General features: G+C 37.9%; 3 protein-coding genes across 4 annotated transcripts in view; 2 read left to right on the top strand and 1 right to left on the bottom strand.

Moving 5' to 3' along the window:
* The first annotated feature begins 375 nt into the window (after positions 1–375).
* Positions 376–23,207, top strand: mrasb (muscle RAS oncogene homolog b). Of its 2 annotated transcripts, none has more exons than XM_026947755.3 (6): positions 376–916; positions 14,835–15,041; positions 16,818–16,971; positions 17,922–18,021; positions 18,651–18,730; positions 21,072–23,207. In XM_026947755.3, exons 1-6 carry the CDS (start codon positions 913–915, stop codon positions 21,166–21,168), a joined length of 642 nt encoding a protein of 213 aa, XP_026803556.1. In that variant the 5' UTR covers positions 376–912; the 3' UTR covers positions 21,169–23,207. The 2 variants fall into 2 exon arrangements, with proteins under 2 accessions (XP_026803556.1, XP_026803557.1); XM_026947756.3 differs by lacking the exon at positions 376–916 and adding an exon at positions 7,376–7,606.
* A 20,569-nt stretch (positions 23,208–43,776) lies between these two features.
* Positions 43,777–88,838, bottom strand: pth2rb (parathyroid hormone 2 receptor b). The gene is made up of 13 exons (XM_026947788.3): positions 88,231–88,838; positions 86,422–86,524; positions 78,929–79,039; positions 78,510–78,625; positions 78,203–78,300; positions 74,257–74,440; positions 73,522–73,675; positions 68,539–68,599; positions 68,280–68,346; positions 62,136–62,230; positions 52,327–52,465; positions 50,562–50,603; positions 43,777–45,970 (listed from the first exon to the last, which is right to left on the bottom strand). The coding sequence occupies exons 1-13, from the start codon at positions 88,282–88,284 to the stop codon at positions 45,425–45,427; spliced, it is 1,770 nt and encodes a 589-aa protein (XP_026803589.1). The 5' UTR covers positions 88,285–88,838; the 3' UTR covers positions 43,777–45,424.
* Positions 88,839–135,735: 46,897 nt separating this feature from the next.
* The window catches only part of mgat5 (alpha-1,6-mannosylglycoprotein 6-beta-N-acetylglucosaminyltransferase), a 99,433-nt gene continuing 90,989 nt past the window's right edge, over positions 135,736–144,179 (top strand). Inside the window, exon 1 of the mRNA XM_026947769.3 lies at positions 135,736–135,910. The gene's annotated coding sequence lies outside the window, so the exon portion shown is untranslated. The remainder of the gene's footprint in view (positions 135,911–144,179) is intronic.

Raw genomic sequence — 144,179 nt, forward strand, 5'->3', positions numbered from 1 at the left:
ATCTTGGGCCTTAAAAAAAAAAAAAAAAGAATCTGTCTTTTTCATCCTTAAAATTACTTAATAAAAATATCTGACCAGCTGTATTATAACTGTTCAACTCCATAGAAGAACATATTCCAAAAATATAAAAATCAGAGTGAGCCCTTGAAAGATATGTTATGGAGATGTTTGTGTAACGTCTTTGAACAAAGTATCAATGCTTTGTAAGAGTCAGTAAGTTTTCCACCACAGGAAAGTCTTCAGGATGGAGGACTTTGTGCTTTCTGCATGCTGCTTTTTTTTTCTTCATGATTTCAAGAGAGAGAGAAAAAAAAGAGAGGCTGGTGAGGGACGGACTGTTAAAACATAAGCAATAACAGGAACTAACTATGTAACTATGTATGGAACTAATGTAACTATAAACGGTTAAAATGCGCTTGTTGTTCATTAATAAATTAAAATTGTAAATTCTGGCTGTGGTGTTAAAAAAGGAATGTAGGTGGTAACAGCATCACACCACCCCAGGATGGATTATTTTCCTAAAACAGCACGTCCCAAAGTGTGTTTTTCCTCTTACACCACAGCAATTTGTGAGGCCCTGTTGTGTTCTATTCCTAACCTAATCAATGACAGTTTTTTTAAAAACTTAAAATGCATTTGATGCGATGACCATACATGAAATCTTAGTGCTTTATTTACACGTGATCCGGATCTAAGTTTATAATCAGTTCAAAAATGCAACAGTCAGATACTAATACTGCAGATACTGCGTTAACATATTGTTATATCCACGTGTGTTGTGTTGTGTATCTGTGCTGTCTCTCCATTTTGGGTTTTCCAGAGGTCCAGCCCGTTGCAGTTCACGCCCATGATCCAGTCCACACCATTCCAGATTTCCCTATGCCTTCTTACTCCTCGTGACATCATCACTGCATGGGTAATCTGACCTGTTAACATAATGCTTATTACCATGTTAACTTCTTGCTGCTTGTTAAAACTAGTGATGGTGAGACAAAGTTTCCTGTAGGTTTGAAACTTTCCAGCCATACATTAGAGAATGCTGCATTTTCTGTGGCTTCAAGTGGCCTCTAGAGGTCAAAAAAAAAAATACTAATACTAATGCTAATTGTACTACTACTACTACTACTACTACTACTATTACTACTACTACTAATAATAATAATGAGTGTAAAGGCTGATAAGAAAATAAATGGCAGATAGAAACAAGGTCAAAAAAAGGAATTCCTGAAAATGTATTACTGATTTGAATAAAACCTTTAAATAACATCGTTAATGTGGGAAGAGACAGATCTTTCTGCACCCCTACTAAACCAGGGCGGTGTTGAACACTTGGATATGCTCTCAGGTGCGCATGCACCATGCCAAGACCTTCTGACTAAGTCAGAAATTGGCAGTGCTGTAGTATTTTTTGAATAAATGCCCATCATATCATCACTTCTTTTCCTTTTCTCTACTTGCCAACGCTGTAATGATTGGAGAGTTTGGCTTGTGACTACAGTCGTAGCTACAGTTTTTCAGTCTTCCAAAGATGTGATAAACTGAAGAGAGAAAAATGGAGTTTCTCTTCTGCCTCTTTTCCCACCACAGTGACTGTATCCATTCCTTTCTCTGTTGGAGTATTGGCTGGTAATTGCTAGCTACTTCTAGCTAGTTGCGCCTACTAGCTTAACTTGTTAGCCCACAATCCACTGTTTCTGCAACAGCTAGGCCGTTGTGGCTATCTTGCAAGTGGCTCTCTCCAGACCATGCTATCAGTGCTAACATGGCCGGAGCATGTGCTGACCTCCATGCTAGGTCAAATGCTAACTCATTGAGCACAAATAGCAGGCCTACACACTGATTCTGAGACAATGAAAACAATGCCACTTTACCGTCTTTACATTACAATACTTCAGTACATACAGCGGTGTAACTGTACTTTTGTGATTATAATTAAATCTTTGTACCTTTACCTTTGCTTGAGTATGTTGAAAATAAAATATCAAAATTTTCTACATTTATTACTGTTAGATTTTAAAAAATTATGCACTTAACCTCAAAAGACTGTTTGCCAATTAAAATACTGTATGTGCAAATGTTAAATAATTAATTTTCGATATCTAATCAAAATCTAGCAGTTTCCTGACGAAAGTCTACAGGTAAATGCTTAGTCAGCATGATAATGATCTGCATATTAAGCAGCTGAAACCTGTGGAAATATCAAGATAGTCCTCGCTGCAGTACAAAAAAACAAGCTTGAATTTGCATTTGGTAGCTGTTCATGGGAACTCTCAATATGCGGTCCAAAGAGGTATCGATGCAAGTGAAGGAGGCCATCATTAGGCTGAAAAAACAAAACAGACCAATCAGAGAGATAGCAGAAACTTTAGGAGTGGCCAAATCAACAATTTGGTACATTCTTAAAAACCTCTTCACAACATCTAGCCAAGTCAGGAACACTCTGGAGGAAGTAGGCGTATCATTGTCAAAGTCTACAATCAAGAGACGCCTTCATGAATGTAAATGCAGACGGTTTACCTCAAGATGCAAACCACTGATAACACTCAAGAACAGAAACGCCAGATTAAACTTTTCTAAAAAAAAAAAAAAAGCCTAACCAGCTCTGATGCAAGATTAATTTGTACCAGAATGATGGGAAGAGAAGAGTATGGAGAAGGAAAGGAAGGACTCATGTTCCAAAGCATACCACATCATCTGTCAAATATGTGGAGGCAGTGTTGTGGCATGGGAATGTACAGTATGGCTGCCAATGGAACTGGGTCACTGTAGCAGGATGAATTCTGAAGTGTACAGAGCTATACATTCTGCCCAAATTCAATCAAATCATGCAAAACTGATAGGACAGCGCTTCACAGTGCAGATGGATAATGACCCAAAATGTACCGCGAAAGCAACCCAAGAGCTGGGAAATGTCATGGTATTAAATGGCTGAGTGAGTCACCTGACCTCAACCCAATCGAGCATGCTTTTCACTTTCTGAAGACAAAACTGAAGGCAGAAAAACCCACAAATAAGCGGCAGCAGAAGGCAGTTGCTGTAAAGGTCTGGCAAAACATCTCAAGGGAGGAACCTCAGAATTTAATGATGTCCATGGATTCCTGACTTCAGGCAGTCATTGACTGCAAAAGATTTGCATCCAAGTGTTAAAAATAATCCTAATATTTATGATTGTTAGTTTGAGCAACTACCTTTGAGCCTGAAATGGAGGGATTCTTTAAAAAAATGGCTGTAAATTCCTAAATGGTTAATGCAATATTTTTGTTAAACCCTGTGAATTAAAGTCTACACTTCAATCACATCTTGATTGCTTCATTTCAAATCCATTGTGGTGGTGTACAGAGGCAAAATTACAAAAATTGTGTCACTGTCCAAATACTTACTGACCTGATTGTATATAGCACATGCGTCTAACTCGATGCCCATGGGCCAAACACAGCCCACATGAACTTGCAAAAAATAATATTGAAACACAGGGGTGGCACCACATGTTTAAGACCAAACCCAACATAGTGAACATGCATTAAATAGAGAGAGTGCACATGCCCACAGAGGTGCAGATGGCTGTGGTGGATTTCCTGAGTCTCCTTGGCCTGAGTCGGGCATTGGGGTATGTGGCAGCAGGGGTGTGGTTGAGTGCAGGCTGTGAATGGGAGGAAGAGTCACGGAGAATGAGTGGGTAATGAATAATGGTCTACGTTTGTATGTGGTTGACGGCAGTCTATTTATTTGCTAAACATACCTGCCTTGCCCTCAGCTGGAAAGTGGGACACTAATTTCATTTTTTCATTTGTATCTGTGCTCAAGAGTGCCGAAATGCATCAAGCGTCATTCTTGAAAAGAACAATTCCGCTCTCTCCATTTCTTGCCTTCCGGATTCTCATTCTCCACCCCATCGACCCCATCAATCTGTATTGTGCGAGACATATTTATGTTTCTGTTTTCAGCAGATGTACCCTGTCTGTTCAGTTTTGCTAGAAATCCTTGATCGAGTAATGAACAAATGGTACTATTCATTTGTTGAGTCAGCTAGTGATTTATTGACTTTGTATGCTTTGGAACATGTTGACAGGCTGCTGTTTTATGTGTTTTAATTCTTTTGCATGTTGTGAGAAATGCTTTTATTGTTGTGGGAATTGCATTTAGAGTTTTGAGAATAAGGCTAGCGTGCCAGGAAACATACACTATATGGCCAAAAGTTTGCGGACACCTGACCATAACATTCATACAGCACGTGCTTGTTGAACACCCCGTTCCAGATTTAGTCCCAATTTGCTGTTATCCTCCATTCCTCTGGGAAGGCTTTCCAATACATTTTGGTGTGTGGCTGTGGGGATTTGCCCACTGAGCCACAAGAGCATTAGGGAGGTCAGGTACTGATGTTGGCACGAGGAGGCCTGGGGGGGTGCAGTCGGTGTTCCAGTTCATCCCAAAGGTGTTCAGTGGGGTTGAGGTCAGGGATCTGTACAGGACACTTGAGTTCTACCACTCCAACCTTGGCAAAACACGTCTTCATGTGATAATAACAATGTGCACAGGGGCACTGTCATGCTGGAACAGGTTGTGCCCCATGTTACAGCCTACAAAGACATCCTATACAATTGTGTGCTTCCAAATTTGTGGCCCCAGTTTGGCGAAGAACCACATATGGGTGTGATGGTCAGTTGTCCGCAAACCTTTGGATATATAATGTAGCTAAGCAATTGAGAAAAAAACTGTAATTGAACTGTGTTATATTTTTTTCTTGTGGTTGACTGCAACAGAAAAGTTGATTTCTTTATAGCTGTTGAATATTTGGGGTGAAAAATTATTATTACTCATCATTCATCTTCAGTAAGCATTTTCTCCTGGTCAGGGCCACGCAATCCGGAGCCTATCCCCTGAAAAGTAGACGCGAGGCGTCCATCAATGGGACGTCACTCCATTGCAGGGCACCAAGCACACAAACATGTACAAACTCGCATCTAGGACACCTATTAGCGTTATTGGCGTTAGAAGGAAACCGGAGAACCTGGAGGGAACCTGCAACATTGAGACTATTAGATACCACTGGGGTATTAATTCATTTATTCCTTTGTTTGTTTTAGGAACACTAACACACACAAAAAAAATCATATTGTAACAAATTATTATAACAAAGTATAAATTAAATATAACAGCCCCTGTAATTCATTTTAGCAGTAACAGCACCATCTGCTGGCTGAGGTGTTTACCAACTACCTTGAGACTACATATTTTAATTTGTTTATTTAAAAAAAAACCTATTTTTAAAAAATCTGTCTCAACTGAGAGGTTCTGTGTCCATTTTTTTTTTTTTTTTACCAAAAGCAGAGCACAATAGGCTTCCATGATGACGTCAGTTTACATTTCTGTGGCTGTATCCCAAATACACCCCTACTGGACACACAGTGCACTACGTAAAGGGTGTAGCTGCCATTATGGCGTATACCCCCCATGTAGTGCACTTAGGCAGAGAGAGACGGGGCTGTTTAGGATACGGCCCATGCTGGGCTGTAAGAGGATTCTGGGAGAAGTCTGCTTGTTACTAAGCAACCTAAGAATGAGGTATGTTCTGTAGAGGTTCAGTGATATTTCCAAGCAGGTCATTAGAAACAGATGGTGTTTCTAGCAAATTCCATTTACAAAAAAAATGATTAAGGGATATGATGAACTGATAAGTTTATAAGACAAGATCAAGTTTAAAGCTGCGATTACAGTGGTTCAGAAATCATTTGGAAATTTGGAAACAAGACGTAAATATTTAAATGCCATTGGTAGAGAGTTTTATATGATACATACAGTATATCTCTCAGAAATAAAGCTAACAAAGAAGGTGTACTTCTTGTTGTTGCTGCCATGGTACCATCTAGGGCATCTTTTGGACCTTTAGTATGTATCTTTCAACTGGAAACATGAATATAATATTCCTTTAAAAATATATATTTTTTCATTTATGTACCTTTTATGACCAATGATGTACCTTTATTCTAAAAGCTAATTAAATGTACACGACATGCACCATCCCGGGTAAAAGATACATTACTAAAGGTCCAGAAGATGTGCTCTTGATGTTACCACCCAGCAACAGGGGAAAAATACAGTTTGGTAGATTTATTTCTGAGAGTTTTTACACTGTTGAGTGTATGTTCTGTACATCTTTTACTTATCATTGTGCCTTTTATTTAAAGCAACCTAGAAATGTGACACAATCCAAACTAATCCAAACCACAGCCAAGCAACTGAAGGTTAAGAACCATGCTCAAAAACCCATCAGTGGTTCCATCTCTAATACAGAACTTTAACCATTGAACTCGGGCGTTCTAGGAACACTAATGAACTCTTATCAAGCCTAAATGTGTCGGCAGCCTGCATTTACAGTCTAAGCACTGTGACTTACTCATTGCCGTTGTGCATGGTTCCTAAAGATTTGCACTTCCCCAAAAAAAAAAAAAAAAAAAAGAGTTTATGCCCAAATCTCACCTTTGCTTCAGTGGATAATGTCACATGGATACTGTGGATTTGTACCTAAAGACTGCTTCTATAATCATAAAGGCTGTCCTGTGCTCATCCTAGGACTTTTATTCACAAAACACACGTACAGAACATCCTTCAAACACAGTTAATACTGTGACTTTTCTAAATCTGTACGACGTAATGGTTTATAATCCTACTCTCTGGTGTCACCCAGGAAAGGATGGGTTTCCTTTTGAGTCTGGTTCCTCTCGAGGTTTCTTCCTCATGTCATCTCAAGGGTTTTTTTTTTCCTTGCCTTGCCACTGTCGTCTTGTTTATTAGGGATCTACTTATAAATATACATGTGGATTTCTGTAAAGCTGCTTTGTGGCAAAATCTAGTATTATAAGCATTATACAAATAAATGTGAATTTTAATGATCTCTATCTTCTATCTCCATGGAAGACTGAGACTGTATGTCAATAATATCTTGGATAATATGATGTCAAATGCTAGCCCCATATTTATATATTTATATATCATATTATCCATGATATATATCATATAAATCATGGATAATATGATGTATAAATATGCGGCTAGCATTTGACGTTAGAGCTAGAATTAGCTTCTTCCTGCTTTAAATCTCTTTCCTTTACTGTGAAGTCGGCTCGTGCGTGTTTTCCTTTTAAACCTGCCAGCTCTGACAGTGGACTGATCCATTCGTATAATAGGGGGATCCCGGGGTTCACCATTTGCCCATTTCTTTATTATTACAGAAAAGACTATTACTACGCGGCGTTATTTGAACAGTATGACCTATTTTAGGTTATAATAAACAAAGTAATAGTAGAAGAGCGTTTAGTAAAGGAGGATATTTGTCGGTGAAGTTATTAATACCCCCCTACATGTGAGAGGGTTTTATTTGTAACGGCTGTTGCGGTGTAAGGAACTGAAACACTTGAAGCGGATGGATGAAGAGCTCTCTGGTCTGGAAGAGATAACACTGTGAAAAAAAAAAGAAAAAAAAAACACCCAAGGTGAAAAGAAAAAAAAAACAACACCCCGACACGACTTGGGTTTCAACTGGAATGTTTGCTTCAACGTCTCCTCAAAAGGACTTTGTCATCCGCACATGGTGTCTTCTCCTTAAACGGTAACATGATTTTAGTGTGGTTTTGGCAGCGTTGCTTTGACAGCTATGGCACCAAAATCATTCTCGAGCTGCAGGAAGCATCAGGCCTCTGCGTCCGTGCTATTAATAATTCACTAATGACAAAGGGCTTACAGCTGATCTGTGAAAGGATTTCACACTGCATGTCTCGAAGCCAGAGATGAGGCTTTACATCAGAAGTACATGGAGCTTCCATGAAGAGACACGCTGTTGCTTTCTTTCTAAAGAAAAGAAAAATGTCCAGAAAATATTTCATGCAACAGTGATCTTTAAATATAGATTTTTTTTTTTTCTTAAAGGAAAAGAACAGTTAATGAGAGCGAAATAAGCACGACTTAAACGCCTACACAGCTGTTCCAGTAATATCCAACTGCAGTATGATGCACGCGCATGCAATATGTGCTGTGTTGAGGCTGAGAGATATGCACTTTGTGTAGGGAGCCCGTGATTTGTGAGTGATCGTAGTGCATGGAGGGTTAATTTTCTGAGAAATGTGCATGTAGAGTTAATTTTCCGAGTACATACGGATAGAGGGTTAAATCTGAGAAATGTACATGGAGGGTTAAACCTGAGAAATGTACATGTGGAGTTAAATCTGAGAAAAGTGCACGTAGAGTTAAAACTGAGAAATGTAAATGTAGGGTTAAATCTGAGAAATTTGCATGAAGGGTTAAATCTGAGAAATGTAAATGTAGGGTTAAATCTGAGAAGAGTGCTTGGAGGATTAAATCTGAGAAATGTACATGAAGGGTTAAATCTGAGAAATTTGCAGGTAGGGTTAAACCTGAGAAATGTACATGTGGAGTTAAATCTGAGAAAAGTGCATGAAGGGTTAAATCTGAGAAATAAATGTACATGTGTTAATTATCTGAGAAAAGTGCATGGAGGATTAAATCTGAGAAATGTACATGAAGGGTTAAATCTGAGAAAAGTGCATGTGGAGTGAAATCTGAAAAATGTGCATAGAGGGTTAAATCTGAGAAATAAATGTACATGTAGTGTTAATTTTCTGAGAAATATGCATAGAGGGTTAAATCTGAGAAAAGTGCGTGGAGGATTAAATCTGAGAAATGTACATGAAAGGTTAAGTCTGAGAAATATACATGAAGGGTTAAATCTGAGAAATGTGCATCCACTGTTAAATCTGAGAAATGTACATGGAGGGTTAAACCTGAGAAATGTACATGTGGAGTTAAATCTGAGAAATGTACATGGAGGGTTAAACCTGAGAAATAAATGTACATGTAGTGTTAAATCTGACAAATGTGCATGCATGCTCTATTGAATCTTTGCACAAAATGGCAGAGTCGGATTCTGCCTCAGACCTGAGTGTTGTGTTCAGTATGAGAAATAAGCACACTGTGATCTGTTTAGTGTGTTCAGTGTGCATGTCATGTTCAGTGTGAGAAATGAGCGCACAGTGATGTAATCTTTGACTACAGGTGAGGTCACTGTGCTTCCCAGAGGAGCTGGTGCATGCTGTAGGCTACAAGATCAATGTAAATTATATCAGACACATTGCATTGTATGAGCTCATTCCAAAGTGCATGTTTATGGTTATATCCTATCCGTGCAATATATATATATATATTTTTTTTAGTTTTGCTACATTTTGTTTAAATTTGGTTGAATATTGCATGTTGTGGACTCGAGGCACATGGCTTGGACTCGACTTGGAGTCGTGTCACGAATTTTCACGACATAATTAAAGAAGACTTTTGCGACTGGCTTTGACTCGAGCTGGAAAATAAGCTCGATTTGGAAAGATTTGATGCCTTTTCAAAACTAAAGATGCAAAAATTACACATTTAAAAGTGTGCAGTGTGCAATCAACTCCCCCCATCCACCAGCAAACATGAATTTTCAGCAATTCAGCATCAATCTTCATTTCAAATGTCAACACTGAACCAGGCAGACAGCCAGTGAACTTGCACTAGGCAGAGCAAAGTTGAAAGAGTGCTCATTCCCCGACAACAGAGGCACTCTGCGGTAATCATGCTCCCAAACGATAGTAGTCTACACCTACAAAGATTATGTTGCTTGCAACAGCAAAAGGGCTGCAACATGTAGAACCTGTGGTTCAAGAATTTCAGACGCAAAAGCAACAACGTCAAATTTTGTTTGCCATTTGAGCTAGTAAATCACAAGGAAAGGCCATATTGACCTGAAATCCATGGGTACCCTTAGTGAACCCTTAGTCTGCACCCGATTTCACGTGAAACCGAACTGAAATATTCCCTTTTTATAGTCATGTGTGTGTCTCTCAAATACCCATATACTTCCATTAGATTAGCAAGTTGAAAGTACTACACTAATACATTTTGTAAAGAGCACATTATGACTTGTTTTAGACTCGAAAACTAAAGGTAAGGATTGTAACGTGATTTGGATCAGTTTTGATTTGGGACTGTGAACGATGAACTGTTACAGGTGCAATAATGTATTAGAACGAGTGCATAAATAAAATAAAACCTCATAATCCTTTATGTCACAGTCGTACCTATTGTCAGAGCCATGCTGTTATAGAAAATTAATCAACAGCTTCTGATATGAGACTTCAACTGCGCTGTGGTGTGTGTGTGCGTATGCATGTATATATGTGTATATACATATATATATGTATATGTAAATTCTGAAAAAGAAGCCAGGAAGTTACTAATGGTAGAGGTGGAAGAGGTGTAACATTCTCTGTTTAAAATAAAATAAAATAAAATAAAGATTAGACTGTCATTTGGGTATGACATCATAGCGCATGCCTCTTGTATGCTGCTTAAATTTCCATCACCTCAATGCAAAAACGCTTTCCCGCACCCCTGTGTTTAACACAGCAAATATACATAATCGGTGGTATTGTGATGCTTTTTGTAATGGCGATCCTTTATTGAAGGAGTCTCCGTTATCAGCGCTTTGTGAGAGTCAGGGGTAAAGCTGTGACTTTTTGTTTTCTGACATTTTCTGAAAGTCCTCAGGATAGAGGGCTTTGTGCTTTCCGGTTTCTTAATAACAATGACAAGCAGCGTTGTTTTTTGCTTTGTTGTTGTTTGTTTGATTGACTTAAAGAGAGGGAAAAAAAATGGAGGGAATGAATGTTTATAGCTGCTATAACCCAAACGATAACAGGAACGAACTTGTTTCGCAGGCATTCAATAACATTAAAAGTGACAGCTAGCTTTACAATGTTGTCTACCTAAAGAGCAGGCAATTAAATGGAACACTAATTATTTATATTCTCAGGTGTCCTTATGAATACAGTGTGTGTGTTGAATGTCGTATAGTGGATTATCGGCACTGTTGCAATATGGAGTTTGCAAATTCTCCGGCTTTATCTTGGGTAATGACCAACGAAGTTGGATAATAGAACAGTGTAACTCTTGATGCATTAAGGAAGGGCTCATCAGTATTTCAAAACTTGACAGACGCACTCACCTACGTGCAGTGTACGATTTCTCAATATTTACTTCCACTCTTTCAACACGGTGAAATACTTGACTGAAATAAAGTCAGATAAAAATGTTTACCACAGACTGCTCTGCTATAGATACGGTATTTGTACAGTGTTGTATCTCACGAAAGATAGACTCTTTTGAAATGGTGCTTGCTGGTGTGCTTCCCGCTATGATTTTATTACGTTTTTCATCACATTTTGACCATTTCAGTGCTGTATTGATTGCTGAGCTGATCCCGCTATAGTAATCACAACCCCTGTGATTATAGCTGGATGTGAAAGAAATTATTTGTAAATCATTCACAAAACCATTTATACAAGAAATGTGGTTTTCAAGAAAATCCAATTAGTAGGCATGAGACTTTACACTAAAGCCACGATACGAAACCGAGACCAAGGTTTCACACGACAAAATTGGCACAAATAAAATATTACATTTTAATACATTTATTTTGTAATGACAACAAATCGAACCACTGCAATATCAATATATTGTATTGTAAGAAGAGTAGATCAAGATTTATAACATAAGGTGTAAATTTCAGTTGTTATTAACGTTATTTTAATCTTTTTCAGTCTCATAAATGTATTTCATGGCAACGTTATTAATATTGAAAGATTGTTTGACGGTAGATTGTGCCTTAACCGATTAGGCTAAATAACAAATTTTACATCCACCTGAAATGTAGAAGCGCAGAAATGTACAACTTACCAATTTAATTGTACAGATGAGAAAAACAATTATGAAATTAATTTCTGGTCACGTTAGTGCCAGCACAGCAAACAACATGCTTCTGAATCATTTTTAGACACGAGTGTGACTTACATCAAGCACAGCACGCAGGCGTTGATTATAGAAACTGGCGTGCACGTATATACAGCAGTTTATGGTAACTAAATCTGTCTGAATAGTTAGTTTTAGTGTACCAATTCACTATACAGTATGCTACTTTTGTTTTGTTAGAATATTGCTAATCTCTGAAAAAAAAAAATCATATCGGTCTCAGTATCCGCATCATGTGCTAACTCTTCCAGTAATATCAACTGCAACATTAGCATTGCCTCGGGTTTACGGGTGCCATCTGCACAAACTGGCCCATGCTCCTTTTGTACGGTAGCAATTTCATCTTAATATGAAATGACGGGTCTAAAAAATAGTTAATTTGTGTGTGTTTGAAATAAATAACATTTTAAACTTGACAGCGTGATCCCTATATAACTATACGTAATATATAGCAGTAACTTGTTATCGCAAATTGTAAGATTCAAAGCCGATCATTCAAGCTTTCCATTAGTTCGTCTTTTTATGAGTAAATTTACAGACACACAGGAGTAGGATATGAAAGTTTTTCAGAACGGGATTTTAATGAATGGCAGATTTTTGTGTAAATGCTCATACACATGATTTCCGCATAATTTCGTTCGTATCCAGCTAGATAAATGAGGTCCAGGGTTAGTTCCAGGCTAACAGTAGCACATTGGCCCAAATTAGTGTGATGCTTATAGTCTTTCCTGCTACGGATACAGTACATGCAGATGAGATTACACATCTATATCATGTATTGTTTTTCTGTATGTTATAGTTTAGTAGTTAATTTGGTATTTTGTTAATTTACCATCAATTAACTTAGTAGCAAACGATCTGAACTTCTTGAGTAGCATGGCTAACATAAAACTAAATTTCTAAAACCTTTCTGAAAAAATTCGAAAACCATAATTCCCAATAAACAAGTGAGGTTTTAATTCAGGTTTTGTGGGTGTAGTTTTGTTGTATGAACAATAACTTTTGAATGACAGAACATACATGTATTTGTACCAGAGCATGTGCTAAACTCAGTACACAAAACAGTTTCCTTCTGCTCCAGAGAGTGAGCTAGCATGTACGTGTTCACTTACTTTCAAATCCAGCCTCTCAGTAATGCTAGCTAGCGAGCAGAGCAGTAAAGGACAACAGGCTTTAAGATGTATTGTTGCCTGAAATTAGGTCTAAAGCATAGAAAATAGCAAAGCATACATCATTTATAGGAAATGCTGTAATCATATTAGTCAGTTTGCCTCACAAAACCTTTGTTTTGATAACGGCTACATTAATGCTAGTCATATCACCTTACTGTGCTACAACAGACGCTCACAACAGGGATTTTCCTCATTCTGTCGGATGTTTTTATGCAGTTTTTCTTACCGCCTTGATTTTCCTCCATGTTTTCGGTTAGATGTAGCTACTTACTACTTATATGGCCAAAAGTTTGTGCACACCTGACCATCACTCCCATATGTGGTTCTTCCCTAAACTGATGCCACAAAGTTGGAAGCACACAATTGTAAAGGATGTCTTTGTATGGTGTAGCTTTAAGATTTCTCTTCATTGGAACTAAGAGGACCAAACCTGTTCCAGCATGACAGTGTCCCTGTGCACAAAGCGAGCTCCATGAAAACATGGCTTGCCAAGGTTAGTGTGGAAGAACTCGAGTGTCCTGCACAGAGCCCTGACCTCAACCCCACTGAACACCATTGGGATGAACTGGAACGCCGACTGCACCCCAGGCCTCCTCGCCTGACATCACTGCCTGACCTCACTAATGCTCTTGTGGCTGAATGGGCAGAAATCCCCACAGCCACGTTCCAAAATTTAGTGGAAAGCCTTCCCAGAAGTGTGGAGGCTGTTACAGCAGCAAAGGCGGGGACTAAATCTGGAATGGTATGCTCAACTAGCACATATGGATATGATGGTTAGGTGTCCACATACTTTTGGCCATATAGTTATCGATTTTTGTCAAACATATTGAATATTTGTTGCAGTGCAGGTACTAGAAATTAAAGTGTACATTGTGCCTTGGAAAAACTGTCAAATAAATATTTATAGAAGTCTCTATAAATATCGACTAAGAAGTCTCATTAGTCGATTTCCTGTTCATATTATGCATTTTATTTGCTTTTTTTTTTTTGTTTGTTTGTATGCCATTTTTCTCCCAATTTTAATCATTGCTAGCTAGATCTCCCCGTGACAAAACAGTTACTAATCAGGGATGGTGAAGGATAGTGTGTAGCTCTACCTAGTGTCTCTGATTGACAGGGGAGAGAGTAACGGTATCCCTCCCCCACAGATAGCATGGCCATTCCTTGACACAGATGGCTGTGGCATAGTCGCGATCTCCCAACGAAAGGGCGAATTTTTCTGTAGCACCACTCAGGACGCCTGTATTGGGCATTTTTTTAGTGGAAAAAAAACAGCAGTGCAAAATGGGTTTGGAAAAAAATTCATGAAAATCTTTTTGAAGAAAGCAAAGAAGCCCAAAAAAAAAAAAAAACTCTCTTGTAATTAAGAGGCAAGCTGGTTTTAGAGTCATATTTGGAAAGTCAAACGGGTGAGTATTTATTGGCTTACAATTTTTCCCATTAAAAATCAATAGTCTATATAGATATAGTTTTCTTAGCTGGATTTGGATGTAGAAGGTTCTGGAACGTTAGCATTTCTTTTAACGGGATTATATTATGTCCTGCGAAAAGGTATGGACAAATCTGTGACAAGGTTGTTTTACGGTCCGTGTATACGGTCTAGTCGATATTTCATATACGTGAGTGCATAACGCTTTTCTTTGGACGCTTGGAAAAAGGCTTCGTCAGCAGATATTGCCGAGTGCTTGCTTATTCTCGAAAGCTGCGGCATTACAGTGCCTACGTATCACTTTACAGCCCATTTAGAGTGTTAGGGTTCATCGCTTCTCCTCTCGATGTCATCCAGTGTGCTTATGTATGTGTGACCAGGTGTAGCAGTCTCCATGGCGACGAGCGCTGTGCCCGGGGACAACCTGCCCACTTATAAGCTGGTAGTAGTGGGTGACGGAGGTGTGGGTAAGAGCGCCCTCACCATCCAGTTCTTTCAGAAGATCTTCGTGCCTGATTACGACCCGACCATCGAGGACTCCTACCTCAAACACACCGAGATCGATGGACAGTGGGCCATACTGGACGGTAGACCTCTTTTTTTTCCCTCAGTCTGTGTGCATGTGTGTTTGTGTGCACTTATTAGAAGTGTATTATTGTGTCTGTGTGTTGATTTACAATATTTTTGTTTTATTTGATCAAGGGTGTGACTGTGCTTACTCTCTCTGTGGGTGTGGGTGTGTGTGTGTGTGTGTGTGTTAGTTTTTGTTTGAGGGTGTGCCTATGTGTACTCTAAGTGAAACTTGCTTGTAGGTACAGTTTGTGTTTGTGTGTGTTTTTTATGATCATTAGGCCTCATTTATGAATCTTAGTAAAGTTGTGTGTAAATGCTTACGTAATCCAAAATGAACTAAAAGGTTCCGCCAGATATACAGAAGTTTTGGAAACTGTTCCAAAACTTATGGAAACCAATCACCTGTAAGGTACAAAGAGCATTCCCGACACAGCTCAGTTGTGTTTCGTGCATTAATACGATTGGTCGAGCACCGGTTTGCGAATGGAGGGCGGAGCCAGAGAAGGTGAGTGGTAAGGGTTGCACACCTGAGAGGAATTGTACTACAGAGGGATCTGTGTTGTAGTGAGCTGTGGTGCGGATAAAAAGAGGAGAGATAAGCGCCTTGAGAGAGCCGTGTGTGTGTGTGTGTGTGTGTGTGTGTGTGAGAAAAAGTGCTGCAAAGTGAAAGTAAACGACAAAGAATAAAGCCCCTTTTGAGTTGTTGCAAGCCTGTCTCCCGTGTCCTCATTCCCGTCCCGGCCAGGACAAGTGTCACACCAAGCAACTGAGGTTTACATACACAGGAGCACGAGTAGGATACAAACTTTTTTTTTTTTTTCTTCTAAAATTGCAGGATTTTCATGAATACCAAATTTCCTGTGTCAATGCTCCTACGAATATTTTACGAATAAATCCGTTTGTATCCAGCTTGATTAATGAGGCCCATTATCTTTATTTAGTTTGCACACGGGTGTGTCGGTGCTTACTCTGAAGATAATCTGTGCTTTTTTTTTGGTTTGTGGGTTGCTGTGCCTTTGCTTACACAGCAATTAATCTGTGTGTGTGTGTGTGTTTCTGTATGTATATGTGCATATTGTCCGCATCTGAGTATGGTGTGTTGGTGTGTATTTTGTGTATATGCTTGAGTTTTGATACACTTCTGTTTGATCTAGATTCCTGCTACAGTGCCCCTTGGATTTAAATACCCATTTTCCACTATGCAATCAGTTAATTTGGCGTAACAGACACTATGTGTACAGTTCTAGATTGCACTGACATTACGATTTACAGACTGGACTGCCTGTAGGTGGTGTTAGTGTACCAGCATTAGTGCAACCAATCTGTTCCATTGAAAAGAAGAGCTCCAAGGAGAAGATGCAGGGTTACTATTATTATTATTATTATTATTACTATTATTATTATTATTGAATTCATTACGATTTTTACCCTTAAAATGAGAATAAATGTTATGCCTTTGAGAAGTTCTCAAGAGATACAGTATTACTGGATTATGTCTTGATATCATGTTTGTGTGTGTGTGTGTATTTCTAAGAATTATCTCTTTTTAATTTTTAATTTTATTTATTTTTTTTAATGAGTAGGATAGGTTCCGTGTATTTCAGACCTGGTATTAACTTCAGATCACAAGTGGGCAGCGCTAACTACAGGCTCAGATGTGTCTTGTGATTCAGTCACTCAGACCACATTGTGTCTGTGTGCTTGAGCTACTCAGGATTAATCTCTCTCTCCATCTTTCTTTCTCTCTCTCTCTCTCTCTCTCTCTCTCTCTTGTTCGTGTGTGTCCGTAGTTCTGGACACGGCAGGACAGGAGGAGTTCAGTGCTATGAGAGAGCAGTATATGAGGACTGGAGACGGTTTCCTCATAGTGTTTTCAGTGACAGACAAGGCCAGCTTTGAGCATGTGGACCGTTTCCATCAGCTCATCCTGAGAGTGAAAGACAGGTATAAAAGGACAGTCATTGATTCATTTATAGGGCAAAACACTAGTAGGCATAGGCACATTATTGTGGAATAACAGAACGTCTTGATTAGGAAATCTGTAACAGTTATACCATTCTAGATAGTATATACCATTAAACCTGGAGGTTATACAGACATGAAATTGAGTGCATAAAGGCATAGTACGGCTCTATGTGCAGATTTTTTTTTTTTTAAAAAACCCAACACAAACATGAGACACCTTAATGATAGAAACCATCACACCAAGAGGGTAATCAAAGAGTATGGAGCACCATGGAGCAGCAAAATGGTGAAAAAAACAGAATAGGCAATCAGAACAAAACAGCTTAGAATGTACCTAACTTGACAGAATGGCAAGACTTTGCAATGATACACTGAATGCCATAAGTTTACATAACAAGTAAATCAGGAACTTAATAGAAATCACTTATCGCAACTTATTAGAATAGGGTACTGAATATGAGTATGGCTATTGGTATGTGGTGTAACTTAAAGATGACAGATTGTACCCAGATCACTGGCAAGATCAGACATTGAACTAAATAACACAACATTGCTAAGGGTAAATAACTAAAAATCTATCTGTGGCCATAAACTGTGTTTTTGTAGATACTATGATGCTTGACGAAGCCTATGCTTGCTAGTTTTTTGCCACTTGCCCTAAAGAAGAAAATGTTTCTGGTACATTGTTGTTAAGTAAAGCAAAATGTCATGCACACATCAGACTGTTCTGAGTAATTACTTCCTGTTGTATTATTATTCTTTAATGAGTTTGAGTATTTTCATATCAAGGTGGTGTTAAATGAAAAAAATGGACTTCTCCAGGCTAGGAGTCTTGACATCCCTGAATTAGGACGTGATACTGCTTCACCTTTTCATTGTGTGTGTGTGTGTGTGTGTGTGTGTGTGTGTGTGTGTGTGTGTGCATGCAGGGAGTCCTTCCCGATGGTCCTCGTTGCTAATAAAGTCGACCTGGTGCATTTGCGCAAAATCACAAGCGAACAGGGGAAGGAGATGGCGATGAAACACAGCGTAGGTGCTTCTTCACCATTCACAAGGCAGCTTCATACTTTGGAACTCTGTCAGGTTCTTCTTGGTTTTGTGTATTTTAATGATTGTTCTTCATTCACACTTATATTATGAGCAATGTCTCATTTCAGCAGTTAACAGTTACCCTTACTAAAGTAAACTATGGTGTCTTAAATTGGGTTAATTATGGAATTTTTTCAATAAATCTGATAGTCACCTTGATTTTAGCTGAATAATCGAGCCAAAACATTGCAGCAAAAAATATAATTGTTAACTGGTAGCGCAAGCAACACATTAAACCCTCTCTCTACCAGTTAACATGAAGAAAGAAATGACTTTTTGCAAATACGGTAAAAATATGGCAAGACATCTGATGAAATTTTCAGCTCAGAGGGATTTATTGGAACTGAAAAGTGACTGCAGAGGGATATATCACATGTTTAGAATGAAATCAGATTATGGACCGATGCACGCAGACCCAGAGTTTTGCCATTGTTAGATTACTTAAGTGTATGCAGGTGTGTTGTATGAATTATTTGCCAAAATCTGATTTTTACAGTTTACAGTTCAGTTCAGATTCTAAATATACTGAATGTTTTGCTCCTGAATACACTTTTGCCTTCTCTTAATAGATTACATATATTGAAACAAGTGCGAAGGATCCACCCATGAATGTTGATAAAGCATTTCATGAGCTCGTGAGAGTGATTCGGTGAGTGAAATTTAAATAAAGTCACATGATTCCGTCACTGATATTGTGAAATATGTGAAGCACCACATTGTGATAAATGTATTCATTAGGGGGCCAAGCACCGAAGGTACATAGGCACCCCATTGTTATTCTATGTTTTCTTCTTTTCCTTCTTCTTCTTCTTCTTCTGCTGCCAACGTTCTAGCACCACTATTAAATTTGGGCGTAATTTGGAAGTACATTTATGGTCATAACTTTTGAACCATATGTCCAAAATTTAAAAGCCAGGCATTCTCCGCCATCATGGATTTTGTCAAAAACAGTTTCTTTGCTACTCCTAATACAAATTTTGTCAAATCATCACCAAATTTGGCACACATCATCTTCAGAGTAAGCCTCACAAAGGTTATCAAAAGAATTTTGAATAGTTCAATGGGTTTGCCCGTAATGGGCCAACGAATCTGATGGCGAAGCCGCCAAACAGGAAGTGAGGCTGTGTCTCAGCAACGACTTTGTGCGCTGACACAAAACTTGGTAGGCATCTTGAAGACCATGACCTGAGGCTATGCAGCAAATTTCGTGATAGCGCCACCTACTGGTCAAAAGATGCAATATCACCCCAAAAACGCTTACATCTAACTGCCATTTTTGCTACTCCTCTTCCAAATTTTGTCCAATCTTCACCACAATTTAATCACATCATCTTGAGACCTTTTGATGTTCAAACCAGTTGTCCTGTAATGTGCTGGCAAATGAAAAAACAGGATGTGGGGGTGTATCTCAGCAATGCATCTACATATCATCACAAAACTTGATAAGTATCTTCAAGACCATGCCCTGAATGTACCCCAGAAGTTTTGTGACTGCATCACCTTGTGGTCAAGAACTGTAACAACTTTCTTTTTTTTTTTCCTTATGTCATTTGAAGAGTTTGTGATAAATTCACAGTTCATTTTTCCTATAATTCCCCGGTGTATGCAGAAGTGAACACACACCAACATCTGAAATTCAAGTGTACTTCCTGTCCATCTTGGATTTTGTTGCTACTCCTCCTACAAATTTTCTCCAATCCTCACCAAATTTGGCACACGTCAGCTTCAGAGTAAGCCTCACAAAAGTTATCAAAAGAATTTTGAATATACCAAATGGTTTGTCCGTAATGGCCCACCGAATCTGACGGCAAAGACGCCAAACAGGAATTGAGGCTGTATCTCAGCAACGACTTTGCACACTGACACACCTGTCTAAACAATGCTGCAGTAATGCCACCCTGCTGCCCATTTGTTCATCTAGATCTTTCCTTCTACAGTCAGAGAATTCCACCACCGTCCATGGTCAAAACATACACATAATGAGTGAAACTACAAATCACTCTTGAATCCCTTTGCCTAAAGTTATGGCTCTGCTTTCCTGTGATTGCTTAGGCAACAATCGTAGCGTGTCTGTGAATGTGTGGCTCACCGAGTCTGGGGTTGGGGGGGTAAGAAAGGATAAAAATCACGTGGAAAAAATACTGGCATCCCTTTAATTCAGCATTTCAGAATCAGAGCTGTTCATCATATGCCATCTCAGATCTCAGGGTTCCACAGTATAAGTGGGATATTTATAAGGTATATTTGCACCTTTTTAAATTTGAGGATAATAGTTAATAATTATAAATAATTAGTAGCACACATGAGAGAACAGATTTTGCATTATGTGTCCTGCCATTTGACTTATTTGATTGGTAAACAAAAGTCTATGTGAATTAAAATGCTTTTCGCTTGGCAGATGTCTTACTATCTCTTGCAAGTGTACATGTGCATGTAGTCTGTTTGATTCAATGATGAAGTATAGCAAAAGTCCTGAGGATCCCACCAGAAGTTATTGTCGAAGCACTTGTTGCTGTAACACAACACGCCTCACATTCTTTAGACAATACTCAGTTCGAATGAAGACAAACTGCAGGAATAAACTGACCTAATGGACCAAATCTGTTTCTTTTGGTATTTAATACTGATCGTAGGGATTATTCAACACGAAGTGCGTAGCACACATAAGGTCAAAGAGGGTGGCGTATTCACTGAAAGGAGTTTCCCTCTGAAAGAGCAAAATATTGAGTGAAAATATTGAGCGTCTGTTCTGATAGCTATAGTAATCACAGATTGCAGTAGTCTCCTGAAATCAGGCTTTCAGCCATCAATTTAGCAGAAGAATTCAGTTAAGCTAGTAACTTATCAGTGGTTCAGATGGTAATGGGAATTCCTGCAGGTTAAATGGTGAGATATGGGATAGATAAAAACAGTATCAGCACTTCCATTTATCTAATTAGATTCTAATTCTACACTTTCTTGCTTTCTCTTCCTTCTTTCAAAATGTACAGGCAGCAGGTTCCAGAGAGGGCCCAGAAGAAGAAAAAAACAAAATGGCGGGCGGACAGGCCAACCGGATCAGCCAGGCTTCACTGTGTCCTACTATGACTGTTTGTTTCTCTCTGGGCACGTCAACCACGCGATGATGGCTTGGACTGTTAACACACACACACACACACACACCACAGAGCTCCTTAAATGTAATACTACTGCACACAGTGTTTTCACTTCAATCCAGCCAATTCAGGAGACAAATCTTGCCATCCAGTGTTAATAATATGTGTTATTAAAAATGTGTAGTAGAAATCCATTGCTCCATTTAAGCCCAATCTCCTAAACTGGGTGTTGACTCCCTGGAAATTGAAATAAGTCCAGGAATTAAGCGCTGTTTCACTCAGAGAACAATTCAAAGACATCCCTAACGAGGCCTTGTTTTTGTATCTTTATGTTTGTCCCATTATTGTAAAATAATCCTTTCACAGCACAAGGATTTGCTAGCTAGAATGTCAGATTTTTACTGCTCCATGAGGAAACAAAGGCCTTCAAGTGAAAGAGATGGTGGATGAACTTTTATAAATACAGAGACGGAATAAACCATCTATTCTGTAAGTGCCACTAAATGCAGAAGCCATTGCTCAAAGCCATCTTGCTAATTTCACACCAAAACACACTAATCATGTTGCTGGAGTCAGAAACTGCTAGTGTTTATGGGTCTGTAAATGAAGTCAGTAAACCTATGTGCATGATTAAGAACCATACAAGGAGTATCAGGTAATTAGCAAATGTATTGGTTAATACGTTGCGATTTTATGTGGCACTTTGTTTAGGTGGCAGTAGGGAGCATTGCTGCCTCACAGCTCCAGGGTCCCCTGGTTCGATCCTGAGCGTTTGGAGTTTCTCATGTTCTCCCCAAGTTCTCTGGGTCCTCCAGGTTTCGTCCCACCGTCCGAAACCATGCAGGTAGACAGACTGGCTATGAATTTATTCCCGCCTCACGCCCAGTGTTCCTGGGAAAGGAACCCTGGCAACCCTGACCAGGATAAAGTGTTTACTGCAGATGAATGAATGAATAATGCCAGGCTATGAATAAACCAAATGACCTTCAAAAAGCTTACAAGCAATGGATTAAATTGTAATTTGTAGTGCCAGGTAGCCACTTGCACCACTGGTCAATCACTGGATTTTGGTTCAAATCAACCCGAAAGTTGTTACATTAGCACAAAGATGGAGTTTGTATAAATCGATGATTGCAGAACTGTATTGCAAAACCAACACTTTTAAGACATCAGACTTCTTTTGGTTTATTGGCTTAAAAACGTATCGAGCATGTTTAGTGATTTCTTGATGTAATATTACATGTCTGACAGAAGAAGCCCAGATGAATGTTTGCTAACTTCTTGAATGTTACCGAAGAATCAGATCAGTGTAACACATACACTTGTCTTTGCACAAACTGTTTCATGTAACAGTACAGCGTAATAGTACTGTTACATTTTCCATTTTTGGAGAACGATCCACTGACCAGGAATCGTTGAACTTTTTTTCTTCTGCTCATCTCAAACGCACTGTTGCTTTATTGGAAAAAAAAAAAAAAAAAAAAGCTTTTGCTTGTAAACTTGTGAAAGAATTGTCTCTTGTATTGGCTTTGGGGGGGGGAAAAAACAGCTTTTTAAGGTGTTTGAATGTAAAGCTTATCAATTGTGCTGTTAATGTTCAGCCAAATAAGCATATCATTGCAGTGGCCATTTTCTTTGTGAAGTTGTAATGTTGTACGTAATGTTAGTGTGTACCGTTTGTCATACATTTTGCACCAGGGAGGTACTTTATCTTATTGATATGTGATTTTTACCAATTTTGGAAGTTTGTGGACTGAATGTCGATACGCTGTATTTGCAATTTCAGTAGAAACCTAGAGCAAGAAATGTGCTAGCAATCATTTTGCTACTGTTTTTCTACTTACTATTATTATTATTATTATTATTATTATTATTATTATTATTATTATTCATGTTATGTTAAAGTATTTGTGTGATGAGCTATAAGTGGACTATAAAAGAAGGGAATTTTTGCAAGAAGCATTGTAAGAATTTCTAATCTCAAGAATTAAAAAAAAGGTCTTGTGACAAGTCATGGCCTTTTATATCGGAGTACTGTGTTTGGGTTTTTTTTTTTTTTTTTTTTTTTTTTAAATATAGTCATTATTTCAAAGGCTTCTCTACACATGAAAGCAGAAGTTTTTGATACTAAAACGAAAAATGTAATTAAAGGTCAAAATGAAGAGTATTTAATTTCTTATTTGTTTTTGCCTTGATATTTTAGGCATATATTGTTAGAGTCAAAGGCCTAAATTAATTAATTAATCAATTAATTATAATTTGCCAAAGCAATAACAGAACGAGACTAATCAAGGCTAGGAAGTTATATTGATTCACCAAGTTATACTGATAAACTAAATGAAATATTGATTTTTTTTCTCTCTTTGCTTGCAGATACAAGCGAACATTGTAATCTTTGACCAGAGCCGGAAGTATTCACTATATCGTAAAAGAAAGGTTTCAAACACTACATCAATACATTTCTTTAGTACAATATACTGTATTTGTAAAGTCATACGTCAAAGTCCTTTTAGCATCAGATGGTTTCAAGGAGTTGATCTAAATTCCTAACAAATCTAAACCTAATAGTCATCACTCTAATCTATCTGCTGCTATGTACACTTGTATTTATCCATGGCAGATTGTATTGTGATAGCTGGAGCGATTAGGATTCATGCTAGCTAACATTTGACACTTTAGGAATAAAGGTTTTCCCATGATTCTTGGTGAAAGAGGCACTAGTGAGAAATTTTTTATCATTAGTAAGTCACATGACTGTAACATATATGTAAGTTGTACATTTTACATGAGGTAAAATACGTCATAATCTTTCCAGATGTGTGCACAGAAAGATTGACATGACGGATTCAGACAGGAATAAAATCCCAGAGATACTCCAGTAATGATTACTGTGATAATTACCCCACCTCCCTTTGTAATACTAATCCAGTTAGGATTAGGATAGGGCAGGTTTATACTTCATTCAGTCATTCATCTTCAGTAAGCACTTTATCCTGGTCATTATCGATACTGGATCTGGAGCCTATCCTGGGAAATACAGGGGGCGAGGCAGGAATGCATCCTGGATGAGATGCCAATCAATCACAGTGTACCATGCAGTCACACTCACACTCATTCACACCTAGCGGGAAATTTAGTGTACACAAGCAGTAACTCCAGCTCAGGATAGAACCCAGGGACCTAGTTTTTGAGTGAAGAATCTGACCTGCCAGAATTCAGATTATAGAGTTATTTATAATTGTGCTTAACTCACTTTTGTCTTTGAAGGTCTTTGACAACAAAATTGAACACTGCTGCAGATGTTCAAGTAGTTTTTCACACCTCATACAACCAGATGATGGCAGTGTTAGACAAAGACTGTTCTCTTGTGGTCACTTGTAGTGATCCAGCAGACGTGTGTGATGAATTTCCAAACCACTATCACACAATTAAATGAAAAGGTTTCCAGGATACACATAAGCTGTGTGTTTTTCTGTCCCCTGCTCTTAAGGGTGCCGATCTCCGTAGCCTATTATAAAAACCTGCCCACTCTTGTCACCTTATACATGAGAAATATATGCGTTCTGTTCGATGTGGACATGCTGATGCATAAATCAGATAGTAGATAAAGAAGCACAAGTGCTCCTACTTTACAAAAGGCTCCAAAGGTCGTTAATTAAAGGAATAGCTTGACCAAACATGCAGTCTAGTAACCGTTCATTAGCATGATGTAATTTGCCTAATGCTCATTAGTTGTTCCAATGCTTATAGCTGAAGTAAATGCTGAACAAACACAGACAAATAAGTAGTATGCATGCAAAGACATGAAGAGGTGAAGCCGAAGTATGTGTGTACTGTTTTAGTAGAAGCGCCCTTAATTCTATACAAAATAAAAATCCATATAAATTATGCAACATTCTATAATGTTGGCATACTGAAATAAGCACTTCTAAAATCTCGTAAGGTAATAAGATGAAAGAACTTATCAAGGCTGTGAATTCACCAGGAATAAATTGATGAACCCTTGAGCGCATTAATGAAAAAATAGCCTGTTAATGATATCTATTTCATCAGGCAGAAATCGATCAATCAAACAATAAAATAGGCTATAATCTGAGGTGATTCTAGGGACTGTGGGGGCCCCCAGGCAGGAAAATGCAAGAAGATCCATATTTATTGCCATTATGTTACGCTGATGCCTTTATAAAGAATCAATATGATAAGCCGACTATAGGATAACCGTCTGAAATTGATATCATTATATTCTGCGTGCTATATGTAGTGCTAGATTAAACCTTCCAAAGAGATAAATCATTGCTACATCACATAGGCTACAACAGAACCCCTTTGGTAAAGTGTTGGCTTTTGTACTCGGTATATACTTTAAAAGACCAAGCTATCAAGAAAATTTGAGCAAAAGGACGAATTTTACTAGGAAACGTAGCTAAATAATTAGCATTACATCCTCCAAACCAAGAGCTAACTCCTAGCTAGCTAGTGTTACATTGCTTTATGGCTTAGCCAAGAGTCATCCTTGATTGTTTTGTTATTAGATTGGCCCCACCGCTTACCACAGTTCCGCGTCCTCTTTTTCTTATTTTCTCTTTCTTTTCTGTGTCCAGATGGGTACGTTCTCTTCGTTTTGAAAGGTTTGACAATTCAAAGTAATCTTGCACAAGTTCTACATGCTTGCAAGATGGGACCCTCTTAGGGGGGTTCTGTACATTACTCATCAAAGGATTTACGGGAGTTCTGCACTGTGAGATTTGACATTTTTATGGACTTATTGTCAGCTTTCAGGAGGCTTGCTCAATACTCGGGGCCCCAAGCAATTGCCTGCCTTGCCAGTCTTGTAGCTACACCTCTGGCTATACCCACCCAGATAGCACACACACATCTGGTACATTTGGCCAAGATATGGCATGGCCTGGGCAGACTTGGGCCAAACCTAAATCATATATATTTTCAATACTTTCAATTTTGTTGGGAATTTTTCTTTTGGCACCACTCCAGGGACCATACCTCTCTTTACAGATCACTTATAATAGTGTAAGTATAATGTGCTTTAGGTCCCTGCACCTCCTCCCTAAAAAACAAGAGAACATGGTGAGGATAATTAAGAAATTGTATGTACTGTACATACAGTATTGGTAACTAGAGGAAGTATGGATTTTTTAGGCAAGATTGGATGTAATTAACAAACTAGTACTATTTAAACTACCCTGCCAACACTGAAGAAGGTATGTACTTTATAGTTAAGTACTGGTGGTGTCTCCTTGGTTGATCCTGATCAGGAAAGTGGCTTCTTGTCTAGTCAACCATGGCATCCATGGAAATTACAAAGAAAAGGTCCTATGACCCAGGAAGTGGGGCTACTGAGGGAGCTGCAGCACTCCAAGATTCCTTTAACTGCAACTGCTACAATAATAATTATATATAGACTGCGCATGTCACACGTACGCTGCTTAAAATTCCAGCACACCCATTGTAAAATATCTTGTCATTTCCCTGATTAGTGTTGCACAGTTCAGCAAAGATTTGCTGAAAGACTTGCCGTGGCATCAAGTCCGCATGTCTGGAGATTGTGAAGAAAGTGTAATGACCCTGTATGGACAGAGTTCAGCAGGAATTGCACTGAAGGTTGAGCCATAGACTCAGTTGAATCAGCTTGTCCAGAGATTGTGGAGAAAGCCTTTTGACTCATTGTGCACAATCCTTCAATAGAGATCACACTGAAGTTTTGAAATTCGAATGTGTCTTTGTCTGGCAAAGGGATCCACCAGAGTTAGAATCAATAACATGACTCTGAAGTTGATGATCAAAGATCCAAGTGGATGGAAATCTAATGTCCAACTCAAAGATGGATGTGAACTTCTTGGATTCTTGGATTTGGGCAGTCATCCAAAGGGATGTCCTGGGATGCTTTTTCAACTCAGAGGTGGGCGGAGGCAGCTCAGTGGTTACAGTGTTGGATTTTTGATTATAAAGTCAATGGTTCAAGCCCCAACTCTACCCAACAGCCTCTGTTGCTCTCTTGAGCAAGACCTGTAACTCTATTTGCTCCAGGAGTGCTGCATCCCGACTGACTGTGCTCTGACCCCAATTTCCTAACAAGCTGGCGGATATGAAGAGAAGGACTTTGCTGTACTGTAGTTTATATGTGATGAACAAAAAGGCTTTCTTTTTCTCGTCTGTTCACAGAACGTACACCAAATTCCAAAGTGCTCTTGTGGCCAAACATAGTCTTTTCTGAGATCCCAATGTACTGTATTTCAGGGAAATGGAAAGATTACACTTGAGTGTTATGAGTGTCCTGAATGATTTCATATGAAGGAAATATTTTGGTATTAGAACACTGGATCATTGGATAGATTTTCTGTACGGTTGTCCAAGGTTTCTGCCCAAACGGGGAGGAGTGGCTTGGATTCTTATGTGTTGTAGATTGCAGGCCATCCTGGTGTTGTAAATGGCTGGTCGTTGGGTATCTTGCAGATATCTTCAAGTGAACATCAAAGATTAAGAGCCCATGAGTGATATCTATTGACTGTGGTATTATTGTGCAAACTATTAAATTTGGAGTGATTTAATAGGAAGTGATTTATTAAAGAATCACATAATTAATATTTTACTGATACTATTTTCTTTCTTTTTTGGAGCTCATTTGTTAGAGGAATATCAAGTAAAATAGGATGGACAACTGCCTGATGATGGTGGAGGAAGAAGAAGAAGATGGGGAGAGTGACCTGCCATTTTTGTTAGCTGTGTAAGTGTTGAAAGTAGATGTATACTGACCTATTTTATAATAGTATTTTGAGAAAGGTATACATTGTACTAAGTAAATGTGACATGTTTATTTAATTTTTTTTGTCTTAGTCATTTCCTTCTTATCCTGAAATAGACACTGAAGCACTTAAACTAATCATATTTACTCCCTGTTGTCCATACGGTGAGAATGCTTTATTGAACGTATAACCACTGTATTCTTTTCATTCAAATGAAATGACGGACGTGACCCTCAAGGGAACACAGTCATTATCCGTATAGTTGGGCGAGTGCTGTCATCAAGCCAGAAGCTAGTGTTTTTTGAATTTTATTCTAAATTCAAGGAAATCAGGTCGATGCGTACAGTTACTGGAATAAACAGGAACTGACAACAACTGCTATTTTTTTCTCGATTACTTGAATCACAGCTAAGTGAATTAGAAATCCGAGTCAAGGGGTAAGTCCAAGTTGAGTCACGGGTTTGAGACTCGACTCCTCAACTACTCAGGCAGATTAAATTGTAAGGCTGTCACTTATGAGATACTTTGGATAAGTAATTAAGTATCCAGGAAATGAGATTTTAAAATGAACACATTTTGGCCATTAGTGCAATGACTGCTTCATGGAGATTTTTTTTTTTCTATGCAGACTAATCTGGGCTCACGTGAATTCTTACACTTGAGTGATAGCACTGTCTAGCACATGCATGAATGGAATTTTTTTAAGCAATACTAATTTCAAGCTTAATTTTATGGCTTCTTTATGGGAACGTGACTATATATGAGTGTGTTTTGGCGTGTGTGTGTGTGTGTGCAAAGTGCTTTTAAGGCCAAATATAGTCTTTTCTTAGATCCCAATGTATTTTAGGGAAATGGAAAGATTACACTTGAGTGTTATGAGTGTCTTGAACCATTTCATATGAAGGAAATTAAAATATTTTGGTGTTATAACACCGGATCATCGGACAGATTTTCTGTACGATTGTCCAAGTTTTCTGCCTAAGCGGGGAGGAGTGGCCTGGATTCTTATGTGTTGTAGATTGCAGGCCATTCTGATGTTGTAAATGGCTGGTCGTTGGATATCTTGCGTGCGTGCACCTGTGCACGTGTAGACACATAAATACACATATGCTCACTCCTGCGCACACTCTCAAGTGTGTGTGTGTGTGTGTGTGCAGATGTGTGAGTTGGACCTCTGTAAGCTGTTTTTTTTCTCCTTTCTAGTGTAGCAGCCCATTATATTCCATTAGATGCTATTCACGTTCAAAGAATAGGCTCACATTTGTATCCAATACCTCTCCCATTTAAAGGTAAAAGACATAATTGAATAGTCATTTTGATAATACAGAGTGTAGAAAAAAGGTGCGGTCGAAAGACAATGTTTAATCATATTGAATAAAAACATTTACAAAGAGCTGTAGTCAATAGACAATGTTTAATCACACTAAATGAATTTGCCCTGTGTCCTACCATAGTCTAATGTTTAGGTTTTTTTTTTCTCAATTTTTTTTGTTTTTTTTGTCTGTTGTAGTGATAGTGATTATCGAAAAAAAAAAAAAAAGGATAACTGGTTGTCCTCCAATCTGTCAGCCGAGAACAAGGTAAGATGAACAAGAAAAGGTAAGATGAGAAAGAAAGAAAGAAAGAAAGAAGAGGAACAGATTGCATTGTACTGAAAGTACACACAGTGAAAAGATGGAAACAGCAGGAAGGAAAAGTGTCAAAGAGAGTGTGAGAATGTATTTTACTGAATACCCAAACCGAGAAGCGAAATACACACACACACACACACATAAACATGCATGAGTGCACACACATTAATCTCCAATCATACGATGCGAAATATGAGTGAAGATGAATGCGCTGAAATGTTCTGATATTATGTTTCTTATGATGCTCAGTAGCTGAAGTGCATGTGTGTGTGTGTGTGTGTGTGTGTGTGCATTTTTCAGGATATTATTCAATCAGGGGAAACATAAACAGAGATCAATAAAATGTTTCATTAAGGCCAATGATTGCTTAATAGTAAGAAGGTTACACATTTTGGTATTAATATCAAAAAAACATGTATTTGTATTCATGCATGTAAAAAAAATGGTATCAGTGCATCCCTAATGATAATTATATTTGGGTTCATTATGTTGTCATAATGTTGCATAAAATACTCTGTTCTCAACTGAGAAGATTACATTTAAAGATTTCATTCAGGAGCGTCATGAACATTGACAGTCTGTATTTCATTACACACTAAATTGATTAGGTTTATATCTGTTTCATTCCAATGCATGATCCAACAACTTGATCAAATCCCAAAATGTGAGAAAATCACACTTAGCTAGCAAGGTTTTAGACCTTTTAGTTGAGTCTGACTGTTTGCGAACGCTTTCTTTAATTGTCAAAGATGTCAAAGGATATCACAGTTAGAAAAAAAACAATTTTGTTCAAAACACAGTTAAAAATATATATATATATATATATATATATATATATATATATATATATTTTTAACTGTGTTTTGAACAAAATTGTTTTTTTTCTAACTGTGATATCCTTTGACATCTTTGACAATTAAAGAAAGCGTTCGCAAACAGTCAGACTCAACTAAAAGGTCTAAAACCTTGCTATAGTCATACATATATATATATATATATATATATATATATATATATATATATATATGTATACAGTACTGTGCAAAAGTCTTAGGCACAATATTTTTTTTTAGTACAAACTTTGTTATAGATTTTTATTTTATGACTTCTACATTATTGATTCAGTACAAAAACATTTTAGATTTCCAAACATTAGTTTTCCAGCACAAAATTAAATGTTACAGGAAAATGTTTGTATGTCAGTAAAGAAAGCTGCATATTACATAAGAGACCACTTTTAAGACAAAAAAAAAAAAAAAAACATAATGAAGGCTGCTGGGTTTTGCTGCAAAAATAAGAAGCAAGTGTGACAGTTAAATATAAATTGAATGTTCTATTTCTCACACTTTTAAGGTTTGCATTTGGCTCATTACCAGCGCACATGTAACTGAAAAGTACTCAATATTCCAAGAATAAATACGAGTAGTGGAAAGTGGGCAAAGTGACACAATTATAACGCCACCCAAGAAAAAAAAAACACTGCAAACATGTACATCAAGGAAAAAAATGAATTAAACTGTCATACATTCATTATTCAATATGATAGATCATTGAAGGCAGCTTGGAAAATATTAAATCATTACAAGAGATCATTTGATTTGAACACGTAGGAACAAATACTATTAGGAACACTCCCTGTTCCATTTTTTTTCCTTACCTGGCACATAAATGTGTTTTCTCTCCCCTAACGACACACAAATGTTTTACAGAGAGAGGCCCAGCTGCAGTATCTCATTCCCTGTTTCTCATTCGTCTCCATTAAGCACTTAATCCTGGTCAGAATTATGGTGGATCCGGAGCTTATTCCAGGAACATTGAGTTCATGGCAAGAATATACCCTGGATGCTACACCAGTTCATTGCTGGGCATCACACACACTTCACACCTAGCACCCAATCCATTTAACAGTTTATTTTTGGGAGTTGGGAACTATCACAGGGATAATAAGAAGTGCCAAATCCTGGATCTGTGAGGAACCAAAACTACCCATTGTACCACAGTTTCACCCTTCTATCTCTCTGGCCTTATTTCTTTTTTGGGAGTATTGTACATGCGTTTTAGCATTTATTATGCATTTTGAGCAATAGAAAACGTCGTTAAGGACCATCGCTACATTATATTGTAAGGTTCTTCTATCAAATCACCTGCTAAGCCCTCATGACACACCGCTAAAACAAATCAGTCATGAAGTAACACCTTTAAAATGCAAATCTAAATTCAGCGTACGGAGAGAGTGATAATTGAACCTGGTTGTAGTATGTGAAGTGGCGTGTCTTTGTTTTTGTTCGAAGTGCTTTGTTGCTCTCGTACTGAAGATTGGCCACTTGAATCATGACTGGCATTTTCTTTGATAGGACATTTGCGTTGTATGATAAAGTGTTATTTCAGTTTGTAGTGAGCTTAGAGATATGTGCTTGAGAGTTGAACGTCTGTTTACCCCATAAAAAAATTGCACGGAAAGATTTCGTTCCAATTTTGCCCACCTCTACATTTATATCCTACTTATGGAAAAGCAACTACCACATTTTTACAACAGGGAATGAGTTCTCAGTATCTAAAAATCAAACTTGGAGCGGTACAGGGAGGGAGAACAGATTAAAAATGTTATAATGCACAGTAGTTCTTGGACAGTACATATACCTGATATCAGTGTAGGACACACACTGTATTGGTGTGGGGGCAGAGTACAGTATGCGGGTATGTTTCCACCAATTTTCAGGACGAGATTTGATGTGTCACTTGTACTGATTGTTAGAATGCCAGTAGACACAATGTCCATGTCAGTGAGTGGACAGTGAAGGACAGACTGCATGCTCTTGGGCTTTAATTAAAACAAGCTGTCAGAGACCGTCTTGAGGTCCAGATTGAGGTTCTTCATAAATAAGTCACCCTTCAGCCCATTCCACGCAAGCCACGGAAGGCCAGAGTGTGGAGGAGGACAACTCCACTTCATCAAAAGAGCACTTCATCTGACTGAACAAACTGTAGGGACATGATTGTGAAGTAAATCACTATTTCATATCGGAGACAATACGCCAATCTGGCTGGAGGAGTGCTGGTGCAGTAATGCCTTGGTCTTGAATGGCTGAAGATGAGGTACATTTCTGAGGATTGAAAGGTCAGAATTTTGCATAAATAGCATGATTGCAAATGAAGACATAGCGGACGGTAAGGGCAGATCTGGTCCAGACCTCAGGAGACTATGGAGCACAATATCAGAAGACATTCTGATTGACCTTCTGCCCACCAGTTTCATCAGTCCTTTCTGCATGACAGGAGAAAATCCCATAATTACACATTTAGAGGCACTTTGGCTCTCTTCACATTGTTCAAACAGTGGAGATCTACATGGAGACTAAATACAAAATACAAAAAAATACTGCAGACAATGATATCTAAGAAAGTGAAAATATCTTAAATATAGTCAGATGTATCTAGTATTTCATTAGTATCTTATTAGTATTATAAGATTACAATAAACCTATTTCTAGACAATTTGTTTTACTAATTTCAAGCTTGAAATAGTCTTGTTCTATTGGCAGATAATTTTTCTAATTTTATTCCTGGAATGAAGCAAAATTATCTGCCACTAGAACAAGAAAATCTAACGCTTGACATGCTGAATAATCTTATATTTGATTTATAAAAGTCTCATAATAAGAAATATTAGATTTACAGTAACTGCCCCATTCAAGATTTTTTTTTTCACTTGCTAAAATAGTATTTTATTTTTTAAAAGTAATAAACTGCTGTTAGCTGTTAGTACTCTTTTGTCCTCCCCTTGATTATTGTTTTTAGTTATTTAATCTGTTGCGAATTCCAGTCCAACAACAAGTGTAGCATTTCTTTTCTTTTTGTTAATTATGGTATGGTGATTTGGAGTGATGCAAAGTGTAAGTTTGTCTTCAAATGCTGTCATGTTTTTTTCACACAGCTTACAGCTCCTGAATATGTTCTGCCTTCACCAATTTTAACATGTTCTTTGAAATCCATTCATAAGCAGACCTTTTTATTCATTTATGAATTTATTCATTCCTAACCCTAACCCCTGGCTGAGGAGAATGGCAACCTGTGCTCTTTTGGAAATTGCTCTATTATTTATTATTGCGCATTTCTATGCAATTATAAGTTAAGCTTCTTCGTCAGTATTCGAACTGAATCAGTTTGACTGACTCGTGATTAGTGTTTGAAGCAGTCCTGAATACTAGCACTTATACTCCAACTCTTGGGTTTAGCTTTGACTCTGTCAGTTCTTCCTACAATTATCTTGCACTTGGTATCAGTACAATAACCAGAGAAAAGCAGCACCAGCTGTGAACATTAACAGCAGCTGTATTGCTGGAAGTCATTACTTTTGTTCAGGCTGCTTGACGCCTTCGATACTGGATGCCTGCCGTGCAGAAAGCCAATGAGCCTCTGAATGTGCAGTTTGGGATTTTCTCCAAATTTTACTTAGAAGAAAAAAAAAAAGGAGTAAAATGGTTCACTAAGCTACACTGAACGTGATTATGCTACAGCACACTTCAGTGCACTTGCAACCACAATAATGACACATTTAAATGTGTGCTAAAATCGAACACCCATTTTTACATTTAATATGAAAAATAAAAAAAAAAACTATGACGATATATGAATTATATATTACGATGTGTATATGGGATGTAGGCATTTTATCGCACTTTAAATACTCTACATTGAATTGGCACTGTTGTTTGTTCACTTGATGCGGTCTCGTGTTAAGAAAATGTGCCCATGATAATCTGAATGATAATCTGACCAAGCATTCATCACTATGCTTACAGCTCACGTAAGTTAATTCATAACTTACTTCATAAAAAAAACAAATCAGTCCCCCAGATAAGCAATGTCTCAGATTAAAAATATATTTCACAGAGGGTAGCATTGTTGCCTCACAGCTCTACTATCCACGGTTCGATCCTGAGCTCGGGTTACTATCTGTGTGGAGTTTTGCATGTTCTCTCTGTGTGAGTTTCCTCCTGGGTCTCCGGTTTCCACACCAAGTGATTCATTTCAAACTCAAAACTTGACTCATTGGGATTTTGGACTCGATTTGTACTTGATGTAGACAACCAATGATTCAGACTCATAAACACTAACTCATCATCATCATGTCTAGTTGAAGGTTAATGGCTTTTCTCAAGGGCCCAATGTTTCAACTCAGCCTTCAGTCCATTTGCACGAAACCCTAACCAGTGAATATTTCCACTTAGAGCTCACACCATGCTGATATTAATGCCTGAGATTCAGTAATACAGCGCCTGTGTTATAGACTTACTCTTTACTACGTTTTCCATGAGCATCGATCACAGTAGGAGAAAAGTCCTTACCTGTCTGATCTGTAATTTCATTGCTGTGTACAAAAAATGTCAGCAAAGGTCAAACCAAGAGAACGTGTCCACTGATGTGTAAAGCTTTCTGTTTCTTTACTGTCGTCACTGTTCAGTTCTCTGTAATTAGCATGGACTAGGGGAGCGGAGAGAATGGTGCGTAGAGAAAGCAGCTTATTTACTCCTCAGTGAATCTTCCTTGGGCACGGTGGCTTAGTAGGTAGCACTGTTGCCTCACACCTCCGGGGTTGGGAGCTCGAAACCCGCCTCTGCCTTGTGTGCATGGAGTTTGCATATCCTCCCCGTGCTTCCTCCCCCTAATGATTGCACACCACCCTGTGATGGGTTGGCTCCCTGCCCAGGGTGTCCCCTGCCTTGTGCCCCAAGCCCCCTGGGATAGGCTCCAGGCTACCCTGCGACCCTGTCTAGGAGATGTGGTACAGAGAAAGGATGGATGAAACCTCATTAGTGGTCCTGGTAAACACCATTGCCTGGTTATGGCAGCATTATAGCGTGTGAAGAGTAATTACTCACAGTCCTACATCTGCTGGCCCTTCCGTTGGAGAAGAGTTTGCGGTATTTTTAATCACCGTGATGATGTGTTGATAGGATGCCTGTACATTTATACGCTTGATAAGAAGCAGAGAACTTAATGATGTTTACTACTTTTATGCCCACTACCTTCTACACCAACTTGAATCAAATAAACAATATAGCTTGTAAAATTATATACAAGTAAAAACAATGATATGAATATGTAATGAATGTGGCATATCATGAATCTACACAGAATAGCCCATACTGAAGGTGTGTGTGTGTGTTTGTACATAATTTTACAATATACGGTAGCTTGTAAAATTATATACAAATAAAAACAATCAAAGAGTTGTAGAGATCCACAGCTCAGATGGGACAAGCTGTACACAAGACACTCCACAACTCTGGGCTTTACAGAAGAATGGTGAGAGAGCAAAGTCATATTAAATCCAATTTTGAGACTCGGAAAACAAGTGGAACAAGATTCTCTATTCTGATGAGAATGTTGAACTTTGTGGCCTTGACACAAAGTGCTATGTTTGGCAGAAAACCAACACTGCAGATCACTCTGAAAACACCACCCCCACAGTGAAGCATGGAGGTGGCAGCATCATGTTGTAGGGGGGGGGGTTGTGTGTTGATGTTTTTCGTCAGCAGGAATTGTAAAACTGCTCAGGGCTGAGGGCAATATGGGCAAAATTGCTAAAGGGCAATCCTAGAAGAAAACCTGTTTCAGACTGCAAGATACTTGAGACTGGGGCAGATGTTAACCTTCCAAAAGGACATCAACACTAACTTTACTGCCAGAGCTACACTGGAGTGGTTCAAAATCCAAGGACCTGAATATAATAGAATGGCACAGTCAAAGCCTTGACCTCAAGTCGTTTAAAAATTGCCGTTCGCCAAAGGTCTCCATCCAATCTGACAAAGCTTGAACAGTTTTGACAAGAAGAGTGGGCGAAAATGTCAGTGCAATGCTGATTCCAGTTTGCAACACTACAAAATGTGGAAAAGATCAAGGGTGGCAAATACTCGTCCAAGGTACTGTATTATTTCCAAATGGCACATTGCATTATGGGTTCATCATCTGGATGCGAGATATTACAAAGTATTATAGAACATCATAAAGAGTATTGACAATAAATTGATATTGATCAATAATTAAAAAGTTTAAGTTTTACTCAGCACAGACTAGGCAAGGCAGAAGAGATAAGACATTACCCTTTTATTATCTTTCAATGCAAAATGGCACTCACAGATATACTTGACACTAAGAATGTAATTAAGCTGCTCACAAATATAATGACAGATTTGAACACGAGACAAATATGCCAATGTTTTAATAAGCCAGAGCAGCAATTTTTCTTATTATACAGAACACAAGCCATGGCAGAGTCTATTACTATTGTTGTTGTTTTTCTTTGTTTTTCTCCTTTGTTTGGGGTTGCCACAGTGGATCATTGACCCACACATTTGATTTGGCACAGCTTTTAAGCCAGATGCCCTTCCTGAAGCAACTCTCCACAATTTTATCCGGGCTTGGCACCGGCACTGGGAGTGCACTGTCATGTGCAGCCCCAGTGGCTGGGGTTGGTTCCCTGGCAGGGAATCGAATCTGGGCAGTGGCGAGAGCTCCGTGGCCTAACCTTTAGTCCTCCAGGGACCCTGATGGCAGAGTCTGTTACATGTTTGGAAAATCTATAGTAATAAAAGTACTTCCCCATTGCTTTGCTTAAAACCAAGTACATTTAGAGAGATATTTCAAACTCTAATACCGCAAATAAACATTCCAGGATTTCTTGAAAACCTAACGGAACTTTTAAAGAATCAGGTAAAGACTGATCAGTTAAATATTTAATGTAAAAATTAAGATACACACCATCCGGTATGATAGGATGTCCAGGGTTTATTATAGAAAAGATAACAAGGAGAACCAGATGGAAAACACTGAAACAAAAAAAACATGTATCATACATCAAAATGTATCATACATCAGTGTCTTACAAGTTTCATATCTCAGTTCAATTCAATTCAATTTTATTTATATAGCACTTCTAACAACGGTCATTGCCACAAAGTGTCAGGATCCCGGACTTGCTGTTTTGTGTTTCAGCCACTAGAGGCTCTCATTGTTCCCCCATGTTGTTTTCCCTCTGTTTGTTAATTGTCATTACTGCCACCTGTGTCTGATTTCACCATGTGTATTTAAGTTGTCTTGATTAAGTTTCCCTTTTTATCTTGCCTAGCCCTTCGTGTCTCGAGTAAGTTTTTCCTTGCCTGTTGTAGTAGTGAAACCTTTTTGTGAATTTTTTCTTCTGATAACCTTTTTATTGGATCATGTCTTTGAGGAGATTTGTGCTGTGAATTTTATGTTGGACTATTTCTTTGGATTCACCAACAGAATTTTATGGATAACCTTGCAGAACACCTAGTTTTACTTCAGTATGCATATCATTATGTCAGGGTGCCATTTTTTTCTCTCAAATTATTTTTAAGTATGCTACATTTTCTAGTATGTAGCAGAACATTGAGCAAGCATAGTATTTAGCAAGCATTTAGTCGTCTGATTGAGTTATGTTGGATTTTTTATGTTGGTATTGATCTGCGATAGCTTCAGACTGGGATAGTGTGACTATGTTTTCTATATTTAATCCAAATGGCAGTATTAAATTAAGTGTGTGTCTGCCATAATGAGTGGGTCTGATTATGTTCTGACTGACCCCTAGTGAGTCTAGAATGAACGCAAACACTATTCCCAGAGGATCTTGTGGATTAACAAAAAAAAATATTACAGTCTCCAGCACTTACTGCTTTGTCTACAGAAACTGTGATGCTTCCTCCTCTGCTGGATAGACAAGGGTGGTGTATATATGTAGCTGTATCTGGGAGGGCTAGGTTCATTTAGCGCTACAAACTCTTTTGGTCTAATCCAAGTTTCTGTTAAACACAGTATATTAATTTTATGATCAGCAATCGTTTCATTTACAATAAGTGCTAAAGATGTAATGATCTAATATTTAGATCTTCAGTCCTAGTTTCAGATTAAAGGTGCAGTGCTGGCTGTACATTCAGTATGAGCTAATTTTATCTTAATTACTTTGCTATGATAAACTTTCCGAGTATTTCTACATTTTTGTTTAACTCGGGGAAGAAACACAGTCTCAATATGGTGGAACCTGAGTGATAACTCAAGGCAGCAAGCAGACGGTCAGTTTAGCCTGCTTGCCTTCTCCCAGGCCTTGGCTCTAGGCCTGTTCTGAAACTATGAGCTATGGTACAAGAAATAAGGGCAGCACCTTCCCCAGTGAGATGGATATAAAAGGCTAGTCTTGCCTTCAAAACTACTCCAACTGTCAATAAAGCCCACATTGTTTTTAGAGCACCACCTTGACCTCCAGCAGTTTAGCAACCCTAACCTGCTGTAAGCTACATTGCCCCACTGCATTGGGATGGAATTAGAGCATATTACTACATCAGACATCACCTTCGCTAATTTACACACCTCTACAATATCAGTATTAGTAACCTCTGACTTACAAAGGCATATATCATTAGCGCCTACATGGATAACTACTGTACCTTTGAGAACCTATGCTTCCCTTAGACTCTAAGATTACCTGCTATGTCTGGTGCCCTGGCTTCCAGTATACACCTAACTAATGCTGCCTCAGCTCTTGCGACTGTAGGAAATTAAAAACCTTTCTTTTGTTGTGTCCTGTGGGGTCTTCGTCCCCCCAAAAAAAAAAAACAACAACAAAAACAACAAAAAAAACAAATAGCATGTCTCTGATTTGTATCTGTATTTATATCTGTTTAGAACACATTATCTGTTCATTATGAATAATGTATTCATATTCATATCGCTAATAGGCATAAACCATTTTTAGGATAGAAGGAATTGTCCCAAATGACACCACTGAATGACACCACTGGCAATTATTGATTAAGCATTACCACAGTCCTCCCTACAATCAGATCTTGAACACTAGTCTTTATTATACCATCAAAAAAAAAAAAAGTTTCCAAAGAACTGCATTCCCACAATGTCTCAGTTTTTCCCCTATAATTATCATTTTGTAAGCTTTCATTCTGTAACAGTTTTTTTTTATTCAGTGAAGCACTTACTGGCACTCATAGTTCCTGATTGTCTTGAAGAGCCTGAATTCAAGAACACTCTTTATACCACAGCACTGTTGAATTCTCAAATCTGAGTGGTCAGAAGGTGTTGACTAATTTCTATAACAGCAGCTCTGACAATAGTGCTGGCTACAAAGCAAATTACAGGTTTATATTAATGCACTCATTCATGATCATTTCTATGGTAACAGCTTAGGCACTTGTATGGTGGTCGGTCCACATAAATGGCATGACAGCAGGACAGGAGGGCTCTACAGAGGGTGATGCGATCGTGAAAGACCTCAACCATCCGAACAATGGACTCTTCTCTCTGTTGCGGTCAGGGAAGCACTTCTGCTCCCTAAAGGCCAATACCGAGAGGATGAGGAGGAGCTTCTTCCCGCAGGCCATTCGGGCCCTCAACCAGTACAACACCAAAGACTAAGAATCGTCCATCTCCATCCATACATCTCCTTCAAACACCCAACCTCCATCTACATCTACATTACATAATGTTACTAATTTATTTTAGCATTGCAGTTTAGTATTTAGTATTGCTTTTTTTTTGTCTTATTAACTTCAAGACAGAAAAAAAAGATATGCTGGTGAAGGAACAACTGTTTATACTCTATATGGCCAAAAGGGTCTGCCCATTAAACTCATATGTGGGCCTTTCCCAAACTATTGCCACAAAATTGGAAGCGCACAATTGTACAGGATGTGTTTATATGTTGTAGCATTATAATTCACTTTCACAGGAATTATGGGGCCTAGCCCAAACATGTCCTAGCATGACAATGCCCCTGTGCACGAAACATAAAACAGGGAGTCATGGAAAAGATTGCTGGTGTGATTGCAGGTGGTGAGATCTTGACTTGCAGCATGACAAAAAAAAAAAGCTGAACTGGATTCAACTTTAAATTACAAGCAACACTCATAAAATGTTGTCCCACTACATGATGGTCTGTGTATAGCCTTCCATCTGGCATGTAATTTTCCCCCCAAAGAACTCATGCAGTGCTTCATCCCAAAGTGTGTGATAGAAAAAATCTAATGTTGTCTGGCAGGCAAAATGTCAGTGTTCTTGGTGAATTAAAAGAAAGTAACAGGTGAACTGCATTAAAAGCTTAAAATAACACACTTGCTGTTTCTTTGTTAAATTTATTTATTTATTATCTATTTATTTTTCCCCAGTTCTCCCTAATTTAGCATTGACCAATTCCCTCCCATCAGGCATCTCTCCCTTGTCTTCTGTTTATTAATTGAACCATCCAAGTAGCTAAGTAGCTAAGCAAATACATATATATATATATATATATATATATATATATATATATATATATATATATATATATATATATGTTTAAGTTTGACATGTCAGTCATGTTCATTCCCGATTTAATGATTGGCAGCTGGTTACAAGGTTCCGCCTCTTTAAGAGGTCTACCAATCATTATAAGGAGAAGCCGTGCGTCCAGGCGGGACAAGCGAAGAGCGGACTGTCCAATAAACATTGAGATTTGCTTCTGTGCAAAACTCACCCGCCCACATGCCATTCACTCGTAGGGACTCAAAATGATGTGTTAAAAGCCTGTTTTCCAATGAGCATTAATCTTTCATCCCATTAAAACACAGAGTACACGAACGCATAATACACACCAACTGACGCACCAATTTCCCCCAATGTATATTAACTGGAGTTGGTGCTTGTAAGTATAGGTTACAGCTAACAGATACTAGGGCTCAAGCTCAATCCTGAGCTTGGGTTACTGTCTGTATAGAGTTTCTCATGCTCTACCCATGTTTCCGAGGGTTTCCTCCAGGTTCTCCAGTTTCCTCCCACCTCCCAAAATTGACTGTAATTGCCTGGTGTCCCATTTAGAGTATATCTAAGGTGTATTTCCGCCTTGCTCTCAGTGTTCCTGGGGATAAGCTCTGGAATCACACCAACCCTGACCAGGATAAAGTAGATCATGAAGATGAATTAATGAAAGAATGGAAGAGAAGCTGCTACCACTAAAGGTAGTCAATCTCTCAGTCCTTTACAATCTTATGTTCTCCATTTTTGTGATGTTGCAAGTTCTTACCAAGTAATTTGCTAAAACACTTTTCTCAGTTTGTTCTTTGTATTCCTTTTAATGAGATACAGTTGCAGAGACCTCCAGTTTGCATTTTGATTGCCCTGTTTTACTTTTTTTTTCAGCACCAGCTTGGTTCCAACTGCACTGGCAATGAATGATCACACCTGTTTCTTTTTTTAACCAACACCTGTTTCTTGCAAATGTTATTATTACGGTTTCATTCAACCAGTCTTTTACTACATTTATGAAATGCACAGCAGGAGGTCACTCATGTATAAATGATCAGTATTATTTATATATATATATATATGCCCTGGGAAAACAATGAAATTGTTCATCAATACTTGGAATTTTCCTCAGCATATAAAAATTATGTCAAATTTATTTATCTTAGAAAGCTACAACTTATAGCTTTACAACCAAATGTGTTTACACACACTTGGACATGCTTTTTCAGCTCTGTCCACAAATTGTCTACGTGAATCAGGTCAGGGTTTTGTGATGGTCACTCCAGTACATTCACTTTGTTGTCTTTAAGCCATTTTGTTACAACTTTAGAGGTATGAGTAGGATCGCTGTCCTGCTGGAAGACCTAATTGCAACCAACATTCTGGCTGATGTCTTGAGGTTCTGCTTCAGTATTTATAGTAATTTCCTCCTTCCTCATGATGTCAGCTATTTTCTGAAGTGCACCAGACCCTTGATGCTGCCACTCCCATGCTTCACAGTAGTTCACTTCACAGCTGCACAATACATAGTGTTGAATATTATGGCCAAAACAGTCGCATTTTTGTTTCATCTGACCAGAGAACACTCGTCCAAAAAGCTAGATCTTTGTGCTGGTGATCACCTGCAAGCTTCAGTTTGTTTTTTTTATGCCGGTCTTCTTTCTTGTGCGACAACCTTTCAGGCCATGGTGATGTACCACCATATTAATGGTGGCTGTACATACTTTGGTACCTCATGCCCCAACTCCTTCAGGGGTTCTTTTGTTGTTGTCTTGGGGTTCTGTTGATCCTTTCGGACCAAAGTTCCTTCATACCTGGGCATTAATTTATGCGACATTCCTGAGCAATGAAAAGACTTTATTGTGCAGATGATTGTGGTACATTCTGTTGTTTGGAAATTGCTCGTAAGGAGTTTTTGAGGTCCACAATTTTTTTTTTCTGAGGTCTTGCCTGATTTTGCCATCGTATCAAGGGCAAAATACTCTAAATACAGCCACAGGTGTACTCCCAGTGAACTCTTAATTACGACAATGGCCAATCAGAAGCTTCTTTAAGTAATTACATAAATTTCTGGAATCTTCCACGTTGTTTAAAGAGACAGTCAACTTACAAGTTTGTATGTAAACTTCTGACCCACTGGAATTCTGATATACTGTATAAAGCCAAAATAAATCTGTCTCTATTCGATTGTTTTAAAATGACCTGATGTGAACAAAGTAGATGCCTTAATTAACTTGCCAAAAGATATGTATGGTAACATAAATTATATGCTTTTTTTGTTGTTAAAAAAAAACCTTGAGATTGAATATCTTTGTCCTAGGTGTATGTAAACCTTTGGCCTGAACTGTAATTGCAAAGCTACAGTGCACACACTGGAGACGTGAGCTGGTATAAGGTCGTCTTGTTCAAACTAATAACTCTTCATGAAGTGCCAAGAACACCAGGAACTGCAATGCCAATAAGACATTCAATGAAAGGGCATGACATTTCGAAAACTAATTAACCATATGTTTACGTTTTCTGTCCCTTAAATATTGAAGGAGTGATTGTTCTTTTCACAACCAACTAATTTTCAGGTTCATTTCAGTTCTCAGAGTAGCTGATGTGAACGTAGCATATATGAATGAATGAATGAATGAATGAATGAATGAATGAAGGTAATGAAACATGTTTCTTGCACAATTGATGTATTGTACACCCACCAGCCACTTTAATAGGAACACCTGTACACGTGCTCATTCTGCATAAATCATTCAGAATGGGGGAAAATGTGATCTCAGTGACCGTGGCATGGTTGTTAGTGTGAGCATATTTAACATGCCAGAATTCAGCCACAGCAACATCTGACAGATTGTACAGACAGACAGCCACACACACAAAAACTTGAGTAAACAGTCATTGACAATGTTTGCAGATTAATCACTTTTTAATAAACAATGCACATCATAATACAGAACCTAAGTTCACATTATCTACATAAATACATTGCCATATATAAATCTCAGGTTGGTCAGAGGTCATGCATTTGCTTTTGTGTAAAATGCCAGAACAGTACATTTGTTCTATTTTAACAGAAAACAAAGCAGCAGTACAAAAACAAAGCAAAAACTGATTCTGTGGATGTGTGCTTGGTTTGCATTTATGCATTATTTTGTTTTCTGTATATCAAATAAGCCTAGTTTTGCCCGACCACGTTTGGCTGGATAACACTCGTCACACAGTGTCAATGGCATTTAAATAATGGTGAGGCAGTCATTTATGTAGGATCTAAAATATATATCCTTATTAGAAGTTCTTGAGATGTAATGTAGAGGGTTTGGATAATGCCCTGTGTTTCAAAATAGGTGCTGTGGCACCGTTACATAGCTAGCTAAGCGCAGAACACTTAAATAAACAACATATCTTGTTACAGTACATCCTCCCAACCCTTCATAACCCTAAATATAATATATTTGCTGCATTAACACACACTCAGCAGATACACAGGAATCATTCACTGCTTGCTAGCTAATGTTACCTACATTGAAATGTAACTAACATTAGATAGCTAGCTAGCTAAGAGCAGAACACGCATTCATTTAAGTAAACAACATAACGATCAATATACAGTCAGTATGTAGCTACAAACGCAATCAAGCCACAGTACGTCCTCGCACCTCTTCATTTAACAGAAGTTTTAGCTTCGGTAATACTTGAAAAAGCACACACGCCTACATGAAAAGACACAACTTTAGCTAACCTACCTCCCTTTCTGCAACTATCCCAAAAGTGTGCAAAGGTGAGCTAGTTTGGAACTAACACAGCAGATGAATGTATGTCGCTGGTATCGTTCACTGGTACCATTTCAACAATGGGACTTAGTCGGTCAGTCAGTCAGTCAGTCAGTCAGTGAAAGAAAATTCCTCTACTAGGCCGGGCTGTTAGGCATTTTGGCAAAAATGACCAAAATTTATGAGCTTCATTAGGCTCCATGCAAAATTGGACATCACTGTTAGAGTAATACTGAGTGCGGTGATTTTGGACGTAAAGTTCATGCTGTTGTCTATCATTTTATTTACATTTAAGACCTTAAGCTATTGAGAATCACTATGCTGTAATGAAGTACATTCTGTACATTTCATATTTGTTTGCATCAACTCAGTAACCACCCCAACTGACAGTAAAATCTCTCTCTCTCTCTCTCTCTCTCTCTTTCTGTATATATATAATTTCAGTTGTGCTTTAATAGTATGGTTTTTACAGATTGTTTTACAGATTGTCCTTGCATATGTCACATGCAGAAATATTGAGGCGAACGTTAATTTCTCTTCACTTGGAAAGGTCTCTAAATTCATTCTGAATCCGAATCCTTCCACAGGAAAATAAATTACGACATCTAATGGCACTTTACATCAAATTCCACTTTTTTTGCATTTCACATTACCTTGGAATGAAAATCCCAGCTGAGACCTTTCTCACAGTTTTCACAGAAGGAAAGATGAAATATGAGTTAAGCCTTAACATTGCATATGTGAGGCAAACTAACACACAGCCTTTCCTTTTCCTCCTACAGCTCCAGTTCTTCCTCTTGATCCAAACTGCTGTACCTCACCGAGTCCTTCAGTATGATGTCCCCGGCACAGCTGGCATTCTCTCTGAAGGCAACATCAACAAACGCCTGATCCTCTCTGAATGCATCGATGTGCTTGGCCTCCCCTTCCAGTATGACGTCGTCTGAGATTTTGGCACCATCTCTTGGAAAAACTCTTGTGCTTTCCCTAAGTGTGATGTCATCAACATGTTTCGCTTCATCCTCATTCTCCTCTGGGATGGATGGAGGCAGGCTTTCGGCATCCGAGTTGCTAAAGACGTAGCCGGGCAGGGTGAGGTGTGAGTGTGTACGCATGCTGTGTGAGACGCAAGTGCTGCTGGCTCGTCTAGATGAGCGATACACTCGGTTAGTCAGTAGGACTGGGACCTGGGATTGAACACTGCTGTTGCTGTTTACGCTAGTCAACACTGATCTGTAGCGATAATTAACCAGCACAACTGGGCCCTTCCAGTCGAATGCTAATGTCCAACGCTGCCACGTCTTCCGTATCTCTGTCTGGACCTGAGGAAGAGTAAAGAGTTTGTCATAAATTCACAGCTCAAAGCCTCCTGGAAAAGCCTGTAGTTTGATTTTGTACTGACAGTAGTTACTTTTTTTTGCTGTTATTTATTTCTTTCCTTGTGTTTTCAGTCCTTAATTGTGTTTTGGCAGATGTGTTCTATATTGATATTTTGTGCTATCAGATAAATATGCCTGAAAAATATTAGCATTTGACCTCATACCTTCCCTTTCAATGTGCTTTTCATTGTAAATAGGCTTAGAAGTTTATCTGCTTCACTAAACAGACTTTTGGCCTCTTTTCCTTTCTTTATGGTATCATACATAAAATCATTGTATAAACCTGTTTTTTCTGAAGCTGTTAGAGCATTGGAACATGCTCTAACAAAAGCACATTATTATTATTATTATTATTATTATTATTATTTTTTTTTTTTTTTTTTAATTAATTAATTAATTTATTTATTTTTATTTTTTTTTTACAAACCCTTACACCGGGATTTCCCATTTGAATACATCTTTGTGTTTTCCTTAATTTAACACATCTGATTCAAGTGATCTGTTAATTTACAAGCCGTATCTGAGAAGGAAAAAGTGGGAACACACAGTATGGGACCCAGGGGATCTAATAATTAAGCCATATCATCTCAAACACATGGAGCACATTTCAGAAATGGCAAGTTAAACTGTGGCTTGATAATATTTAATCTCTTTATAACAAATGGATTGTAAGCTTAGCTCCTAGGGCTAGCACTGACCTTTACACTTAAATGTAAGTGTCGATTTTAACCAGACATTTTCAGGAAGGCAATTCAAAGAACACCAGTTTCAGAAATGTGCTCTTTATCTGTCAAGTAGCCATCAAGGTTTATTATGGTTTATTGTGGAAGTAAATGGCTTCGGACCTGCTACTATTCAACTGCAATCTGTTACATGTCATACATAATTGAACTGAAGAGTCTGCAAAGGGGTCAAGTGAGTATTCAATTGATCGACTTTCAGTAGTATTGCTTCCACATGTGAGAATGGAAGCTTTGTTTGGTTCGCCAGCTGCTGCTGAGACTGTCTGCACAGCAGCTAATTGTCCAGATAAGGGAGTACTCACAGACCCAGGCATTGTAGGGCCTCTAAGACAGTTTGCACAGACTTTGTAAACGCCATGGGTGTCAGAGCTAAACCAAAGTGAAGGGTACATCACTCTGCTGATCTGAAAACAGATATACTGCCTGTCTTCCGCTGCAACTGGAATGTGGAAATGCATTTTAATGGAACGGGTAGTGAAGATAAGCAAAGGAGCTTATCTTCACAACCAAATTGTGTTTGCTCACTTTTGTATGCATAGCATAGTAAATATGTAAAGGCAGTCATTTTAAGAATACATTTAGGCTAAGATACAGACTTTATTTATTTGAACCCAGCCAGGCAATATGGCCTGTGTACTAAAAATACTGCATGTTTCTCCAATAGTAACTGCACCACTGCACTGTTGATCTCATGCCATTGCGTGGCCGACCCTTGAGTATGGTGGTGGTCAATACTTAAAAATGCCAAGACGCCTGGAAACGTGGTCATGCTCTCATCTGGCACAAAACCACTGTAGTGCTCTGGGTTTTTGCGTGGTGATACCAACATGGCTCTGTGTAACTCACTTATTTGCTGTTGTGGCTCTGAAACACACTGGTTCGATGCATCTCATTTGGGATCATTATGAATTTCCAGTGTTTCAGTGCACCAAAGACCTGTCGAAATACTAGCAGCAGGTGTTTGAGCCAGCCAACACCACATTAACAAAACCCAGTGATCGACCACACAACAATACTATTGCTTGGTTAGTGTTGCTTATAGGATTTCTGCACCCATTGCACCTGCAGTTATGAGCATTATCTCATTAAGGGTCAGGAGCAACTGTGCCCCATTAAAGGGATACAACCAGCATTCACAATAGCATTATTTGTTTTGCCAACCAGCATGTCTCTGTTATTCAGTGTCTGTTTTATATAGTATTCAGGCTGCATTATTTCAACTGGAGGCACTGAGGCATGGAGGCATTCTTAGTGTGTCTGCATCTGCCTGTGCAGCCTGGCAATACACTCTTGAATTAATGTAAGAGCTCTTTAGTAAAATTGATGTATTACCCTCTGATCGTCAAATCACTCCAGTACCTGGTTATCAGAATTCAGCAATTCACTGTGCTGCTGCATTGCCAATAAAAGCTCTTCTGTAGCCGAGCCTTCTGCTGGTTTCTGTTTCTATCATGACAATGCAAAAAAGGAGCTTTCTTCTTCAAAGTTTGCTTAAATCCCGGCTACAACTACAGTGTCAGAAGAAGGATAATGAATAAGCAGCTGTTTTCATATAGTGTACAAACTTACATGCATCGATATAGGCATTATGCTGCAGATAGGGCAAGGATCTGTAAGTGACAGTCCAAAATACCCCAGTCCTAAATCATCTGGATATTGGTCATTGTCCATGATCAAACGCCTTTGGGGCAAATTGGGAACAGGTGAGACTGATCATGACACGTGAGGGGAAACGTCCAATAGCAATACACGGGAGGAGACAGGACAGAAACCAAAACAAAAACACACGTGGCAACATAAAACTCGGAAGCGTCCGCTGTCGCGCTGTCGGTTGCTTAAGCGTGCTGAGCGCTTTTGCATTTGGCACTTGGCGCAAGAGGGAAATACCTGACAGAGGGTTGTTTTTTAGGCTCCCTACATGAGGTCACACTTAAAAGTGTATTTGTACTTGGCAAGAAGACAAGCAAACAGGAATACCCCAGTTGTTCCGAAGGAAACCGGTGGTCCAGAGTATAAAGAATTAATGCATTGTAACGTGAGGTTTGGGTTTTGTTGTGTTTCTTGTTCGTTGTTCTCAAGTCTTTTATTTTGGAGTTTAGTCATAGTTCCTGTCTAGTCATGTGTTCCTTGCCCCTCCTGTGATCTTGTCATGTGTTTCCCTTGTCTTTGTGCCATGTTCTGATTGGTTCCTTGGTTTCATGTGTCTTGTTCTGATTGGTTGGTTAAGTCATGTGTCCTTAATTGTTTGGTATATATAGCCCTCATGTAGCTATTGACTCTTGTTGTGTATTGATGTTGTAACCTTTTGTCTGTTCAAGCCAAGCCAAGCCAAGCCAAGCCAAGTCAAGTCAAGTCAAGTCAAGTCAAGTCAAGTCAAGTCAAGTCAAGTCAAGCCAAGTCAAACCAAGTCAAGCCAAGTTAAGTCAAGTCTTTATTTGTATTTTGGGTTTCACTTTGTTAAATAAAGCTGCACCTGGGTTCATCACCACGCTCGCCTTCCCTAATACTGTCAATGTGTATTCTACAAATGTCAAGAAATTTACAAATGAACCTATAGATGGTATTACACTTCATTAGGTTTGAGCACTGTGACTGAGATACTTCGACTCGCTATTATTCCTCGCAGTCAGTGTAGAAAACTGTTGTTTTTCCATCTATGCTCTAGCCTACAAGGTTCCCTCTACCATGTAGCTGAACCACAAAGAAACAGCATGTCTTTCTCAGGGGAAAAGCTTATTAAAACTGTCAAACTGTCATAAAAAAATGCAGAAAAAAGTAATATGTTCAAGCAGCTCTTATTTTATTTATAGGTATCATGGATTTGGAGAAAAGCAATTCAGCCAGTATTAAGCATTGCTGGACTTTCATCAGTTTCTAAGTTTGTGTGTACGTTTGTAATGATGTTAACTCTCTCTGCACGTTTTCTGTTGTGTAAGCATATTCAACATGGGCTTTAGCTAGTATTTCATAGGCAAGTTTCAGCTGTAATTTTGAAAAATATCTATTTTTCATTATAATTTTTACCGAATGTCCAAACAAAAGTGTGTTTTCATTTGAAAAGGCAGAAATTTCTAACCAGAAAGCATTGAATAATGTTAGTTCCAGATCATATCGACACACAGAGGTGGAAAGTATTGTTACTATACTTAAATATTGTTGAAATACTTTATAATTTATACATTTAAATATCGAGTACATCAGTGTGGACGCTTTCAGTAGCTACTTCAACTTTTAATTTTGCAAGATTTTGGACAATAGCTATACTTTCCCTTGTCAATGTCGTTTTGTTGTGTTTGGGCCACGTATTAACTGAATCCACACGAGGTAAACATGAAAAGTTGTACAATTCCGAGAATATAACATGTTTTTATTTTCTAACACCTTATTAATTTCGCTGATAATGAAAGAAACCGACCAGTCTCTGGCCATTATCAAACCCTTTGTAGACACATGATTGTAATAGTAAGATCTGACATTTAGACCTGCATACAGTACTAAGGCAATTACTATTGTGAACCTGAAATCTGAAAAAGCCAGATGAGGTCATACTCACTGATCCCAAAAGCTTTTAGTTATAGTTATCAGGGTTGCCATTTTGGAAGAACATTTAATGCAGCTGGTCGTTTCTAAGAAAGCAATTGGAAAACATGTTCTCTTCTGGTAAGACTGGCAATGCTATTTGTTTTCCTGCAATCAGGCATCTACCTTGCTTCAAGATGTCGGCAGAACGTAATGGGAAACAACAGTGACACACGCACATACATATACAGCTAAAGGCTGTTGTCACTCACCTCCCCATTGCAGAAGCAGTAAATGATGGACACGAAAAATCCCTTAAATACAACAGAAAACACCGTGAGGAATATTAGAGATGGCATTTTCTGACTCACACACACACACACACACAGAATAGCTGATACAGAACTTATACTATGACCATTTCTAAAAGAAGTATAATGGTTAGGACATTACATCTGTGCTGTTGCATGCGTTGACGTTATCCAGACTGTGTGGAAAAAAAGATTGTACTTTAATTCACAGATTTCCGTCTCCCAAGTAGCACTGTAGTATCAAACAGGATTTGGTGACTCAGTGTTTTAAAGAGCAACTTCAACTGTTTTTTCCTGCTTTCACGCCCCATTTTTAAACACTATATGCATCACCGGCCACTAGACACCTTGACGTAATCACTGGTGGGAGGGATCCACCCACAATAATACACTCTATATTATTTATCTGCTGATGGATGCTGTACAGCGGTGGTCAATTTCACAGCTCTAATACTCACTCACAGGCAAAAAGATTGAGTCCTTTAATTCCCAGATGGCCTCTTATGTCTGTGCCATAACAGTCTTTTGAAAAAAAAAAAATTCAGGCATTGGAAAAGGGAGATATACTTTTCTTCATGTGGGTGCACATGCATTTCTGAGCTATAGATATTATCCACTCCATAATGCCCCATTTCCTCTCCCAACTTTTGGAATATATCTTATAATAAAAATGATTCAGTACTTCATGCCATGGTCTGGAACGAAAGGATGTAGAATCTAAGGTTATGTTACAGTATGTAACTGTGGGTTTATGACTGAGTGAGTGGAGGACCAACAGACCACCTGGGTCACTTGGGTTGACGAGAATGGTCAGAAGATGAGTGTGACATAACCAGGGCCTTTTTGTACAGTGAGGGGAAATGAGTATTCGGACACTTTTTATTTTTGTTATTGAATGCATATATCCACTTCGCATAATTAGACTTTGTACTTTGCACAGAAAAGTACATATTCATGAGCATGTACAAAAATAATTTGTATTTAAAGAGGAAAAAAGGTATCATCTTCAATTCTCCAAGGTTACAAGGGTTCCTCTGTTGGACTCGCCATTTCGCATTAGGTTCACCTCCATCAATTTTCAGTGGAATTCAAGTCAAGACATTGGCTAGGCCGTGCAAAGCTTTCTTGGGTTATTTTAGCCATCTGTTTGGGGTTATTATTTTGTTAAAACGTCCATCTTCTTCTCTCCAGATTCTGTTTCTTGGCCAATGGGATTAAATTCTCCTCTAACTTGTCCCAGTACATTGTTCCATTCATGTTTCCTTCGATGTTGTGCAATGCCAAGAACCATTTGCAGAGAAGCAGCCCCAATTCTTGATGTTCTTGGGTAATATACATATACACAACTCTTCTTTCTCCAAACATGAGCTGAATTATTGCCAAAGAGTTTTATGGTCTATTTCATTGACTCTGTAGCTGTTTCCATTGTGTTGTTTAATATCTGAGAACTTTTTTCTGCCATATATGGATACCTATGGCTATCAAGATGACTTTCAAGACAATTTGTTTGAAAGGATTCTATGCAATCTAGTGTCTGGGATAGTGAATTTGATTTGGATTCTACTAAAACATTAACCAGAAATGATTTTTAGCATTTAGTACATACCCACTGTCTTAAATACCTCAACAACCATTCAACCAATTAATTGAATCAAGACCATTACACCAGTCTTATGTATGTATGGTATCTTGCATTGTGGGGGATTGTGCGAGTGTATGTTTTTACCTGAAAAGAGTTGAAGAATAGCTCACAGTACATGCGCAGCTCCCAGCCCAGACCAGTAAAAGTGTGTGGCATCCCCACAAACACAATGTAATGCACCCCAAACACCAGCACCAACACCAGTGTGGACTTTGCCAGCTTCCTACACAGAGACAGAAGGGGAGAGAGAGAGAGAGAGAGAGAGAGAGAGGCTGTGGTCTATTCTGATCATTGTGATCATTGCTATGCAATGTTCCATTAGAATCACATAAGACATTTGAGGACTCGGAAGGATCCCCATTTGTAGGGGTTTAAAAGTAACAGCCATTTGGAATGCACTTGAACATCATTTTAAAAAAGGCAGTAAACAAGAACAAGTATTACAATTTAACATTGAACAGATGGACTAAGCAACAACTAAGCAAAACCTAGACCCTGGATGGGACACCAGTCCATCTCAGGACACCAGTCCATCTCAGGACACCAGTCCATCTCAGGACACCATTCACACACGGGGCAATTTGGTGTAGCCAATCTGCCTACCAGCATGCTTTCAGGAGGTGGGAGGAAACAGCAGATCCTGGAGGAAACCCATGAGGAGGACAGGGGGAGAAAATGAAGAGAAACTCCACACAGACAGTAACCTGAGATCAGGCCCAAACCAAGGATCCTAGAGCTGTAACCTGCCACTGTGCCCTTTCTATTAACCATTTAATATTACTAAATGTAATATTTCTTACTTAAACTTGACTTTTATTTTTTACTAAATGTTGCATTGACCTTTTTTTTTTTTCCGTTCATCACAAAAACAGCACAAAGAATGACCGCTCTGAAGAGCCCATTGACGTAAATGCCTTTCATTACTATTGTTCTGTAGCTGGTCCCCCTTTAAAGCACCCTGCATATAGTTCATTACTTTGGAATGACACACACACACACACACACACACACACACACACACACAGAATAAAACTTAAAAATTAATATGTGGTATTAATATATGGGAGTTCCAACTAATGCCATTAACACTTCTTTCACCATCTCATCCTCATTATTATAATTTTCCTCCAAACTGCTAATTTTGTAGCTAGGACTCATTAATTGCTTCCAAGTGTCTAAGTGCATGTATCCTTTAAAATATGCTACTGCTGAAGGTATATATCCATAAATGAATTATTTATAATTTAGACGGAAGAATGAACACATGGATCAATTAACAAATGAATGAATAGCATATTCTCTAAACAAATAACTGAACTATTGTGCAGTCGTCATCATGGGTAACAGGGAGTGATCTGAAACAACAGGTGTTGATGTGGAGTACTACCTACAAAGTCATGTAGTTATGTATGAAACAGTATTTGCAAGAATACAGCCATCCTTCTCTTTCTTCTACTCATCTGTGCATGTCACACTACACATACTTTATATGTTTATATGTTTCCACTGCTCAGATTGTGACTGCGGTCAGAGCTACAGGTGACCAGTCCTCCAAAGCTGGGGATAACCTCCTCTCATTTTCTTGTACTCACTTTTGTAAGTGCTTTCTTGTATATTACATGGGTTTTTCATATAACAATACCATAGCCTCTGTTGGCTTGTTGGCCTAATGCTGCTTTTGCTATATGTTGTGTCTATGGGCTTGCAATGTGTGGTTTTACTTGTGGTTTTATAGTTTGGTAATTGGCCCTTACTTTTTCTTGTGGGATCAGTTTCTTCTTTAGTGTTTTCTCCTCCATCTAGCCAACCATTGGGCCTTTAGCCTGGGGTTGTAGCCACATTGTGTACCCAATTTTCACTTCATTTGGATTGGATTTACCCCATAGATTAATTTCCCCCCCCAAACAACCATACTGGAAAAATTGTACTCATGCAGCTGGTATTTAAATCTCTTGGAGGCCAAGATGGGTGATCTTAAGGATGCTCAACAGAGCCCTTTTCATATCTCAGTGGCCAGTCATCCTTCTTACCCATTACCAGATAGTATGAGGATAGTAGAAGAATCTCTGAGAGATTCTTCAAGGCTGGTAATGACCTACAAGCTGAGATGCCATGTTCAATTCCAGTCTCAGCAGTATCACAGTTGCACTGACAGGCTCTAAACTAGCTGTTGTAGCTACTCTAAATATGCAAGTGGTCAGAGTAGGCTTGGATGGTGCAAAGCAACCTTTGCTAAACTGCAGTTCAAGGATTTCATTGATAGCTTTCAAGGGGGATTTGGACAGACCTAAGCTCAATCACCCCCAAAAATCTGTCACACATATTCTGGCTAATATGATGAACCATGAGTAGGTTGGTTGTGACCACTTGCCTGTGGATGATACGTATGTCGCATTGCTGGAGGTCAGATGTGCGCTGCTAATGTCTCCCTGGTGAGGACTTATTACAGTATTACAGTAGTCCATGTAGCATGCATTGGCAATACATTAGTTAATTTGCTGGTAGTATTAGAGCAGCCCCTCAAATCTGCAGAAGCTGACACCTCTGGAAGGGGACTGACTGACACATTACTCGTGGCAGTGGGACATAAAGGGGCAGGATATGGGGTGATTTTCTGCTAAATTGGTTTATACATGTTATGAAGTGCAATTGGAATAATACCCGTTGCCTGGTTAACCCTCTGGAATCTGCTTTGTGTGCCAGGGTCAATCTTTGCCCAAGCAAACAATGAGGCATTAGAATGGTGGATGTAGGATTTGGAATCATGAAGCCATCACAGCCAAACAGACTGTCTGCATGGCACCTTTAGGACGCCACAATCCACAAGAGACCTGCCTGCCTCACAGGAGGAGCCACACCCTCGGATCCCTCAAAGGTGTCTCGGTGCCCCTGGTCTATCCTAGCATCCCCAACCACGAACAAAGAGTCTTGTGGCGCACACTCCTGAAGGGTGGGGGCTGGCAATGGGATGCTTTACAGCAGAAAGTCGGCTAGAGACTACATCAGATCAATGAGTGGTGATGACAATGTCATAAATCCATATAAAAAGATTGCAGACACATTTGACCTGTCTCAAGGGGCTGCTCACATACTGCATAAAGTTTTAGTGGCAGTGTAAAAATGATGGACTATCACTGTAATGTATCTTGACACAGGAAGCAGAGAAGTGCAGAGCACATTTTGGGAACTTGGTATTAGGAAAGTAACAGGAATGACCAATTGGTGTGGGAAAATATAAGATATATATATGTCCTTATATCTGCAGAATAGATGGCATCATCTGCAGAAAAGCTTTTTACTAGTAGAGCATAAGTGGTTTGTAGATTCAGGATTCTAGGATGCTGAAAACGTATCCTTTATTTCACAAATGAGAACATAAAGTTAAGCAGAATATTTACTGAATGTTCAGTCACTTATTGTAAAACCAAACCATAACAAAACTATATTTGTTCAAAAATTTAAACTATACTATAATTTCAGCATGACATGACACACCTATTTGGTGGCTTGAGCTTCCATTCATTTATTTCATCCAGGGAGGAAAAACAGACTGTATTTCCTCTGGTATTTTACACCGATCAGCCATAATATTATGACCACCTGCCTAATATTGTGTTGGTCCCCCTTTTGCTGCCAAAACAGCCCTGACCCGTCGAGGCAAAGACTCCACTAGATCCCTGAAGGTGTGCTGTGGTATCTGGCACAAAGACGTTAACAGCAGATCCTTTAAGTCCTGTAAGTTGCGAGGTGGGTCCTCCATGGATCGGGCTTGATGACCAGCACACCCCACCCCACAGATGCCAAGTCAACACCTTGAACTCTGTCATGTTCCTCGAACCATTCCTGAACAATTTTTACAGTGTGGCAGGGCGCATTATCCTGCCGAAAGACTGCTCTTCTGTGGGATCAGACCAGACGGGCTAGCCTTCGCTCCCCACACGCATCAGTGAGCCTTGGGCGCCCATGACCCTGTCGCTAGTTCACCAGTTGTCCTTCCCTGGGCCACTTTTGGTAGGTACTAAACACTGCATACCAGGAACACCCCACAAGACCTGCCGTTTTAAAGATGCTCTGACCCAGTCGTCTAGCCATCACAATTTGGCCGTTGTCAAAGTCTCTCTAATCCTTACGCTTGCCCATTTTTCCTGTTTCCAACACATCTACTTCGAGAACCGACTGGTCACTTGCTGCCTAATATATCTCAACCCTTGACAGGTGCTATTGTAACGAGATAATCAATATTATTCATTTCACCTGTCGATGGTCATTATGTTATAATATATATTCTTTAAAGTTGGTTCTAAGATGATGGTTTATTGATGATTAGATGATTATCGCTTCCCTGTATGAGTAAATGTAAACGCCAGTTTTTGTATGAATTGAATTGCAGTATATATTGTACTTCTGACTGCACATATGGTTGAAAGTTATTCTCTGGAGGCTAGTGTGATCTATTTCTTTTAATAAGACAGAGGCAGGGCACGGCCTAAGAAATCTTAGTACAGCATCAACACAAGACACTATAGATTAGTCCCGTGGTTGAAAGCATTCCACCAGAGGTGTTGCATTCAGCAAAAATCTATCAAAATTTAATACAAAAAGTGAAAAACCAGACTACCAAAGGTGTCTTGTCTCACTGCTGACTAGTCACCATGCAGTGCTGTTCTCTCCCAAATGCCATGGCATTTTCTAAGTTGTCTTTTCATGCATGAATGTAGTATATGTGTATGGTTTAAGTAATAACGAATGCCAGTATCCTTTGTCCACACCACTGGGGACAATGACTGACAAGATGATTGATAAGCAAATAAAATGAAATAACAAAAAAAAAAAAACATACTTTAGACTCAAGGCAGAAAAACAAATAGTATTTTCTTATATACAGCAATATTTACAAGTTTATACAGTGGTAGAATTGGTGGTCTTTTTTTTTTTTTTTTTGTTTCCATTTCACTTTGTTCTGTATTTCTTGGAGACTAAACTGTGGTATTTTATTTATTAATATTAATAGATTTAGTAATAAATTCTTTTTCACATTTGTCCAAAGTTAAGGTAAAACTGTACTAAAGTTAGCAGAAACATTAATGCCCAGGTTTTTGACTTTATTTGCGGTGGCCATTGAATTAAGAGTTGCAGTATTCTGTCATTGCCTATAGGAAACACATTAGATTCATTCCAGTTTGCAGCATAATGTTAAAATGTGTCCCAATTTGTTAGATAGAGGAATGCATTTGGATTCTGTAAATAAGGTGCTCTGCCATCTGCATAAACCTGGACTAAAGATATTTTTGCATAACTTTGAGCAAAGATGAAAATGTTCCTCTTGCATATTTCTTCCTACAACACATACAGAGGCAATGCTGATGTGCTGGACGCCATGTACGCGCTGAATGCCCTCACTTTCAAAGAAATGTAATTCTCACCCCCACACTGTTCCTAATGCAATAAGAAGTACTTCTCTGAAATGTTAGCTGTAAATAATGTGAGCTGTATCAGGTCCAGCGTTATCATAAAATCCCTCAGCGAACTGGAGAATATTTACAGATCAGATGTCACGAAGATGAGTAGATATAGCTAGGTTTTGCTCATGCCTTTCCACATATACAGTATAGGATTTGAGCATTTGATGCCCTAAACCGGCAATACCATTTTATTCTGTTTGTGAAGGAGAGATAACAAAGAGGCTTAACCAAGGACTTTAACAAATTAAAACAGTTTAAAGAAAATAAAACTAAATAAATAGTTGAGAAGTCAGATCACCCCCATCTGGTGCAACTCAAAAGATAACGTTGCACTTTTTTTTTTACAGTAAATGGTTCCTATACCTCTGGTTTATCTGATTGGCTACATTTTGAAACCATCACCATTTGCTAGCTAGCTGGCAAACATGCCTAAGTAACTATTAACTGCTAAGAAATATACAGTATGTTGTAAGCTGTCCTCATAATCATTGCCAAACTATGGAGCTGGTCAAGTTATTTTCCAACTTCCTAATTGTCATACTGTTGTGTTATTTTCTTTAAAAATAACTTGCGTATAAAACTTTCATTTCTACTAACACTTAGCAACTGGAAGCTAGTCAGACCAGGCTGGATTTTCCAGCAGGGGGGGGGGATTGGAAAGGGAAATTTCTGCCGGCTTTTCCAACTAGAAAAACTAAAAGCTCAGATTTATTTTGCTACAGTAAACACTGTCGTAAATTAGTAGCCCACCAGCAATCGAAGAATCGAGAGAGCAGAAGATACATATAGACTTTGTGCATGTAATCCAGGAAGTAACTGCAGTTAATACTACATAATGTGTCAATGATGGTTTGAATTTCTCAACAAATTACTTAGAAACATATCAGTATATCTCTGAATCTCTGTTATTTCCCACATCTTGCTCTCTCATGTTCTCTGTGTACGTATGAATCAATGCCTCCCAGATTTCACACACCTCTGAAAAGTAAAATGAAACAGTAGCTCGGAACGGCACGGCTGTTTAAAATGAGTTTCACTAGCAGACCGCGAGCAAGCAGTCCCGTCCAATAAATCGATACAGCATGCCTTCATGATGAGAAAAAAAAAAGTCTGTTTTGTCTGTTGCAAAAAAAAAAAAAAAAAAGTTGGGAAAAAATATAGTGAATATGGTAAATGGTAGACATGAAAAATTCTCATTATGGCTACTGGTGTTATGAATAATTTTTTTTTCTGCTGGCCAAAATCTTACACCCCCACATACATTCCTTCTAACAGCTTGTGACCTTGGTAGATAGAATTGAATATTTTATGCAAGTGCTAACTCCGGATAAAACAGAAGAGATTGCACAAAGTATATAAAGCATTATAGTTTATTATAGAACCTTACTCTAAATGGATTCAATTAATTTTAGTTTGAATTCTATATAATTATCATCATTTGTCATTTGTCCAGTGCATCCCGTTTCCACTGTTCATCCTTTAGACGTTTGTGCAACTTGATTACAGATGTTTCACCTGTAATGAATGGAAAGACACGTCTAAATAAAACCCAGTGCATTTCAGAGCGGAAATACGCCATGAAGTCAAAAGAAAGCCAAAGATCAACCAGTTCAATCTGGTCTTTATATTGAGTGGCCAGATGGTAGCCACTTCTCAGTAAAAGGCTCATATGGATTTGGCCGAAAGGGACCTTAAAGGACTCTCGGGTCATGAGAAACAAGATTCTACGGTTTGAGGAAAACAAGATCTTCGGCTTTAATTCCAAGATGTTGTTACATCTGGAGAAAACCTGGTCAATATAATCCCTACAATGCACAGTGAAGCACGACGGTAGTACCATCCTGCTGTGGGGATGTTTTTCAGCAGTTACAACTGAGAGACTTGTCAGGATCGAAGAAAAGATGAACAGATTGACGTACAAAGACATTCTTAAAGAAAAAAAAAGAAAAAAACTTACTCAAAACTGCCCAGAACTTTAAACTGGAGCAAAGGTTTATCTACAAACACCACACACTGACCCTAAACACTTAGGCAAGAAAATACAAAAAAAAATGTTAGATACATTTATTTATTTATTTATTTTATTTTTTTAACCAAATCCCAGTTTAGTCACACACTTCCTCACACACACAGCGAAGGATGAAGGATGAAGGTTAATGCGCTTCCTCTGAACTGCGTGAACATGAACGCCACCATCCACATAGGTTTAAATAGCAGCTTATGCAACATCACAGGATAAACTCTGCTTGAAGAACCATATTAATTGCCCTGCTCTGAATATAAATGAGCTCACAGGCAGCCACAATTAGCTAGCGTCACACTGAGAAGAAAGCGAGACATACGGGCCCTCTCAAACAGACAGTTCGGCCAATTATTTCATCAGGAACTGTCATCTATAAATTCACAATGATAGGGTAAAGCTTTGACAAATACACCATGACATGTATTAACCTACACTGGATGGCACAGAGGGGACGGATTGGTTTCTATATACTGCAAATCAGGAAGATTCTGTCAGAGGAACTTATAGCGCCTGGTAATCATCTTGCACCCTAATTTTAAATGTAATAGTGATAAAATCCATATCGTGTCACATTAAATGATGAATTAATTTAATTTGTATGACAACTGCTTTCTGTAATACCAGAAGGCAGGAGGATTCTGCCTTCCGGTATTATAAAAACATCTTCCTGCCCTCCTTGAAGATTCAGGAGAGTCTTTGGCATGATTTTCAGAATATTTCATGCATTAAAGTCTACGTCACATAACAGTCCACTTTAAATAACTTTAAAGGCCTTCGAATTAGGTACTGGGTTATCAGCTACAAGTGTAAAATCATAGAGTGGCATCCAAAATTATGAGAACACTAGTGAAAATACTTCTGTTTAGCATTTTTTTTTTTCAATTTAACACAGGTTTTCATTACAAATGATATTATCAGCAACAACTTCATTGAAAGATAGATTCTTAGGAATTATTTACATGCATTTCAGAATTTCTTAGTATTTAGTATGTCCCCTGTTTGCTTTAATGACAGCGTGGACTCGAGCTGACCCAGACTCCATATGTTTGTGTAAAAACTGATGATCCGTGTTAGATCAAGCCCATCGGCGTGTCGTCTGAATATGTGTTTCAGTGGAAAGGATTAGACTCGCGGAAAATCTGGCCTTTTGTACAAATGGAGTCAAACGTGGTCAATATCAAAAATTTGCTTGAGTTTAAAATATGGATCTAGAAATTGTGCAACATCTTGAATATTAATTTAATGTAGAATTTTCAAAATTCTAAAACTTTCTGTTTTAAATAAAAATAAAAATCCCAGATTTTCAGTGTGGTCTCAGACTTTTAGACCCCACTGTCTGTAAGGAATAAAACACTTGGGGGTGTGCTGTTATAGGAAATTAATCAATGGTTTGGTGGTTGTGATGCAGAATAACATGAAGTGGAGTTACTATTACCACCCCAACGTTGTTTATTTTCCAAAATACAGCACATCCCAAAGGGTTTCATTCTTCTTTTATTTATTAAATAATGACACCTCAAACTTTTATCCATTTCTAGTTGCATTTAATGTTGCGTAACAATTTAAGACTTGCTTGGCATTCTTTGTACGATCTCATTTGCATTTCCGGGAGTTATTACTCTTATGGTTTTAGGAGTGCATGTCCGTTTCATCCAAAACTTTTGAAAGAGCGATCTCCCAGCTCATCAATCCAGTAGATGCCCTTTTCTAAAAGGGATTTTTATGTGCTCATAGTTTATGCTGTTAAACGAAGCAAAGTTTTTCTCCACATTGATTCCGTCTTCCCTTGTTAAGGGTTTAACACTCCTCACACTTGCAATCAGAAGTTTGAAAGGTCAAACTATTGGTGTTTGAGACATGACTTTTTAGCTATTTTTAGCTATATACTATTTACTTTTAAATCTATCTGAATCGCCTAGCAGTTTAAACTGCTGAGCAAAACTAATTTATTTCCATCCCATTGTTTCTCCTAAAGAAAAAATACCAGTCAGTCTCAGTGGAGAAAAATCTGTGGCTCTGTAAGGCTTTGGGGGGCATTTATTTATTTTGCTCGCATGGTTTTGGGGCATCTTTCCCTTTATGGGGAAGGGTCACTACAAATCAAGCCAAAGTTCTTCTGACTGATCATTTTTATGCTGTGATGAAACATTTCTATCATGACCCCACCCCCAAATGAACACCCATGAGAGATTTGAGTTGATATCCTGGAACACCAAAGCGATAAACACCAAAAAATATTCCCTCACTTGGTGATTATCGCTTTGGTGTTCCAGGGAATCTATGTCAAGGCAAGTTCTGGTAGCTCATGGTGTCCCAACACTTTACTATCATACGCCATCAACTGTTTACTGTTTATTGCTTTAATAATAAAAAAAAAAAGTGCTTTTAGTGACTTCAGTGACTTTTACCTGTACTGCTTGCGAGTGTCGTATCTGCCCGCGTTCGTCTCTCGGATCTTGGTGGCCAGAACTCGCACGATATTCACAAACAGAATAAAGTTGAGCTGCAAGGAAAACACATTTTCAATTCAATTTCAACTTTTAAGTGCTAGGCTATTTATTTGACATGTATGTCACTTTTCTTAAAACCACAATCCACAAAAAAAAAGGCAAAAATAATGACTGGCTGTCGGAACAGCTCAGCCATCTTGTGTAAATCTACACAAAATCAAAATCTATTTAATTTGCAGTACTAACATTACACTGTTACAGGACTATTATCAGGCCGACATGTACTAGCACTTGTACTTTAATTTTTTTTAAATAAAGTCTACAGCTTCTGTAAGTTGCTCTGGATAATGTAAATGTAAATACTGTGTGAGTATAGTATAGTATAGTGTAGTATCCTTATTCATTTTAATTCAGTTTACCCAATATTTTCCAGGCTAAATAACATAAATCAAGATAGTGCTAATATTTAATTTATAAGAAATACAATTCTAGAGCTATAAAACCTGAAATCCTTCAACGTACTACAAACACCCAGTCCGTAAAACTATTGATGATACAATATTATGAGTCAAAGATTATAGCTTACGTGTTTACCTGCTTTAATCGGTGGAACAAATTCAAAAGTGTGTGTGTTCAAATTCAAAGCCAAATTCATCCTTCTCTTAGGAACACCTTTTGCCCTGCTCATTCATGCAGTTATCGAATCAGCCAATCATGTGGAGGCAGCAGCACAATGCATACAATCGTGCAGATACAGATCAAGAGCATCAGTTCGTATTCATATCAAACATCAGAATACAGAGATATTTGTTACTGCTATAACATAAGTGATAAGAGGAACCGATTTGCTTTACGGATGTTCCACAACATTATATGTAGCTATAAACTGATAAAAAAAAAAAAGGCATGATGCGTTGTTCTTGAATACATTTTGACTGAAGTCCGTTTATTTTCACTTACTTTTAGCAGTGAAATAAACTAAAATTGAATATTTAAATCAAAATGAGTGGAGAAAGCAATATCCTATTAGATCTCAGTGAGGGTTCAGAAGTCTGTCTTATGAATACAAAAGCAGTGTGTGTTGAGGTGACATCTCAGCAAGGATATGGGAGTAATTTGGCATTAATTAATTATAGATTAATGCTTATGAAGTCTGAGGAGGTGACCTCCTGCTACTGAGAATGCTTTATACTGTGTATCTGTCAAAGCACACTGAATACCTATTGTACACTTGGCTAATTTGCCCTTCTGTGTTTTGTACAATTCCATGATGCAGCTTCTGACTGTAAAACAAACTTTTTAAAGGTGATGACACATCGAGATATCCCCCGAGGGTGAAATGTCTTCTTTCGAGTCCATAAAGAAGAAGGCGAGCACCCACGCACCAACCGCTTCACAATCTTCTAGATTAGTTGCCCAAAGCCTTAACCACTGAGCCACCATTTGGAGACAGGACTTGAAGTGTTGGCGTGTGGGTGCTCGTCTTCGTCTTTATTTACTTGAAAGAAGAAGGCTGTAGGTAGCTGAGGCTTTGGAAAAGCACCATAGAATCATCTGTCAATCTTTCTAGCAAATGATCAGCTATGTTACGTTAATATTATATTACAGGCACACACCAATATGATAAACTATAATACCTATTTTAATTATTATTGCATTTTCTTTAAAAATCGTATCTGTAATTCATTCATTCATTCATTCATCTTCAGTAACTGCTTTATCATGGCCAGAAGACCACAGGCATGAGACAGGGACACACCCTGAATGGGACAGGGCATCATGCACACACACATTCACACATGCGCTCACACCTATGGACATTTTTGCATAGCAAATTTTACCTACTGGAAAATTTTAGAGATAAGACCAGAGAATCTAGAGGACACAACCAAAACATGAGACTTTACACAGCTAGTAACCCTTTGGGGGCGTGTCAGAAAAACAAACATGGACGACAGTGTTGTTAGTGAGTGAATTAAGAAATGTATGACGTTTAATTGCCAATAATCCAATATGGCAATGTAACTAAACATAACACCCTGCCTATTTTTGGGACATTTACTGGTATGCAAAGTGGCTTCATACAGTCAAGTCAGGGAAATAGCTTCTCTTATCTTCGCCAGCACTTACCACGTTTATTTCATTTGCATTACTGATGATAAGAAAATCGAATTTGATAGCAAGCCAGGGTAGAGGTTTGCAGTAGCATTGGGGCAGTGGTAGCTCAGCTCAGATCCCAGCACTGACAAGCTGTTTCTTAACACTCAGCTGCTCAGTTGAATATAAATGAGATTTATATAAGTCGCTTTGGATGTAATCGTCTGTCAAATGTAGTATGATGGAAGCCATAGTGGCCTAATTTTTTATAGAAAAAAATCTGGCATGCAGCTGAAGGCTAAACCACAGTAAATGGAAATGCTTCAGAGCATACTAACACTCATTTTAATTACTGTCTGGAACTGCAGACATCAGATAACAGCCAGACTACAGTACACGAGCTGCCCTGACCTGCCACTGCAGCGCTTTTAAAGCCACTGGTGATACCGAAGGGCAAGTCAATAAGTGATGCTTCTTATTGCTAATGATGTACGGTGCAGAGGTGGAGTTAGGCGAGGTTCCTAATGCCTTGGTCATGGGTGGTTAACGTAATGCATACAACATAGCTGGTTATTTACAGGCCGTTATGCTAATTGTGCTATAATGATATCCATAAAAGGTTTGTTTTGTTTGTTTAATTACATTTTATTGGCTATAAGCTGCTATAGGAACAGGATTAACCATTTTTCCATTTCTTTTTGAAAGCTTTTAGCCAGATTTAGAGATACAGTATACCTTTTGTTTGGAAAGTCTGTAAGAAAGGAGTAAAATAATGCGTTTGTAGGTATAGATGGCTTGCTAATGCATCCCATGCCTACTTTAACAGCAAGGATTAATTATTATTTTTTTTTTTTCTTTTACACTGAAGCCCCAGCCCCAAAGAAGGTCTGATATGTCGTATGTTCCGAGATGCTTTTCTGCTCAGCACAGTTGTAAAGAGTGGTTATTTGAGATGCTCTAGCCTTCCCGTCAGCTCAATCCCTTCTGGTCATTCTTCTCTGACCTTTCTCATCAACATAGGACAGAACTGCTGCTCATTGGATGTATTTTTTTCATTTTCATGCACTAGTAAAGGCAGAGACGTTTGAGGAGCAAGATAACAGGAGTTCTAAATCTAGCTTATCTTCATGACAGCGGATATATATATAGTTCATTCACACGTCTGAGATGAAAGGAAGGGGAAATCCTGTTTAACTGCATAATTGAATTTCATTTCATAAGCAGTCAATGTGCTTAATCACTCAATGGTCTATTGCAGTCAGTTCATATGTTCGTTCATTCATTCATCCTTTCATTCATCTTCAGTAATCGCTTTATCCTGATCAGGGTCACATTGGATCCAGAGCCAGATTTATTATGTTTGTGCATTGAGAATGTACCTTTTCAGATAAATGTGATGCACACAACATCACTCAATATTAACTTATTGGCAGGCATTAAACACTTTTTAAGAGTTGTTCTTGATGTTTTATTGTTCTACTAAACTGATTGTTTTTGGTTCGGTCCGAATGTAACGTACCCCGTTACCTAAACTGATTTTCACACCGCGGATCTAGGCTGGTGATTAGGTTTTTATGTCTAGAGTTGATCATGAGCCTTTTTCTGTTGGGCCAAGCAAGCCAAATTGGGTAAAATTCAACAAAAAGCTAGTTTCCTAAGCCAGTTTTTGGACCTTTGTTCCTGCTTCCATCACTTTATCAATTTATCACTCATTATCTCTCGGCAGCTTTTTAATTGCGGACACGAAAGCAAACATTTCAATTAAAGCTTACTTTGAAAATTGGCGGCTACCCTGCTTGGGTAATTAGTTAATTAACAACATATTAAGGATCTGCAGCATCCTAGTGTGTGCGTGTGTGCGTGTGTTCGTGTGTGCGTGTGTGCGTGTGCGTGTGCGTGTGTGCGTGTGTGTGTGAGAGAGAGAGAGAGAGAGAAACAAGCTGCAATGTGGGAGTCTGTGAGTCAGTTTAGTTCCTACATGACACATAATACTCAAAACCAAGAATTTTCAAGGCTTTCAACAAGGGTTAAGGCATTTGATTTTTTTTTTTAACAAATAAAACACAATATTCTTAAGGTGGTAATTAATTTGGAATTAATTACAATAATTACAGTAGTTGTTACCTTACTAAATTAATTCTTCAAGCACCTCTAACCTCAGAAAATCATGATTGTGATTGAATTACAAGCTCACTGATCAAGTTATAAACACAGCAATAATAGCTTGGTTAATGGGTTAATGGGGTACGCGTAGACAGGGCCATAGCTAGGAATTCTGGGTCCTGTGATAGAATAGTGGTATCCTCTAATCCTATGAAAACCCCACTGATGTGTTCATGGAACAGTGATTGAGCACACTGCAGTAACCTTTCCCATTTTCATTACATACTCATTCACTTCATTATTACTTATTCCAGTTTTTATCTCTTTAGGCTTCTGTTCCTCTATATTCATGACCGGGCCAAAAGCATGAAACTCAATCCATTTTCAAGAGATTTCCTTTTAATTATGAAAAAGAAAAAAAAAAAAAAAATCAAGCACCTGCAACAAAATCACAAGGTGAGCTATCCAGCACTCAGTGTTGAGAAAGGCAGCTAGATAGCCAGTATTAGAGCTTCTTGCTTTTTAACAATGCTCCAGGCACCAGAAGCCTGTACAACAACACTCATCTTTCTTCAAAAAGAAAGTGCTTATCCTGTGGGCTCCCTTCACTACGCCTTGCCTCTCTCTTCTTCTTTTTCCTGCCACTTTTGAAATCCTGATTTTTTTTTTTTTTTTTTGAAACATGGACAGTGCACTAAAGTATTTTTTGAAAGGGGGGCGGTAGGGGTATTATTGCTTGTAGAATAAACTTATTTAATCAATATTGCATTATTTTGGTAACATTTGGTTACATTGGTTACATTCAGACACGTTACTAGCTTTTGACGCATGAAACGAAACTTTCAGTTGCATGAGAATGCTAAAAGTGTTAATAGTTTAATGAAGCCTTTCACTAGAATACCGAATACTTACTCGCGTAACTTACTTGCGTTATACATTAGCTAGCTATCTGAGCTTAAGTAATTCCATCTTACTAATTAATAATTACACGAAGCACTACATTACCATTGAGTGAATGTAATTCACGTGAATTATATTTGTTTGTTTTTTTTTTTTAAACAATGTGTAATTAGCCTGTAAGTCGCTGCATTTTCTTTATGCTAGTTATCAGATTTTTTTGTAGCTGTTAACGCTAATGGGAAAAAAAATGCTCTTTAGTTTCCGTCATTGTTCCTTGACTGAATAATAATTTACACATGTTTATCTGTATTTGATAACCATTCTTTTAATGCGTCTTTGCATGCACGTAATGAGAGAGATCATAATGAATTGTTAGTTTTGCACGTTTTACTACTAAAACAAAACTAAGTTAAGCGAAGTTCAGAGGTCAGTGAAAAATAGCCAGGGGTGTTCATGATTTTTTTTTTTTTTTTTTTAATTTTCTTACAGTGGTGAAAATCACAACCAAGCATTATGAAAGTCATTAAATTTATTCCTGATCTCTTATATTGTAGTTCTTAGCCTATTTATCTGGTCACTTGAATTGAATGGATTTAATCCAAACTTCAATAACTCAAAAACAATATGCCTATAAATAATGTATATGCCTATAAATAATGAGCCTAATATGCTCTGTTGGCAGAAAATTCAGGAATAAAATAAGCTTTATGCCTCTAATACATAGACAAAATATTATTGTGCACATTTAAAGAATGTTCATGAAATGAATCTGTACTCTGAATATATTTACAGTGAAAGGGCCCCTGGCTACAAACATTTGATAATCTCTGTGCTAGCGAATCTGTCCTAGCCTTAGCAAACAGTTATAATGAAAGCAGAAAACTGTCTAGCATATGGACTGACTGTTGTAACTGTGAGCTGAATGCTAGCTTGCTGATTCTTGTTATCTTGTAATTTTGTAATCAGCAATGTCACGTATAATTAATTTCATTCTTTACTTACTCCAATTGCTGTCAGAATAGGCACCTGGTAAATCCACTTAATATTGCCTGCGCTCAGTTCCCAGCACCTGGGTGAAGAAATATAGTGAACAATACGAAGTTTAAATTCACAGTAACAAGGCTAATTTGCTGCAGCTAATAATTATATGGGTTTGTGTGAGCTCTGTGTGAGCACTGTGTGTATCCGTGTGCATGTGACAGGGTTGCTGTGTTCGTGTGCATATGTCTGCGTCAGTGTGTTAAAGATAATTGGTCCTTGCCGTGCATCTGCCAGAATAGCCCTGACGACGGCCCAAGCTGACACAAAGAGAGCGGGAACACCTATACAAAACACATACACACACACAAACAGAAACACAAATACAAAGCATCATTACTATTAACACATGTACACACATAATGTATATACTTACTGTATACACATGGCAGTAAATGACCAAACCAACACGGTCTCACAATTAATCTGCAAACTTTCATCAATTTTTATTCAACATTTCCCATCCCAATAAATACAGCACATGAGCAAATCGACATACAATTTGGAATGATTGACAAGTATGTAGGTGTTTCCAATTGACTGATATTAACTGACTGATCCCTTGGAAGGCCCAAACCTTCTCCCTACAGAATGCTAGTTAGTAGTTCATTTCATGTTCCTGGTTTGATCACTACATAAGCATAAGCATGCTTTTCAGTGGCTTATTGTGAAGTCTTGCCATTCAATCAAGTTGTGTTCGACCGCCGCCTGCCTAATAACATTGATTTTGAATTGTGATTCAGTAAACACTACACATGGAGCCTAACCCTCATATATTGACTCAGCACCCTCACTTTCCATCAAGGTCAAATGGGAATTTTATAAGTTTATTAACGTGAAATAAAATCGTACAATGTATGTTCAACTTAGCTAACATTAGACAAGTATATGCAGTCAGGTCCATAAATATTGGGACAGTGACACAGTTTTGGTAATTTTGCCTCTGTACACCACCACTGTGGATTTGAAATGAAGCAATCAAGATGTGACTGAAGCGTAGACTTTCAGCTTTAATTCAAGGGGTTTAACAAAAATACTGCATTAACCGTTTAGGAATTACAGCCATTTTTTACAGAGTTCCTCCATTTTCACAGGCTCAAAAGTAATGGGACAATTGACTGATAAGCAGTTTCATGGCCAGCTGTGGCCTGTTTCCTCCTTACATCATGATAACTTAAGGAGATAAAAGGTCTGGAGCTGATTCCAAGTGTTGAATTTGCATTTGGTAGCTGTTCATGGGAACTCTCAATATGCCGTCCAAAGAGGTGTTGATGCAAGTGAAGGAGGCCATCATTAGGCTGAAAAACCACAACAGACCTATCAGAGAGATAGCAGAAACTTTAGGAGGGCCAAATCAACAATTTGGTACATTCTTAAAAAGAAGGAATGCACTGACGAGCTCAGCAACACCAAAAGGCCTGGGAGACCACAGAAAACAAAGTGGACGATTGCAGAATTCTTTTCTTATTGAAGAACAACCCCTTCACAACATCTAGCCAAGTCAGGAACACTCTGGAGGAGGTAGGCCTATCATTGTCAAAGTCTACAATCAAGAGCCACCTTCGTGAATATAAATACAGATAGTTTACCTCAAGATGCAAAGGCCAGATTAGACTTTGCTAAAAAACCTCTAAAAAAAGCCTGACCAGTTCTGATGCAAGATTAACTTGTACCAGAATGATGGGAAGAGAAAAGTATGGAGAAGGAAAGGAAGGGCTCATGTTCCAAAGCATACCACATCATCCGTCAAACATGTGGAGGAAGTGTTATGGCATGGGCATATTTGGCTGCCAATGGAACTGGGTCACTGGGGTTTATTGATAATATGACTGTTGATAGAAGTAGCAGGATGAATTCTGAAGTGTACAGAGCTATACTTTCTGCTCAGATTCAGTCAAATGCTGCAAAACTGATAGGACAGCGCTTCACAGTACAGATGGATAACAACCCAAAACATACTGTGAAAGCAGCCCAAGAGCTTGGAAATTAAATGTTCTTAAATGGCTGAGTCAGTCACCTGACCTCAGCCCAACTGAGCTGCTTTTCACTTACTGAAGACAAATCTGAAGGCAGAACGACCCACAAACAAGCAGCAACTGAAGATGGCTGCAGTAAAGACCTGGCAAATCATCTCAAGGGAGGAAACTCAGCATTTGGTGATGTCCATGGGGTCCAGACTTCAGGTAGTCATTGACTGCAAAGGATTTACCTCCAAGTAATAAAAATAATCCTAATATTTATGATTATATTAGTTTGTCCCATTACTTTTGAGCCTGTGAAAATGGAGGAACTCTGTAAAAAATGGCTGTAATTCCTAAACGGTTAATGCAATATTATTGTTAAACCCCTTGAATTAAAGCTGAAAGTCTACGCTTCAGTCACATCTTGACTGCTTCATTTCAAATCCACTGTGGTGGTGTACAGAGGCAAAATTACCAAAACTGTGTCACTGTCCCAATATTTATGGACCTGACTGTAGCTAACATCAGATACCTATTTTATTAGACATGCACCGAAAAAGCTCTAAAACAAAAGTGTCAAACTAACGATCTGAGCAGCAATTCAACAGTGAAAATCAATAAATAAGTAATATGTTTTTTTTACTGTTTGCTGTGTTTTTTATTTTACGCATACCCATTATTTATCTTCATGGTTGGCAGGTCTGTCAAAATTGCAACTCTCTATGAACTTACGCAAGTAAACTCTTCTGGAATCTTACAGATGGTTAAAAATTGATCAAGAGTCATGGTCCTAGTAAAGTGCAAGTCAGCAACTCTCAGGAAAATAAAATGCAATGTTAAATGACATGTTATGTACAAATTTAGGATTATGGTTCAGAAAACATGGGCAGATTTTTGAAGATGTCACCATTCAGCCAGTTAGAGTTTTGAGGTCAGAAACAGGGAAAGAATGGCAGGAAAATGATCAGACTAAGGCACAGAATGAACATTTGAAATCAGTTCTAGCAGCAAAATACCCAAAAATAGAATAAAAAAAATGGAGATACTAATGGCTGCTTTCAGCATAGCAGGCAGCTGCTAGAGTAGCCTTAACCCAGCTATGCAAAGAAAATATGTGTGTGATATGTCCAAAGACATCCAGGATAAACTAGACCCTGCTGATCTCCAATCAGGACTAGGAACTAGGCTAAAGATAGCAAAGAGAAAAATAGGCAGAGAATGTAGGTGGACATGATAACTGCGAGTGCCAGAGCTTTACTCTTCTACAGAACTCGAAGATGATTTGGCTTGATTTGGATATAATTTGGCCGCCTGAAATACTGCAAATTGAGGCTCAAGCTGAAGAGATGCCAGCACAGGCTAGATCCCAAACCTGTCACTTAATCAGCCATTACAGCCAGTTACCATCTGCATGAATGACTTCATTGACAAGCAAATGGTCAGGCAGTCATGCATTAAGGAATCAAGAAAAGTGAATCTTTACAAATGTGAATTCTCTTACCTGAAAGCGTGAGGAGGCACAAAGCCCTTCAATGACGTATAAGCACACCTCGAACAAATTGAAGGAGTCTCATATTGTACAAGTCACCTGAAAAAACTATGGCCTTAGCCAACTCAATGGGGGAAACCTCTCGGCTAGCTCATTTGCTTTAAAATTGTCTGTTCAGGCAAAATGTTTTCAAGAAGTGACTGGGTTTGTCTTCTTTTCCTGTAGAATATAAGAGCATTTTTTTTTCTCAATTGAATCACTCTCGAGTTCTCAATTCTCATGAGTGGGGTATTGGCTCAAATCTCTCATGGCTTTACTTTAATATTGTCTTGTCTCATTTTGGTCAGCTGTAGCTAGTTAGTTCTTGCTAGCTCCAACATGTGCTTTAATGAAGATAAGATGTGGGGTGTTTCATTTTAATTTGAACTTTTTAACGAGACCCGTTATTTCTGACATTATTTCTGACAAGTTGAGTTTCTCAGACATTTGGAGAGCTTTGCAACCTCTAGATGAGTTATGTTAATCTAACTAACTATTAGAAACCTACTTTTATTGAACAAAAATATGAATACATAGTGCATTTCAAGATATCTTAAATTTACCAATGTAGATTTTTACGTTTTGAAACGCAAACCCAAAAAAATGCACCCAAATATGTTACAATTTCTATAGAAACAGCTTATTTATGGACTTGTATGGCTGACGCTCCACGTAAACTAAATTGAAAAACATCTAATTGTTGATATAGCAATGTTTCTCTAGTATCATTGCTTTGTAACAATTGGTAGAATGAGAGGAATCCATCATTGAATATTTGCCCCACTGTGATTTAATGTCATGTATGTGGTAATCTATTGAGCTGCTTTGTTGTTTTGACACTCTTTTGTATATTTTAATCTAGATCTCAAAATTTATTCTAAGCTTTCCACAATTCTATTATGTGCCAAATGATTTGTGGGTACAACCTGGAGGACATTTTTTATTCAAGGCATGTGGCTGGATGGACAACTATGCACCTACTTGCATGGCTTGCATATTGGCATTCAGACAGAGAGTTAAAGAAGACTCCAAAGAATGCATTCCCCTGAGCATTTGCACTTCAAAGCTATCAGTTCTGCTTCAGAGGCGATGCTGTGCATCAAACGGAAACTAGGAATAAATGAGAAATCATGAGGGGCTGTCTCTAATCAGAGCAAACAGGCAAGATGTGGGAGAGAAAGCATTGGAACAGGACAAAATGAGATGTTCTGGATAGGGTAAATGACATGCACTGTCTAGCAATGAGAAGAATAAAAAAAAAGGGTTTTATTAATAATAATAATAATAATAACAGTGACTGAAAAGATGAAAGAAAAAAAAGAAAAGGTGGGGGAAGGGGGGTGCATGCATAAAGCCCAGACTGATTCAGGATATTACATTTAAACTGATATATTTAACGTGTATGTGTGTATGTGACCAGAGAAAAATAATACAAATAATAAAAATGAAAGAAATGGAAAGAGAGAGTAGGAGTGTGAAAGTGCCTCAAGCGCTATTCCTGACTTCACAATAAGCTGATTGGGCTCACTGTGTACTACCAGTTATCACATCCTGCATAGGACACCCTTAACAAGTTTTACGCGATGTGAGAAAAACACAAATAGCTGAACATTGGCCAAGTTGGGTTCAAGTTCCAGTTTGCTGTGAGGTTAGGAGCTTCTTCTAAACTACACACACACACACACACACACACACACACACACAAACACACACTGACCCCATCCTATAAGTGTGAAGCCCCAGAGGTACTTGGAGTCAGAGAAGAAAGCCATGAATATGAGGCTGTGTAAGTAAAGTCCCTCCACCAGGATCCAGTAGTAGTTTGTGGCCAGGAAGTAGATAAACAGCAACACGGTGATCTTACAGCCGACCTGCAAAAACGCACAAAGAGTTCATTTGAGTTTTGCTGTGTTTTTCTTCTATGCATCGTACCACACGACTGCAGGTCGGGGGGCAGTCGTGGCCTAATGGATAGAGAGTCGGCCTCGCAACCCGATGGTGAACCTGAAGGTCGTGAGTTCGAGTCTCAGGTCCGGCAGGGATTGTAGGTGGGGGGGAGTGAATGATCAGCGCTCTCTTCCACCCTCAATATCACGACTGAGGTGAGACCCTTGAGCAAGGCCCCGAACCCCCAACTGATCCCCGGGCGCTGCAGCAAAAAAGGCTGCCCACTGCTCCGGGTGTGTGTTCACGGTGTGTGTGTGTGTGTGTGTTCACTTGGATGGGTTAAATGCAGAGCACAAATTCTGAGTATGGGTCACCATACTTGGCCGCAAGTCACTTCATTTCACTTCAAAGATGGGTATCATCAAGAAATAACTCTCTGTACAGGTGCCATTCACTATTCATTTTTTATCCCATATACTGATTCATTTTCAGCAGCAACAGCAATAGTGACATGTGTGCTAGTGCTCAACCTTTTGCATTCAAAATGAAAAAAAAAAAAACTTACATACTGAGTCTTGTCCAGAGGGCTGATGGAAACCACATTGATGTCGTCCATGAGCACCGCATCGTACTGCTGCATGCCGCCGTTGGCATCCACTACCAGGTCCTTCACAAAAATGCTGACGGCACGCAGCATGAAGGACACAAACAGGTGCATATGAATATAGTTTCTGGTGCAGTGAAGACGCCTGTGAAGAGAATAAATGATAAGCTTTTACGTCTCGTAATCCAAGTATCCAGTAGTTCAGCTCATATGGCTTCAGAAACACTTTGGAGGATCAAGGACTTCCTTTCAAAGCAATGGCAAAACTTGTGTGTTAAAAAAAATACTACAAAACATTATTCAAAATTTCAACCAGCTACTTACTGTACCCTTAGAAAAGTTGTTCAAAGAACTTGTTATTCATCATTATAGGGAAAGCTCTTTCATCACAAAACATACAGATGACTGTTGACCTGTACAAGTCCAGGTAATGGATTTTGGACCTGACTGTGTATATGATTATCGTTGAAACAGATGCAAATGGTCTGAGTTTGGAATCCCGGGTACAACAAAGAATGAAAAATGCATGGATATACACATGGGTGCCAAATTTAAGGAAAAAGCAACAATAATAAAGAGTGTAAGTAAGGTGTCAGGCCACCACAAGCCACCAGAACAGCTTGAACATGCCTTGACACAATTCTCTAGAACTGTACTGGCAGGATATATTCCTTCTGAAGATATTCCTTCAGATGGTGTTTTGATGATGGTGGCGGAAAGCGATGTCTAACAAGTCGCTCCAAAATCTCCAATAGGAGTTCAATTGGTTTGACAGATGTTCTACAATTCATATCTATGCAGTAACTAAGAAGGAACAAATGAGTAGTTCTTCATTAACACATATCTTATTACTATTAACTACTAGTTAATTACTCAGTAAGTATGTAAGTGGGAGTTCACTATTAACTATGCAGTACTTAACTGAGTCTTAAGCAGTAAATACTGAGGCTTATATTTCTCCTGTAGAAATACAATGGCATTTTTATAATAATTACTGATTAATTACTGATCACACTGACATTAATTCCCAATAGTAGATCTCCATGAGGAAGGAGCATTACCTTCCTCCTGGATATCTATTACCGTAATATACCTCAACCTATTCCAATACCTCAGTGTAATACCTAAGTTTACCTAAGTTGCAATACCTCAAGTACCTACGTTTTTTTTTTTACCTTCTGTGTTTTATCTAATACGAGCAAATAGTATGGTAATGTTAATGGTTGTTCGGTTTTTATTATTATTATTATTACTATTATTATTATTATAAGTAGTAACAATATACGATTTAAATTAAATCATCAGCCCTGCTTTGTACCTGAACATCTCCAAGCTATACAAATCACTTAAGAATGTTGCTTGCATGTATTTTTACTATATGGATATGAATTTAAACAATAAAGTAAAACTCATTACTAATGACTGTGACTAAGCAGCTGTGTTGAGAATTGTAAGACTCGGTATTTACTGCTTAAGGCTCTATTAATTACTGCATAGTTAATAGTGAACTTCCACTTACATACTTACTGAGTAATTAACTAGTAGCTCTGGTAGTTAATAGAAATAAAATATAAGTGTTAATGAACAACCACTCATTCGTTCCTGCATAATACTTGCATAGTTACCTATGAATTGTTGAACAGAATTGTAAAGTGTTACCAATGCCCTTCCAGAGTGTAATCGAGCCACCAGTTTTTAATTTGGCAGTCATCTGTATGTATAAGTTAAATTGCCCATTATCTACACAATTGCTCTCAGCAAGGACACTAAAACCCAGGATGCGATCAATGTCACATTGCTGAGCCATGGCTGGTACCAAGGTGATCAATAATCCTATTTGTTAGCTTTGTAGGCTGTAGGCTGAGATGACATAAGACTGTCACACTAGTGAAACTTCAAGCAAAAGATAATGGAGGATAATAGAAGCAAAACAAAATCGTTAAAAAAAAAAAAAAAAAAAGGTTTTCCCTTTGAATGCCCTGTTGGACACATCATGGCAAATGCACTGTGGCATTCATTTAAAATCATGGTATTGGTTTTTGGCAGAACAGCTGAGAAATCATCTCCAAGACGACACCTGTGCTGAAAGGTTGCTATCTGTGAGACCTATTTTTTAAATTAACAGACCCCTTTACCCATGTTCCTATTTATGTACTATTATGTAAATTTATATTATATATAAATATAAATCCAAATCAGGTGAACAGTTTCTTATATGCCCCCCCCCCCCCCCCCCCTAGATTACCAAATGTAATTGGACAAATTTACATAATCATAAATTAAATTGCCATCTTTAATATTGGTTGCAAATCCTTTGCAGTGATGTCTGCATGATGTCTAGAATCCATAGACCTCACCAGACACTGGCTTTCTTCCCTGGTAATGCTCTATCAGGCCTTTACTGCAGCTGTCTGGATAATCTGAGCAGATAATATAGCCTATTACACTTCAGAATTCATCTTGCTGCCTTTGTAAGCAGTCATATCAATAAATACAAGGGAACCAGTTCCATTAGCAATCATACATGCCTATGCCATAAGATGAAGTGGTATGCTTGGGATCATGAGCAGTTCCTTCTCTTCTCCATATTATACCACCTCATCTTATGGTTCCCTTGTATTTATTGATATGACTGCTTACAAAGGCAGCAAGATGAATTCTGAAGTGTAATAGGCTGTATTATCTGCTCAGATTCATCCAAATGCTTCAAAACTCATCTTTCTGATCTTTGTCTCGTCTGTCCATAGGATGTTCTTCCAGAACTGTATACACTTTTTTTTTTTTTTTTTTTTTTGGCAACCTCTAATCTGGTCTTCCTGTTTCTGAGGCTTACCAATGGTTTACCTCTTATGCTAAATCCTCTGGTGAAGCCCTCTCTTGATCTTAGACTTTGACACAGATACGCCTACCTCCTGGAGGGTGGTCTTGATCTGGCCAACTCTTGTGAAGGGGTTTTTTCTTCACCAGGTAAAGAATTCTTCTGTCATCCACCACAGTTGTTTTCTGTGGTCTTCTTGGCCTTTTGGTGTTCCTGAGCTCACCAGAGTGTTTCTTTTTTTTTTTTTTTTTTTTTTTTTTAAGAATATACCAAATTGTTGATTTGGCCACACCTAATGTTTCTGCTGTTTCTCGCTGCTGGACTTGTTTTGATTTTTCAGCCTAATGATGGCTTGCTTCACTGGCATTGACAACTCTTTGGATTTCATATTGAGAGTTAACAGCAACAGATTCTGAACACAAATGGCACACTTGAAATCAAATCTAGACCTTTAATCTGCTTACTTGAAATAATGAGGGAATAACACACACCTGAGAGAACAGCTGAGCAGCCAATTGTCCAATTACTTTTTTATTCTTCTATTCTTTCTACGTTTCTGGCATGTAAATATTATTTATATGTTTTTGTATTATGATACATATGTAAATATTAACCATCAGATGACTATACCTATTTCTGATATTGTTTTTTGATACATAAGAACAATCAAATGCCCCTGTTACTCCCTTATACACTGTCACAAATGCCACTATATGTGGAATTTCACTGATTGCACAAAAATTACATCCTATACTTTGGTGGTCTGTCATGGTTTGCCAAAAAATGTCTTTATTACATATATATCTAAATGTTCTCGGAAATGTACAAAACGATTCACATTCAACGAAAGAACCTCCATTTCAGTGCTCTTAAACAATCAAGTGCCTCCTAAGGTACATTTATGAGAAATGCAATCCCATGTGAAATGCATTTTTACAAGCTCATTTTTTGATTAGTCCAGAAACAAAAGAAAAAAAACAAACCAAGCAAGACCATCTCCATGGCAATTTCCATATTATGGATAAAAGACTAAAAGTTGGGGAGCAAATACAGGACAAACAGCACCACAGCCCTTCCAATGAGTAGTACCTGAAGTAGCCGATGATAAAAATGGCTACTAGCAAGGAGCTGAAGGATACAGCGTAGCCAACAGTGTACATGATGTGCAGTCTCTCAAAAAAGTCCCTCTGGGAGCATTCAGAAAGGAAAAAAAGACAGAGAGGGTATATAGTGCTATTTTACCGTGTTACTCTAATTAGCATTGTTCTACAAACCTGTCAGATTTCCGTGCACTTTCATAAGAAGGTTATTTTTTTTAAAAAAAGTATCTTCAGTATACACTTGATTTTTCTCTTTAAAAATAGCTATTAGGAAACTAAAAAAAAAGGAGCTGTACCTTGCCTCTTTCCTTGCCTGGCGTCAGGAACCACAGACATTCAGAGTAGTTTACCCAGGTTCTGTTCTCCAGCGAGAACCAGGTTCCATTCACGTCACACTTACGGTAGGCATAGCCTACAAGAAAACACACACGAGCAGTGGACAAATACTTTTTGAGTATGAACGTAAGCATACAACAACCATTTCATAAATATAAGTGTATTAAATTGGACATACCAATTTATGTGTAAAGGTAACAATGTGGAATCTTCCACTAAAGCTATTCCCAAATATCATAAACAATATCATAAGATACATCATAGCAGACATTCTACATTCTATATTTTTCAAGAGATAGCATGAGAAATGAAGTGTTACGTGACTAAGAACCAGTAAATTACCATTTATGAGTGGAAAGCAAAACTATTAAAGTTGTACCGTTGTGATTGAAATCGTAAATGTATCTGGGGCACGGCACTTTGGTGAGGGTCCCTAAAGAACCCTGAGGCCAGCAAATGAGCCCGTCCCATCCAGGGGCGCACACGTCATCTATACACACGTGCATACCCAAACACACACACACAGTCACAACACAGACATTTAAAGGACAAAGAACATAGATGATTAATATTCACTGTCAGTTCAGTTCAGCAAAAAGACTTACAGGTTGAAAATGTTCTAGATTCATTAACAGCAAAGACTTAGACTGATTTCTCAATATTAGTTTAACTATGACAAGAAGAAGGGTTTCTGTTCCACGTTGAAATGAGATTTGATATGCGTTGATGATGTCAGTGATGGCTGGTGGTGATATTTAATAGGAGGCTAAAATCTAATATCTATCAAAGACTGAATGCTAGAACATCTAGAAAGGAGAGCAAATCAATGGAACACTGGCTTATATTTATCAACTAGCCAATTTTTAGAATTTATGTTCTACTTTACATAATGTTAGACTAGCGTCAACGTTATCTATCTTGAGACTTGTAGAGAGAACAGGAACAGGTGAGCGTCACGTAGTGTCCCCTGGGTAGTATAGTTTATGTAGGGTAAGTATGAATGGCCCAGAACCTGATATGGGGAGGGCAGCTTGTAAGAAGTGCGCATATATATATATATATATACATATACACATACATACATATACAGTCAGGTCCGGAGGTATTTGGACAATGACAGAGTTTTTGTGATTTTGCCTTTATACACCACCACAATGGATTTGAAATAAAACAATCAAGATGTGATCGAAGTGTAGATTATATATATATATATATATATATATAATATGTTGTGTGTGTGTGTGTGTCCTATACAGCACAGTAGCTACACAGTACAGTAGCTTGAGTAACTGATTAAATTATCTCACTGGATAAATCAGACCTAGCCTGCTTGGTAGTTAAAGGGATAAAGCTAGCTAAAGCTAGATGGAAGTGTACCTAGTATAGGTTTGTATGAAAGGTAATGTTGATTTGACTAAAGTAAATATAGAGCTAATTTGAGTTTGCGTTCACTTTTTTGTAGACTTGTTAAATACCAAACAAAACAGGAAAATGCTTTAACTTGACTTACATTAGAAAGCTAACTACGAGTGCTCATAGGTTCAAGGTAAGGTAGCTAGCCAACTACCCAATAGTGACAATTCAGATCAAGGCTACCAGTTTAAATTACTTAAAATTTTTAATCCTTTAAGGTACTGTATTTGTATAATATTATTCTGTAACCTGTCTCTGATGAATGGTAGGCCTTTGCTGATTAGTAGATTTGACTTGTTTGGAATGATTGTGACCCCAAATCAGATGTAAGTGCTCCTAGCAAGGAAACTCGTTTTGCAGTATATTTCACAGTATACTGTATACATCGTCTATTGAAAATATCTCTTGTATCTATAAAATTAAATCAGTACCAGGTCTGCTTTCAGGTACATGGTTCCATCACTTTGACATTGACATTATATTGGAAGTATTCAAGTTGTGTGATACAAATTACTGTTATGATTTATAGCATAGGGTCCAACATAGGATCCTGGCCTCAAGAAAAAAATCTTTAAACATTGATTTGACATTTATATTCCAAAAAACAGTTTGGTTTGGAGCATGTGCACCAGTAAAGCGTTTCATCAGGCAATTTCCCCGCGTCCATGCCAAAAACCGGAACCTTATTTTGATGTCTTTTAGCAGGGGCTTAACGCTGCGAGCCAATTTTCCTGAGGACATTTTATATATCATGTTATGCCTATGCCTTGCCGGATTGCTTATTCACAGTAGAGCCTGCTTACTCATGAGCATGGATCTACCACGGATTTATAGATTCCTTGTTGTCACAGTGCAGTTCAAGAAGTTCTTTCTTTCCTCTTTATTCTCAATTGATTAAATGCACAGTTGCTCTTCTCTTGTGTACTTCAACATTCGTTACCAATTGCATGTCCGTTCTACCAGACGACCCTCCTTGAATTGTTCCTACCATAGTTTCTCTATTTTTATCTGAATGAGGAAGGAATTGAGGAATGTTTTCATTGTCTTCATAGATTATCTAAAGCTAGGGGGTTACCTCTAAAATGGTCTGTGACAACTGTATGTATGTATGTATGTATGTATATTTGAGCTCAACTTGAGGTCATGTTGAGGTCAACCAGTTCAGATCTTAGGAAAAAAATACTCTGATATCTGATTTTGATTTTGTTATCAATGTTAATCGAACCCCTACCCCTTTACAAAGCTGGTGGAGAGGAAATAAAGCTTAGCTTATTATTGCATAATACTTAATCTTCATTGATTCACAGGATTAGAAAGATGTTCTCAAATGCTCTGATTAGACACCACATTAGATCGTGCCAGACTGTGGAGGTTTAATTAAACGTGAAGCCAGAGCTTAAGCAGCGGGATTCTACCGTCCTGCTTCAATAACAAAACCTTCACATTTTAATAACTGTTACTCAACATGAAAAATTATTTTCCGCCTCTCTGGCATTTGGCATCCAATATGTTAATTTACACCACAGCACAGTTCAATCTGATTGCTCAGAAAGTGTGCATTAGTGTGTGTATTAGTTATATCATGAGCAATGGGTTTATATTAATGAGCTCGTTCTTATGTTATTGTTTCTATAGTAACAGGTCACACACAGGGACTTGTAAGGCGGACGCTCATATCTAAGACTAATAATAACTTAAAAACGAATCTAAGACTAATAATACATGGAAATGAAAAAGGTGTTTAGCAGAGGAAAATTTATAATTGTAGATTTGGTGATTTTTTTTTTTTTTTGGTCATCATTTTTTTGTCATTTTGTGTTTTTTTTTTGTTAGAACAAGTGAATTAATATAAACCTGTGATAGACAGACTATTCACTATCAGTGCTGCTGTTACAGAAAATTAATCAACACCTACTGACCAATCAGATTCTGGAATTCAATGTTACTGTGGTATACAAGAAAATAAACAAAACACTGTAAAATAATATAATGTCTCACATGTAATGCAGGTAGTTTTATTTTTCTGTGATTTTTTTTTTTTTTTTTCCACGATTCATTTATTTTCACGATTTTTCCTGATGATTAATTTTTATGTTTTTCCACATGATTAATTTAACATCTGATTTTCCACATGATTCATTTTTTCCCCATCTGGTTTTCCACATGATTCATTATTTTTTTTCACATCTTTCTTTCCATATGGTTAATTTTTTCACATCTGATTTTCCACATGATTCATTTGATTTTCACATCTTTCTTTCCATATGATTCATTTTTTGATATCTGATTTTGCAAATGATTCATCTATTTTCTCATCTGATGTTCCACATGGTTCATTTTTCACGTCTGATTTTACACATGATTCATTTTTTCCCATCTGTTTTTCATTATTAATTTTTTCTCATCTGATTTTCTACATGATCATTTTATTTTCATATTTATATCCATCATATTATCATATCATATCATATTTAGTTATTTACATATTCATTTTTTCCAAATCTGATGTTCCACAATTTTTTTTTCACAACTTACTTTCCACATGATTCATTTTTTCCACATTGGATTTTCCAAATGATTCATTTTTTCACATCTGATTTTCCATGATTCATTTTTTCACATGTGATTTTCTGCTGTACACGATTCATTTATTTTAACATCTTACTTTCCACATGATTCATTTTTTCTAATCTGATTTTTCACGGTTCATTTTTTCACATCTGATTTTCCACATGATTCATTTTATTTTCATATTTATATCTATCATATTATCATATCATATTTATCTTTCTTTCCACATGATTCATTTTTTCCAAATCTGATGTTCCACAATTTTTTTTTTTCACAACTTACTTTCCACATGATTTATTTTTTCACATCTGATTTTCCACATGATTCTTTTTTCACATCTGATTTTCCATCATTCATGTTTTCACATGTGCTTTTCTGCTGTACATGATCGATTTATTTTCACATCTTACTTTCTATGATTCATTTTTTCCACATCTGATTTTCCATATGATTCATTTATTTTAACATCTTACTTTCCACATGATTCATTTTTTTACATCTGATTTTCCACGGTTCATTTTTTCACATTTGCATTTCCACATGCCATTCCAGGACATAACATTTGAAATGCACATACACACACAGTTGTCCATAAGAGTTGTTATTATTATACGAGTCAGTGGTTAGGTATAGTAACTACTGAGGTTTACATTCACCGTCCACATTATTAGGAACACCTGTACACCTACACATTCATGCAGTTATCTAACCAGCCAATCACGTGGCAGCAGCACAACGCATAAGATCATGCAGATACAGTCCAAAAGCATCAGTTAGTGTTCACATCAAACATCAGAATGAAGAAAAAATGTGATCTCTGTGACTTTGATCGTGGCATGGATGTTGGAACCAGAAGAGATAGTTTGAGTATTTCAGAAACTGCTGATCTCCTGGGAATTTAACACGCAACAGTCTCTAGAGTTTACACAGAATGGTGCAAAAAAAATATTGACTGAGTGACAGTTCGGCGGGTGGAAACGCCTTGTTGATAAGAGAAGTCAGAGGAAAATGGCCGGATTGGTTCGAGCTGCTAGGAAGGATATAGTAACTCAAATAAGCACTCTTTACAACCATGGTGAGCAGAAAAGCATCTCAACATGCACAAGACCTGAAAATGAGCCTTGTCTTCTGCTGTTGTAGCCCATCCACCTCAAGGTTTGATGTGTTGTGCATTCTGAGATGCTTTTCTGCTCACCACGGTTGTAAAGACTGATTATTTGAGTTACTAGAGACTTCCTGTCAGCTCAGACCAGTCTGGTCATTCTCCTCTGATCTCTCTCATCAACAAGGTGCTTCAGCCTGCAGACCCTCTGCTCACAGGATGCATGACCTGTATCTGCATAATTTTATGCATTGCGCTACTGCCACCTGATTGGCTGACTGGATAGTGGGCGGTGAGTGTATTTCTAAAAGACTAGATTGTGTTAAGCTCTTGTCCTTGAAAGATGAACTATAGCATTGTATCCTTGCATTTCATATGATGTCACACTGTATAATTGTTGGCATTTTGAGGACTGAACACTGAATTTGCATCAATGTTACTAAATCTGTGCTTCATTAGGAAATTTATATACCATATATACTGACTGTCCTAATACACACATCTGTTAGTCCCTACGTTATGGGACAATTGGAAAATTTATCTCGGCAGCATTAGCAGTAGTTAATTAGCTGACATTGTCTTACCCTCTCTGTGAGGTTTTTTTTCTAGGAGTTTTTATACTTCTGATAAAACAGCCTGGGCTCCTTTAACCACCCAGATTGTGCTCTTAAATGCTTTGAAGCTCTCTAAAGCGGTTGTGTTTGAGATTCTATAGTATACAATGTGTATATACAGTGTATATATATACATATATATATATATATATATATATATATATATATATATATATATATACACAGTCGGGTTCATAAGTATTTGGATAGTGACACAATTTTCATAATCTTGCCTCTGTACACCACCATGATGGATTGAACCATGAAGCAATCAAGATGTGATTGAAGTGTAGACTTTCAGCTTTAATTCAAGGTGTTTAACAAAAATATTGCATTAGCTGTTTAGGAATTACAGCCATTTTTTTTACAGAGTCAAAATCTCTCTCCATTTTCACAGGCTCAAAAGTAATTGGACAAATTAACCATTACAAATATAAGGATTATTTTTAACACTTTGCAGACAGTGACTGCTTGGAACCCATGGACATCACCAAATGCTGAGTTTCCTCCATTTCCTTCATTAAAACACAGGTGAAGTGAATAACATTGATTATCTCATTATAATGGCACCTGTCAAGGGGTAGGATATATTAGGCAGCAAGTGAACAAAGATAAAAAGGTGTCGGAACACACAGTGCATCACGGCTTGCTGTGTATGAGGCTGCGTAGCCACAGACCGGTCAGAGTGCCCATGCTGACCCCTCTCCAACAACAAAAGCGTCTACAATGGGCATCAGAACTGGACCATGGAGCTATGGGATAAAGTGGCCTGGTCTGATGAATCACATTTTCTTTTACATCACGTGGACAGCCGGATGCATGTGCGTCGCTTACCTGGGGAAGAGATGGCACCAGGATGCACGACAGGAAGAAGACAAGCTGGCGGAGGCAGTGTGATGCTCTGGGCAATGTTCTGCTGGGAAACCTCGGGTCCTGGCATTCATGTGGATGTTACTTTGACACGTACCACCTACTTAAACACTGTTGCAGACCAAGTTACACCCCTTCATGGCAATAGTATTCCTTAATGGCAGTGGCCTCTTTCGGCAGGATAATGCGCCCTGCCGCACTGGAACGGTTTGAGGAACATGACAAAGAGTTCAAGGTGTTGACTTGGCTTCCAAATTCCCCAGATCTCGATCCGATCAAGCATCTGTAGGATGTGCTGGACAAACAAGTCTGATCTATGGAGGCCCCACCTCACCTTGCAACTTGCAGGACTTAAAGGATCTGCTGCTACCGTCTTGGTGCCAGATACCAAGTCTTGTGGAGTCCATACCTTGACAGTTGTGTATATATATAGTACATAAGCATCACAGTCTATTTGATCAGCTTTGTAGAAGTATTGTGTGTTCTCTTCCAATGTAAGGTGAGTGATTGTAGCCATATTTCATCTCTAGTTACTCTGCACCAACTCTCTCAATGAACTAAATCCAAAGTCATATACAATATACTAGATACAATGGGCCAGTTATACGACTGCAGGACATAATGTTTCTGTGATATGATTTCAGATTCCTACAAAAGCAGACTGAAAACATGAAATGTATTTGCTCCTTTATTAAACGTTGGTATTGTGATGGACAGAGAAGCAGAGCAGTTACTTACAGTACACTTTAGTATTTGTTATTAACCTGTGGCCAGTTCTCTGGCTCTTGATTGACGAAGGATGATTCTGAAGAACATACTACATACACAAACAGGCCTACACTGTCTTTGACGTAGTTATTTAGTCATGAAAGGTGGAATGAATAGAAAAACAAATTCTGATGTGAGGTTTAGAGGTATAGATAAATGTCATCCAGGCAATTGTGGGCAGGGAAGAGGCAAATGCGTTCATGGAATGCGTCTTGTTAATGGCAAGCCACTCTGCTTGCTAGGATGGCATGCTCCACCGATCGAATTTAAAACATTGAGAAACACTGTGATGGTGAGAAGAGAAAACAAAACTAAAGTATATGCCTTAAAATGTGCACTGATTTTAAATGCCTCAGCACAAGCATAGTAAAAGATGCTCACTTATTGCTTGAAAAGGAAAATGCATTACTTGCTTGAGCTTTGTGATTTTTTTTTTTTTTTTTTTTTTTTTAAGTGTCTAAACAATACTACTGCAAATGCTAAAAAAAAAAAAAAGGAAGACTTCTTGTTAAAAAATAAGTCAGCTGTGCCTACCTTCAGGATCATGCTCAGAAATGTTCTGGAGACACTGCACTTTGATATCATACAGCAGGAGAACCTGTTCTTGCGCAGTGAGTCCCACCTCGGGATCCACCAGCTGTGGATAAAGAACAACCGTTCCCGTGCAGTCAGCTCCAAAAGTATTGGCACACTTCACCGTATGAATTTGACATGGCGCAAGATTTCCATCTAAACGACTTCATCTCACATAAAACGTTCTCGCACAAAGGTCTGCTTTTTAAATAGTATTTTCTCTCAAAAACATGCAAAAAAAAAATAGTCACACATAAAGAATATTTAAAATACAGGCAGACTGTCAATTTCACACTGAAGTACTCCAAAAGAACAACCCCATCAGGTAATCACTAATTCATATTAGAAAGAGAAGACACTAACAGAGCTTCTTGTCAATTGTGAATTTTCTTTATTCCTTACTACCTATTTCCTTAGGGAATAAATTTGTGTTTGCGCAAATATCCAATCCCAACAATAAAGAACAAGCGTTCTTTAATGGTTCATTGGATAATTAAGGATTCTTAGTATTACAGAAAGTTTTTACTTTACTTACTTACTTTTCTTACTGATGGGTAAAAACTGTTGTATGGCTTTTACATAGAGTCCTTGTGTTTTAAAATGTGTAGGCATTGTTGTACGGAGTATAGGGAAAATGAAAAGAAAAAAAAAAGCTTTCAAGACAAAAGAGACGGATGGTTGTTAGAGCCAAGAGCATAGTACGAGAGCATACCCCTCCCACCCCACCAGAATTTTGCACAATTAAGTTGATTCCTCAGGGTGCCTACTTTCACACTCAACTGCTCCCAAACAACAACAACAACAACAACAACAATATCAGATAATCACCAATTCATATTCGAAAGAGAAGAAACTAACAGAGCTTGTTGTGGACGTGCCTTGATGATCACATTCTGATCACAGAGCAGTCACCCTGACAGCAGATCAGTCGATAGCTGCAGAACGAATCAGCCTGTCACTCTGAATGCCTTACAGGACTGCCACTGAAAGCGTACCAGCTTTCTCGGATTCAGGCAGAGACGTTGTGTTTCTGTATCATTATCCGATTGCCCAGGAAGACAACCCTAATATTTGTCACACTAAGCCTGGTTGGAAAGGTCAGAGCGTGATACTGAGAATGCACAGTGTGCCAAAGATTTTAAGCAGAAAGCAAAAATACGCAAAATGACTGGAAATGAAGCCACACAAACAGGAAGCTCGTCATTTATTCATATTATTCATTGTTTTATTTGGAGAATTAATGCAGGCTCAATAATTATTATTATTATTATTATTATAGACAGTGCCCAAATAAACAGCATATCTTTATTATTAAGACATTTTACTTGCCATAATCTCTTAATGATAGCAGGGTCTATGAAAATCACCATCATTTCTGAGGATCATTTATTTATTTATTTATTTATTTATTTATTTATTAAACTGGAATTATTTTTATTATTAATTAGGCAACATATGTGTTCTGCGCCCTGCTTATTTAAGGCTTTTATTTAAGTCAAATTGGAAATCATTGAAATTAGCATGAACATCAAGAGTTGTGCCCAAAAAAAAAGGTCTAAAAATTTTGGCTAGGCTTCAGAAGGGAGGTTAAAAAAAAAAAAAAAAAAAAACTGCATTAATTCTTATCCAGTCCCTGTAGATATATTGAGTTATTTATAAGCTAAAGGAAGAACATAGCTATAAAGATAGAAATAAATACATGATTTATTACATGAGGCTGCAAGGAATTAAGGAAAGGAAAGAAGAAAAGGAAGCGATTCGCGTGCTCACCTGCGCCTTGGCCAAACTCCAAAGCAAAACTTGCACACACAGCGCCTTCAGCATGCTGGAATCACTGTCTTATAAGACAACTAAAAGTCAGAATTTAATCCAAGTGCTTTGGAGGTAAGCAGGAAAAAAAAAACAAGCTCACTACTGTCCGCTGACACACAAGTGCAAATGCAAGGATAGGCGTCTCTTTTGGCGGCTCCAAAATTTTACGCACCAGCAGCCATCGACTTCATGAAGCGCAGGTGAATGCATCCAGTCTCTGACTGCCCAGAACACCAGGAGAGAGTGTGAATCCAGATTACAGCTGAAGCGTTTTGGTCTGGTGGTTGACCGAGGTGCAAAATCTGATCATGACTTGACGCGTAAAACCTTCTCCAGAGTGTTTCATCATCGGCGCAATGAAGACGCGAGTCTGCGCTCCGTCAATGAAGCTGAGCAGCTTTTTCTCGGGGATGGAAATGCAAGAGAAGCTCTGAGCACTTTTCCTTTGTGCGTCCTCATCCCTCAGGCGAGAAACAAGAACACAGCTTGCTCCATTATTAGAGCGGAATGTACTTTTAGCTCTGCGTAATCTTGTTCATAGGCTCAAGAGAAAGAGAGTAGGAGGAATAAACAGAAAGAGAGAGAATGGCTTTGTGTGTGTGCGTGTGTGTGTGTGTGTGTGTGTGTGTGGTGGGGGGATAGAAAGATAAAGATTAAGATGAGAAATAGGGAGAGTGCATACTGAAAAAAAATATTTTTTTGACATTGTGACATTGTGTCCTGCTCCTCTGACTGATCCACGTTTACACAAAAGAAGCCTTAATTACAGTCTTTACAACAGCAATCAGTGGGAGTGATTTCATAACTAATCAATGACCACGGATCAATAAAGTCTCCTGCTCTCCCAGCTGTTTCTAAACTTCAAATTGGACTCATCAAGCCAGGAGTGTGGCCTTTTGTCCTGGATCTGGTTGCAATTTACTCCCTCATATTTTCAATCCCGGCTGATCTTAGAGGACCCAGTACCCAGTAATGATATTGTAAAGAAAACACATGATTGACTCAAGTTTTACACGGACTCAACTCAGAGACCCTTTTATCCAGTCAGTCACTAGACTCGAGACTGAATTAAATTCAAGCACATAGTCAGTGAGAATTAAGTGCCTTGTTCAAGGACACAATTGCTGTAACTCACAATTTTCCAGCAGCAAGAAGAGAATGCTAGTCACCATTACTCATTTGAAAAAGCAGACTAAAAATGAACTCTTTGAAAAACAAAATAGGCAAGACTAGTAGTATTTGAACGACAATGAAATTAGTAGTTAGAAAAAAAAAAAGAACTGCGATTGCCACTTCATTTCACTACTTGATTCTAGTCTGCCTGGGAGAAAAGGTGAAAGATATATTTCTAGCATCTGTGGTACCGAGATAGAACAATTATACCTCACCACCTCAACCATCCGATCCCGGTGTCCGCACATACGCCGATCAGCTATAACATCAAAACCACCTGCCTAATATTGTGTAGATCCCCCTTGTGCCACCAAAACAGCCCTGACTCGTCGAGGCATAGACTCCACAAGACTTCCGAAGGTGTGCTGTGGTATCTGGCACCAAGTCGTTAGAAGCAGATTCGTTAAGTCCTGTAAGTTGCGAGGTGGGGCCTCCGTGGATAGAACTTGTTTGTCTAGCACATCCTACAGATGCTCCATTGCTACTGATGCAATGAAGGCAGATAATTGGTCTTCAGCAATGTTTAGGTAGGTGGTATGTGTCAAAGTAACATCCACATGAATGCCAGGACCCAAGGTTTCCCAGCAGAACATTGCCCAGAGACATCACACATCACACACCTCCACCACCTTGCCTTCTTCCCATAGTGCATCCTGATGTCATCTCTTCCCAAGGTAAGCGACGCATACGCACCTCGCCATCCACATGATGTAAAAGAAAACATGATTCTTCAGACCAGGCCATTTTCTTCCATTGCTCCATGGACCAGTTCTGATGGTCACAGACCAGATGGACTAGCCTTCGCTCCCCACGTGCATCAATGAGCCTTGGGCGCCCATGACCCTGTCGCTGGTTCACCGGTTGTCCTTTCTTGGACCTCTTTTGGTAGGTACTAACCACTGCTTGCCAGGAACACCCCACAAGACCTGCCGTTTTGGAGATGCTCTGACCCAGTCATCTCGCCATCACAGTTTGGCCCTTGTCAGATCCTTATGCCCATTTTTCCTGCTTCCATCACATCAACTTTGAGAACTGACTGCTCACTTGCTGCCTAATATATCCCACCCCTTGACAGGTGCCACTGTAACGAGATAATCATTGTCATTCACTTCATCTGTCAGTGGCTTTAATGTTATAGCTGATCAGTGTAGGTACTCATAATGGCTGAAATTTTGATGAAGCTGCCCCTAGTGACAAGCTTTATTTTATTTTCTCCTGAGCGTCAACCATAAGTGGTCATGACTACTATTACACAGCCAATTACTTATATTTTCATAACTTATAGATACTTACATAAACAGCACCAACGAATGTGTGGTGGCTAAAGGGATTTTAGATGAACTTAAATAAAGTGGCTTGCAAAAGTATTCAACCACCATGGAATTTATCAGATTTGTCACACATTCTTCCTGTCAGTATTTTTACTGTAAATGTGTGTTCTTTTACAGTGAATTACAGTGAAGTCAAAACTAATTATTGGTCAGCGAGTATTTCAAAGAAAGCTGAAAAATGCTGTATGCATAAGCATTCAACCATCCAGGTTCCTAATGTGCCAGATGGAAAGACTTATTGAGGACACATCTGACTTATACTTGGTGTTCTTCTGTGAAATATTAAAACATCTCCCATTTTCTGGACAAAAACCACCTCAGTTGAACTGTCTTTGAAGAGACTGTCAGTCTGAAGGAAAGGAGTGAAAATGAAGCCTAAGGAGCATTTGAAAGAAGTTAAAGATAAGCTAATAGAATTTCATAACCTATCAATAAGGTGTAAAATTATATCTAAGAGGTTACACACACCAGTAAGGACTGTTGGATCAATAGTGAGGAAGTGGAAGCTGCATCACACCACCCAAGAACTACCTAGTCAAGGCCCTCCCTCAAAAAACAAGACAATGACTGGTGATGGAAGCCATAGTGCAGCCCTTGAGAGTGACCCAGTGAAGATGTGTTTTTTTGGTGTGATGACACCAAGAATGAGATACTGTATTTGGGCAAGTTTCAAAGTGCTATGTGTGGTGCAAACCTAAGGCAGGTCATACCTCAATTCACACCATCCCTACAGTGAAATATGGTGGTGGCAGCATCATGTTCTGGGGACACTTTTCATCTTCAGGACCTGTCAAAATTGAAGGGAGAATGGATGGCGCAAAATACAAGGGGATATCTACTTCGGTCTGCTAAAAAAGTTTGGGAGAAACCACACTTTTGAGCAGGACAGCGTTCTCAAACACAAGGCCAAAGCAATGCAGGAGTGGGTAAAAACAAAAAGGTGGATGTTCTACACTGTGGCCAGGTCAAAGCCATTGAGGATCTGCGGCACTGTTTGAAAATTGCAACATCCTTGAGCAAATCTGCCAGGAAGAATGGGTGAAAATCACTCCTAAGTAATATGCAAAGCTGGTTGGAACTTATCCAAACACGAAGTACAACGAGAAACAGAATATGGGCTGGTACAAATTTCATGATAAGATGCAACTCTAAAAGAAACAGCAGGGATGCACAGAACAGGTGAACACTATCAGGTAACAAACCAATGACCGGAAGGGGGGAGGGAAGCAGGACTAGAACAAAAAAAAAACCAAAACATTGTAACATTTGTAACAATTTCGCTATCCAAAAACTTGATTTATTGCGTGAGGAAGTCACACTTAGCTAGCGAGGTCTTAGACATCTTTCCTACTGTGTTTGTTGAACTGGCTCCAATGTAATCTTTGCACAAATGACCTAATTCACAAATAGACTAAAGAGCAAAAACATCCCCATTTTGATACCAATTACACATTACTACTAAAACCTATTCCAGAGTTGGCATGTTGTGCAGCATTACTTCTGACTGATTTAATCCTATTAATGTTTTTGTGCTTGAACTTGACTAAGAATTAGGTGAAACCGACGGCAGCCATTTCAATATTAGCGCAAAGAATCTCGGGAGAAGAGAGTCCATCAATTAATCCCTTCAAAATGACAGCATATAAGGGACATTTAATGTACATACATGTCATCACTTCAGTTTGGAATGATGTTTGGAGAAGTGTTTGGAAGGCTAACCCATTTTGTGTCCCTAGAAAAAGTGTCAAATGCATATTTTTTTTTGTCCAGACTTCATGGAATTAATCCACCACATGGACAACAGCCAGGTCAAGCTACACAGTGATGCGCTCACTACATTATATCCTTTACAAACTCATTCTGCACATAAGCAGGGTAGACATTATAATTTATTTTTTTTTTAGCTTTAATTGGACGCACAGCTCGTTCTATTTCATGGTGTGTACTAAAAGTATTAGAAAAGGCAAAATAGGTCAACACTGAATTACAGGAGAAAAGGTGTTTCCTAGGAAACCGTTTTCATTTCTCTTTCCTCAAGGTTATTTTTTTTTTTTTTGGTGTTTTTCGACTTCCTGCTGATAAGACCTGTTGCATGTCATAATTGTCTTGGGGGTGTCGGTCTGTTCAATTTAATTGCTCGTTGAAGCAATTTAATTCTCTTTCATTTGATTTGCTTTGATTCACCTTTGCTGCCATTCATAAAGAGATGGAATTTTTTTAAAAAACAAGACATAATGAGCCGTAATTTAGACCTGGCACATGTTTTTTTTTTTTTTTTTTCTTTTGTTTTTCACAGACAAAGTGAAATTATCATCATGAATCACATCCATCCAAGTTGCCTTTTTTCCCTGAAGCTTACTCAAATGAAAGAGACTATATTTCTGTTGACTGGATTAATATAACTTTATTCATATTGCTTTATTGTGTTTACTTAGCCGCTTAAATTACCAACTCATTATTCAGTTGCTGGTGTTGTTCCTTCATCTGCTCCCGTTAGACGTTGCCACAGCGGATCATTGGTCCGCATATATGATTTGGCACAAGTTTTTACACCGTTACTGACTCAACCCTCCCCAACTTTATACGGGGTTGGGACTGTTTTTCATTCCAGTTTGTTTTTGTGATAAACTGCTCATTGCGGCCCTCTTAAAAAAATTTGAAAATAGAAAAGTTTCCATTACACTGTAATAATAATTTCAAATTTGCATGGCATTAAATAAATAATTTAAGTCTCAACTGTGATTGATATTTTATTTTAGGTCTGTTGATGTGCCTATCCCAGGAACACTGGGTGTGATGTGGGAATAAACCCTTGAAAGAGATACCAGTCCATTGCAGGGCACAATGCGCGCACACACACACACACACACACACACTCATTCACACCTGGGGCAATTTATCTTTGCCAATTCGCCTGCTGGCATGTTCGGGAGGTGGGAGGAAACTGGAGAGCCCGGAGGAAACCAAATGATGTGGAGGATAAAAACGAAAACCTATAACGATGTATTTTTAGCTTCCTACTAGCCCATTAATACCAGCTGCCATTTACTTCCTAGAGCATATGGAATAAGTGATGAATAAGTGTCAGCGAAATGCTACCAAATTGTTTGAGTAATGTCTACAGCAGTAGTACAACTAACGGATTCGTAATTTGATTTTACATTGTTTTTTATTATTATTATTATCATTATTATTATTTATTTAGGGGCAGCACAGTGGCACAGAAGGTATAGTTGAAGCCTCCGGGTCCCTGCAATGTTCCTGAGCGTTCCTGTTGAATGTTCCTGTTGTGTTACTGTCTGTGTGGAGTTTTGCATGTTCTCCTTGTGTCTGTGGGTTTCTCAGGTTTCCTCCCACCCCTCAAAACCTTCAAATTGGCCCATGAATATGTGTGTATGGTGCCTTGCGATGGACTAGTGTTCCATTCGGGGCGTGTCCCTGCCTTGGACCCAGTGTTCCCAAGATGCACACTGACCAGGATCAAGTTATTACTGAAGATGCTTGAAGGTATGAATTTTATATTTACACTTGACTGATGTTCAGTTGCTCCTGAGGCCTTGATTAACTGAATCAATTCTAATTACAAGTGCTAGATGAAGCCAAATTATTTCAATTGTTTGCTTTGATTGTAATATGGTGTGTGTGTTGACGTCACTTCAGCTGAATGCAAGTTCGACTACAAGTCTGGGTGTAAAGCCAACTCGAAAGCATGTTTAGAGGTGTTACTTTAAAACTAGTGCGGTATAGAATTTCAGTTGCACCTTAGACACTTAGATATATCATAAATAGTAGTGCATATAATGATTGTGGATCAAAACTTTCTCAAACATCACCAACATGTTCTAGCATAAACAGGAAATATTATACCCATGATTGAGACACAGGGAAGCAGTTAGTGCCCGTCTTTCTCAGTGTACCATTTACTTCAAGCACATCTCGAGTTAGTTCTTGTTAATGACCATTCAGATAGACCATTCTTTACAATAATGTGGTGAATCAAATGATCCGTGTCTTGTATTTGCACTATTTATGAGGTTTTTTTTTTTTTCTGCACGGGCTTTCATACAGCAACTTTTTAGTAACAACTCACAGCAATAGATGGAAGATTTAAAAAAAAAAAAAAAAAAAAAAAAGCAGCTGCAAACAACTGAATGACTGAACGGCTTCCCAAACTTTTTTGTCAGCTCATCTCTTTCAACCTATGTTATTACCTCTTGAGACTTGAAGTAGGCTAACATTGTAATAAATGTCAAAAAAGTGTTACTTAAAGCAAGTTATTTTTGATATTATGAAATATAGGAACATATTCTTTCGTATTTTTATTATTAGAATTCATAAAAATATATCATTTTATAGTAAATTTAATGTGACATCGACATTTTTATCATTCTTATGAACTTCTAGTGGTTCAGGTACCTGGCCAATTATCTCATATATATATATATTGTGTGTATATACAGTGTATTTCAGTGAGGTGGCCATGGCCATAACCATATAGTATGTATTATATAGTGCATAGCTCACTATTTGAGACTCTGGTGATATTTCCCATTCAATTCTTTGAATGTCAGTAAGGAAAATTGTTGAGTATAACTATTCAAATGAATCATTTTCTTGTCATGCCAGGATTTGTAGATTCCTGCCAATAATGATATCCTGCTTATTAAAGTTCTTTTAAATGGAGCAAACATTAGCGGTGACTTGCCGCATCCTAAGTGCTTTTATCTGCGATAAAAAGTGCAGGTCAAAAGGATTAGACCAAAGATTTGCGAAGCACAAGCTTGCACACATTTAACCTTTACGAGAGAGGAAGGTTGTAGTGGTTTAGAGTAAAGGAAGTCTGAGCATAATTGCACATGCTGAGTGAAAAATGGAGCACCTGTGATGTTTTTCTCTCAACTTTTGAGCCATTTATAATTAAGCATCCATCATACAAATGTACAAACATTTTATGTACTTATGCATCTTTCACACATACCGTTATCATTCCTACTTCACCTTTCCTATCACTTCCTATAAAAGTTATTACCAAGTAATCTCACATCCCTTCCTACATGATGAAAATACGGCATGGCTTAAATAAACTTGTGCAGGCTTTCCTAACATTTTTCCATTTGCGTGACACTTATCCTGACAGATGTGATGAGATGTGAAATTCCGCACAGACACTAACGCGAGCTGAGGATGAACACAGGAACCCTGGAGCAGTGAGGTGCATCAGTTTTTTTTACACCCAAAATGCTCTACAGTTTTAAAAACACTAGAAATACTTCTCAAAATAAGCTCATTCCACCAAAATTAGTCTGGACCTGGTGTCAATTCTTGATTCGTTTTGGAATTAAATGTGACATCTTGCATTCTGTGAACAAAGAGTAATCTCTTAAGAGGATGGAGAGATGTGTGCATGCTTTTTTTTTTTCATTTGCATGTGAGGAGACATGTCTACAGACGTAGTCTACAGAATCTCTCAGCCTTGACCAGTTAATTAATCTTGTCACTTAACTGTATAGCTAACTGTCTGAAATCATTTTATTATTCGAATACATCTTTTCTAACGCGAGCTAGTTAGCACAAGCGCTAGACACTCCTCATGCCCGAACGCTAGTAAGATACTAGTGAGCTAATTTAGCTAGTTAGCTAACATTCTTACTTAGCTAACACGACTAGCTGAAAACGACATGATCTCATATGGAATGACGTTCCTTTTTTTTTTTTTTTTTAAGTAGCTAGTCAATATAATATTTGACTGTTAATCTAATGTTCTGTTATTTCTGTCATCCATTTTAAGTTCAGAGAGATTCTGCGGTAGTTCTGATTAGATACTTTAATGTTTTTTTAAGAAGGCAATTCATTTTTCATAGTGTACAGTTAAAACTATATAGAGAATAAAAAAATGAATAAACCAGAACAAAATGAATAGATATTTCTATGAACCATTGTGATCAATGGGAAACATTATGATGAGTGGAAAACACTACTATGATATAAACACAAATGGAGGAATGGAAAAATGTTGGTGGTTGATAAACCAATTGTGAACCACTACAAACTGGTGGAAACTTACATTGTCCCAAATGACAACGTACCTGGGCTGCCCAGGGGCATCCATTTCCTCAGCTGGAATGAGGATATTGTGCTAGTATGTCCAGGAAAGTGAAGAGATGAGTAGTATTATAGGGGCCAAGGGTTGCATGGTGATAGAGGACGCCATGGTGATTTATAGCCGTGCACATTGTAATGTTCACCCCGTAGCTAGCCAGGAACCTCAATGGCACACTGGCCAATGATGTTCCTTCCCTGTTGCTGGCTTTTGAGAGGTGGAAACAGTCAAATGTCGCCAAAATCGCCATATTATACCCTAGTGTTAAGCAGTGCATTATATCACAAAGTCTTACTGATGGTATAATAAGAATGATATGGGGCAAACTGTAACACACACACATACACCTACACACTTAAAAGCAGATACACAGTTGCATTCATGTGTGTTTTTTTTTTTTTTTTTTTTTTAATATTATTGCTTCAAGCCTATAATGCTCTTCTGGGTTTATGCCGTTTCCACAAATTCCCCAAACATAGTAAACAGAAAAGTTCTATCCCTTTCATTCATACCATAAATCATTACATTTACAGTTCTGTCATCTGTCCTTTTGTGTAACTTGTACTTGTACAGCGTGTGCTTGGCCTATCTACACTCCTTTTCCAAAGGCATTTTGGCAAAAAAAAAAAATGATAAGCTGAAAAGATGATAGAGTAAATACTCCACCTTGTACATGTTCATTACACTCACATGTGCCTTCTTAATCACTGCTTAATCAATGCTGATGATTAGAAAGGTTGTCCCAGCGAAGGGGGCTGAAAAATCTCAGTTCAAATGTAGATCACATCTAGGGGGTGTTTCACTCTGTGTAATCACCCGACGTGACTGTCAGTGATAGGCTGCATGAATCTACAGTCTGGTCTAGAAAGAAATCAGTCCCAGCCTCATTTCTTCATCACTCCGTGTATTTTTCTTACAACGATTTGAAGACAATATTTGGCAAATAATCTGACGTGGATGCTATTTATCGATGTCTGGTTATTTTCAGAAGATAGAAGGATTAGCCCTGCTAGACCAAAATTTCACCAGCCGGCCCTACCCATCATTCTGTTCTCCAAAACCAGGGCAGACAGAACTGTCACTCTGCCTCAGGAACATGTTTTAGCACAAATGGCTAGAAGACGGTGCCATGGTTACATATATTTGAGCTCGAAATATCACTTATTGCATGTGTTATTCTTTTAGTATTTTAATTTTTCTTTGCTCATTTTCATAAATGCAATAATTCTGGAGGCCACTGTATATGATCTAAGATTTTTAGCTTCTATCCAGCTTTACATTAATATTGGCTCTTTGCTGAAAGTCGGCTTATGATTATCAGAGTGTCCCTTCATGTCCTTGAAGAGGCGGATAGAGAAAATCAGCCTCATGGGGCTGAATTTCACACGGAGCATAGGCTCGGTCACATTGGGTAGAGAGCCGCAACGGAGTGAGGCCATGAATTTCGGATTCATTTCAGTTAAAACAAAAAAACAATCCAATTTAGGCTACCAAAAGTAACCTGCATTCTTTTAGAAATCACAGGAATCTTAAAAAACTAGGACAAGTACGGCCATAAATATCAGCATGAGAGTAAAATGAAAGGAAAAGAAATAACTAAAATTAAATTTTTCAATTTGAAGCTCAATAATCCAACAGGAAAAACGATATTAAGTGCTTGTCCTGCATCAAATCACCAAATGAAGCTTCTTTTCTTTTCTTATACATGATTGCATTCTGTTCGTTAAGAGTTTGAGCGCAAATTGTCACATCAAACCGGAAATGACGAACTGGACCAGCTGGGTCTATTAGTGCAAGTCATTTAGTAAATTCACAAAAAAAAATTGGCACAACAATTTGAAGTGAATGGAATTCAAATTAACAGATTATTGTTATCTCGATAGACTAGACTAGACAATTGACTGAAAGATGAAATCAATGAAAATCTTTTTACCAGTGTGAGTATCTTGTAATCATTTATGTGATCTTTGCCAATAAATTTTCTTATTTATGGAAATGGGTCTCTTGGCTTTCTAGGTGTGAGCCTGTGTGTGCCTTTTCCTTATAGATCCAAATTCCCTGGGTGAGATTCCCAGGGTGGCCTAGTCAGTTCTTTTCATATTACTTATTTATTTCATTACATATGGTGGACAAATAACTTTGCATCCTTGGTCACCATCTGCTTCATCCCTTGAACCCTCACAAATGCCCCTTGCACTCTTTTGACTACTGGATCTGGGGTTAACTGTCATCTCTAGAACCTCCTTGAGACACTTATGTTACAGAAGCACTAAAAAAGTTAACCTTTCCCCCCCTATGGCCCCCTTCCCATGTCCTCAACCTCACTTCATCAGCTCCTTTTGCTACAGAGGATGTCATCCAACATACAGATCTCTCACACAAATTAGGTTTAGTCTCCTTCAAGTCCAGAAATGCAAGTCTTCAATCCCCCCAAACTACCCTCTTGAGTCAGACAAGCTCTCAAAGCCCTCGACGCCCGTGAGTCACATCCCATCGTCCTTGCTTCCATCTGCTGCCTTGAACAGACAGAGTTTTGATCAAATGAAAATGGTTCAATTATCAAAAATTGCTACATTATGAAGAAGGACACGGCACATTTGTGATGTCCTTTGCTACCACGCTAACTTACGTTATCACCCTTCCTCTTTACAAGCCTATCTAGCTGCAAGTTGCTTTCCCAAAAGTTCCTTCTTCTCCTCTCTGGGCTTATGGATCACACCTCCAGATCACAGGTTCTACAGGAACTCACCTTCTGGACAAGATCCAGACCAAGATTTCAGTAGGGCAAGGTAGTAGGACAATGAATTATTATTATTATTCACTAGTTTATCCTTTAATGTGAACATTCAGGATAGTTTAATGTGACTGGAAAATGTGTTGGAGGATAGGTTGGGGCCAGAAAACTTTTTTTTTTTTGTATTTGTAGTGTCAACTGACCTATAAAGTCATATACAGAGCAAGATGACAGAATATTATAGACCTTTTTGCTGCCTAAAGCATGAACTAGGGATGTTACTCATTTTACCCAAAGGTCAGTGTTAGTCTAGACAAAAGACGATTTTTTTTTTTTTTTTTTTGCAAGAAATGACACTGATGACACTGATCATGTGATCAAGTGAACAACACATGGCATAAAACCTATGTGATTAAAGTTTAACGTGAAAGAGAGAAAGTGATTTCCATATGATGACATTTCTAGAAGTGATTGATGCGGGTTCTTGTATTCATTAAGTCCATCTTTTCCTTCCGCAATGGGATCATCACTTTAACATTAAGCCCCTGGAGGTGGATAGCAATCATCTTCCCTGAGCAATAATCAGATTTCATGGCTTTAGCATCAAAAAGAAAAGAAAAAAAAAAGATTTTCTATATGATGAAGAAGTCTGCCCTGTCTGTCTGCCTCCTTTGTTATTTGCAGCAGTCAAATGACTGCTTTCTCTCTCTGTACCTCTTACTCTTTTTAAAATGCCCATGAAGACCTCGGTAATTATCTGATGAGATGAATAATTAATGCTTTAGAATGCTAGTCTGCTGCGTTGTCATCCGAAAGGATTGGAGTCTGACTCCATTTCTAGCAGCAAGGTAATACTTATGGCTCTATTGTTGCTCGGAACAACCCAAACAATTAATCATTGCATGTTTCCTAGAAGCAGAAATGTGTGTATGCTAAAAGAAAAAGGTCACATGTACACGATTAAAGCAGAATTGCATAGATCAGCTATAGCGTTTCTGTACAGATCGCAGACCACATATATACAACATTAAAAAAAAAGCTGGGTTATTTACATAACCCAGTTGCTAGGATATGATTGAGCAGGTTGGGTCAAATTTGTTGGGCTAATTCGCGTTATGCTAAATTTTGCACAATATAATGGCGGGATTTTTGGTACAACCCAGTGTTTTAGTAGCCTTTTTGTTCCACTAGAAACCTGATAACCCAACATTTGGGTCATTTTTGCTGCTGAGACGTCACTGAATAGAACACAAAGCCACTGAATGCCTCAGTCATGGTCACTGTCAAGGACTGAACCATAAGCTTGGATAAGCTTGTTTAACTATTTGGTAGCTAAAATTAGTTGGTTTTTTTTCCTGACACGACTAATTAGTTAACTAATCAGATCACTTGTTTTGTAACTCTAACACTATACGTTCATTTCACAATTTATTGTTACTTAGCCAGCAGCAACTAAAATGACGTCGAATGCTAGCAAGCATCGGACTTTAGATGACACCGTCTATCGTCACCAAGCTAGCTAGTTAAACACATGCTAATGAGGCTAATTTTAGCAGTTACGTAGTTTATGGCTAATTTTAGCCATATTTGCTCTTACAAGCCCACTGCTATGACTATCGAGGACTTTTGGAAGATAAATGTGGCTAGCTATCAGATATCTGCTAGCTAGTTGTTTATCAATGTTTTATATTCTGCTACAGTATTGCGTAATGGATCTCTTGTTGTTTGATGTTCACGGAATTTTTAATAGCAGCCTGTTTTATGACATTACAGAAATAAACTTTATGAACACTAGATATTTGACAGATGACTTGAGTGACTGATGCTTTTTATAAAATGAAGTATTTTATAAAGAATTTCTGATGATTTAATTAAAATTGTCTGTCGTTGTTGTTGTTGTTGTTGTTGTACGTATCTATGTTAATATCTATTTAATATCTGGTCATAAATTAACCCAGACTGTAAAATTGACCCAGCATGTGTTGTGTCCAATATTTACCCTGCTGTACGGTTGAAAACGATCCAAATTGGGTTTGTTTTCAACCTAGCATTTTTTTTTTTTTTTTTTTTTAAGTGTAGAATTCTACAAGTATGAAGAAGGCACTGGAATTCATGTACCTGTATTTTCACAGATTATAATACTCAGCTATAAACATGCATTTCCTCACCAACCTCTCTTTTCTCTCTCTTGAAGTTAATAAGACAAAAAAAAGTTTGAAAATTTACTGACTGTTACAAAAGCTACAAACGTTTATTTAACATAAAAAAAGTACCACTTGAACAATTATACTTTTTGTCTTTGTTGAATAATTAGCCTTAGATTATGTGGAACATCCTCCATAAAATTCCCAGTGAATTAGTTGTTAGTTTAGAAAGGATTGAGGTTATTCATATTATCTGAAAGTCAAAAGAAAAACCCCAGTCTTTTTTTTTTTTTTTTTTTTTTTTTTTTTTAAACCTGCAATTTTGAATCTCGTGATGTGACTCTGGTGACTCATGTCAAAAGTACATAGCCTACATCTACATTATTCAAGCTAGAACAAACCATTTTTGAATAGAGAAGGAGGTCTGGGAAATTTATTATCTCTTTAGATATTATGATTTATTTACTTTATTTTTGTGGTCTCCTACCAACTCGCGCTCGCAGATTTAAACGGCCGTGCCGAGCCCTTAAGAAACTTCACGATATCACAGGTGTGAATTATACATAGGTTTAAAAGGAGTTTTAATCTTATTTTGATTCCAGTTTAAATTAAAATGCAAATGTAATTGCCCATCACTCAGCTGAACTGATTAAGCTCCTCAGAGTAGTGGCAAAAACCCCTTCATGATTATCAGAGAAGTCTAGTCCCTGTGGTTTAGTACTGCTTGACAATTCCTACCTCACATAATTTACATGTATAAAATATTCAGAATAGAAAAATTTAATCCAAAATGCATGAGATGACATAAAGGTCTCTGGTTTGTATTAACATGCAGACCTTCAGGGATTGTATTTAATAGAAACCATGCGAAAAAGGATGTTGTCGTTTACTTACGTCTCAAAATTGGATTTGAAGACGTTTTGTTTTGTCCTCTATGTCAGTATAGTTATGCTTTCTGCTTCTGAAAAAGGGCAATTATTTCATATTGTAATGTCCAACGTTATCTGCGCAGAACACATGTCTGGCTGGTGTCTCTTTAACCGGAAAATTCACTACGCATCCTTGTGTTCTGTTCCACAACAAAGTACGCAAGTGTTACAGGAGCCAATAGGAATATAAGTGACTATGTTTCCAACTATTAAAAACAAGAAATCGAAAGAGCCACAAGAGAAACACACACAACTCATACGGTGAGCCACAACTCAAGTGCTTGTGCTCAGATGTGCTACTAATGCTAGTCACAACACAGTCACACAGTGTAATCACCAAATTGGACAATGGACAACTCTCAGATCTCACCATCTGTCACTACATACAAGTTTGGGGTAGTCCTGGACCGCCAACTGTCCTTCTAGCCTCACATCACTAAACTGACTCACTCATGCATGTTTCTCCTTTACAACATCAGAAGGATCCAGCCTTTTCTATCCACTTATTCAGTCCCTTGATTGAGGTCTGTGATCTTCCACTGCCATGATATCCTGTGACGTTTATTATAATTGTATAATGTTATATAATATGTAATATTCCCAGGCCTAGCAACCTTTACACATTTTGTGTAGGAGACCTGCAATTTCACACTGGAGTATTCTAGTGAGAGGCATCACCCAAAAATATGTCCAAATCTGGCTTTTTCTCCTCCACAAAATGGCAAATGAGTCAAAAGACATCCAAATCTGGAAGGATTTTGCTAAGGTTTTTTTAAACTCCATTATTAACTGACACCATCCGGAAGGCCCGTCCGCCTCTCACGTGTTCTTGAGTGGACTTACGGGGTAACCTGGTGTTCTGGTGTTGGTGTTAAAGTTAAACGAAGAATTAGTTTAAGTTTTGAGTTCATTAATATGAATAAAATCTATCAGTGTTTGTTCAACTTAGCTAACATTAGGCAAGTAGTGTATATGGTCAAATAGTCAAAAAAAAAGTGTCTTTCAATTTTCCACTGAAAAAAAGAAAATAGAATGAAGATTTTGACCTAAAAAGATTAAACAGGCCTACAACAAATTGTCAAATCTAACACTTCACAAATAATGTTAATGGTGATGATAATTAAAAAGATTACTGAGCAGCAGCAACAGTGAAAAATGTTGTAAAATGTCATTACACAATGCACATGTAAAAGGATTATATCGAAAATATACTGTTCTTTATTTATTTTGTTGTTTATTTTTACTGCATATTAGTGTGGAATCATCTAAAAGTCCACCATCCACCTGAGCTTGTGCGATTTGCACCTGGGTTTGCTGCTTGCCTCTGCCAACAAGCAATTCCCGACCGCACAGCCGGTAATATTGTTAAGCTCTCCTGTACTCTCCGTAAACCTAAACCAGAAATGCTGTTTTTCCTCTCTTTTTTTCAAGCTATCGCTTCTGGCCAGTTAAGCATTTGTCTTATACCATCTACGAGACCTCATGGTATAATTCATTGTTGAACAGTAATAGATTCATTATCAGTGTACTGATAGATAGATAGTTGGAACTACTGTCAGAGGTGCTGTTATGCAAGAGTTCACCAGCACTATGGTATAAAAGCTTTTATAAGGGACAAGATAATCAAGAATCAAGTTTACAGTGCCAGGCTCAACATTCGACGATACAGTAAATGTCCTTTTACATTAACAAAGATAGCAGAAACAGTAGATTTTTCCTGGACTGACCTGCACATAAGAGATTCTCCAACATTTCCATGTACCAAAACATGACATACAGTATTTTTTTATCTCTTAACATGATTACATGGTTCAATGGAATGATGCTTGTATTTAAATGGGTTCTGTTAAATGTTTGCTCAGAGAGATCCACCATCTAGAGATGACATTCATCAAATGATTTACTGGTAGCCTGCTCAGAAGATGAGAGTACAGAAGGATGCGCTCAGGTCGATAGAAGATTTCAGATGTAGTGGCCTGCACAGCCCACACAGTTACAAATTTAGCTCTGCAGTTTGCAATTATTGCAAGAAGTGAGGACATATGGCATGTGTGTGTTTAAAGTAGACTAATCATGGTGACTGACCGGAGTCCCCTGAAGCTGCTTCCAATCCATAAACACACACACACACACAACAAAGTTAAATAGGGAAGATGCCGTACATGGAAAAGCCACAAGCGTGCTAAACAATGACAGGTTTATAATGTAGGTGGATTATGAAGCAGTATGATAGTGATATACACTAATGCTGTGATTGCGGCAGTGGTGGTTACACAGAAACTTTTAGCAAAGTTTTAGCAAAGGGGGTTATGGGACAAGTCCCCTGGGGCAAGACTGGCTTGATGCTTTACTGTCAGTGATAAACTCACGATGGGCCACTGGTTCACCATTTGTACCTGCCACATATCTCTTGAGCAACCCGTATTGGACGCTTCAAGAACATCTTTTTCAGTTTAGGATATCAGGAGTTGTGTAATTATTTCTGCATCCTAGCTGGTATTCCTAGAAAGTAGGCATAATTGGATAATTGGATGTTGCACAATGGTGGGGCAGAACACTCACTGCCCCATTTAGCTCCATTTAGAGTTGTTCTTGTACCTAGTGGTCAGAAATGAGGACTGCATCAAGCAGATGAGATGTAGTTGCACTGGAAATTTTGTCGAAACCTGGCAACCCTGGTTAATGATATTAGCTCTTCACTGTGACATGGTGATGGAAAACACCCCTGCTGTATAAATCACCACTGACCCTTACTCTGTCTCTTATTTTCAGTATTGCTTAGCCCTTTTGTTTGATTGCCTGAGTCATTTTAATGAAACCCATAATCCTGCACCTGCTTCTGTCTGTCTGCTTCCATGACACCATGACTCAGAATGTCTCCCATCCAGGTCCAGGCAAGCTGTTTCAACAAACTCCCATCCAGGCAGGCTGTTTAAACAGGTTTAAACATCCAATGGACCAGGGCGTAGCAGCCATTTTAAAAGTTTGGGGTGGGGGTAAGTCGTCCTTATCCAGAGTGACTTACATTTATCTCATTTATACAACTGAGCAGTTGAGGGTTAAGGGCCTCGCTCAAGGGCCCAGGAGTGGCAGCTTGGCAGTGCTGGGGTTTGAACTCATGACCTTCCAATCAGTAGTCCAACATCTTAACCACTGGAATTTCTGCCCGTTCTGTCACAAGAGTATTAGTGATATCGAGCACTAATGTTGTGCATGAGGGCCTAACACACAGCTGGCGTTCCAATTCATCCCAAAGGTGTTCAGTAGGGTTGAGATGCAGGCACAGACATATCCCTAGATAATATAATTTTTTTTTATACCATAACATAGTCAATTTTTATGGTCACACCTTCTTGTCAAGTCCAGTCTGTTAGAGAATGTAGCTAATTCACTCCCCCTTCATGTGAACATTCCTCCATTTTTATAAAATCGCCACTCGCTTCATACAATGCATTCATCCTGATTCGGTCCCACGCAGCTTAATTGTGTTTGGTTGGGTTACTGTTTTTATTCCTTTTGAGATTTGTGCTTGTCAGTCACAGGCTCAAATCAGGGCATGTGCAATGTGCAAAAAGTCCTACGCCTCCCCCTTGCCTGCTACACTCCTGCTATGGTAAATGCACTGGGAACAAAGATTGAGATGGAGAGGCTTGATAATTCAAGCTAGATTGCAGATATGTGGACCTCTATTATTTCGCATGCATATCTTACCATTACTTTCCATTATATGGGCAAGACCAGCCGTCCATGCTCTTTTTAGGGGTTATTTTCCCAAAGCCACACAGCAGACAATACAGAGGAGGTTTAAACGTCATTGATGCATACAGGTCTTTCAGGTCTGAGTGAGATGCCTGGTGACTAATGCCTGCCAACGAGTTACCATTGAGGGATGTTGTGTGCATCATCCCTCAGTGGAAACCCCCCCAACACCCCCCCCCGGAAATCTCAGAAATGCATTGAAACCATTTGTGCAAAAGTGAGAAAAATGTTAACATGTTTCAATGAACATAGTGATGTACAATCAGAGCATACACTCTTTTAAATCACTGAATAATACGATTCAGACTGTGCTGTTATACAATCAACGCCAAGGTAGAGTGATACGGCCTGGGGCAAATACACTGAAGTGGATTATTTTCATATAATAGCATATCCTGAAATGTGTTATTACATGTATACAAGAGCGATTTGCCAATTATTTAAATTTTTATTTATTAATGAACAACACAGTTTAGTTTACAGTTACATTTAATGTTGTGGAATGTCTACAACTTCTGCAAGTTAGCTCTGGTTATCTCTTCGTTATAGTAGCTATAAACAGACAGTCACTCACCAACACCTCTTTTTTTTCTCTTTTTTGAAGTTAATGAGACAAAAAAACTTACAGCTCTTCATGCTACTGAGAAACTACTGAAAAAGCTCCTCAAAATGCCAAAACCTGAGACTCCTTCCATAAATTTTATACACATCTCCTGACAGAAAGCTTCACCTAATGTATGATTATAGGTTTTTCTTTGTTAAACAGCACATTTAAAAAAAAAAAAAAATCGTTTTATTATTAATCCCTGTGTATGAGCTGTGACTGTAGAAACAAGAACAATAACAAGGAAGGTTTCTTCCTCATGTCTTCTCAAGGAGTTTTTCCTTGCCACTGTCACCTCTGGTTTGTTCATAATGGATCGAAATATACATCTACATCAAAATATCTGCAATGCTGCATTGTGAAAATGTCTATTGGAGGTGCATGCTTATCAGTGGTTCAGTGTTCAATGAACCAGAGAGAAGTGGTGGCAGCATGACATGTCACACCTAATAAAGATTTTAAGCTGACTGCTCATGAATATGGGGCCACATTGTATAAATACTGTCTCCTTTTCAACGATTCAAGTTTCAAGGTTCTTTATTTGTCATATACATATTGCATACATGTGATGTATTAATGTAGTGAAATGTTTTCATTAGTGCCTCGTCCCACGGTGCAGCAGTGATACATAATAAAAGCAGAATATAATGAAATAAAATGGAAAAATAGTAGACATATAGACATTATATTTAAAAATAAGTTTAGCAGCTTTTAGAGGAATGTAGTGTGCAAAACAAATTGTCTCATAGTGCAAGAGTGCAAGAGATTTTGTTTGTCCATAGTGCAACTGTTTGTGTATGTGTGTCTGTGTGTGATGTAGAGTAATATGCAGACTTCTCAAGTGTCCTCATTGAGTAGCCGGATTGCCTGAGGGTAGAAACTCCTTCTGAGTCTCTCTGTGCTGGTCCTCAGGATCTGGTAGCGCTTCCCTGATGGGAGCACTGAGAAGATACTGTTTCCAGGTTGGTGAAAATCCTTTACAATCCTCCTGGCCTTGGTCTTGGTCTTGCATTGCTGGTTGTAGATGTATGTGATGCAGGGGAAAGAAGTCCTGATGGTCTTCTCCACTGCCCTCACCACTCTGGACAGTCCTTGGCCGTGGTGCCTCCAAACCATGTGGTGATGGTTCCAGTGAGAAGACTCTCCACAGCCCTAGCCCCAGCCCCAGAACACTGAGAAAGAACTTTGGGTTCCAAAGTGCAGAACGTTTCAGGCCGTGTAATTACAGTAAGTAAGTTACAGTAATGTCGAGACACATCCCACATCTCAGCACAGGTAGAACCTGCTGCAACAATTTCATAAACATCCATTGCATCGTCCCCAAGTAAGAAACCGATTGTTGTCCCACAAAATTCACTCAACCCTGTTACCCGAACCCTTTCACCCCTGTGTAATATTTGGAATAATCCAGAAGTTACATGTTCAACAAGTGGTTGCACCATTTGACTTTCCTGAAGATCATGAAAAGAAGAAAAGTAAGTTTTCAGTGATATTGTGACATTGACTGATTAGGTAACTCTATTACAGAAAAAACTGTTAAATAAATTATAGATTGAATGGAAATTATATATAATAATAATTATAAGGGAATAATAATAATAAGAAGAAGAAGAAGTAAATCAATAGAATGTCCTTAATGTCCTCATGCCATTAGAATAGATGCTAATTCATAAACTGGTTTGTTATAGTAACTGTAAAATGTGTTTTCATCCATGTGGTCTGTTAGCAGTGGATCCTTCTCCGCTTTTCTTTGTAGCCCCCTGACCTCATTTCCACTGCAAACAAAACATCTAGAGAATATTGTAACTGATTCATCAGGAAGAGAGCGTGGGTGGTTTATCTGTAGGACACGCTCCATTTGAAGATGTTCCTCATGCATAACCATGCCAGAGTAGGGAAGAAGATAGCAATTAGGCACATCAGCAGAGTGTTTTTGAAAACACAATATTACTGGAGACAAAAAAGAAATGCTCAGAAAAGATTAATCATAGTCATAGTAGTGATCTAACCAGTGGTGGTCTTGAGTAAAAGTACAACTAGTGCAGTAATAATTTTCTTGAGTAAAAGTAAATGTAGTCATCAAGGAAATTACTCAAGTAAGAGTAAATAAGTCTTCTAAGTAATTACTTTACAGATGAATTTTTCATACGTCTACAGGGTAGCACTTTACAAAGCTATTCAACAAATCATAGGTAACTATGCAGGAACTAAGCAGAAACAAATGAGTAGTTCTTCGTTAACACATATCGTATTCCTATTAACTACTAAGAACTGCTAGTTAGGGGGCACGGTGGCTTAGCGTGTTTGCCTCGCACCTTCAGGGTTGGGGGTTTGAATCCCGCATCCGCCCCGTGTGCACGGAGTTTGCATGTTCTCCCCGTGCTTCAGGGGTTTCCTCAGGGTACTCCTGTTTCCTCCCCCAGTCCAAAGACATGCATTGTAGGTTGAATGGCATTTCCAAATTGTCCATAGCATGTGAACTATGTGTGTGAGTGTGTTGGGTTGGCACCCCATCCAAGGTGTGCCCGAAGTCTTCTGGGATAAGCTCCAGGTTGCCCTGCGTCCCTGTGTAGGATACGTGGTACAGAGGATGGATGGATGGATGGATTTAATTACTCAGTAAGTATGTCAACAGGAGTCCACTATTAACTATGCAGTAATTACTGAGTCTTAAGCAGTAAATACTGACTTTTACATTTCTCCTGGAGAACTATTGCTTGCAAACTATTGCTCTTTTGTAATAATTACTGATGAATTACTGATCACACCAGCATTAATTCCCAATAGCAAAGTCTTACCTTCCTCCTGGAGATCTACTACCTTAATATATCTCAACCTAATCTCAACCTCAGTGTCTAAAATATAAATCTTTACATGAGTTATTATAGGTCTCCTCATAATGGAATAAGGCATTTCTTCTTTCAAGTTGTATTTGCAATTATTTCCCTTATTTTATATCGTATGAGTTTATCCGCATGTATACTAACTCATGTTTGAAGCAATGGTACCGTACTTGCATTCCTCTTGAATGTGAAAGCAAAGGTATCATACAACTACAGTTATAAAAGGATATTTATAAATATATTTAACAACTGTAATTTGAGCGTATTAAGGATTGTTTTAAACTGAGTTTACAGTTATTCAAAGGAACACATTTTCAACATTACATTTTCCAATTTTAATTGTTATATTGTTGATGTGTGTCTCTTCCATTTCATTGTAAATGTGAGGCAAAATGACTGAATCCGAATAAGACTGTTCGACTCTAGGAGTGTTTGAGAGGCAGGTTGAGGTACAAGAGCCAGTGGCTATGCCTATTAAGGCTTTAGAGACATCTGAGAAGCATGGCTTAAAAGGAGCAGTTGGAGCCAGAGTAAAAACTGATGTTCAAAGTAAACTTCATGAAGTTGATAAGGAACTTTCACCAGCTCCACACTCCAGCTGTGCACGATCCCCTACAGAAAAGGAGCTTGTGTTTCAAAGGGAAGAAGCCCAGAGAAAGGAAAAAAGGCTGCTTTCCGTGTATGATCAGTGGGAAGTCCAGGCACACAAAGCAAGAGCTGAACTAATGTCAGACATCCCAGAGTCACCTAAGACCTCTAATTGACATGATGGACCAGCCTAAGGATGGCATCATGAAATTGTGTTTAGAAAGCCAGAACTTCATCACTCCATCAGCTGAGGTAAGTTGATGTGTCAATGCATGTGAACTTATAACAATGGTCAAAATTGCGTATGCCAGAATGATAGGAATCAATGGCAAGATCAATGCAGAACATGAAAAACGTCATCTCCAGGAGCTGCTTGATCATGACGATGCGCATTCAACCTACAGATCAATTGTTTCACAAAGGAGTTTCTAACTCTACCCTTTATTCTATGATGGCAGCAAAACAAAGAGATGCAGCAGCAGAACTGGTGGCAAAGGAAGTTGAGTATGGAATTCTGCTAACCCTTACATAGAAGCAAGAATTCCCCACTTTTCCATGCTTTCGTGGCCATGGAAGCTGAACTTGCCTGCAACCCAGTAACTTCCTTTCATGGACTCCATTCTTTAAATACCTCCTCTGATAAACGCAATCCACAGGAATCTAAGAAAGCCATGGCTAGAGTTCTCAGCAGTCAAGAAGCTACAGACAGTGATGGTCAACAGTCATCCAAGAAAGGTGCAAAACCCCAGTCTGTGTTTTGTCAAGATAATAGGCGCCAACTTCATAGCTGCTTTAAATTCACAGCAATGTCCTTGGAGGAACGGCGGAATTATGTGAAGCAAAGGAAGCTGTTACTGCTGCTGTTTCTCTGACGATAAGCAACATGCTTGAGGCAGAGGAGTTCTTCTAGACTGACTCCAAGGTGGTTTTAGGGTACTTGTTGCAAATCGTATCCAGAAGATACACCTTGGCTCAGACCCTCTATAATGGCAGTATGTTGTCTTCAACAAGACAACCAATCCAGTTGACCTGACCTGCTGATTCTTGTCATGTACATGGTTCACAGATCCAGAGTTCTTGTGGAAAGAGGAAATTGATCTACTGATAGATGTCTTTCCAGAGCTGGAGATACAGGATCCTGACATCAGAAGTCCTCAAACCTTGAGAACCAGAACAAGAGAGCAAGCAAATTTAGGTGAGCATCTAAACTAGCATCTTGGTCATGGGTAGCTTGAGCAGTAGTGTTCTCAAGTAGAGTTCTTAGATACATCAGCAAGAACAAATCAACCAGCCTTACAACGGTGGAGAAAAGAGAAAACACTGAGCACCTTTTGATCAAGAATCTGCAGGGGCAGGTTTTTCAAGATGAGTTGGGTCTCCTAAGCAAAGAAATTCCCCTACCATCTTATAATAATTTGCAGTGTCTTAGTACCTACAAGCGTTGTTATTTTACTGCCTAAGGCCATGTATTTTAATGTTTTGCTCATTGATTATTTGACTTGCTCAAATCAAGACTATTTGACTTGCTCATGATGGCATGTTATGCAGGTTAAAGATATTTTTGTCTCAGTCATTGATATGCATGCAAGAGGACATCGCAGTTACACTGAGACAAAATTATCTTGCTAGCTAGACAGTGTTTTCATCGGACTCAGGTAATAGGAATAAAATATGTGTTAATGAAGAACTACTCATTCGTTCCTGCTTAGTTCCTGCGTAGTTCCTGAACATCCTATGAGTTTTTAAACAGTATTGTAAAGTGTTATCTGTAAAAGTAATAAAAGCAAGGAAGCTAGTTAGGAATTAACTATATATAATTTCTATAATGTAAGTGATAACAGGAGTTAATGTGGACACTCCACAGTATTCAATGTAACTATAAACATATAAGAAGTATGACTTGTTGTTCTTTAATTAATAAAAAAAAGGATAAAAATAATAATAAGGATTAAAAAAAATAATAACTTCAGGTGCTACTAGTCACTCGGCTTCTCTTCAAGCATCATAGCACTCCATTATTAATTATTTTCTTATAAAAACATGACCCCAAGCTTTGTATTCCTTTGATAACACACATAACTGTAAGCAACCAGGATCGTCTATCAGTTCAACAAGTCAAAGCACAATGAAAGGAGAACCCATGTAGAGAGAAAGAAATGCACACACACTTAGAGGGAGAGAGCTGTGAATGTTTTTGTGAAAAAGAAAAAAAATGCAGGAAAGGGCAAATAAATCATTTTTAAAAACCTGTGAATGAGACGCACAGCAGATATTCATCTAGCCTTGAAAAAAAGACAACCTCTCAAGCAAACTATTGAAGATCATACATTCTCTCCTCAGAATTTATGTTAATCTCAATATTTGTCTGACTTTTGGAGATTTTTGTCTCTCAAGCATTTTTTTTGAAAATGCATCTTCCTATAAGATGCAGGATCGCATTCCAAAGAGGCTGATTTGCAAGTGAAATCTGATAAATTGCTTGTGCAGTTAGTGGGTGTCTTGCAGGTGATTAACGAAGGATAAATGAAATCGCATTAAATGAAGAAAACAATCGCATTAAATACAGAAAACAATAATCCACCTTAGCATTGCCATGAGAACACCATGTGCTTATGTTTGTTTTGTTTCTGTTCTAGTTCTGTCTCCAATCCTGTTCTTTCATTGGTTTGTTCCCCTATTGTGTTCACCTGTTCTGTGTTTAGCTCTGATTGGTTTGTCTATGTTCAGTGTCTTGACATAAAGCCTTATCATGCTTTTTTCGTTGTCCTAGCCTTAAGTTCCATTCTCTATAGGAAAATAATCAATTTTTTTTTAATAACCACGTATCCTAAAGTGTTTTATTCCTCTTTATTTTATTAATGAATAACATGTCTTACATTTTGTCTGTTTTTATTAGTTACATTTAATATTGTGGAACTTCTGCGAAACAAGTTAGTGCCTGTTATCGCTTATGTTATAACAGCTATAAACAGCTGTCTACTCAAAAGCCTTTCCTTTTTATTATTTTTTAAATTTATTTATTTATTTATTTATTTTTTTTACAAGCATACAGCTTGCCATGGTACTGGGAAACTACAAAGCAAAACTTCAAATACTCGACCATATCAACGATTACACGTTTTCTTTGTTAAATCTCACATTTTAAATCCCTCTGTTATTAGCTTTAGATTATGCAGATTTGCTCGCCAGAAAAATCACTGTGAATGACTTACTATATAGTATAATTACTATAGAAAGGATAACAAGCATATTATTATAAACTTGAGTTTCCTCACAGCCAGAACTACTGTCAGAGCTGCCGTTATATATATAAAACAAAAAATGTATTAATATCTTCTGACCAATCAGATTCAGTAATTCAGCAGCACTGTGGTATAACACTGTTTAACTCTGTCTGCCTGCTATGGACGTGGATTATGATTTTTTCTTTTTTTTTTTTTGGATTCGCCCAAAATAAATCTTATACCAAGCTCATGCATTTCATCCTGCCTCATCAACTCACAGTATGTTACAGTGGAAACCTCCTTTCAGTTCTGAATTTTTGCTTACTGCTCTTTTTCAAGCTTAATGAATCATACTGCAAGCACGAAATTAAGCTATTGCAATAGAGAACACACTATATTTTGCACTTTGTTATGTAGAAAACCCTAAATTGCATATTCTTCAAGACTAACACTCAAAACAGATGAGACATTCCTTTGTAGATCCTGTTTGTAAATGGAAAACTTCAGTAACTTCAAGATCTTAGAGTTAATCAATATACACATAATCAATATAGCTTTATACACTATATGGCCAAAGGTATGTAAACACCTGACCATATGTGTACCCATTCCAAAACCATGGAGTTGGTCCTCTCTTTGCTGTTATAATAACCTCCACTCCTCTGAGAAGGCTTTCCACTAGATTTTGGAGTGTGACTGTGGGGATTTGTGCTCATTCAGCCACAAATGCATTAGTGAGGTCAGGCACTGATGTCAAGTGAGAATCCCTGATGCGTACTCAGCATTCCAATTCATCCCAAAGGTGTTCAGAGGGGATGAGGTCAGAGCTTGGGTCACTCAAATTCTTCCACATCAATCTTGGCAAACCACGGCTTTATGGATCTTGCTTTATGCATTATCATGATGAAACAGGAGTTGGCCCTTCGGTTCCAGTGAAGGGAAATCGTTTGAGTTTGGGGAAAGCTGACATATGGCTGTAATGGTCAGGTGTCCACATACTTTTGGCCATCTAGTGTATGTAACAATAGTACCTTATTGCTATTTAAAATGGTGATTCCATGATTGAGGTGTGTCCTACAGATATTTACTTACAAATACAGTAAAGGTAAAAGACATTTAAAACACAGGTAAAGTATCCTACACATCATCCTTTATGCATGTTTCAGATAAAAAATCTTAACATTAATAAAACTTCTATAGCATCTCTATGGCATTATAACTACACTTCACCATTTTATTTAAAAAAGAATGGATGCTACTGTAATTAACCACATTTTGTGTGTTTGTTAATATTATGTTTAGAAAAAAATCTGAACCCTGTTACTTTCAACCATGTTATTGATGAACATACTGCCATTGTCAGGAAAGATTATAAAAAAAAAAAAATAATAATGATGATGTTGCATGAGATGGGTTGATGCATTTAATTTTATTTTTAAGTAAAATGGCACCCCAAACATGGAATCACTGAAAAAATAATACTAAATAAATAAAAAATAAATAAAAAAAACATAACACAATTATGACGTCTCAATATTATGGATGCATTAATAGCAAAACGTTGAACAAACCTCCCAACCAGGGAATTTAAACTCATTTAAGGAGCTGTTTTTGTGCTGACACAAACATACCGTAGTGGTATTGCAATTTTTATTGCGAGTAAATAAGTTGTTCCCTTTTCCCTCATGTCCTGGTGGAATGGTGCAACAAGAGGTATGGCATTTGAAATCTGCTGGCACAGCAGTATCGTCATATCCACTAACATTACAGCCACATGGGACCCACTTCCACATAAATAGGGCCACTTCGCCCAAATACTAAATACAACTGAGCTATTGTGGTGACACAGCTTGCAAAAAATAGTTACTGTATATATGCCCTGTACATTTATTGAGCTCATTTATTGCATTTAATTTACACATACATACTGTATTGCTATATTTTACATACATATTTGCAAGTAATCTGTATTTGTATGGTTTGTTGTACACTATATTGCTGTGTTATCTGGTAGTATTTGTCCTGTGTTATTTGTACCATTTCCATTATTAGTATTTGCACTGAGTCATTTACAGATCCTCGGAGGTGACATGGTGGTTATTTTTAATATGCTTTAATAGTGCTCTGCAAATTAATATATTGAGGTGATAATATATCAAAGCCATGAGTTTCAGTTACAAGGCCACACACCGCATAAACGATAATTTGTAGCCAGGAGATACCACAAGTCGTGACCACAAATTGTGTAACTTGAGTCCAGAAGTTAATGTTGTGGAAAAATCAGACTTATGTGTGTATGTGGCCAATTATTTGGCCGTAAAGGGTGAGAAAGTCTATTTGCTTTTAGGTGATGCCAGCTAATGATATAACCATATAGCCAGCCCCAGTGAATCAACTGATTTTTCTCTGTCTCACTAGTTTTAAAATACAATAGTAGCCACTAGTTACATGTGTTTTGGTCAATGAATCAGGACAGTTCAAGAGTGGAAAAAGACCAGTGGAAGATTTTTCAAATTTTCAGGTGTCTGGTTATGGAGAACTTGTGACCACTGTAGCCTCAGATATCTGTTTTTGGCATGACAGGAATGGATTCCAGTGTAGTCTAATGCTGTTGTAGCCCACCAGCCTCATGGTTTGACATGTTGCACATTCTGAGATGCTTTTCTGCTCACCACAGTTGTAAAGAGTGGTTATTCGAGTTTTTTATATATATACAGTACTGTGCAAAAGTCTTAGGCACATGCGAAGAAATGCTGTAGAGCAAAAATGCCTTTAAATATAATGAAACTAAATGTTTCTACATTTTAAAAAAATACTATAAAGAGCAGTAAACAGTAATAAATGAAACAAAGTCAATATTTGGTGTGACGATCCTTCGCTTTAAAAAAAAAATAGTTGTCTCAGGTACGATTTGTGCAGTTTTATAAGGAAATGATATTTCTTTATAAAGAAATAAGTGTTACTGAGCATCTTGCAGAAGCAGCCACAGTTCTTCTGGAGACTTTAACTGTCACACTTGCTTCTTATTTTTGCAGCGAAACCCAGCAGCCTTCATTATGTTTTTTTGTCTGAAAAGTGGTCTCTTGTGTAATCTGCTGCTTTCTTTACAAACATTTTTCTGTAGCATTTAATTTTGTGCTGGAAAACTAATGTTTGGAAATCTAAAATGTTTTTGTACCGAATCAATAATGTAGAAGTCATAAAATAAACATCTATAACAAAGTTTGTACTAAAAAAAAAATAGGGTGCCTAAGACTTTTGCACAGTAATTTATATATAATTTGAAAAATGCATCTGTTGTGAAATATCAGTACACACTTGTTTTTTGCACTGTGCATGTTCCCTGCTCTAATACTGTATGTCTGGTTCAACCCACAAAAAGGTCAATCTGGTCTTTATCATTGACATCCATGAATAAGTCTTGGCCTTGGCTGCAGAAATAATGGGTCCGGTCTGGGTGAGAGAAGCCTGCAGTGCACAGAATTATGTTTCCGTACCAGAACCTGGAAAACGTGATTCCAAATTGAAGCACAGAGTGGAGAACTATAAAATTGCATATAAGTCATGTAATGCGTGCAGTTTTGTATAAATGTATAGTCTGTCTTACGTGATTTGAAATGAAGTTGCGTTCTCTGGCATATATGGGTCATTTCGTGTTCCCACGTCATAAAAAAAAAAAAAAAACATGCCACTGAAGGGTCAGTTAGTCTGAAAGCATTAAAAGAGCAGCAATTTCTGACCCTTAGTGACATCATAGTGATTTACTTAAAAAATTATATTAATAATTTACGTTCAGTTTACATTTTGTGTAACACTTTGTGCTTCATCAGTCAATATAAGAATTTCACTGAAAATAATGAAACAATAATGAGAGAATTGACTTTTCTTCTTCTCATGATCTTCAGGAAATGATCGATGATGTAACTTCCCCTTCAGCATGTGACTTGTTGAATATTCCAATATTCCAATCCCTATTTCATAGGAGTGAACGTGTTTCATAGGAGTGAACAGGGTTGAGTGAATGTTGTGGAACTAAAATAACCTTTAAATAGATAAATCATGGAAAATGATCTTTCAAGCATGATACGTTAAACGGATTCACATATTAATGCGAAGAAATTACGAAATTTGAAGTGTTTTACTTTACATGCATTTTTGTGCATTTTTGTACATTTTTGTACATTATACATATTTGACATATTTGTGAAACTTATTCCAGTGTGTAACAGGTGGCAGATTTTTGACGTCATAGCTACAAGATGTACACAAATCACCCATTTGACCAAAAATCAGATGTCTTCCTGCTAAAAGCAAGATGTTATACATCTTTTGTGTGTTAACGAAAAAAAAAAAAAAACATCTGGCATGAAATGTTTTGTGCATAAATGGCATCTGTGCATTACTGTCTGCTAGTGTCAAAATGAGCTAATCAAAGCCTGCTTGTCATTATCCCTGCTGTCTACATGTGACAAACACATTTGGAACTGTTCCATTAACACAGCATGTGATGTCTCACCAGCCGGTTCAAGAGCTGTGCTTACGAATGATTTGGAATAAAATACACAGATAATGTGTTTAAAGTTCACTTTGTCTCCTGTCACTGAGCCCCAAACTGCTTACCAGGCCACTGTGTCAAAACACTACACTACTGCTATTTTATCACATTACCACTGGACAGGTATTATGACACATCCGACTCAAATCAAGACCAAATATTTTTTCCTGTCTGACGTCATCGTGATTCATATTATTTTTTTGATCCACTCTGAAATATTCACTCCCCTGCCCAAGCCTCTAACACTACATATTTCAGTAAGCCCATGCTCATAATGAATTATAGCTCGATATTATAGTTATTAATAAGCAAGTATTCTTGTTCTGTAAATACATTTATAAAGACATATCAAGACTTATACTTCATTATAATAACAGTTATAGTTACATTTCTATAATTGTTATAATTACTTATAAGTGATGCGCTTGCTTTTTCAATGTCCATGCTCATAATGCATTATACACCAATTTATAAATATTAATTAGTCACTCTTATGGTTCCATGAATGTATTCATAGAGATGCAGGCTGCAATGTCTAATAAGTAAATTATTTTATATCGTTGTTGATAGTTGTGTTGTGCTGCCTTATAAATATTATAAAAATTATTATGAGATATAATACAATTATTAACCTTTATAAATGTGTCATTGATGGCTTTAAGTACAGTGAAAGCACAGAATGCAATTTCCGTAATGCAGATATTAAGAAATCATGAAGATGTGCTCATTATGTGTTATAAATGCCTTTGAAATTGTTTATTTGTAAATGTAACTACTGAACAATAATGGTTTTTAATAAAATAGTGAAAAAAAATAACATCGTATTACTGCAAACAGTTCAAGAATACTAGCAAAACATTGTAACATTATTTTTTTAAGTATAATGTCAAATCGTAATATTCGTTGCCATGCATATGGCTGAGGAGCTGTAGCTTTTAACAAGTCGAAAATAACCATTTATGGCCTCTAATGCAAACATTAGCCATTAGAATCATAATTGATAAGTATATGCCACAACTATGCTGTATGGTACAGCAAACTAAAGTTTCTCTGGAATGATTTTTATAGTTGATCTTTTTATAGACAGAAAAGTTAGAGCAAAATAGTCAATTAAACTCATGCGCATTGAACTTCCTGATATCATGAATGAATGATTTCTTGCCAACTAGCATGTAAAATCAACATCAACATTCAAAAGTTCCATGTTGCTTTCTGAGATATTACGGTACTTAGAGTGTGTATCTTTATTTCTCTGTTTCTTTTCTTTAGTGAAGAACACCAGGAATTTGTTTGTCAAGCACTTGTTCGACTAGAAATTTCGACTTGTTAAAAGCTATAGCTCCTCAGCCATATGCACGGCAATGCATATTAAGATTTGACATTATACTTACAATACTTTGCTAGTATGTAACAAAACTTGCAACTGTTTGCATTAATATGATTTCTGTTTTTTTTTTTTTTTTTTCTAATTATTTTATTAAAACCGTTATTGTTCAAATAAAAATTTTAAAGGCATTTATAACACATAATGAGCACATCTTCATGATTTCTTCATATCTGCATTATGGAAATTGCATCCTATGCTTTCACGTCACTTAAAGCCATGAATGGCACATTTATTAAGGTTAGTAATTGTATTATCATTCATAATAAGTATTTATAAGGCAGCGCAACATAACTATCAACGACAATATAAAAATCTGCATTACTAATAAATCATTATAACAATGCAGCCTGCATCTTTATAAATACATTCATGGAACCATAAGAGTGACTAATTAATATTTATAAGTCGGTCTATAATGCATTATGAGCATGGACTTTGAAAAAGCAAGCGCATCACTTTTAAGTAATAATATAACAATAATATAAATGTAACTATTATTAATGTAATGTTATTATAATGAAGTATAAGTCTTGATATGTCTTTATAACTGTATTTATAGAACAGTTATACTTGCTTATAAATAATTTATAACTGCAATCTTTGGCGTGTCGGTTATAACTCAGTTCAAATCAGGTTTGGAAACTGAGAGTGTCATTGCAAACCCCTTTTCCAAGAAATATTCTGTTGTTGTTTTTTTGTATATTCAGTTTATATGCACCTAGGCTAAAGACATTCAAACATAATTCTTCACAAAAGTCATATTAAGTCAAATAAGGTATCTACTTTATTTCCATAAGCTGTCTTTTCTAAATAATATCTAAGAGCCAGATTTATTTAAATTTTATTTGTTTTGCTACGTCAGATTTTCAGCGAGTCAAAAGTTTATATACACTTTGATAGTATTTGGTGGTATTGCCTTTTAAGTGCTTGAACTTGAGTCAAATGTATGGGATAGGCTTCCATAATCTTCTCACAATAATTTGCTGGAATATTTGCCCATTCTTCCTGACAGAACTGGTGTAAGTCAGTGTCAGTGAGGTTTGGGTCTCCATGCTGAGACACGCTTTTTCAGCTTTTTCAGTCTTAAGGTGTTGCTTCAGTATTTCTAGATAATCCTCCTTCCTATTTTCTGAAGTTCACCAGTCGCTTTTCCAGCAAAGCACCACCACAACATGATGCTGCCACCCCCATGCTTCACATTTGGGATGGGGTTCTTAAGATTAAAAGCCTCACCATTTTTTCCTCTGGACATGGTGCTGATCGTTATGGCCAATTTTTGTTTCATCTGACCAGAGAACACTCCTCCTCATGTCTGGTGACCACCTGCCAACTTCAATCAGGTTTTTTTTTATTTTTTTTTTTATGCCAGACTGAATGTCTGGATTTCTTCCTTGCATGATCGTCTTTTGGTCCATGGTGGCATCGTGTTCTTAATGGTGGATGTACATTCTTTGGTACCAGATGCCTCCAAGTTCTTCACCAGTTCCTTTATTATTGTCTTGGGGTTCATTTGAACCTTTCAGATCAAGGTTTGTTCATCTTTGGAGGTTAATTTCTACCTCTTCTCTGAACAGTGTCTGTATAGTCCCAAGATTTTTAACATTTGCATACAATTACAGATGCTTGTGGTACCTAAAACTGAATTTGATCCTAAGGGGGGACTGGACTCGTTTTTTTTTTTTTTTTTTTTTTTTCTGAGGTCTTGGTTGAGTTGCTTAGATTTTCCAAGGTATTCAAGGCAAAAAGGCACTGGCTCTAAAGGTAGGGCCTTTTCCCATTAACCTCTAATTATGATAATTGGCCAATCAGAAGCTTCTAAAAATCATTGCATCAATTTCTGGAAACTTGCTGACTCTTTAAAGAGATAGGCAACTTGGTGTATATAAACTTTATATACCTCAATTTGTAAGAAATTTTAATGTGTCTTTTTTTTTCCAAGACTGTATCTGGAAAGAGCAATGTCTTCTACCAGATACTTAATATAATCAGAAAAAGCTATAGACCTGCTCTATCGTGGTAGTTATTACCCTCCAGAATGGGTTTTCCACAGACAACAAGACGTGTAGAAGTCATGCCAAGTAAGTATATACAAGTACATGGTAAGTCTATACAATCACCATCAATTCATGCAATTATCCACCAATATCAGCCAATCATGTGGCAGCAGCAAATCCACAGAATCATGTAGATACAGGTCAGGAGCTTCAGCTAATGTTCACATCAAATATCAGAATGGGAGAAAAATGTGATTTCAGTGACTTTGACCATAATATGGTTATTGGTGCCAGATGAGCTGGTTTGAATTTTTGAACTTCTGATCTGTAAATGAAATGAGAAAAACAAAAACCAATCAGTGAGCGGCAGTTCTCCAGGTAAAAGCACTTTGTTCAGGTGAGACTTGTTTGAGCTTAGAGAAAGGATACGATAACTCAAATAGCCACTCTTTACAACTGTGTGGAGCAGAAAAGCATCTCACAACATGCCAAACTTTGAGGCGGATGGACTACAGCAAGATTGGAAAAAATTCAACTGCTCTTGTTACCCAAATTAGTGACTGAAAGTAAATGTTTAATTTAAAAACTATTTTAATTATCATTAGAATGGTCTTAACGTCCTCATGCCATTATCCTGCATGCTAGTTAGCTACATATTGTGTACCGTGTAGTCTCTAATTGTAAAGATCTCAAGCCTATTGCTCATTTAAGAGCAGAATAAGTAAGTAATTACTCAGTAAGTAAGTTATTTATTAAGTTAATTCTTTATTGTCATTGTAACAATGGATGTACAACAAAATTGAGTGAGTACTCTCAGTGCAGAAAGTAAAATAAAATAAATATATAATAAATAAAATGAATAAAAAAAGAATATTGAACAGTTAAAATATTGCACTTCCTGTACATATGGCATCAAAGATTATTGCACAGTTAAAATATTGCACTTCCTGTACATATGGCATCAAAGATTATTGCACAGTTAAAAAATATTGCACCAACAAAGAGATATTGCAGAGTTGAAATATTGCACTTTCAGAAAATTGCACAGTTCAATTCCAAATTTCAAGTGCAAAACATTTTACAGTTTGGCATGAACATACACTGTCATTAGGCATTTACAGATTGTATAGCTACAGGGTAGAAGTTATTTCTGTATCAAATTATGTTATGTATTCTGTTATGTATTCTGTTATGAATGCAGCCATTGTCAACCAAAAAAAACCTTCTATAAACTAAAAAAAAGATGGGTTAGCACAATTTAGAATGGTTAATTTAATGTTTTCTTAGATTTAGTGTTGAAAATGACAAAGTGTCATTTTTAAAGGGGTTATATGGCAACGCAATCATGGAATCACCCAATGATGTTATTTGAGTTGTTATATTGCATGAACCCTTGTGTGGAGAAGAGCGGAGTTCAGCAGTCTCACAGCTTGTGGGAAGAAGCTGTTTGTATAGCAGTGCACGCTCCTGTATCTTTGCCAGATGGCAGAGGGACAAAGAGACTGTGGGTGGGGTGAGTGCTGTCCATTATAATCCTTAGTGCCCTCTTCAGACCTCTACCTTCTCCAATGTTTTTGATGTATGTGATCAGAGTACCTGATTAAATCAACCACGACAAGGCCTGAGAGTCACTAGCTGAATGGTTGCCAAGCTAGGCTAGTGGGCAATGGTGGCTCAGCAGTTAAGGCTCTGGGTTGGGGGTTCAAGGTGCCACTGCTGGCCTTTTGACCAAGGCCTTTAACTGTCCATGCTCCAGGTGCTGTATCATGGCTGACCCCAGCTTCCTAACAAGCTAATCCTGGATGTCAGGATGCTTCCTATAGATGCACCGTAAAAGTAATATGTGATCATCATTGGCATCCAAGCTCCATTTTAGTGAAATTCTGAGTAGACTCGTTTTAGTTTTACATTTCTTTTATCGACATGTTGGTCTAGTTTTGCTTAGTTTCATACATTAGCCACAATGCTGCTTGACTAGCTAGCGGTAGTGGTGCAGTGCTAAGTAACCCTCGCTTCATTTCTACCTAAAGACAGCGATGCAGCAACACTTTAGTCCTTAAGTCTGTGCAGCTCTCTCGTCTCCTCATCTGTACATTCTGCTCGAACAGATCAGCTTCCAAAGCTTCAACATTCATGCTAATACCTCCCATCATGCTCATAATCTTGCAGATTGTTAACTAGGCAATCTGCCATAACTCAGAGCAGCTGCACTGCATTCTGGAACCTTGAGTCCAGTGTTTGCTGTCTCCACTATTTCTATGTTGGATTTCTCATTATTTTAATGTTGAACATCGCTGGAGAATGGTGAGTGGAAAAAAAAGAAGCTCCTGCTCTTTTGTTTTTAAGGGGTAACAGCAAAACCTGACCGTTCGAAATTGTTGAATTTTTTTTTTCTCTCCTATTAAACGTTATTATTTATTGTTATTTATTATTAACTGGAATAAAAAAAAATACAGTGCCAATCAACAAATTCGCACCGAATTGGTAAAGATATCACAAATATTTCAGTATAAACACATTTAATGTGTTATAGGGGGGAGTTTAGCTTTAAGAAGTAGAGGCTTTGCTGATGTCCTCAGCCGATGTCCTCTATTGTATCATCTCTTAATTGTTAACTGTAAGCAAAATTCTCACTCCAGATCCATTTCATTGTGTTTGTGTGAACACAAAAGGTGTTTTGTCTACACACTTGACAGTTTGCTCAGATATGAATCGTCCTTACTGATGAAACCTTATTAATTTATCAAGACTAAGGGGTCTCAAAATAGTATTTCTCATACAAGTATCAGCTTATCTGCAGGCATGTCAAAAACATTTCATCATAGCACTAGTGAAAAACTCCAGAATTGACAGTACTCACATAACGAGCTCCTGATGCAATAAGATCTCGATGCTAACTGGTGTACGAGGGGAAAAAAACAAAAAAAAACAAAAACATGAACACGTTTTAAACATATTCCTCACATCTCAATATTACATATGATTGAGCTGGGTGAGAATCATAGCATAAACATTAATGTACTGTAATGTAAATCATAATGTCGCTCACTAGTAAGACATTTTTTATAAATATAAGCCTTTATTTAGAGCATTACATTCATAGTCACGGTTGCCTGATATGTTAAAAGTCAGAGAATGTTTCAGAATAAGGTCTTTGGATTTTATGGCCTTGGATCCTTGAGGGTGTCCTTTCTGACACACACTAAGAAAACTAATCAATATACTTCCCATGAGTTAAAAACATGCAAAGAAGTGGTGTATTTAAAAACAGGGTACTGCTTTACAACCAGTGTGAATGCAGTATCACTGTTGCACACACACAAGTATGAATGCATAGCTAGCTTATGAAAACGTTCTGTATATAGCTGAGAAATCATATACTCATTATATATAGTATAGTGTGTGTTAGTGTGTTTAACTAGCTTAAAAGCTCACTGTGCATTATTACATTACACTAGCTAGCACTTTTTATCCATGTTAGTTAGCATTCCAAGCAACTAAAACATAGGACTGAGCAACATCCCGGAGCTTGTACCTGTCTGGTGGCCTAGCTAATGAATTTATCACCCTGGATTGTACAAAAAATGAAAAGCTTTCATGTTATTACAATATATAATTTCAGCTTCAGGTAGAAAACAGAGGAAATGTCTTCAGAAAATGAAGAAGGAGGATGAGGGTCAATGCTAGGTGATCTTTGAGTCCTCGTCTAACACCAACCATTTTTGAGCAACCCATGGAAGCATAGCCTGCTTCCGAGTTACATCTAATGAACGGTAATCGATCTAAATTTTCTCCTGGCACACAGGGTAGTGGAACGGTGGTCCTCAGCCAAGTCCTACCACACTGGAGAGGAAGTGACATTGTCTCGGTGACTTCAGAACATTCAAAATCCCAGATATTTTAAGAGCAGCTGTTGACCTCAAGAGTGCTGGTGGCTGAGAGTAAATGAAGAATAATATCCGTTTTTCAAGAATGACTCAATACCCAGCCGTGCAGTTTTAAAAGTAAATCAGGGGGGCAGGTTGTGCCAAGAATCTCCGAGAAATTGCCACATTTCTTTTCCAGACTTCTGCTTTCAAATGCTTCTGTCTCTTCAGCTCCCAGACAACCTTAATGCAATTCACGTCAGAGCCCTGTGGAGACTATACCATCTGTTGCAAACTTCTTTTTACGTCTTCTTTTTGATGAATATAGTTCTTTATAATTACAATCAGCAGCACAACCATCACAGTGCAACCAGTTCACTTGAACATGGATGCTGATGCCACACTGTGACTAATTGCTTCCTCGGATCTGTGGAAGCATGGATAAATGCAACAATTCAGTTACTCCACTTAACCACCTTTTAGAAGTAGACAATGAAATCAATTAAGAAACAATTATCAATTAAGAAATTACAGACAAATAAACAACCTAATCAGCAGACACGATAAACCAAGCACATTCATGACGTATTCGTTTAACAAGTGTATTTTCCTTCCATATGTAAACAGTTTTAAAATTTCTCCCCCTAGGACATTGGAAATGTGTTGTTTTCAGTGTCCAAAAAACCATTTTCATGCAGATGGGGGCCAAAACACACACACACAAAAAAAGACTGTATACACATGGATGATGGGGTCTTAATGGATCTAAATTTTCTCCTGGTAAACAGGTTATTGGTGATCCTCAGCCAAGTGCTCAATGATTTGAGGGCATTCAAAAATCCCAGAACTTTTAAAAGCAGATGTGCCCATCGAGATTGCAATTTCCTTTGGACTGAGAGCAAATGTAATAATAATGCAAAAATAATTTCCCCAAAATGACAATTTGGTAGGTTTTTTCCAACAATCTTGGAGAACTTGCCACAGTTCGTTTCCAGCGTTTGGCTCTCGATTGATCCATCTGTTACAAAATGCCTTTTGCTTCTTCTTCTTTTGGATGAATATACAGTCCACTCCAAAAGTATTGGAAGAGCAAGGCCAATTCTTTTGTTTTTTGCTATACACTGAAGACATTTGGGATTGAGATCAAACGATGAATATGAGGCAATAGATCAGAATTACAACTGTACATCTAGATGTGTTAAACAACTTAGAACACGGCACCTTTTGTTTGGATCCATCCATCCATTTTTCAAGTGATCAAAAATATTGGAACATGTGACTGGCAGGTGTTGTCATGCAGGGGTGCAAATGCCATTATTTTTGTGTATGGGAATGGATTGTTGCTTAGTAGCTACGTTTGTTTTCTGTTCTTCTATGATAGTTTTGAGCGTTAAGCAGGTGTAGACAGCACTGACGACCATAACAGGGCTACCAAGTATCATATCTACGTTGGAATTGGCATCAAATTCCATTCCCCAGAGTGCATACAAACGGTATACAAACACGGCTGCCACAGACTACGAGTCCCAACGCACATGCTCGTCGTCACGTTCGCACTCAACCAGCTACTGATTATTTGCACCTGGGTTATTCACCCACACAAACCCTATATAAACAGACTCAGAACATTCATTCATTGTGAAGTGCCACTCACTGACATACTAAGCCTTTGGTTGCTGTATTTGCTTATCTGGTTTTGATCTAGTTCTGTCTCTCCTGCTTTGTTTATTCTGGTTTTTGTCCTGGTTATCCTGTCTGCTCATCACATGAACTCTTACCTGTTTTGACTACAATATTAGCCTTGTGTTTTGGATGTGTTTGGCTGGCCTTTTTTTTTTTTTTTATAATAAAAGCATTTTTTTCAATTGCAGCTCTCCCTGCCACCTGACACCAAGTTACTGCTTGGGTGTGGGAGTATGCTACACAAAGTACGCTACTTTATTTAGAAAAGCAACATGAGTAAGGACCAAATAAAATGTTTGCACAAGGGTACATTGTCACAGAATTCAACCACTGGAATGGAAATTTGTTCTTTTCTACTGGCATACAATAAACAGTGCCATTTATTTCAGAGTAACTACATTGCTGCTGTAGACATGGCCCTTTCAATGCAGTAAAGTTGCTAATCTTGGCAGAATATTTGCTTGAAAAGAGGCAGGGATGGAGCAGAAAAAGAAAACAGGTCAAGTCAGAATGGAAGGAGACTTGGAAGAACAGTTGCGTAAAAAGAGGCAGAAATAGCAGTAGGAAAAAAAAAGAAGTCAGGAGAGGTCAGGATGGTAGGAGACTGGAGTTATGAGACGGTGGAGGTACTGGAGGAATACACAGTCCAGGATTAGAGCCATAAGAACACAATAGAAACGCTTCGTCAGGTTTCCGGAAACTTGGAAATGGTTTAACCAGGTGGGCCTCATCTGACCATTTTACCCTTTAGAAGAAAAGAGAGTGGTATGTTAAGCAGTGCTTACAGAGAAACCTACAGACAGGTGGTTCCCTTTGTCCTTTTCAAGGGAAGCATCACTGCAAATCAGTACAGAGTTCTTCTTACTGATCACTTTTATCCTGTGATGAAACATTTCTATCCTGATGGCTGTGGTATCTTCTAGGATGACCACGCAAACCCATCCACAGGGTACGAAGGCTCAGTGAATGGTTTCATAGGATATGGAATTCAGTGTCACCAGATCTCATCCCAATTGACCACTTTTGGAGCAGTGTGTTAGACTCAACCATCATCGAAACACCAAATAAGGGAATACCTTTTGGAGAAACAGTGCTCATCGCTTCAGTACGGTTCCAGAGATTTGTAAAATCTCTGCCAAGGTACATTAAAGGTGTTCTGGTGGCTCATGAAACTCATGTTGGATTTTTCTTTAATTAGTCTTCCCATGTTTGTCTCGTATCTCTGTAACATTCATAAGAACTTGAGCTTCCTTGTTGTATGAGAAGTTTCATTCGTTATCAGTTCAAAGACACTTGCAAAACAGAGACTTGAGAGTGGTCAGAAAATGACAAATGAAGATGAGCATGTTAAGGTCACAGTTAACTGTTGCTTATGAGATCTTTTGGAGTCGACTCCATAAAAGCAGAGGTGCACACATCTTTAGCCCGGATACCCTGGGAAAGCAGATTAGATATCCAAGCTGTCAGGTTTTCATTCTCAGTTCCTCGGCAGTTCCTTAGGTTTCTATAATAGTTGTTGGTCCCACGAGGCAATGATTACCCAGAAAAGACAAGGGAACTGTTTAATTACCAAATACAAAATATACTTTATTTTAGATTTCCATTGCATTAAAATGGAGTTACTAGCAAGAGTAGCAAGACCCAGGATGCACTGCAGTTTCTTAACCAGCTCCCTCCTGTTTCCTTTCCCTTTTTAAGAGATTTAAATCCCATCTCACCTCCTAAAAGAGACGTTTGAAATAACAGGCCCGAATATCTTATCAATCATAAACACCTGCCTAATGTCTGGCACTGTATGTGTTAGTGCAGCCACTTCTCAAAAAAAAAAAAAAAACTAATCTTGACTCAAAGACACTTGGTGATTTTCTGGCCAATTTGAAAATGACATTTTCTCTCCAAGGTCCTTGTGATCTGTGGTCACATCTGAAGAGTAATGATTATTTTTTTTTTAATTTCCAGGCTGGTTTTAAACCCTTTCACAGCACAGAGCCTGCCTTGTTAAAAGTGACTGATGACCTGTTACTTGCAGTCAATTCTGGTAACTGTGCTTTTCAGCTTCTATTAGACCTCAGTCCTGCATTTGACACAGTACTTCATGGTATCCATATTGCATGCCTTGAGCACATGGTTGGCCTACAGGATAATGTACAGAGCTGGTTTAGGTCCTACCTCAGTCTCAGGATGTTCTCAGTTAACACTGGTAACTTTCATTCCTCCACTGCTACCATTGATTGGGGTGTCCCACAAGGATCCGTATTGGGGCCTGTCCTCTTTTCATTGTACATGCTTCCACTGGGAAACATTATTCGAAAACACAAGATCTCTTTTCATTGTTATGTGGATGACCCTCGGCTCTATCTTTCTGTGATAATAAGTCCTGGATGAGGAACAATTTTCTTCAGATCAATGACAACAAATCAGATCCTATTCTCTTCAGCCCATCCAAAAACGACAATAATTCTGTTAAATGATTTAGCAGTACTAGCACAATATATTAAGACCATGAGTAGACCAGTCAGATTTAATTGGCAAATCAACCCCTTGGCAAATCAACCCCTTCAAATATGAAGTCATTCCTCTCTTCTCAGGATTTGGAAAGAAAGTTATACATGCTTTTATTCAATCTTGTTTTGATTACTGTAACTCACAGTATTCTGGTATCAGCAATTCTTCTGTAATTGTTTACAGTTAGTTCGAAATGTAGCTGCGAGATTACTCACCAGCACCAGCACCCCAGTTTTGACAACATTGCCCTGGCTTCCTGTCCATCACAAGTTTCACTGTTTGGTATTAAAGCTTCATCTCTGACCTACTGTGCCACTACTCTGCTCCGAGGGCTCTCAGGTCTTCAGATCAGTTGTTGTTGTTGTCTGTTCCACGATCTTGGCTGTAGGCTAATCGTGACTGTGCCTTTGCAGTGGCTGTGCCGAAGTTATGAAACAGCCTCCCACTGGACGTCAGATGTGCGCCTTCTGTTACAGTTTTAAAATTAAGACTGAAAACACACTTTTACAAATTGGCTTATTAATGTGTTTGTCTCTTTCTCCTTCTGTCAGTGTTTTATATGTCTGGCGTCTTTCTTTTTCATTTGCTATGTGTTTTTATTTCATTTGAAATTTTTCTATTCTCTGTACAGAGCAATTTTGGTCAACTTTTGTTGGTTTAACTAAACAATGTACTTTATAAATAACATTTACTTACTTACTTACTTAGTACTAAGTACTACTTTAGAAAGTACTAATATGTAAAGATAGAAAGTAATATTTACTTGAATATCCAATAAAGTGCTATTTAGTATGTACAACAAAATACTTGTAATTACCACTTAGACAAATTTCCCTATTAAATATCAGCTACTTGCCACATTTGTGTCTGTTACATACTAGATGGGACTGGGCAGTATAATGGAGCTTTGTCTTGCTAATAAGCATATCTGATATACAGCATTTTGCCTTTTCCGAGCAGCAGCAAAAGGATGGGCGACAGTATAAACAGTGTGGTTTACACAGCATAGGCTGACAACCAGGTGCTGTTATGCTCATCTGAAGACATGTCATCCTTCAGCATCTTTCATTTCCTTTTTCAGAGATGGGCCACATACTAGTAAAGGCAAAAATCTTTTTTTTGTTATTCACTATGGAAATGTGTCATTGTGGCTTTAGAGCCGGAACAGTGTTTCTGATGGAGTGGGTGGAATACTACATCAAACTGCTGACAAGCTGGTGAACCATGGGTGATGTATACCTCCTGCTACCTTACTTGAGGCTAAAACATCCGTTAAACTTTAATACTTTTAAAACTTTAAGAACATACTGATAACAAAGTGATCCAGAATATCCAGAACACCTCCTATAGTGCCTTTAACAATGCTTTGTGCAAATGTGCACTGTCTTACCTGGCTAACTTATTGTTAAAAAAAAAAAAGTGATAAATTAATTAGCATGCCCATTGGACAAGTAGCAGCTCCAGTGTGTGGCTCAGTCCCATGTTTTTGTTATCCGAATAACTAAAAACTAGTAGCTAATGTAGTGTAATAACATATGACGAGCTAGTTAGCTAATTAAATGCATTGATATAGACTGAACCAATGAATATATGATTATTATCCTCAAAAATTCACCAAGTCTCTGGGAACATTTTGGTTATGAGCTGCGGTGTTCTGTCCTTGCGTCATGCATAAAAGGTATAATTTGAGCTTTTCTAGCATCTTTGTTGCTTTGTTGGGATGTTTAACCACGAAGAGACGACAGCCTCGCATCCATCTTAGAGAATTATTTGGCTGATGCATGTAGTGCAGCAGGTGGTAGGATTCGGAATGAGTAGCTAGCACTAAAGCATTTAGGTGCGTCACACCGCTGTGAAACACATTAAGTATAAACACACATAGCAAATGAAAACTTCCAGAAAGTCAACAATGAGTAGGTTTTTTTTCTTCCTCTGGGTGTTGAATTTGCTTATCCAAGGGGCAACTAATAATAAAAAATAGACTGGATACAGTCTTGTCCTGAGTGCCTGGAAGCTGTCTCTGCTGAATAACATATTAAATTAAAAAAGTGCCAGTGCTAAAGCATAAAAACGGTTTCACTTTAAATGAGCTTCCGGAGAGCTATGACCGGTAAAAATGGATGTTGAGAAAAAAGTTTCTCATTCTTCTAGCCAGCATTAAAAGTGACATCTTTCTGATGACACCCTAGGATCCATTTCACTCATCTTTTTTATATTAAAGTAAAGAGGACAGTGTCATGTGAATGAATCCGGAATAAAAACCTGCAGAGCTCCTTCTTCTATCTTAGAATATATTTGACACAAAGAACTATTTGTATTTATGAATCTTGCTGGGAAAATGATGCTTTTAGGGCAAATATATGCCTTATATTATATTAGATAATAGTTGCACGTATCCTGAAGTGATGCATTTTATGTGTTAATATGTGTGGGCTCATTTTCACTCAACTCATAAGCATGTACAGAGTGTATTTACATCTTCTCTGCAAATTGAGGTTCCCAAAACTGGTCCTGGAGTAATCCGTGTCCTAGAGTCCTGCACATTTTTTGTTAAATGGCTGATAAATAGCTGATCCGTTGAATCATGTGTGTCAAACATCATGCACTTGTCTAGATTCACAGCTCTCGGGCTTTCTTGGTCGCATCCTGTGATGCCAGCACTGCTATATTTGTAGAGGTCTGAGACATTCTGGCCTTTTTAAAGGAGCACGATGTCTGGATGTGTCTTGGCACAGAGCGATCATGTAGACCTGCTATTCTGGGCATGAAAAATCAGAACACAATAGACGTGATCACAGTTTCCCATGACTCAAAGCCGAAGCTGTGTCTGGAGCTGTGTGTAGGTGTGTGATTTATCAGATTTGTCGAATAAACCCAGATTCTGTGTTATACACATCACACTACCACTTAATGTCAGAATCAACCCTATATATAATACAATGTACTGTCACGTTGTATTTGTAATGTTTGTGCACTCCTGGTCAAATTCTATATTTTGTTGATTTTTTGGAGTAAACACAACCTCTGCAGCAAACTAGTTTTGTCAGCAAACAACTTTTTTTTTTTCCTGCAAATATTAACGCACAGTTACTTTAGAAAAAATAGTAATTGTGGCAGGTGCAAAAGTTTGGACACCCTACTATGTCAGGGCTTCGTAACACCCCCTTTGGCAGATCTCACAGCTTGCAAATGCTTCTTCTAGCCTTGCAGAACGCTTCTAGTTCTGAGATATTACTGGGCTGTCTTGCATGCACGGTATATTTAAGATATACCTACACATTTTCAATGATGTTCAAGTCAGGGGAGCGTGAAGGCAATTTCAAAGGCTGTGTCACATTGTGTTACATCCACTGTGTCACATTTGCTGCCAAAATTTGCAGATATTAACTGCAATCCATTATTTCATCTACCTGTGTAATGTTTCCTGTGCCGCTGACTAACATACAACCCTAAAGCATAACAAATCCACCCTCATGCCTATCTCCAAACATAGCTTTTGTGATTATGGCCAAAGATTTCCATGTTTACTTCATCAGTCCACTTCTGTGTTCACTTTTGTGATGAGGTTGCAGGTAAGGATTCTTTCTGATGACTCTTCCATGCAGATCATGTTTGTGTACCACTACATGTTTATGTGCAAGCTGGAAGCACTTTAATTTTTTTTTTTTTTTTTTTACAGCCTTTGTCTGCTTTAATCAGATTCATTTCAGATCCTCGGTCAGCTGCTTAGATGAGACCACAGTTGTTGAGTGTTAGCACAAGGTTTGAAGAGTCTTTATTAGAGAATTTATTACGCTCTGGAATTTATATTCCCAATGACAGCGACTCCTAATGAGTCAATTAGGGCCTAATGAGGTAATTAAGTTCTGAGACTTTACACCTGGAAGGGTGTCCAAACTTTTGCACATAACTTTTGCACACTTTTGCGACAGTGCAACTTTTGCCACAATTACTATTTTAATTTTCCCTATTTTTTTTAAGTTCATCAAATAAAGTAACTGTGCATTACCTTTTGCAAAAATATTTTTTTTAAATAATTTTTAAAAAATTATAATTAAGTAATAAAAATTTAATAAAAAATGAATACATTAAAAATTAGTAAAAATAAAATAAAAATAGAAAAATTTAAATAAATAAAAATAAAAAATTTAAAATAAAAATTAATATAATTATAATAAATAATAATTTAAAAAATATTATTTTTTCTAAAAATTTTTGCAGAGGTTGTGTTTATTTCTTTTCACTTCAAAAATCGACAAAATATATAATGTGGCCAGATGTTCCCAAACTTTTGCATACAGCTACATATTGTGAATCCTATTCAGTATCATCTACATTGTACTTTACGTAACTGCAATGTTGCTGAACTGAGTTTGAATCACAGCCTGCAAATGGACTCATATTGGTTAGTTAGTATATACCCATTAAAGCTTCATTACTTTAACAATATAACACACTGTGAGATTTAAGGCACCCTTTGTGTTTTTCATGATGAAAAGTCAAGACATAATCAATAATATATCATCATATTGCCCAACAAATTTATGAGGAATTCTGCTTTGGTTGTGCCAGAGAAACTCATTCAAGTCTTGTTTCCCAGCTGACTTCAAAATACTCATCTATAACTGTCCTTTTTCAGCTTGTGACCATTGTTCCTCTTCGCCTGTGCAGTTTGTCCAGGTATGGTACATTTACCACAATTTTCCAGACTGTTCCCTCTGACAAGATAAATAGTCTTTTCGTTTCTGAGACTAATACACCTCTAATTTCAGGCTCATTTGGAATACAATTACTTACCACAGCCCACTCTTAAACTTCACATAAATGTAACTTCCCTTAATCACATTAAACCCAGTATCACACTGATGGATCATGAGATTAGATGAAGAGCTGAAATCAGTACCTCAACAACGGAACTGTTAGGGTTGAGCAATGCGTTATATCACAAGATCTCATCGATGGCATAACAGGAATGATGTGGCGTAAGCTATTTCACACACACTAGAACATGATTTCCTGCTATAGTGTGTCTCTTATAAATAAATTTATATATATATATATATATATAAAACACATATGTAAAACAAGCCAACATTTAATTTTTTTGGATTTTCAGATCTTTACACATATAGTTTCTTTACATTAAACCACATTCAAGTGGTAATCTTCAGGCCTGAACATCACACTTTTATTTAAAGAAAACAATAGCACTAACTGTTTGGTGTCAGAATTAGAAAGAACGTGTTACTGGCGTTTTAATTTACAAACACGTGATTAGGTTTAATGCAGTTTTGACAGTAGACACCAGATGGCGACAAACACAAACACTTCACTGTGTTTTTTTTTTTTTTTTTTTTTTCTGGTTAGGGCTCATCATGATTTATCAATGTATTTGAGAAACGTATACTACAGACTTATTACAGACTATAGACTTGACTTAGGCTGTCTGAATTGTAATACACTATTGTAATGAATTTGTGTTAGATGTTGAACTGAATTGTAATCATCAATCAGTTGTTGGGGTAAGAAGAATAAAAAACGACATAGACACTGGAAAATGATCAGCTTCAGGGTGGATATATATATATACATGTGTGTGTGTGTGTGTGTATATATATATATATATATATATATATATATATATATATATATCATGCCATAGTTCAGAGATTGATCTCTGTTATATATATATATATATCACGCCATCCCAGCATGGATTGTTTTATATATATATATATATATATATATATATATATATATATATATATATATATATATATGTATGTATATATATTGTGTGTGTGTGTGTGTGTGTGTATGTGTGTGTGTGTATATACATCCCCACATCCCCTGCTCCAGCCTTCCCTGTGAAATGGATGGATGGATGGATGGATGGATACTAACAATAATACCAATTTCGACACACTTATCTTTTCCATCCCACATAGCCAAGTCTACTTCGTTTTTGTGCATGGTTGAGAAAACCGACTCGATCCCTTATTTCTTTTCTTTCGGGTTTTTTTTTTTTAACCCCACGTTCTGCCTGTAACTACGAAAATTGCCACGCTCCCTTACTTCCCTGTGATGTTGTTGAATGTTGAACGAGACACACACAAGCAGTAGCGCGGCTCGGTGTGATCGAGGAGAGCTTCTGCTTGGTCTCGACGCGACACACGGCGTTGAATCGGAGTGGATTAACCTCTAATCAAGGGCAGAAAGGTAAGCAAGAGGAGAAGCAGAGTGTGTGTGTGTGTGTGTGTGTGTGTGTGTGCTGCGGTGCTGCTATGACTGGCCTTACAGCAAGCAGCACGGTGCTACTGAACCTGCTCGTGCTGCTGCTGCTGCTCCTCTACCCTTTAATCCCTGACCATTAAAGGTGATCTGGATCAAAACAAACACACATATGTCTAGTAATTATTTGTTGTTTGTTGTGCCCTGTCATTTCCGGTTATCATCCCTAAGCTTGAGGCTGATCCTTGTGATTGATCTCTAGGTTTAGGATCTTTCTTATGCATTTAAATGCACAGTGATGATTTGATTTTGATTTGATCAGCAGCCAGAGCAGAAGTAGTGGTCAGGTTATATGACTTTCTTCCCTCTTAATGTATCTCTGATAGATTTTTGGCATGGCTGGGTTTTTCTTCCCATGAGCCAAGATGTGGTCCAAGTGAAAGACCATGTTAATGATCACATGCTGTCCTGTATCATATAGGCCAGCAGGTATGGACATCCCAACTCTCATCATAGTCATGTCATGATTCATTTGATTTCAGATTTCACCTTCGTTGTATAGTAGATGTTTGTTGTTTCGGTGTTGGAGAGCGGTGCATTAGGTAGTGGCGCCGCCTCACGGCTCACCGGTTTGACCCTGACCTCAAATGTATTACTGCCCAGTAGGTTTCCTCTGGGGTTTTCCTCACCAAAAAAAAAGAAACATGCCTGAAGATTGACCATAAATCATCATTAAGGTGTGTTTCCAGTGCTTCCGGGATCTACTCCGACCCATCCAGTGTATGATGGCAGTATAGTGGTAGTACATTATAATAGTATAGTGGCTTGACGAGCATTGTTCAATTCCCTAAGCATGAATGCAAGGTGTCTTAAAAGTCTCCATACATAGGGGACTATGTTTTCCAGCACCGTGTCGGTCGTGTCTTCGTGAGTGGATGTTGGTGGACGTCCACTTCCCCGGTTCGTCCGCAGCACTTCCGGTCTTTCTGAATTTGTTAATAAGTTTGGCAGCAGTGTCGTGGGTGATGTGGTTACAGAGTTTCCTGTTAAAGTCAGTCATAAATTTGTGACAGCTTCCTGTGCCAGCCGTGAGAATGATTTCAGTACGTTCTTCTTTTGTCAAAGGCATTCTTAAAAAATTATATATAGATATGTGTGTATATATATATATATATATATATATATATATATATATATATATATATATATATATATATATATATATATATAGAAGGACATCTTCCCCAATGCATGGAGACGCTTGGGACAGCCTGTAGATGCATTTATTTTTGTAAAGAATAAGTGAATTAGTGAACGAAAGAAAATATTGGAGAGTATTGTTGAGCTTTGGAAGACCGATGTTGACTCACTTGCCTCAAATGAACAGCATTTGGAAGTCCGAAACCACTTTCCGCCAAATAACGTCCAGCAGATAGTGACAAATCCAGAAGCTACTGCTTTTATTTATTCAGTTTTAACCAAAGTGACCATGGGAGATCAAATCCAAGCACACACACACACGAGTCGGGTCTTAATATCGGCACTGAAAATACACATCCTCTAGCGTGATTCTCCACTTCTGCTTTGACCGTCTAGACTTTTGGCTGCTGTGCACACCCACGTGGATAACTTCCCAAAAAACTGGTTATGCCCAATTCTCCACTTTCCTTCACTGGATAATCTCATCCAGATATTCTAGATTTGTATTGTGTAATCATAAGAACTGTCCTGTACACATCTCAGGACAATTCCCAATCTACTCGTGCTGAACATCCTTCCTGTAAACACTTCTCCTCTCCTACAGCTGTATACTGTAATGATTTATACAGTACTCACACTAAGCGGTGTCACCCAGAAGAGAATATTGCTTCCGTGTGTTGACTTAGGGAGTGTTTTTCTTGGCTTTGTGACACTTATTGTAATAAAAAAAAAAAATACTATACAAATAAATTGAATTGAATTACACTCACATGCAGGTGCATGCACATATGTAGGATGATTAACACATACGTTTAGGGATTTAAGCAGATTTTCCAGCCGTGCGATGCAGATGGATGATATTTCCTCCTGCGACACACCTGATTCGGCTTCTCGGCTCCTCGGCTAATTGTAAAGCTCTTCTGAATCGTATCAGACAGAGAAATCACCTGGACCGGGACTGAGATACGTTGCTTAAGGCAGCATTTCTCAAATTGGCCCTCGGGGACTGCCGGGCCAGACGATCCACAATTTAGGCCTGTTCACATTTCAGAGATCAGTTGTAACAGGTATCTTGTGTGCTTAATTGCTTGGATTAGGCATGTTTAGGGGTGAATGCTGGAGAAAATGAAAAGTGGATCACATGGGATACGTCAGGTTGACTTTTTCTACCTAGGGACTCAATTGCAAAGTCACAAAATAAAAACAAACAAAAAAAAATTCATGAACGTGCTTTTTAAATGTTTGCGCCGTTTTCAGATCACGCTCACGTTTTCTTTCCAACTCCCGATTTGCATGTTGGTTGTAAAACCAAATCAGTGGAATGTAAGCTCCAACTTGATATGGATGTTTTGTAAACGAGGCACCTGGAATCTATGTACGGTCTCACTAACATGGCGTTTGCTTTTACACAACATGTAAATAATCTAGTTCAGTAGGATGTGGAAAGTTAGCCAGCGTCCGGCATTGCTGGGGTTTTCCTCGTCGTAATTCAGTCGTCAGTTCAAAAGCGCGTTAATAGCAGGTGTAAATTGGCCCGTTGATTAATTTTTTCGAAGCAATGAGCCGTAGGGTGTTGAACAGAATTTAATTGCCTTCCTGGTTCCATATTTAGCTCCTCTGACTGGAATTTGTATTGTTTATCTGTCTGCGAAAAGGAGCGCAGCGTGAGAACGTCACCCCAGACGAAAACCCGTGTGAAAGTGCTATTGACTTGATGAAAGTTGGCGTGATGAAATGAAAACAATTTGAGAAGAGGCTTGTTCCTGACTCTGGGTAGCAAACCTCGTCGTTTCACTGCGTTCTCTTCAGTAGCAGTTCACGGTTCCTTCTTAAAGCTGTTTATTCTAGAGATCTAGCTATGTAACAAATAACAGTATTATAACAATATTTGTTATTATTAAATTTGTCACTGTTTGTTTGTTTCTTTGTTTCTAGTTACTTTAATGTTTAGTGTTGTGGAACGTCCGTAAAACTTGTCATAATACCTAGCAGCAGGAAACAGCAAAGCACTCCGTCTTGAACAAGTTCTTACCTCGGAAAACTTGTACAGCTTTACGTCTGACTTTTACAAAGCATCGGAACTGGAGACTCCTTCCACAAATGCTACATCCTCTCACCGAAAACTTCTTAACGATCGCCCATCGGTGATATCACGATACGCTGTTTTAATCCGTTTCTATGGAACGTCCTCTGTACGAGTCCTTGTCTATGTTTCACTATAGAAACGATTGTTCTTTTGTTCGTTATTTGTAATTAGCAGATGTTATTATGTCATGCAATTTGTGATTAACTGCCAAGTTCTTACACTTGGCTCAAGTAGAACATTTGGCATCATTAAATATTCAGTTCTTTATTAAGAAATGTCAACATGTCAGTTTCTGATCTTGTTTTAATTTGTACCTGTAGATGAAAGTGATGTAATTGCTTGGAAACAACAAAAAAAATCACTTTGTTTTCACTTATTAAACAAAAGAAATTAACAAAAATGAGTATTTCATCTGAGGAAAAAGTTAGGACACACTATGCCCTGATAGCTAGTGTTTCCCTCTTTGGCTGAAATACTCTCAATGAGACGTTTCTTGTAGACGTTTCATCGACCAGTCTCTGACATCGACTGGAAGAAGGTTTTCGCCACTCCTCAATGCAGAATTCTTTCAGCTGTGTGATGTTTGAGGGGTTTCTCGCGTGCACAGTCCGTTTCAAATCCCCCCACAGGATCTCAATAGGATTTCGATCTGGGCTTTGACTTGGCCATTCCAGAACTCTCCATTTTTTTTTACTTTTCAGCCAGTCCTTGATGGATTTACTGCTATGTTTTGGGTCATTGTCGTGTTGCAAGGTCCAGTTCCGCTTCAGCTTCAATTTTTTGACAGATGGTCTCAAATGTTCCTCAAGCACCTTCTGATCCAATGTAGAATTCATAGTGGATTCTCTGATGGTGAGCTGGCCAGGTCCTGCTGCAGCAAAGCTTCCCCAAACCATAACACTTCCACCTCCATGTTTCACAGTTGGTACGAGGTTCTTGTGCTGGAATGCTGGATTTGGTTTACTCCAAACATGCCCTCTGTTATTGTGTCCAGATAATTAAATTTTAGACTCATCTGTCCAACGCACATCATTCCAGAAGTCTTGGCCTTTGTCTATGTGTTCTTTGGCACACTTCAGTCTTGCCCTCATGTTTTTCTTAGACAGCAAAGGTTTCCTCCTTGCACACCTCCCATAATAATTAAAGTTGTGCAGTCTCTTTTTCATTGCAGATTCATGCACTTTGACATCAACTGTAGCAAGAGCTTGCTGTAGGTCCCGTGATGATATTTTCAGGTTTTTGGAGCCTTCTTTAAACATCTTGCGGTCTGCTCTTGGGGTGAATTTGCTTGGACGGCCTGACCTGGCCATGCTGGCAGTTGTTTTAAATGTTCTCCACTTGTAAATGATTTTCCCGACAGTGGAATGGCTGATTTACAAATTCTTTTGAGATCTTTTTATATCCCTTACCAGACTCCTCAGCATCAACAATCTTCTTTCTGAGGGCCTCAGAGAGCTCTTTGGATCTCACCATGGTGATACCTCTCACTTCAACAATTAAGAGCAAACCAAACTAAATGTCTGAGGTTTAAATAAGGCAAGCCTCCTTCAAAATGCTCTGTAACGATGCTCTAATAATTTGCACCTGATGCGATACACCTGTAGGTAATTTTAGCCATTTTAAGTACAAGTAAATGTGGGGGTGTCCTTACTTTTTCCTCACAAGAAATTGGATTTTTTTTAAAATGACATTTTACAGATTATTTTAAAAAGACTTTTCTTTGGTTTTGTTTGTTTAGTTATATTACTTGAATCTCCCAATATTGTTAAAATGAAGAACAAATGTCCATATGTTTAACTATGTTAAAAAAAACTTTTATATATATATATATATATATATATATATATATATATATATATATATATATATATATATATATACACACAAACATATACACACACACACGTATATATTTCATGTCTTTCCTGGTGCTCCTTGCTGATGACATCATCATGTTCCTTGAACGAGCTAATGGAAACACAACAATTTGCACATTGTTTTGCTGACGTTCTGGAAACTGACTTTATTTTTTTTTTTTTAGAAACGTTTGGATGAAAATGTACTCGGAGGAAGGCATGCTTTGCTTTGCCAGTGTTCTCTCTATACACACAGGAACAGCCGAGCTCTTTATGTTCCAGAGCTTACGTAAATTTGCAAGGCTTCAAAGGGCAGGAGAGATGAATGGAAGGTGTGTGTGTGTGTGTATGTATATGTATATATGTATGTGTGTATATACATATATATATAATGTGTGTGTGTGTGTGTGTGTTTTGGCAGTTGGTCTTCTGGGCAGCAAAAATTGAAGTGTTACCCAAATTATGACAAATTTCTTTCAAAAAAAAAAACAGTGAAAAACACACTGATCGTTGTTTGTCTTTATTAACAGTCGTGAATATTCTGGAGAGGATCAACAACGTCACGCTTCCTCTTCACGTCTCTGAGTTCATGGATTTGTGCTTTTTCCGTTCATGCTTCCCTTCGCACAATTAAAAAAATATGCATGTAAACATAACGCACAAAGCTCGCGTCTGTCTCTCCAGTGTTGCCTTGTGGCTTTGGCTGCATGCATTGACCCGGCACTTTGGCGCTATGAGCTGAACGCCATTTTAATGTCGATATTTTAAAAGCTCTTGATTTGATTAAGCCGCGAGTGAGCTGGCCCAAGGGGGTTGAGTCATTTCCAGGCCTGAAAGCCCAGGGCTTCTCGCTCTTCTCTCCGAGTCCGGGCTTCAGTCAGATCCGTTCAGCGAGATGTTTGCTACAATCCACGGACGAATTCCCACGGAAACCAGCTATTGATCATAGGAAGATGTTAACGACCTCTCTCTGCCCCACATGTCCCAATTAAATTTGAAAATCTGCCCATAATTCTATAATTCTGCATTAATGACACATTTCTGTTCATTTTGAAGCCCAGCTGATGGTGTCTGGTTCACTCAAATTATAAAACTGTTGACTCGTTGTTCTTAGGTGGAGGCAGAAATGCGAAAAAACATCAACATTTTTTTTTAGTCTTATGATTAAACAATATTTTAGTTACCTCTGGTTGTTAATTAATGCTTTTATCTGTCATATTTATATGTGTATGATACTATTTGTAATTTTTTTTTTCATGAAAATACCTAGTAGTTGAATTGGAATTTAAAAAAAAAAGTGCATATTTTTATCAAGTAAAAATATCTTGAATTTTATATATCTAAAATATAAGATCATGTGTGTGTATATATATATATATATATATATATATATATATATATATATATATATATATATATATATATATATATATATATATATATATAAAGCAGTAAAACACTTGGGGGTGTGCTGTTAAAGGAAACTAATCAACAGCCGGGGATTATGATAACAATTACAGTCTCAGAGAAACACATTTTGTACGTTTTATCCATTTATAGTTACCTTCGACCAAAACAGCTTAGGTCTTATCCGATGTTTCATCACGCTGGTCGTCATGTTTCTGAGAAAACATTTCCATGGAGGAAAACTTCTAATTATAGAACGCTTCACCATATCAGTCATATTTCTAGGTTAAATAACATGCATTTAAAAAAAAAAAAAAATCCATTTTTTCTATAATAGACTAATTATATTCTATCTGTATTAACTTAATTATGTTATATTAGATACATTTATATTGTAATTTAATATATTATGTTATAAATTATATGGAGTGTCTGTTTAAGTGCAAACCAAACTGCTCTTAGGAATTGCTGTGAAAATTCCATAACACCTTCAGACCAATCAGAATCGAGAATTCAGCAGTGCTGTGATATAAATAACTGTAATTACGAACATATTTCTAGATAGTTTTAATTGTCTTGTTCCTTTGGTAGACCATTTTAGAAATAAATGCTTGGGGGGAAAAAAAGGAAAATATTCAAATATTTTTGTCTTTTTCTTCATCATCATCATCATACATATATATATATATATATATATATATATATATATATATATATTATTGATATCCATAAAGCCAAAGTGATGACCCTACTTATGTCAATACTTCACTCAGAGGTTTTTTTTTTTTTTATACATTTAGAATGACAATCGACTTTTTAGCTCCCGGAGGACGAGGCTTTCGGACCGCAGCCTGTCAGTTATCGACGAAATCACTTTAGTTGCATTTGTTGATTGAATCATGAGCGTTATTCGGCGCGTTGTGGCTTTCGGGCCTGACGAAAATGCTTTTACAACATTTCCGCGTGTTTTGATTTAGTTTTGCTCAGTTCCAGTAATATGAAACGTGGGATTGTCAGGAATCGCTCGTGTGTACGTACACTACTCTGCTAATGGTGGTAAAAATGTATTGCTTGCGATGCTGCATGGAGGGAAAAAACTGTACAAAAAAAAAAAAAAACTGATGATGGCTGAATTGAAATATATTATTGCACTTATGGAATAATATCCAGGTGCCAGAACTTTTGAAAGCGCAAATTATCCATTAAAAAATGTTCTCACACAGTCTCACACATTTGCCTGAAATATATAAAAAGAATATATAAAAGAATATTCAGTGTGTTGGACGACAACGTTGTGCTCTTTTGACTTGTAGTTAATGGCTAACCGGTTCTGCTTACTTTGTGCTGAATGAAAAATGTGGCTTTGCTTTTAAAAAAGGGAGTAAAGTTAGAATATAACTTTGTTAAAAATTAAAGAAGAACCATTCTTGAGTGAGAAGAGAAAAGCACACAGTGCTGCCGTGAGTTAGACTGGAAATGCTAAATTATTTATTTAAAGTCAGGGTTGTCAGGTCCGATGCGGTGGTGTGTGTGTGTGTGTGTTTGTGTATTCATAAGTCAGTCTACCTGCAATAATTTGTGACTAACCTGGATTTTTTAAAATTGTTTTGTACTTTTTTTTTTTTTGAAGTGAAAGCAACTTATTACAATAAAATATTTCTCAATTCTCTAATGCAATAATATTTTTGCAATCATGTTAATATCATAT

The sequence above is a fragment of the Pangasianodon hypophthalmus genome, chromosome 25, assembly GCF_027358585.1.
Source record: "Pangasianodon hypophthalmus isolate fPanHyp1 chromosome 25, fPanHyp1.pri, whole genome shotgun sequence".
NCBI classification, from domain to species: domain Eukaryota; kingdom Metazoa; phylum Chordata; class Actinopteri; order Siluriformes; family Pangasiidae; genus Pangasianodon; species Pangasianodon hypophthalmus.

Excerpts from the sequence above, each read along its gene's own strand:
- pth2rb (XM_026947788.3), bottom strand. The coding sequence starts at position 88,284 with ATGCTGAAGGCGCTGTGTGTGCAAGTTTTGCTTTGGAGTTTGGCCAAG. Across the intron at positions 68,347-68,538 it reads GCTATTCTGGCAGATGCACG|GTGCTGGGAACTGAGCGCAG; the intron begins GCAAGGACCAAT and ends TTCTTCACCCAG. Across the intron at positions 62,231-68,279 it reads CTATTCTGACAGCAATTGGA|CTCAACTTTATTCTGTTTGT; the intron begins GTAAGTAAAGAA and ends TTTTCCTTGCAG.
- mrasb (XM_026947755.3), top strand. Across the intron at positions 15,042-16,817 it reads ACAGTGGGCCATACTGGACG|TTCTGGACACGGCAGGACAG; the intron begins GTAGACCTCTTT and ends GTGTGTCCGTAG. Across the intron at positions 18,022-18,650 it reads AGATGGCGATGAAACACAGC|ATTACATATATTGAAACAAG; the intron begins GTAGGTGCTTCT and ends TTCTCTTAATAG.